This window comes from Engystomops pustulosus, chromosome 4, assembly GCF_040894005.1.
Source record: "Engystomops pustulosus chromosome 4, aEngPut4.maternal, whole genome shotgun sequence".
Taxonomy (NCBI): Eukaryota; Metazoa; Chordata; class Amphibia; order Anura; family Leptodactylidae; genus Engystomops; species Engystomops pustulosus.
Genome location: NC_092414.1, coordinates 88,049,570 through 88,184,060, shown reverse-complemented (window position 1 = coordinate 88,184,060; position 134,491 = coordinate 88,049,570). Strand labels below are relative to the sequence as shown.

The following is a 134,491-nucleotide window of genomic DNA, read 5'->3' as shown; positions in this document are numbered from 1 at the left end:
ACACAACTGGATTTTGTGCTGTGCCTTATGACTTTGAGTTATAAAAAGAAATAAAGGTAAAAAAAAATAAATCAGCAGACTCTGCCTAATTCTAATCAAACCCCTAATAAATTGTCCCACTTCGGTGTTTGAGGTGGATATGCGTGTCACTAAGAGCTAAACACAACGGTTGCAAGTCTCCCAGCAAATTCCTCACAATATGGTACTAGCTGCACTACTAATGCCAGCAAGCCCAGCCACAAGCAAACAAAAAAAAGGAAAATATAACGCTATTGTAGGCCTAAGTAAGCCGTTGGGGTTCTCCTATGGCTATTTTCTAGCCTACACTGAAAGCACACTGCTTTGCAAGATGACTTTGAGCTATAAAAAGAAATAAAGGTAAAAAAAATAAATCAGCAGACTCTGCCTAATTCTAATCAAACCCCTAATAAATTGTCCCACTTCGGTGTTTAAGGTGGATATGTGTGTCACTAAGAGCTAAACACAGCGGTAGCAAGTCTCCCTGCAAATTACTCATAATATGGTACTAGCTGCACTACTAATGGCAGCAAGCCCAGCCACAGGCAAACCAAAAAAAAGTAAAAATGTTATTGTAGCCCTAAGAAGGGCTGTTGGGTTCTTGTAGAATCACTCCTGCCTAACACTATTCTAATAGAACACCCTAACGCTTTTCCCTGACCAGCAGCAGCTCTCTCCCTAGCGGCATCCAGATAGAGAATGATACGAGCAGCGCGGGCAGGGACTAGTCTATTCCAGGGTCACCTGATCAGGCCAGCCAACCACTGCTATCGACGTGTAAGGGTACCACGTCATGCTGGGTGGAGTGAAGAGTCTCCTGGCTTGTGATTGGCTCTGTTTCTGGCCGCCAAAAATCACAACGGCGGGAGATGCCATTTTCTCGAGCGGGCGAAGTATTCGTCCGAGCAACGAGCAGTTTCGAGTACGCTAATGCTCGAACGAGCATCAGGCTCAGACGAGTATGTTCGCTCATCTCTAATCCTACCCCATTACATGTATAAAGAATATCCAGGCACACAAAGTTTAAGTTGAAGTTAATCAGCAAAGCTTTATTGCGGTAATCCAAAGTATAATGTTTCGGCTAAAATCATCCTTTCTCAAATACGTCTACCACTGTAAGAAGTAAGTAAGAATCTTGTAGAATCACTCCTGCCTAACACTATTCTAATAGAACACCCTAACGCTTTTCCCTGACCAGCAGCAGCTCTCTCCCTAGCGGCATCCAGATAGAGAATGATACGAGCAGCGCGGGCAGGGACTAGTCTATTCCAGGGTCACCTGATCAGGCCAGCCAACCACTGCTATCGACGTGTAAGGGTACCACGTCATGCTGGGTGGAGTGAAGAGTCTCCTGGCTTGTGATTGGCTCTGTTTCTGGCCGCCAAAAATCACAACGGCGGGAGATGCCATTTTCTCGAGCGGGCGAAGTATTCGTCCGAGCAACGAGCAGTTTCGAGTACGCTAATGCTCGAACGAGCATCAGGCTCAGACGAGTATGTTCGCTCATCTCTAATCCTACCCCATTACATGTATAAAGAATATCCAGGCACACAAAGTTTAAGTTGAAGTTAATCAGCAAAGCTTTATTGCGGTAATCCAAAGTATAATGTTTCGGCTAAAATCATCCTTTCTCAAATACGTCTACCGCTGTAAGAAGTAAGTAAGAAACAGTTCCAGTATTTTTGTGTCTGTATTGCTGCGCGGTATTGCACGTCTGTGCTTGTGGATGGCGCTCTCGGTATTGCTCACCTTGTCTTCTCTGAACAAGCTGTTTTCCAGATGTTCCAAACAATTGGAAAGGGGATTCATCAGAGAAAATGACTTTACCCCAGTCCTCAGCAGTCCACTCCCTGTACCTTTTGCAGAATATCAGTCTGTCCCTGATGTTTTTTCTGGAGAGAAGTGGCTTCTTGACAAGAGCCTCTGCCTCACCGTTTGTGCAGATGCACTCACACCTGCCTCCTGCCAATCCTGAGCAAGCTCTGCACTGCTGGTAGCCCGATCCCGAAGCTGAAACACTTTTAAGAGACGGTCCTGGCCCTTGCTGGTCCTTCTTGGGTGCCCTGGAGCCTTTTTGGCAACAATGGAACCTCTCTCCTTGAATTCCTTGATGATGCGATAGATTGTTGACTGAGGTACAATCTTTCTAGCTGCGATACTCTTCCCTGTTAGGCCAGTTTTGTGCATAGCAATGATGACTGCACGTGTTTCTTTAGAGATAACCATGGTTAACAGAAGAGAAATGATGCCAAGCACCAGCCTCCTTTTTAAAGTGTCCAGTGGTGTGATTCTTACTTGGTCATGACAGATTGATCTCCAGCCCTGTCCTCATCATCACCCTCACCTGTTTTACTGGAGCAATCACTGAAATTGTTAGCTGCTCCTTTTAAGGCAGGCCCGCAATGAAGTTGAAATGTGTTTTGGGGGAAAAAGTTCATTTTCTAGCAATTAATTGCTGTTGATTACTCTTTATAACATTCTGGAGTATATGCAAATTACCATTGTAAAACCTGATGCAGCAGACTTTGTAAAAATTAGCATTTGTATCATTCTCAAAACTTATGGCAATGACTGTATTCAGTGAGATAATTTCCTTGCAAAAAAACAAATCTATTTTATTGGGTGACAAATAAATAAAAAAAATCCACAGGACATGAAATTGACAAGCAGCAGCAGATTTTTTGCAACACGTTGATAATATTTAGTAAAGTTTAATTTGCTTTGTTGGTATATGAGCCATGAGTGAACATACCTTAAAAGTAATTTTTGAGTCCAAAATATGCATGGATCCAAAGGCCAGGTATGTCTACTGGTTTATAGACATGTAAGCAGAATGGTATGGCCTTTAACTGCAATTGTTGTTCCACTACGGATCAGCTTAAATGCACACTGTATATTTTCACCAGAGTTTACAAAGGATTTGGACAAAAAAGTATGCAAACATATTAACCACTGAACAAAACATTTGCTTGGTTTATGTTACACTAATCATCTTGGACACTAGATCTTTATTCTAACCCCACATCAAAGGAGCATGTTTGCTATGGTTAAGAACTTGATACTAACAAGCAATTCGTACAGTAGGCTTTTGTTTCCAACCTTTTATTTTTTCATGAAGGCAATGAATTCCTGATGTGCTCTATATTTCACTATAATTTGCTGTTTTACAATTAAATATTTGGCAGCTATCTGTCATTCTTAGCCAGAGATGGTTTTTCTTGGAAATTACAGCTGCTTGCTGAGAAGTGATGTGGAGGCTGGATAATGCCTGTAACCAGGTTGTGGTCCATCAGCAATTAGTAATGAAATTAATCACAAATGTTATCCTAGTAATCCCTTTAAGTAAAATCTTTGATCATTTTATTAACAGATTTACTGACACATATTTACAACTTGACCTTTAGTACCATCAATGGTGCTCATAAGACAATTTACAATTTTTAATGACCAATATATTGTGCAACATCTATGATTTGTGGGATGATCTTCAAACAAGAGAAATACAGAGGCTGGCAAACAAAAAAACAAAAAATTTATGTCCAGTTGTTTCCCTATGAGGAAAAAAGAATTCTAAACCTGCTTCTTTTAACTTTTCCCCTTTATGTAAAGTTTGTGCCACTGCTGCATGAGAAAAAGTAAATTTTCCCAATATTGAGTTGATGGAAAACCTAACAATTTTTTTTCCTGCAATATTTAATACCGTCACTAGGAAGGACAATTTGTTGCATAAAAAACAAGCCCACATGACATATATAAGCTATATATGCTCTGCTCCTTCTCGATATCATTTTTTATAAATTTATAGCACACGCCTAAAAAACCTGGGTTAAAGATGCCCCAAATGTTATCACTAAAGTACCCTAAACTTGTTGCATTGTAGTGTATCTTAAATTCGTTTTACTTCTATTTCGGCAACCTCTTGGGTGCTTTCTATCTTTAGGATGTAACTATCTGTTAAATGTGTTTGTTTATACACTGAAATATAGGATGTCTCTTATGTGCGTTAAAAAATAAACTTTGGTTTTATTTTCAGGTTCAGAGGGTAGCTATTTACATTTATAGGAAATAGCACCCATTACTACTGAGGAATCACATCCCCAAGTAAGTGTTGTGTGATATTTTATACACAGTGACTACAATGGTGCTCTTTTGTAAAAGCATCTGGAGGCAGGATGGCATATCATTCTTCGAGGTATACCTGAATGGTTCTGGTTAACCAGCCCAGAATAGTTTTACATTGATGTTTTACTGGAATGTTAACAGTTTAAGACTTCTGGATAGCAATTTTGTACAAGAATGATGAGCATTTAAAACCTCCTGTTTCATATGCCATGCTGCTACCGTATGTCTCCTCTATGCTTTCTTAACCTGTTAAATGCTTCCATGTATTTTAAAATCTTTCAAAAAGTCTGCCAAAAATAAGTGGATTTATGAGCCTTTTATTTAACCCTTCTGCGGTCCCTGGTGTGACCTGATGTTCTTCATTTCCTGCTGTATATAAAAGGACTGAACACATTCATGCAGAGCAGGCATACAAGCTTCAAAAGCCGTGTGAATGAAGTTTAATAACATGTCATGCAGGTGAAGATGATATAGTTGTGTACATCACAAATCTGTTACACAAGATCACACATTCCTTACTGCTTGTGAAAAGAAGACCATTCCAGAAGTGTTAAGAACTCTAAAGTCTCCTTTCATTGGGGTTCATTGAGCTGGGTGTACTGTATTCATTTTTAGTTAGTTCAGATGACATTTCTTTTTGTCCAATTCATGGAACCTAGTCCTTATTAATATTAATTATTTAGATATTTCTGCTGGAAAAAACTGAAGTATTAACATCGAAAACAGGGGCCAGAGGGGTTGAGGGGGTAAAGGTTCACATCACATGTTATGTATAAACAAGGAAAGCTCCAAAAAAGTCTTTCCAGGCAATGGAAGACTGAAGTAGCATCGGCAGTAGACAGGATTGTTCCTCCCGCTTACAGGGGGAATGGAACAGGACGACGTATCCCACTGTATGTGCATATAGTGGGATTCCTCTCTCGTAAGAGTATGCTGGGTATCCTAACAATAGAGAAACATGATTTGTAAAGTTCACATCTCCATCGGACAGGTTTATGCACACACATTGTATTTCTGTCAGGTATCGGGTAGAATTATAAATTCTTCTTAGTTAAAGAAAACCTGTCACCAGGAATGTAATTTTCAGCTAGTGCTATGCTGATTTTAAAAATGCCATTCTGAATTTTTTCAGTATTCTATATAAGTTTAATTCACATTACCCAGTTCAATGCCAGCAGCATGTAGTGAGTCCTTGGGGAGAGGGAAGCTGCAGCTTGCATGTGCCTGTGTCAGTCTCCTTCCCACCACACTCCTGCGGCCCTTTTACCCCACACCACTTCCTGACATGTGCATTGAGCAAGGTATGGAGGGGGTGGTGTGGAGGAAAGGAGGAATACATGAGGAGACACAGGTACACACAGGTACACACAGATACACCAAACAAAATGGGAGATGGCCGTGGGGCAAAGCACACCTCCTCCCTTCCTTAAGATATATACACCTATCAAATGTCAATAAGTAATCAAATACCAATAAATAGTTATCAAAATTCAATAAACTTTATTAGATAGTCAAAAAAGCTTCCCGTAGGGATAAAATATGGGAACACATAGACAACAAACAGACTAATATACAGTACACAAAACCCGGATAACAGTCATGTTAAGAAGTGGTATTATCACTAATGATACATAACTACTGTCAGCAAGGACCGGATACGTCCTAACAAATTGCATACAGTACAAAACCTCCTAATAAAGCATTATTCCTACATGCCTCATTGGTCTGAGGAACCAATAGGGAACAAAAAGATATGGGAATCAATGGAAGGACCACTAATGTAAAATATGTACAGACCGCAGTGATGTGCAGGGACCCCGACACGTGTTTCGCCTCCAAGGCTTCTTCTGGGGGAGACAGGTACACACAGGCTGAAGCTGTCCCTCCCCAGGGACTCGCCACATGTTGCTGGCAGGGAGCCAGATAATTTGATTTAAACATATAAAGTACTGAAATGATTCAAAATGCTGACAAAGGCATTTTTAAAATCAACAAAGCATAGAAATGAAAAGTTGACATTCCTGGTGACAAATTCGCTGTTATGAATAGATTTATGAGGGCTACATACTCTTTATCTGGATGGTGGTTCACATATCGCTGCTATTAGTTATGAATTATTCCCAGAGTTTTCAATGTGTGATTCACCTTGGAGACTCCTTGTAGGTAGCATTTATCATTTGTATTATTACTCATAAGACATAAAACTTCCCTCTTTTTCATATGCACAAAAATGTTACAAACAATAGATCTTCTTGATTTGGAGGATTTGAAATCCTCGCTTCTATTTGCGGCTTGATTTCTCCTGTAGGCTAGCATTAAACTGTCTGGAAAAATAGTTGGAAAATGGAAACACTGATATTATCTGTAAGTAAAACATTTCCAGAAAACATTCTGCTATCAATGTCTCCACCATGGTGACCATAATCAGTGAGTGGGCATCTGTATTTACATGTAACTGCCAAGTAAACAGAACTGAAAGTCTCTGTATAATTCAAATGTTGGCTTCCAGCATTGTCTGGACATTCCATTACAATATGTTTCCCATCAATATGCCTACAACAGTGTGTAAATTGTCACCATTTGAAACTTTCTGTAATTTCCTTTTATTCTTTTTTTGTATATTGGAAGTGGCAGATATTCTAAAAAAATATTTCAACCCCTCATCAGAAAAAATTGTAAAATGAATAAGTTCTAATAGTGTTGCATAAACTCTGTCGCCTAATAAACTATAAAAGTAAAATAAAGTTCACTTTGGTGATCCTAGATACAGATTAAATTAAAAAAAAAAAGTGCATTAAATGTCAACTCTCCACACAGACTGCAAGCGAGGATACGAAGCAGAGCAAGGACTGCAAGAGTTCTGCAAAGTGCAAGAGTGCTGATAAGTGCATGGTTTTGTAATAAAACATAATTTGGTAAAAGGACACAGCTTGCTTGGTCCTTTTAGGGGAAGTACTATTATTGTATTGGTGTTGTACTAATTGGAAATGTATGCATACCTTGAACAACTGTTGTTGTTGAGTGTGAATATGTTTGGACTACATCAAGCAAGTTGAGTATTTGGAAGCCCAGGACCTGGATCTAAATAGACAACTGGCAATTCTGAGTGAATTTTTTTCTCCTGGAGTAAGGCTAAGTTGGCTAGGGTCAGTGAGGATAAGGTGGACAAGCTCACCGGCTGGTAGCTGGATAAAAGCCAGAAAAAGGGGCAGGGAGGAAAATGTGTCAGCTATTCCGGAGCTCACCAATCCTAATAAATTGATAGAAAGTAGACAAACCAATTATTTGCTGGAAGTGGATAACCCCTTTAAAGGACAGTTTCTGTACCACAGAACTGGTGCATAGGCAAATGTGGTGTCCATATTTTTTTAAAAAAGGGTCAAAAAGTGACCCTGGTCAACATTCCCTGGTTGGGAAAATATTTGAGGGGTTCATTGGAGATGATTTCCTGCAGTATCTCACTGTGCATAACCTCAGAACTTTTTCTGTTGAGTTGTCCTTTTCAGTGGTACCATTTGGCGCACATAACTTTTTTTTTTTATCACTTTTTGGAACATTTTTATGAAGGGATTTCATAATAAATTTACATTTTGTCAAGTTTTATGGGTTTTGTTTTTACGGCGTTCACCAAGCGTGTTGAATAATGTTTCTAGCTTTGAAAACCTTTTTAAATGTTTTTGAAGTTATCAGACTACAGGCAGTCCCCGGGTTACATACAAGATAGGGTCTGGAGGTTTGTTCTTAAGTTGAATTTGTATGTAAGTCGAAACTGTATAATGTATAATGGAAGTTCTAGACAATTTTTTTTCTTTTGCCCCAGTGACAATTGGAGTTTCAAAATTTTTGGTGTAATTGGACCAAGGATTATCAATAAAGCTTCATTACAGACATCTTACAGCTGATCATTGCAGTCTGGGACTATAGTAAAGCATCCAGAGAGCTTCACCAGAGGTCACAGTGGGCAGAGGGGTCCGTCTGTAACTATGGGTTGTCTGTAAGTCGGGTGTCCTTAAGTAGGGGACCGCCTGTATTGCAAGAGCTACATACAGTCCAGGACTGATCCACAAGTCCCAAAACAGAATTATCTAAAAGTTAGTAAACCTGATCGGAGCTTTTTGTCATATACAATACAGTTATTCTTTATAGTGTCTCCATTCCAATCCAGCTCTATTCCTAGAGTTCAACATGACTGGGCATTCTTCAGCAAGAAAAAGACACCATTCAGTCCAACGATTGTCACTTAATATCCTCCTTGGAAAAATCTTTTTACCGGTATTTTTCTTTGTAAAACCTTTTCACCGGTATTTGTTTTAAGGAGGAAATTTAAATATACATAACATAGCCTGTCATATCCAATAAAATAACAATGATAATATTTTAAAAACTAAGTGCGCAAAATATTTACAACAAAGTATCCAAGACATTGAAACTAAATATAAATTTCCTAGTTTAAATACACATTTATATCCTTCTTGAATCTCACCATTCAGAAACATCACAGGATTCATTCACCTTACTTCTCACGATCTTCTTCCCTTTAGAAGCTTTAGGATCTAAGTGAGAGCTCAGATTTCATTTTGCCACAGCTGTTAATAAAGTTAAAGCTGAGCTCTGGTTTTCATGGGCAACTAGAATAGTTTTACTTCACTACATACATCTCTACTAATGTGAGATACATTGCCTAACCCCTTCAATAAATTTCAGATTAAACCAGGGTGTAGGTAGCAATGTTCATACAATCATACAAATTGAATGATAGATTTATTTTTTTTTTTTTTACATGTTAGTCTTTTAGTGGGGCTAATGCTTCTACCAATTCCCGGATTATACATTATTGTCTGATAAGATCTAGACTAAGCTCTACCATTCTTCAATTTGTTCCATAGACAATTTGACATATCATTATCTTATTGACACTCATATTTTATTTGTAGAAAATATACTACTTAAAGCCTGGTATTAGGTCAATAAATATGCTTTCTATTATTATTGCATAGATACATTTTTATCATTGTGAAAGGTGATAGTTAATGTGACCCTCAGAGATAATTTCTCTCGTCATATACCCATTTTACTCCTTCTTATCCTCTGTAATGTCACAAGCCCACCTGCCATCCCCTAGCTCCAGAAACATCAGCAGGTGAAATGAAAAGGACAGTTGACTAAGATCAAAAGGAATGTTCAAAAGAATGTGTTAATCCATCTGGAATTCCTCAGAACTGTCAATCACAATTACAAGGCCCACAAGAATTTCAAGTGGAATTTATGTTTTCCCTCTTTTCAAGCTGGAGGAAGTTGAGCTTCAAACGTAATCTGTTGGGATGACAAAACATCAGTTTTAAGTATAAAAATTAATTCTTTCTTACGGGTCCCTTCTTGTCTGTTTGTCTCCTAAGCTTCTTATCACAATTACATTGTAGTAATGAACTAGAACATTCACTTGTGTTTTTCTCTTCCTGTAGGAAGTTCTATTGATCTCTAAAATCTGCAGCGATTTCTCTTGTCATTAGGACAGAATGCAGAGCATTACGGCAATTTGGCTCACCAGTAAGAGTCAGTGTTTTTGAATAGATATACATGGGGATTTCATTTGCTCAATCCAGGATTCTATTTGAAACAGCAATGGACTGAGCATGGCGGCTTCCTGTCTGAACGTTTAATTACAGCTTTGATGTTAATGTGCATGTTTGTTGGACCAATTACGTCATAGAGACGAGATTGCCAGTAGGCTCTATGACATAACCAGGCAGAGTGATTAAGAAATACTGGTTGCAGTCTCCTTACATTTTGGTAGATGAATAACGGGATGTTTGATATTCAAGAACACAACAGCTGCATGCTACAAAAAAACTGAAGTAGTATCATGTATATTTACATCACAGTCCACCTATCTAGTAAGACATCAGTTAAAGGAAATCTACCATTTGATTTTATGCATTATTAACCAAACATGCCTTGAAAATGCTGTAGCTACACTAAAGCAGAAACATATCTTGTTTAATCCCTGATCTGAGTGGTTTTTAAAAAACAATTATGATAATGAGGCCCTGTCGCCCCTGTGGCTGGCTCGTGCTTCTCTGCTTACCCCAATTTTGCACCAGAAAACGCTGAATTCACTGTGTTCCCTGACAGGCAGAAGTAATCCATCGCTGCACCATCCCCAATCTGCTCTGTATGAGTAATCCAGCTCAGGTTAATTAAACCCATGGATAATTGTGATCTTTCTTATTTTTTGCCTAGTATTGTTAGATTTGAAAAGTTGCAAATTTTTGAGCAATGGGAAATTTGCTAATTTTTTTTTTTGCAACTTTTCAATATTTGCACTTCAACTCGTTATGCACCAGTCAAGGCAGAACTCACTGTATTTATATATTATTTTCCGAATGTTTGCAATAAAATGCACAAAAGCTTGCCTAGTCTCACCATTACTCCTAGATTATACCATAGAGATTTCTACTTGTGTGTTTTGGGACAAGCTGATGAAAATTTGTATTCTTTAGAGTTTTGTTTTTTGAAGCCACTCCATTAAAAGTCTTATTAAAGTCTAAATTTATATTTTCTATGTTTTGTGGTCACTAATACAACTAATAATAATACCCATGTGACCACCCAACCTGGTAACAGAGCCACAACGTAATCAATAAGTCCTATCACGTCTATTGGTTAAGATTAGGTCTAAGAGTGTCTCCCCTATTTTTGTATAGGGGACTTTTATAGCAGGTATCTGGGTAGTTGAAATCTCCTATAAAAATTAAGTCTTTGTTTTGAGGCCTCATTTATTTTGTAAAAAAAAAACAATTTACACACACTTGTTTTCCTCATGGAAGTCCTCACACAGTTATTTGTTGGGATTATTTCTACTACATTTATATAGTAAGTTATTTCACCAAATAAAATAATTGCAAAATGTGCAAACAAACTAAAAAAAACTGTGCAAACAATTATCATGAGGGTGTCATATATGAGTAATATGAAAGCAAAGCATTAATGTAAATATTGGCTGGTTTTTAGTGTGAGTTGGCCCTTACAATTACAGAAATCTGCAGCGTAGTAAGTGCTTGTCTCATGGCATCCCTTTAATGTCTAATTTTGCTTCTAGCAGGTTGCTTAATGACACATCCTCTCAGGCTCCCTCCAGTCTGCTGCCAGTGTTGTCTGTTTATTTTAGTACAACCACCAGAAAGAGGGAAGTGTGGATGGGACCGAGCAGACTGACGTCCATAATTATGCTTGACACAGTAAGCGATGTTCTAGTGTTTAACAGTGAAAAAGTGAACATGCTTGTAAACCTGATCACAACCATAGCATTTTAATAATTTAGGAAAATGTTCTATGTTCAATGACGGTTCTGGGTAAGCACTGACTTTAATGCCTTAATTACTCATAAAGATTTATATATCAATAAGTCTGGATTAAAAAATTGCATTCCTCTCTAATGCAGTACTTGCAACACAACCTATAGTTGACAATTCCCAAAGTTGTGAAATATATATAATTTTTATATAAGATATGTACACTTTATTTGTACAAAGATTAACATTACAACACCTGCTTTTAAAGTACAAATGGGGAAACCAAAACGATCCTGGCGGCTCTCAGGTATACCAATATTACCACCTAGGGCCGATTTTCAAATACCACCTCCCACCAATCGTAATTAAGAAATCCTAGCAGCTAGCCTTGACATTGACTATTTAATCTGTATTACATCATAACAAAACATACACCACTTTGGTATCATCTCACTGGCCATCCTGAATAAAGAATAATGGGATGAATCATGTTGATCACGCATGAATGTTTTTCTAACATGAGATCAGAAACTAGATGGGAATGTCCGGCCATCATACTGCTCAGGAAGGAGACGGGTCCTGTGTCCCAGAGATGAACGTGCTTTGGTCAGAAATGTGCATAGCAACCAAAGAACAAAAGCAAAAGACCTTTTGAAGGTACTGGCTGTGAAGGAAATCGTGACTTTTCGGACCCCTAAATGCTATGCAAGGTTACTTATTCTTTTTTAGACACTCTCAGAATGCACATGTTCTGAGAGGCACAGGAAGTGATTTAAAATTGTCCACACAACTTCCGGACATGGCACAGCAAATCACAACCCTGAATAGCTATAAACCCCTTTCACTAGCCTCAGTGAAACAGAATCTTATCAACCCAAGGAGCTGCCAGTTCTCCTTTAATATAAGCTTGGTTCGTAACGGAATTATATAGGGTGAGGAAGTAACCCGGTAGCATGTATATGAGCGCGATTCGGACAAGGGATGTGTGCATCAAAATAAAAGAGCAACTCAGATTAAATTTTATATTTAATTGTCTTAAGGGCACATTAGACAAAACAATATATATAGTAGAGATATATACCTTAAACGGAGTAGAAAATACAAAGGTAGCACTACAAGTATCATCAGTTCAGTAAGTTAATTACCTTTTGTGTGGGCCTAATCGAACCTGATAGTCCACATCTTAAGATCTTCCTCTGCACTTGATGGTATAATGGGTTCCCAGACAAAGACAATTTGGCCTCAAAGGTGTCTGATTATATCAGATGCAGACAATCCCTGGATCACATTGATACCAAACCTAACCCATTTGCTATGGTCCTATCCAGAGATATTTATATCTCTGGGCCCAAGGATGCTAGAGCCCCCGGAGTTTGGGCCACTATGATCCCCTGAAGATAATAAAACCAAAATATAGTTGCCCTTGGCCTGAGATGGACCATAACTCCATATCTGTCCCTAATCAGTGTATTGGTTTAAGCGTTTTTTTGACTCTTTGTCTCCTGTTTGAAAATGGAAGGAGGTTCAGCTCAAACTTTTTGCAGTTAAAATCTAGTTTAAGATCACTGTATAAGACTACCCCTCTTCCAATGCACATATGGTAAAAAAACAAATATGACTTCAATATGGTAATTTTAATTAATTAAAAACTTCTGTGCTAAAAAATACATTAATTTCACCATCTTATCTGGCGCTAATAACTTTTTCATACTTCAGTGTACGGAGCTCTGTGACATGTAAGTTTTTGTGAGATTACATGATGATATATATTATATCTTTTATATGTTGCACAATGGTGGAAAAGTTTTGTTTCAGACATTTGGGTGCTATTTTTAGTTACGGGATTAAACACTGGGAATAACTGTTTTTACTTTTTCACAGATCTGTTATTTTGGGACGTGGTGATACCGAACATGTTTATGTGTGCCTCCCACATCAGCCAGAGTGCCCCCCCACAGTAGCCCAGTGCCCTCCAGGGTAGCCACAATGCCTCCACAGCTGTTAAATTGTACCCCATAGTAGTCACAGTATCCCCCAGTGCAGCCACAGTGTCCCCTCATAGTAGTTACAGTGCTCCAGTGAAAATAAAAACTTTACTCACCCTTCCCCGCTCCTCTGAAGCAGCAGCCGTCATCTCCTTTACTGCTTTGAAAGCCGGCTATATGACCCTATACACACTGGCTCTGAAGATGGCAGACGCGATGATGACATTTACAGCAGTCGTTCACAGCAGTAAAGAAGAAGAAAATACAGTACTCCAAAAGAATCATAAAAATCCATATAAAGTTTGCAAATGCACACAGGAACATACACCTTAATTTTGGGAGACATGACTGTGGTCTCACAAAACTTAAATTGAACTGTTTGGCCATAATGGCCATTGTTACCTAAAGAGGAAAAAGGAAGAAGCTTTCAAGACTGACAAAATCTTAAATGTGAAACAAAACCATTATGTGGTTATACTAAAGCAACATCTCAAGACATCATCCACGGAGATAAAGCTTGAGTGCAAATTGGTCATACAAATGGATGATGACCTGAAACATATTGTACTTCCAAGCTGGTTACAAAGTGGCTTAAGGATAAGAAAATCTATGTTTTGGAGTAGCCATCACAAAGCTCTGATCTCAATCTTCAATTGAAAATGTACAGGCAAAGCTGAAAAGGCAGGAGAAAGCTACGCAACCTACAAACATGGCTCAGTTGCATCTGTTCCATTAGGAGGAATGGGCCCAAATATCTACCAACTGTTGTGAGAAGCTTGTAGAGGGATATGACAAAGGGCAATGCTACCAAATACTAATGAAATGTGTGTTAACTTTTTACTTTGCAGAAAGTAATAAAAATGTCTTTATTCTCTCTTCATACTTATTCTGCTAATTAGCAATTATAAATAATTTGAGCAATCCTAATTGACCTAAAACAGGAAAGTTTTATTCTTATTTTATGTCATATAGTGACAAATGTTTCTTTTTCTATATTGTATGTAAACATCTACATTCAACTGTATCTGATTTAGATTTTGACTGCAAAAGCGTATGGGAGGGGGGGCGCTACAAAATAGGGGGCATAACTTTGGGGGAATATGATGCGGGTTTACAGAAAGGGGCACTAAAAAAAAGTGTCTGCAGCATATTTATAAAGGGGTTTAGACTGTTTTGTCAAGCTTAACATAGGAGAGACAGAAAAGAGGCGTGGCCTAATCAAAGGGGCACACCGAAAAAAAGGTCTGTACGCCAAAAATACTGCTAACCCGACTTTGTGTCCTAAATTGTGTAATAAATTTCTGGCGTAAAGTAAGCCAACTAAGAGTATAGACTAGACAGTCTTCTACTAGGACAGATTTATCATCCAACATTAAAAACTTTTATAAATCTGGTGCAGAATAAGACTGTCTAATCTAACTCTGCACTGTGTAACCTTAGGATACTTTGTATTAATCTGCCCCAATAAGTTGGACGCTTCAGAAAAGGGGAAATCGTAAGTGGGGATTGCTACATAAAAGGGACATTAAGTGTACGTTGCATTATAGGTAGGGGCAAAAAGAGGCTATGTACTATGTGCCATTAAAAGCGGTATTATACATTTTGTAAACACTGGATGGTGGGGTAAGGGCAATCAGGGCTGGGGTTAGGGGGGCAGCAAATTTGGCATATGCCCTTGGTCCCCTGTCCTAAAGTGGACTTTTGTGGCCAGAGGATGGATTGCTCCTTTAATACATGTCCAATAAATGGTAAAGACCACTATAAAAAATAATCTTCATTTCATCTTTATACATTTGTGGCATATACAAAATGGACTACATCACCATAATGTTCCTTAATGGAATAAAGACCATAAATATAAAATCAGTCCACATTAAGTCCTTGTGGCTCCCCGAGACGCCAGATGCCCTGCCTAGTTATGACATTTCAGAGGATGTCCCTTCTCCCTCCAGAAATGCGCAATGGAGTACGTATTTATACAAAGTACAATTAGTAAACAATACTTTCTTTAGAAATACATTACAAAATAGATAAAATGACTCTAATGGCAACAATATATCATACATCAAGACCTTAAACAGTGTTTCATAAAAATACATTATTAGTACATTGTTCACTTAACCCATGAGGGCGCAGTGTATCCAACCAAATTTGGTGGAGGCGGCCATCTTGGCTGTGAGAAGCGGTGTGGGAGTTGAACGTTTTCTAATTCCTCTTCTAGATGAGCCAGGCTTTTTTTGGTGGGTTTTCCCATGCTGTGAGATCGAATGCAAAGAGATTCATGGAGTACTCAGCGTATCTCAGAGCCAGCAGGTCCTCACTCTTTTAGGCATTTTTAAGCAGGTTCCTAGAAACTTGATGAGACAATCATATAAACTTACGTATAAAACATTTCATTATTCATGAAATATTCCTTAAACTATTTCCACATGACAATGGGTAATGGAAATGAGAGACCAATCACTAGAGCCAATGATTTGGCTGTTGTGCAGTCATAAAATATTGTAGTGGCCTGGAATAATTTCTTTAGCCAAATATTTGATCAAGTATAAAAAATACTCTGTAAATGTTTCAACAGCTCAAGTAGCATGAAAAACACCTTTTAAATGACTGTCCATCTGACAGCAAATCTTGCTATTTGCCAGTTGTAGAAAAATTTTACATTTGGGCCATGTGTTTTCAATCGTGTTAACCCATTTTTAATGTGATGATATCAGAATTTCAAACTATCACAAAAAATTGCAAAAAGGTTCCATCTTTGGGATGACTGACGTAACAAAAAACAAGATTTAGATTGAAAACATATAACATGACTAGTTGAAGAGAAGCAACAAAATATGAAGCAAATTTGTTAATGAAAATACAGTAAACCATAACCTTGGTCCGAAAAAACAGTTTGGATTTTCTGAAAAGAACATGGCTGAAGATGAGATGTTGGTGGGAATTTATTATTATAGTTACGCCATGTTTTCTGGCATAAAGATCAAGAGAATGACTGCTGAAGAGAAAAATCCTACGACAATAAACCGCTGCCACACTTCACAATATTATATATCACCATGGAAGAAAGAGAAGAGTGATGTGTATTGTCATTGAAATAAACTCTTATATGAAATAAAAAATACAATAAATCATATAAGTAGGTTGATTAGATTGTGAGCCCTATGGGGGACAAGGATAAAAAAATTATAAAAAAACAGACCATGTTAAAAACACTAAAAAACACATATCAAATGTGAACAAGTGTCCAAGGCAGTATGGCAATATCAGGGTGTGATTAGCCTGTCAGGCAAGATTTATCAATTTATCTCAATCACACCTTAGGAAATGGGCTGTGCAGACAGTGGAATAACACTCCACTGGAAGTCCAGTTTTGGCATTAAAGGGGTATCCCACACAGACAAGCTACACTTATGAAATATTCAGTTCCGACTTACATACAAATTCAAGTTAAGAACAAACTTTAAGAATCTATCTCGTACGTGTCCTGGGGACTGCCCGTATTAGCATTTTTGACACGTTACGGATCTATACGTATAGCAGTCACAGTGAAGCTGCTTTAATCCTTCACCAACATTCTTTACCCAATGCTGATTGATGCTGCGCCAGTAACTTCAAACATATGATGCAGATCAAGCAAATCAAAGTTAGAAAGAGAGCATTGCCGTGACTCCAGATATGACTGTGATACCAGTGTAGTACAATTCCTTGCACTTGTGCAGTTTCTCATGGTTGTAAATCAAGGATAGAAAAAAAAAAAACGGATTCCCATAATAATCATCCATTTACTACTAGGTATATGACTACTGTTTTGGATGATTACATACTACATTCTACATATGCCCTATAGGTTATAAAAAAAAACAAAAAAACATTGGCAACAGAAATTGTGGGCAGATTTATCAAGAGTGTTTTATGTTAAGACTAGACAGTCTTCTGCTGCTTCAGATTTATCAAAGTGTCTGATGCTGGAAGATAAGTCTGGAGTAGTTTAAAGCTTTTTAGTAGTGCTTTCAACCTCCTATTAGTTGTCTTAGTTTATGTAAAAAAAAAAGTGCTCCAATATTTGGGTGCATGAACACAATTTTTGGCGCACAGGCTTTTTTCTTTTTATGAGGCATGATGCCTTTCTAAAGACCATGGCCCCTTTGGCACACTAGGCATACAAGTGTCTAAAATTGTCCTGATATATGTGGTGCGGGGCATTTCAGAGTTTTTTTGGTGTAATTATGACTGTTGTAAACAGATCTGCACCACAGTCTTCTGTTGTGCCAGGTGCTTGATGATGGATAACAATTCTGGCATTGTATAAGACTATCTAGTTTTAATTTACATCTCCTATTAGTTTGTTTCGTTTACACTAGCTTTTCCTCACAAAACAGAATCCTGCAGAAATTTCAGGGTGAAAAGGAAGGATTGAGGACGATGACAGAAAAAGAAGCACTTAGTTTGTAAAGTCAGTTTCTATTTTACAATTATAAAATCTATTATATTATATAACATTATGTCTAAGCTTCTTTTACTCACATGCCAAAAAAATATGTTTGTCAATTTTATAAATTTTTCTTCATTTAAGTGCTGCACAATGTTGGCTTCTAAATGTATATGAGTTAAAGGAAGTCTACCACATGAGTGGTAGTAATTTAAGCTAAAAATACGTACCTGTCGATGTCTTCTCTCCGATCCAAGTACATATCCTCATAAAGCTTAACACGCCACCTATGGTATAACAAAAGGACTTTTTAAAATATGCTAATTAGCCTTGGGCGCACTGTGACTTACAAGGCTAATAAGTATGCACCTTTTCAGCAGTGATACGCACCTCCTCTTCCCTGCTGGAGAGCTTGGTGATGTCATGCAAGAGGCATGTTCAGGACTAGTTATCTGTCATATGAATACTGTGATTTGGCAGTTCATATATGCACTCAGGACTAGTTGCCTGGTATATACTGTATATCCTCGAGCATAAGCTACATTTTTCAGTACAATTGTTGTGCTGAAAATTCCCCACTCGGCGTATACTCGGGTATATAAAAAAAAAATGCCCACTGTGACCTCTGATAAAGCTCTCTGGATGCCCATAGTCCCAGACTGCAATGATCAGCTGTAAGGTGTCTCTAATGAAGCTTTATTGATAATCCTTGGTCTTATTAGAGAAAAAAAATTTGAAACTCCAATTGTCACTGGTGCAAATTATAAAATATACAGTTTCAATTGCATACAAATTCAACTTAAGAACAAACCTTATGGAACCTATCTTTTATATAACCCAAGGACTGCCTGTAGTTATCTGACAGCAAGATGAGGGAAGCAGTCTGCTGGCAGTTTAAGAATTTGCGGGAAAATATAGTATTGAAGAGCACATGTCATTGAAGATAGAGTTCGGGTGAGGGGATATCGACTATTAGGCTTGACAGAGCATGTGGGTTTTACATCAAATAGTGATTGTCAATACACATGACGATACAGACATAGGATCACAAAGAGCTCACAGATGCTTAATGTGCATGACACTGGAGTATTTATTAACATACCTACCAGCACACTTTGGTGTCATAAAACAAAATAGCAGGATAAGACATAATAGTGTCCTGATACATAATTGCTATTAAAACTTTTTGCCCGTATCGGCAGACTTACGGTAGTTTTACCATGTAATAATATACAATGCATTCATTTAAGCAACTACTTCCCATATGCATCTCAGGACTTCTGATTATTTACTTATTTTCCTTATGAAGCTTAAACAATTTGGGCTGAACATATGTTGTAAAGTTTTTAACCTATTCTACGCTGCAAATACAAAAGTTTAACCCATGTTGCACTTTTAACCTAGTGGACATTTAAGCCTGGTGCAAAAATTGCATGCAAATAGTAAAAAATGATGCAGCCATGGCTGTACAAAAGAAACTTGGAAACATCTCATGTCTAAATTTCGAAAAACTTAAATTTCCCAGAATGAAAGCAAGCCTATAGCATCATTATCAAACTCTGTTGTTTTATAGGATTTTTATACATTCCATATGTATTTAGTGTTGCCAATAAAAGACAAGTAGTTAGTCTCACATGTCCAATATTAAAAGTATTTTCTGTAACCAAATTCTACTGTCAGTAGTACTCTGCAGTCATATTTGCCTTTAACTAAAATCATATGTGGAACTGAGAATTGTTCAGGTTCACATAAAGTCAACATCCCAGAAAATATCACAGCATCATTTTATTTCCTATACATAATTGTATTTCCTCCACTATTATCTAATACTATAGGGAATAATAATATCAAGAAGTCTAATCTAGCATCACTACCAATACCCCCCTAATTCTAACTTTTCTGTTACCTGGGGCCTTAGAATGGTTTCTAAAACCCACAAATTACTCAAATCAGCTAAATATGGTGAACACTGTTGTTATGCAGATTGTTTATTAGTCGCTCTTGTTTTTTGTATGCCAATTTTTTATGAGTTTGACATGTGGTCATTTAGTAGACACTGTTCTAGACACACATTTCTAGAGCTTGGTAAACAAAGACTATCAGGGGACCAGTAAGAAACTTCATCTACAATATAAGAAGTTACATTACAGTATGTTTAATCAGATGTTTATGAAAGAAAAACTATAGAAACATACACTCACCGGCCACTTTATTAGGTACACCATGCTAGTAACGGGTTGGACCCCCTTTTGCCTTCAGAACTGCCTCAATTCTTTGTGGCATAGATTCAACAAGGTGCTGGAAGCATTCCTCAGAGATTTTGGTCTATATTGACATGATGGCATCACACAGTTGCCGCAGATTTGTCGGCTGCACATCCATGATGCGAATCTCCCGTTCCACCACATCCCAAAGATGCTCTATTGGATTGAGATCTGGTGACTGTGGAGGCCATTTGAGTACAGTGAACTCATTGTCATGTTCAAGAAACCAGTCTGAGATGATTCCAGCTTTATGACATTGCGCATTATCCTGCTGAAAGTAGCCATCAGATGTTGGGTACATTATGGTCATAAAGGGATGGACATGGTCAGCAACAATGCTCAGGTAGGCAGTGGCGTTGCAACAATGCTCAATTGGTACCAAGGGGCCCAAAGAATGCCAAGAAAATATTCCCCACACCATGACACCACCACCACCAGCCTGAACCGTTGATACAAGGCAGGATGGATCCATGCTTTCATGTTGTTGACGCCAAATTCTGACCCTACCATCCGAAAGTCGCAGCAGAAATCGAGACTCATCAGACCAGGCAACGTTTTTCCAATCTTCTACTGTCCAATTTCGATGAGCTTGTGCAAATTGTAGCCTCAGTTTCCTGTTCTTAGCTGAAAGGAGTGGCACCCAGTGTGGTCTGCTGCTGTAGCCCATCTGCCTCAAAGTTCGACGTACTGTGCGTTCAGAGATGCTCTTCTGCCTACCTTGGTTGTAACGGGTGGCGATTTGAGTCACTGTTGCCTTTCTATCAGCTCAAATGAGTCTGCCCATTCTCCTCTGACCTCTGGCATCAACAAGGCATTTCCGCCCGCAGAACTGCCGCTCACTGAATGTTTTTTCTTTTTCGGACCATTCTCTATAAACCCTAGAGATGGTTGTGGGTGAAAATCCCAGATCAGAAGTTTCTGAAATACTCAGACCAGCCCTTCTGGCACCAACAACCATGCCACGTTCAAAGGCACTCAAATCACCTTTCTTCCCCATACTGATGCTCGGTTTGAACTGCAGGAGATTGTCTTGACCATGTCTACATGCCTAAATGCACTGAGTTGCCGCCATGTGATTGGCTGATTAGAAATTAAGTGTTGACGAGCAGTTGGACAGGTGTACCTAATAAAGTGGCCGGTGCGTGTATGTTATCAACCGATTTAGATGAAATCAGTCACGCAGGACAGGGCAGAGAAGTCTGGTAAACGCAATAATACAAATATGTGGTACAAAGTAGAAAACATATAATATTGTAAGGAAATTAAATTCGGACAGTATATACAGGCGGTCCCCTACTTAAGGACACCCGACTTACAGACAACCCATAGTTACAGATGGACCCCTCTGCCCACTGTGACCTCTGGTGAAGCTCTCTGGATGCTTTACTATAGTCCCAGACTGCAATGATCAGCTGTAAGGTGTCTGTAATGAAGCTTTATTGATAATTCTTGGTCCAATTACAGCAAAAATGTTTAAACTCCAATTGTCACTGGGGCAAAAGAAAAAGATTTCTCTAGAACTTCAATTATAAAATATACAGTTGCGACTTACATACAAATTCAACTTAAGAACAAACCTCCGGACCCTATCTTGTATGTAACCCGGGGACTGCCTGTATAATACAACAATGTTATAGACACCAACATTGGGGGCAAATACCACGTTTCTCCAAGTATAGGATGTCCCCAGCTGAGTTAGCCTTAGACATTATATTATTTATCCTTTAGTTGTTAACGATGGACTGGCAGGTCATGTGCAGATGGACAAGGTCATGGACAGGTGGACTCTGTCCAGCTCCGGGGGGTCTAACAGGTGGAACTTCCAACAGGGAGATGAAAATTTCACGCACATCCCCTATTTTCAGCCGCGTCCATATGATCCTACAGAAACTGAAGTTGAAAGGCATGGGTGGACAGAGCATCCTCATAGCTGTCTAAGCGTTCATGCACAGTGTGCCGGGCAGCTTCCAAAAAATACACTTGAGCATCTAAATGTTGAATATCCTCAAATCAACCTGAAAAAACTGACAATAAGTGCACTGACTTTAAGGTCTAAATTAGGCTGTTGTTAAGGGGTTGAGAAGTAGGTTCCATAAAATGGACAGCTTAGTATATGGCTAAAACAACTGCAATGTTTGCTTTGTAAATTAGTCAGCCTTTTGGCGTAAAAGAGCGACAGACAAGTCAACTTTACTGCTTTTCAAATACCGTAATCATTTTACTGCAATTCTAATATGTCTAATGAACTGCTTGCCGAGAAATACTAGATGTGAAATCTTGCAGCTAACCAGAAACTCAGCTTATTAAAAGTCTAAGTGTTAGAAGAGCATACCAAAAAGAACATAAGAAATTTCTTGAATGCCTCACCAATTCTTTTACAATGGAATACACAAATGGGGCCCTTTAAGCATAATATGTGGCCAAATTGACCATTCATTGACAGCAACACCTTTATGATCTACGTATTAGCGTATGCTATTCACTGACAACAGCACCTTTATGATCTAGCTATTATTGCACGCTATTCACTGACAGGAGCACCTTTACAATCTAGGTATTAGTGCACGCTATTCACTGACAGTAGCACCTTGCAAAATTAAACCCATGGAAGTTGTGGCACTATATAGGATGGGCCATTTATAGTAATACCCCTAAATAAAATGGGAATGGTTTGTGATATCAATTTCCTATTTGTGGCACATTAGGATATGGGAGGGGGCAACTTTTCAAGATGGGTGTTGACCATGGTGGCCATTTTGGATCCAACCTTTTTTTCCCAATTGGGTCATTTAACACAATAATCAAACTTATTGAGAATTTCACAAAAAATGCTTGGTTGTAACGTAACTTTATTCTTTCATGAGTTATTTTTCATACGTTTATGACCATGTATTAAATGTGTTAAAAGTTCCACTTTCCAGGGACCTGTTCATGTAGGAATGCTTGGACTTTTGGGGTCATCTGAAGCTAAGTGTCTATGCTGTAAAGATACGAAATGTGGAGCATCTGAAACAACGGATACTGGAAGCCTGTGCTAGCATTTGCTCTGCGATGTTGCTATCAGTGTGTCAAGAGTGGGAGAAGAGGTTTGCATTGAAAATCTAACACAATGGGCAGCACTTTAAACACATTTTATAAGGGTCATGAACTTTTAAATAATGAATGAATAAAGTTACGTTAGAACCAAGCACACCATTGTTTTTCATATGAAATTCTCAATAAGTTGTTACATAACCCTCTTGAAAAAGAAAACTGTTGAATCCAACTTCAAAATGGCCTCCATGATAAGTACCCATCCTGAAAAGTTTCTCCCCTCTCATTTACTAATGTGCCACAAACTGGAAGTTGATATCACCAACCACTCCCAATTTATTTAGGTTTATCAATATGAAGGGCCCACCCAGTATACATTTATTTATATATGTAACAAAAAGGTCAGGACGGTGGCATATATTGCAAAATACACATCAGATCAAAAAACTAAAAATATATGTGTCAAATGTAGCTCTGACCGAGGAGCTAGGATCCAGCGGGTGACATTAGACTGAGCACCTCCAGCTCATTTACGTATCATCAGCAATTATGCCGATTCTTTATACACTAAAAATTGTTTCAATTACTGTATAAAGACATGGGTATCTAATGCTGGAAATCTACCATCAGTCAAACTGCTGGTAGATGTCCTTAAATTCTTAAATTGGAAGCCCCTTTTTTTATTGCTGATCCCGATTCCCCAGGATTTGACCTAGGTTTTTTGTGTGCAAAAACATGTGATCCAAAATATGAAAATAGATGCATGGGATATTTTTCTAAAATCTATCTAATTTGAGCACTTAATGTAGAGCATTCAATATTTGAAAATTTTGTAGGCAACAAAAAAAAAATCCCAATCACAAGGGAGGAGACTTACCGTATATACTCGTGTATAAGCCGAGATTTTCAGCACAAAAAATGTGCTGAAATACCTCACCTCAGCTTATACACGAGTCAATGATAAAAATAAATACATTAATACTCACCCTCCGGTGTCCCCGATGTTCCTCGCGGCTCCCGGCGGCTCCCGATCCCTGTCGCGGCTCCTGGCGGCTTCTTCACTCTTCACTGGCCGGGAGATCGCGCTGGCCGTCGCACACTGTGATGCGACGCTGTCGCCGCGGATGACGCGATGGGGATCGGAAGCCGCCGGGAGCCGCGACAAACATCGGGACAACGGAGGGTGAGTATTAAGTTTATTTCTTTATCTGTATAGGGGCTGCTGTATACTACTGAGGGCAGACTGTATACTGATGGGGGCAGGCTGTATACTACTGGGGGCAAGCTGTATACTACTGGGGGCAAGCTGTATACTACTGGGGGCTGACTGTATACTACTGGGGGCTGGCTGTATACTACATGGGGGCTGGTTGGCTGTATACTACATGGGGGCTGGCTGTATACTACACCCTCGGCTTATACTCGAGTCAATAGGTTTTCACAGTTTTCGGTGGTAAAATTAGGGGTCTCGGCTTATACTCGGGTCGGCTTATACTCGAGTATATACGGTAAGTTAATCAAGCTCTCCGATGTGTGAGAGGCAAGGGGACTCTTAAACCAGCACCCCAGAGGGAACAGAAAACTAAGTCTCTACATAAAAAAATTAGACTCGCCCCACCTTACCCCAGGGGTTGAAAATACAGGCTCAAGTTTAGTATCATTGGATAGATTTTTAAGAAATATTTGTCACATTTTTTTGTTTTTTCGATCTAAAGTGTCTCTAGATATCCCCATTTTTTAACATGTTTTACCCATTTTGATTTTCTGCAATTATAGTGCCATCATTGAAAATAGCATTGTGGATTGAATCAATGTCATTTTTCCTGAGAAATCCAAATCTGCATTAAATAACCGGGTTCCCATTTAAGAAATTAAGTTACCCTCTGCCCTCCTGGGGAATCCGAAACTGAAATGTAAAAAAAAATTGGCGTTCCCATTCTTCTGGTGGCAGTGGGTCGTGTTTATTATCATTGGATAGATTTTTGAAAAACATATGTGGGTATATATATATGTATATATATATATATATATATATATATATATATATAAAAAACCTGTATATACTCGAGTATAAGCCGAACCGAGTACAAGCCGAGACCCCTAATTTTACCACCAAAACTGGTAAAACCTATTGACTCGAGTATAAGCTGAGGGTGTAGTATACAGCCAGCCCCCATGTAGTATACAGCCAGCCTCCATGTAGTATACAGCCAGCCCTATATAGTATACAGCCAGCCCCCATGTAGTATACAGCCAGCCCCCTGCCAAGTGCATAAAAACAATAAACTTAATACTCACCCCCGATGCTCGGTGCGGCTCGGCGTGGTTCCGGCGGCTCCTCTTTTTTCTTCTCTAGGGCACACTATGATGCGGCGGTGCCGCAGCTGATGACATCATGAGCGGCGACACCGCCGCATCGTAGTGTGCGCCCGCCAGCAGATCGCATGGACGAGACTCTGCTGGCTAGAGAAGAAAGAGAGAGAAGAGGAGCTGCTGCGACCTGCGCCAAGGATCCGGGCACCGGATTCCACCGTCCAGATGTTTTTGATATATATGGTAATCCCACAACATTTTAAGCTTTTCCATAGAATAATAATGCGATCATTTATACTGTACTTTATTTTGAAATTTTCAAAATAAAGATTTTGTTTATATAGTTCTTAGTCCATATAAATCCAGTCTCCATAGAAACTTTGATAAAAACTAACATACACAATATCCTTCATCAAGTGGTTGAATCATAAGAAATTCCAAAAACTATTAATTTTGTTCTCATACAAGCTGCACGATGATAATAGCAGATGTACAAAAGGTCTCTAGGATTTTCAGCTGTCAACTCAAAATATTACTTATGACAGAAATATTATGGGAGGATACTAGATAAAGAAGCTTTACGTTTCAGGAAATCATGTCATTGCTGGGCTTCATTTAAAAGGGTTGGTGTCTCTCCTGGATGCAAGTTAGTTGAATAATCAGACTGGAACCCTATCTTCTGCAGGACATGTAAAAAAATAACCTTTTCTAATTGGAGATCCTTCACTTGTTCTTGAGGTCTTATTGCCAGAGACATGGAGTACTTGTTAGATAAATTTGTTATTTTGATGTAAAGCCAAACTAAACTAAACTAAAATATTTCTGTCAGGATTACTTGCTTAAGATGGTAGGCAACTGCAATTTGCAGAATCGAAGGGCTTATTTTATAACAGGGTGCCTTTAACTGGACTTCAGGAGAATCCCCAGGTTACAGGCCATAAGGGAACCTATCGCCACATATGACACCACCTAACCGCTAGCACACTCAGGTAGGGAATAAAAATTCTTTCTAGAATGTTCTCTATTATGTTACATCTCAACCGATTACCTATAAAAAATCACATGCTTATGAGCAGAGAAGAGTCCCCTTTTGCCTAAGATCAGTCATTTTATTTGTAGTATGTAGAATCTCCGGAGAAAAGACTTTCAACTTTCAAATTGTATAAGGATTGTGTTTATGTGAGCTTCAAAGAAACAGACAGTTAAAGACAGTGGCCCACATTTAACAAAAACAGAGCAACCTGCACTACTGTATGTGCAGTTTGCCTGTGTAGTGTACAGTGTGCGCCAGATCCAGGAATTGGATCTTCATGAATATGGCGCTCCCTACACTGCTAAGCGCAGACCATCCAGCCGGAAGTGGGTCTAAGCGCAGCTTCCATGCACCTGTAAACAAACAGTGGCACGGTCCAGGGAGACAGCAGCGCGGGAAATTGGGAGGAACCATTAATATCTTTAATATGATGCCTAAAGGTACTTTATAAGTACTTTTTTCCTATTGGTAAACAGGAGAGATGCTGGTAGCTTATTGGTGTAGAAGATGGTGGTAGTATACGTTTAAAACAGTGAGCAACTGGTGGTGGTAAAACAGATGGCCCAATCACTAAGAATAGCCAACTATAACTTTTTATACTACTAAACTACGAGGACTTTCAAGTAGGGTAAAAATCCTTCCTAGCTTTCTCTCTTTTATTTTAAAAGTCGTCCGTTTACCCATGTAAAAATCAGGTTGTTGTTTTTTGAGCTACAGGTTTTGTGGTTTTGTGAGCTATGAGAAGTTAAAAACAAAGGCGAAAATTGGATCTTTAACTGCTGATGGCATTTCATTTTTTTTGGTATCTCTGGTTCAGAACCACAAAGCTGATGATATCCTTATCTTTAATATGATTACAAAAGCATGATTTTATGTACTTCAGAGCCCAATATGGGGGAATCTAGAGTGTCTCTCCCCTTCCAGACTGTAAAAGTGACTTCTCTAATACAGCGCTATACATCAGTATGGCAGTGTATTAGTTTGAACAAGTGATCAAATGATCAATTGTTCAAGTCCCATGATGGGACAAAAAAGTAATGTAAAAAACTATTTAATGTTCATCAATGAGTTATTACCACTCCAAATGGTAGCACTCTAAATTTCAGCCCGCAAAAATAAGCCCTCATATGATAATATTCACCAAAAATTTAAATGTTCTAGCTTGTGTGGTGTACCTAGGAAAACCCCCAAAAATTGTAACATCCTTTAGGGCAAAACTGAAGCAGGAAGAGTAATGTATAAACAATGTCAGATTACATCAGGGTACACCTCAGATATAGTATTTATGGGGAAATAAGACACAAGATTTGACTTTACCAGAATGCATACCCACCCCTTGCCAACCTAGAGGTTAGTATAGAGAAATTCAGGATTTGGTGTGCCCAATTTACTTTGTACAGCTTATAGATTCTCTTTTGACCATCTTCAATGCTGGAAAATAAATGAATGCAACATTTGCATACTAAAGTGCTTACTATGCCCCTTGATAAAATCTTTTAGGGGTAAAGTTTCCAAAATTGGGGTCACTCATTGAGTGTTTCTTCTGTTCTGGTATCTGAAGGGCTCCACAAATTTGACAAAACAACTGAAATTTGTTTCAGGAAACTCCAACTAGCATAATGAATTACAACATGTAAAGGCGGTCCCCTACTTAAGAACACTCGACTTACATACGACCCCTAGTTACAAACGGACCACTGGATATTAGTAATTTATTGTACTTTAGTCCTAGGCTACAATAAACAGCTGTAACAGTTATCAAATGTGTCTGTAATGAAGCTTTAGTGTTAATATTGATTCTTATGACAACCCAACATTTTTAAAATCCAATTGTCACAGAGACCAAAAAAGTTCTGGCTGGGATTACAATGATAAAATATACAGTTTCGACTTACATACAAATTCAACTTAAGAACAAACCTACAGACCCTATCTTGTATGTAACCCGGGGACCGCCTGTATTTCCTTATTTAACCTTTAATTATAATTCTTACTATCATGAGTCAAAGTTAATTAAGTTCCATGAAACACCACTGGTGTTAACATACTCTCTAAACCCCTTGATAAAATCCTTGTGGGGTTCAAAATGGGATCACTCATTGGCAGCTACAATTATTTTAGGGGCTCCCCTACTGTGGCATACCTGAAATCAGTTCCAGAAGCCAATTCCAGAACCCTTACTTCTGAGCCCCTCTGTGCATGGTCGGACTGGCCCACCAGAGTACCAGTGAAAACACATTTGGGCATCGACACATTTTGGCCCTGCCCCTGACAATGACTCCACCCCCCTGTATGGAGCTCCAGCATGTTGAATTTGCGCCCCACACACTGAGCACAACATTCCTTTCCAAAACTGACATCATCAAAGGTCCTAGCACACACTAGGAAATATCAACTCCTGAGGTAGGACATGTGAATTGGAATATAGTTGCAGTGATACAGGGTTGACAGGTGGCATGGAGCGTAGGAATTACAGAGACATTCACAGAGCAGGTTATATCATCTATATAGAGAAACTTTTCGTTGTGCACTGTATGCCTTCTGTGTATAAAAGAACTACAAGTCCCAGGATACCATGCAACAGTGGAAGTGCAAATTATAAATACCAGTGTATTCTCTCTATAACGTCTTGTACCATGTATGAAGTGTGAATGTGAATACTAGAGTGACCAAAGTCAGGGGCCACAATTTGAGGTGGAGATTAGAAGTTCCACAATATGAGCAGGTGATGAGGGGCACAATATGAGGGGGAGATAATGGGGGTCACAATATGAGGGGGTTGAGGGGGGCCACAATATGAGAGGGAAATGTGGGGTCACAATAAGAGAGTCTCAACTGTAGTTATTAGATTTATTCTAATGCAATTTAATGTTGGAGCCATAGTTCTAAGCTTTATACATTATATAGCTTTATATAGCTTTAAACCATGCATGTCTGTTCCCTTGTTGTTGGCAGCTGTCACTGAAATGATTTGAACTTTTTTTTGTAAGACAGTCACTTAATTAACATATCTTTACTTGTGCAATGAACTGTTATTCTTGAGTTCCTAACTTTACAGCATAAAACTCGACCAAGACAAACTTACGGTAATCATAAAATAAATCTGAAGCCAACATAAACCAGTGCCTATATGCAAAAACTGACATGACTAATGATGGTAAATTCTGACTTTTAAAGTAGACAATTTAAAGACTATTTACCCAATGTCTTCATCTTTATAGCCCACATTTGATTCACAGTCTTTTGGAGTATAAGTCATTTTATTGCCTACACTGAGGCTTGAGAAACAAATGAGAACATTTATTCCATACACGCTGGCAGTGAATTTTCTTATTTTTCCATGTGCCAGCGTATGTTAACATTATTAATGTCTCTGTTGAGTTGATAGCTTCCTTTGATGAATTTTATTGTTCATTTTTATTAGGTTATATATAAAAGTGGTTTTAATAACTATTCCAACTAAAAAGTAAATTAATATTTAATCAACACCATCCAATAATATGTAAAGGTAGGGGGGAGTATCCAGTTTATTGCTTTTCTTAAATGTAAACTTTACTGGGTGTTATTAGATCTGCTGCAAAACTAATGATGTGGCATAAATAATCTCTGTTATCTTTCATGTTGTCAGTGCTTAGAAATTAAACCCAGTGTTGGATTAGTGCAAAGTCATAAGAAACCAAAATATTACAATACAGAGAAGAAATGCAACATTCTCAAGTAGTGGACTACAATATAGGCGGTTTGGGCAGTAGCTCGGGGCCCATGGCCACCCAAACTACTCACTAAGTGTTATACTTAGAAGGGCCTTCACCGTGTTCTCAATACAAATATACAGAAGAGCCATTTCAGGACCTTCATCCTGAAACTGCAAATTGAAAGCAGGCAGAAAGGACGCATCCTCCATTCCCTAAGAAGCTTGACTCTAGTACCATATGTATTGATTCCAGACTTGTAGGGGCTATAATATTCATACAGCCCAGGGCCCATGGCAGTATTTAACCACCTCTGACATTTTCCACAATAGTTTTTACATAATGCTTGACGAAAATTCTGTATATAATGTATAATGAAAACTAAACTCCAGAGAAAAGGCAAGCATGGTTTAATAGTAATTTAGAATTTTTTTTTACCATATTTAAAAGGAAAGTGCCATGACTTTCATAGCAGTAAAGTTGAAATATATTTTTTCTTTTACATTCATTAAAGTGAGTATTATGAGAAATAGAAATGACATTGTATTATCTTTGCATTCTAGTTTTCTTAGTTACACTTTTACACTTAGTTACATTTTTGTAAATAATATCAAAACAGTTTATGATACAACTTTTGAGCTATGCGAAGCAGTGGATCCACTAAGAAAGCACTTAGGAAGCATAAGGATGCACTGATCAATTTTATATTAAGGACCCATGACAGATCTATATGTCACAGTGTTATTTGTGGTCTGAGCCCTCTTATATAAAAGGGGTGTTTGCTGCACTTACTGCTAACACCCGAGATCGGTGCTGGCACTAATTGCTAGTTTCATCCAATAAAATCCTGTGGACAAACCTGTCTGTGACATTTAAATGGTGTTGACACATGCATGCCACCATCCTTATTCAGATCGTCACCTCAAGTAATTGGGGATCAATAATCCTTTCCCGACAACTGGGAGTCTCTCTGAAAACAGATAAAGGACCTAGCTCAGCTGGCCGGGACACCCAAGAAGCTCTGATACAAGATGGAAGTTCCTCCCACTCCCTAATTTACCGGTAACTTTTTTGCAGTATTTTTTTAGTTCCCCTAAGAGACTTTTATATGTCATTATTTGATCCTATGTATAGTACACTGAACAGTGAAGTGTCCTATTAGACAATCAATCCGGAGCATTACCGACTTCCACAGCACACACACCGGCTTCATCAGGCAAGACAATATTCGTAATTAATTAGAAAAGTTATTTTTATTCATTACACAATGATCTGTTAAAGGACATTTTATCACCAGATTAAGGATTGTAAACCAAGTACACTGACATACTGGTATGTGCCCTCTCTGGCGGGATCTGCTGTTCTTTTAGCTTCTTATGCCCTTGTTTTCAAGTAAAAAGGGCTTTAAAAATTATTCAAATGAGCCTGAAGCCCCTCAGAGTCATTTGCATATTTTTAAAAGCCTTTTAAAAAAAAAAAAAACAGGGCATAAGTAGCCAAAAGAAGAGTAGATTCTGCCAGAGGGGCCGCACACCAGTATGTCAGCGTACTTGGTTTACAATCCTTAATCTGCTAAAAGAAATGCCTTAATTATAAAATCTATTTGGTATAAACACATCTGAAAGCAAAAAATAAAAATTTACATGCCACCTACCTAGATGAAATGTGTTCTACGAGAGATTGCGCTTTTTGGAAAAATTACAACTGGAATACACATTGATACATTATGAACAAAATGTGCTGTATTCCATGAAGCCAGCCTAAACACAGAGCAAGCTGAAGAGATCCTATATAGTCAGGCAGCTGGACACCTGTTGTAGATTGAGGTGAACTATTACAATTTACAATGCTGGAAAGCTTAGCAAAGCAATTTGGCAGAAATATATAAAAAGTATTTGGTCTTTGTAGTAATGATTCAGTTACTAATAAGAAAAATGGGACCAGAGATTTTCTTAAATTTGAAACACATTTGAAAAGGTAGAAATATTTGAAGTTGTGAACATTCCTTGGCTGTCCATGTACACATGTTCAATGCTTAGAATTCCGTGCAGGTTATTGAAGTAGAACTTCTGGCATTATGTAAAATTTTAGGATGGAGCAAAGGTTTGTAAATAAATAGTACTTTGTATATTTTTGGAGACCACTCTAAGATTTCCTTAATAAATATTGATTCTTCATACCGCAGAGACTTTCTTTGAAGAGAAGAAATAAGCAAATAGAAGGAAACATTTCATGCTTAAAATCTTTCAAACATCTTTGAACGTAAAGGCAAACATCTAAGCAAATGTGAGTTAGAGTTATAGTCTTTAGCTACTTTTGTATCTACAGTTTATGGATGGAAAAACGTGTGCAGTTTTAGACATAGTTTAAGTTGAAAAAAGAAGAGGATTAGTAGAATGCTTCCAATATACTTCTCCATCACTTTTTGATCCATTCCTGACAATGGGAGTGATCTATTACAAGGTTGTATGGTTTCATTAACTACTTTTTGAGACTTTATTTATCTCAGTTGAAGCTGGGACAAATACGTCTCAACGGGGACAAACGCGCCTCATAAAGCAGTACAAAAAACCAGACACATGTATCATTGTGTTTCTGTTGCCTCTTTTCAAAATTGTTTGCTGGAAACTATATACAGGCAGTCCCCTGGTTACGTACAAGGTAGGTTCTGTAGGTTTGTTCTTAAGTTGAGTTTGTTTGTAAGTCGAAACTGTATATTTTATAATTGTAACTCCAGACAATATTTTTTGGGCCTTGTGACAATTGGATTTTAAAAATGTTGGGTAGTCATAAGAACCAGGATTAACAATAAATCTTAATTGTAGACGCCTTTGATAACTGTCATAGCTTTATTTTATCCTGTGACCAAAGAAAAGTAAATAAAAAAAATCCTGAGGTCTGTTTGTAACTAGGGGTCGTCTGTAAGTCAGGTGTTCTTAAGTAGGGGACCGCCTGTATTAGGGGTTGTTCCTCACAACATATGAGACACTTCTATGCTTTGACTTGTTATTTCAAATTTTAGTAATAAGAATAAAAGTTAATTATTAAGATTAATAATGCACTTACATCCTGTTGTTTCCAATCTATTATTCCCGTTATTCTGTGATATGTGTATGTCAGTACACTTGTGTGCAGTGGCGTAACTAGAAGAGACTGGGCCCCATGACAAACTTCTGCATGGGGCCTCCCTTCCCCCGAAAAAAATATATACATATTTTTACAAACATATTTATACAATTACACACATTGATATACTTATATCTCAGAGCTTATATCGTACAGAGCTAAGAAGGGTTATGAAGAGGGCGCCGCCATCTATGTTGAGATCACTGCTTCCCGTGATCATTGGGGAGCTGCGATTGGTTGCCATGACAGCCTCGGGTCTGCTATATGGCTTCTGGAGATTCATTACAATGTTCTAATGGCTCACTGTAATGAATCCTTTGTAAAAATGCCACATACTGCAAAAACCTAAAAATTTTAATCCCCCCTCCCCCCCTTTCCTTAGAACTGATATAAAACTAAATAAATCACAAACACTTTAGGTATCACTGTGTCCCAAAATGCCCGATCAATATATAAAAATGGTTAATACCAGCCGTGAACTCCTTAACTGGAAAATAGCCAAATGTCTGAAATGTCACTTTTACACCATTTTACATCACATTAAAATGTAATAAAAAAAATTATCAAAAGGTTGCACTGTCCTTAAAATGGTAGCAATGAAAACGTCAGCTGATTTAACAAAAATACACCACACACAGCTCCGTGCAACAAAGTATGAAAAAGTTATTAGCGTCAGAACATAGCAAAACAATTTTCTTTGTTCATACATGCTGTTTTAATTATTGAAGAATACCGTATTTAAACACAATAAAACCTATAAATTTGGTATCACTGTGATCATATGGAACCAAAGAGAAAAATCATCAAATCAAAAATCTGCAAATACTACTAAAAAGGTGCAAAAAAAAATGCATAAAAGAAACGGGGGAACTACCCTAAACCTTGTCGGTGACATGGGAAAAGCAAAAAAGAAAGCGGGACCAGCGAAACTTACAGAATTTTTTCCTTTCCTCTGCAGTATCTCAGCGCTCTTCAGCAGCGTCATCTCCCGCACAGCTTCTGATATCGCCAGCTCTTTCCCGGGAGCCTGCTACTCTAAATGGGGATCAAGAAACCTTCTCCTCAGCACTTGCTCCGATAAACCAGGTGAGCCGCACACAGCATTCACCATCACTAACAATTCTCATGCACTCTCCGTCTTACAAACCGGTCTCAGAGGACTTGCTAAAATCCCTATTGAGGGATCTACCCACCTCTTTGCACCACGATTTTCAATCTGCTTTGCAGACTTTCCAATTTGAATGCACAGCATTAGGTGAACGCACAGACCATGTGGAGACTAAGATGGCCGAATTAACCACAGCGCATAATGAGCTGGTTGATCCTAGCAATAACTTAGAAGAGGAGGTGCGGGAACTGCGGTTAAAACTGGGAGATGTGGAGGACAGATCCCGTAGGAACAGTGTAAGATTTCGTGGGATACTTGAAACTATCAAACAAGAAGACCTAGCAGAATTCCTGACCGATCTGTTTGTGGCTCCTCTTCTTAATACCCCCCAGGCAGACCTGCTTATAGATCGGGTCCACAGGCTACCCAAGGCCAAAAAAAAGTTTTTGTCTCATTCTCCCCTGGATTGCGATCAATCCCATGATGCCTCAACAAAACATCATATGAACAGAGATCAAAGCGTAACTGTAAAGTTATAATGATTTTACCAAATTATTATATGTGATTCCCCCTTTTTTTTCCAAAATGATGGCATTTTCTGTTCTGAAATCTTTCTGAAATCTTTTGCCAGAGGTGAAGTGGGCAGAGACTAATGTCTGTCTGTCTATGACCTCAAGCTGAGGCCAGTTAGCCCACAGAGCCTCTCTCTTAAAGGCATCTACCACCGAGATGAAAGACTTTATGCAAATGAGCCTGAGGGGCTCCAGGCTCCATTAACACCTATGGAGTCTGGATCTCCTCAGGTTCATTTGCATACAGTCCTTTATCCTGGTGGTAGATACCCTTTAAATCCATTTAGTTTCCCACAAGTAAATCCACTGAATACTACACTGTGCACATACAGGTATATGTATATCTATATGGTGACTAGCCTGGTAGATTCCATCACATGGAGGAGCAGGGAACATGTAATAAGACATCAGAAGCAAACCAGTTACATGAAGTCTATTGCATGTGCTGTGTGAGCACGAAGGATTAATAGCTTATCTGCACAGTGCAGAAAGTGCCAGTGACAAGGTGGGGGAAAGGCTGCAGCATGAGGTGCAGAGAGAGACAGAAAGCTCTATAAAATCACAAGCTCGGATAGGGGAACAGGGGATATCTTGTACCTCACTATTCTGTGCAGGAGACATCTGTATCCACTATCTGGAACACATCCAGGGATGCTACATACACAGAGAGAGCTCTGTCACATGACCTCCTCCTCTGTGAGCAGGGAGCAGCAGCCCCCCTCTTCCCATGAAACCTTCCAGTTTGTAGAGGTTTTTTATACTACAGACTCCAGGACTTATTAGTACAGGGGGAGGAAGCAGCCACTGCAGCACTGATGATATGAGGGGTATATTAGAGATAATCTGAGGAGTTTATTTAGTACAGTCCATGCAGTATTCAGAATCTTTGGATGTTTTCTTTAGATGTTAACCTCAAGTGTATAAAGCATGCCACTGGAAGTACTGCAGATGCACACTACTGCAGAGGTACCATACTAAAATGATATAAAGAGAAAGAAATAGCGAAGAAACACTTGGAATATCATAATGGAGTTAATGGAAAATTTTGGTTTTGGCTGGTTTGTCCCTTTAACTGTTCAACTGATGTATATTAGTGATTTAAAATACATAATATAGATGGGCAATGACCAAAACAGATTTTTTATTGCTTAATGGTCTTACCATTCAATGGATTACAGATGTCTTTTTTTCCACCTTGGCATAATGTCTTTCCTGAACACTTAGTAATTTTGATAGGCTGACAGATATCCATCTCTTGCCATATTTTTGCCAACGACAATGAAAAATTATGTATTTGGAATATTTCATTTTCCTATTCCATTCCTTTAGTTATTTAGTTAAGTCTGGAAAGCATACACTTGATGGGTTCTCTTTTACTTGCAAATTATTTCCATGATCCCTTAATTTTTTTTATGCCAACTTATATATTGAAGCGGCCGATGAATAGCTGAGAAAATACAGATCTTGTTTCAATCTTCTTTCAGATACTGTCACATGATGATACTAAATGGGAGACATTCAAATCTATACTGGGTCATTATACTTCTTAATTTAGATTACACACCACGTGGCTACAGCTACAGTTAGAAGGGCAATTAATGATAAAAAGAGGCCATTCAAAAAATATAAATCTGATGGATCACCTGAAGTATATAATAACACTGACCAAAATCTGTAAGAAGGAAATAAAATCAGCCAAAATACAAAATGAAAGACAGGTGGCCAAAGATAGCGAAACAAATCCTAAGAAATATATTAATGCAAAAACAAAAATGGATCAGAACAGGTAGGATCCCTTTATACTGAAAATGGGGCTTTGGTGACTGGAGATACTAAATAGGATTTTTTGCTTCATTTATACAATAGATGAAATAACTTCTGGTGTAGGTGATGCATCCTGTAATATACTAGACTGGCTGAATGTAGTCATGATCCAATCCAAGCTCAATAAAATAAATGTGTACAAGGCTCCTGGACCAGATGGGTTACGCCCCTGATACGCCATTATTCACTGTTACACAGGAGAAGAATGTTTTCATGAAATGCTAAATATCCCCTGCTTAAAGTGCAATTAAGCTTATGGGAGCTGTTACTTTTCCAGCTCATGACATAATCAATGTAAACTTGGTATGAAAGACAAAACCCACACATTTTTGAAAAGTGAAAACCCTATATACAATACTTAAAGTATCCAGGAATTTTACATATTACACCAAGAAGAGCTTTGATGACATCAAATTCTAACCTCCTTTGTATCTAAATGTGCTCTTTCCCTTCTCTTAAAGGGTTCTCTTTAGAGATGAGCGAACATGCTCGTCCGAGCTTGATGCTCGGTCGAGCATTAGCGTACTCGAAACTGCTCGTTGCTTGGACGAATACTTCGCCCGCTCGAGAAAATGGCAGCTCCCGCCGTTTTGCTTTTTGGCGGCCAGAAACAGAGCCAATCACAAGCCAGGAGACTCTGCACTCCACCCAGCATGACGTGGTACCCTTACACGTCGATAGCAGTGGTTGGCTGGCCAGATCAGGTGACCCTGGGATAGACTAGCCGCTGCCCGCGCTGCTCGGATCATTCTGTGTCTGGATGCCGCTAGGGAGAGAGCTGCTGCTGGTCAGGGAAAGCGTTAGGGTGTTCTATTAGCTTACTGTTAGGCAGGAGTGATTCTCCAAGAACCCAACAGCCCTTCTTAGGGCTACAATAACGTTCTACTTTTTTTTTTTTATTTGCAGCTAGTACCATATTGTGAGGAATTTGCAGGGGGACTTGCTACCGTTGTGTTTAGCTCTTAGTGACACACATATCCACCTCAAACACCAAAGTGGGAAAATTTATTAGGGGTTTGATTTCAATTAGGCACAGTCTGCCATTTACTTTTTATTTTACGTTTATTTTTTTAATAACTCAGTGTCATCTCATCTGGCATAGTAGTGTGCTTTCATACTTGGCTAGAAAATAGCCATAGGAGAATCTAAACGGCTTACTTACGCCTACAGTAGCGTTATATATATTTGATTTCTGGTTGATCTGCTGGTGGCTGTACTTGCTGCAGTGCATCTACTAGCCAATTGTGAGCAATTTGTAGTGAGACTTGCGACCGGTGTGTTTTGCGCTTAGTGACGCACATATCCATTGCAAAGACCGAAGTGGGAAAATTTAGTAGGGGTTGGATTTCAATTAGGCACAGTCTGCCATTTTTCCTTTTTTATTTTACGTTTATTTTGTTTCGTAACTCTGCGTCATCTCATCTGGCATAGTAGTGTGCTTTCATACTTGGCTAGAAAATAGCCATAGGAGAATCTAAACGGCTTACTTACGCCTACAGTAGCGTTATATATATTTGATTTCTGGTTGATCTGCTGGTGGCTGTACTTGCTGCAGTGCATCTACTAGCCAATTGTGAGCAATTTGTAGTGAGACTTGCGACCGGTGTGTTTTGCGCTTAGTGACGCACATATCCATTGCAAAGACCGAAGTGGGAAAATTTAGTAGGGGTTGGATTTCAATTAGGCACAGTCTGCCATTTTTCCTTTTTTATTTTACGTTTATTTTGTTTCATAACTCTGCGTCATCTCATCTGGCATAGTAGTGTGCTTTCATACTTGGCTAGAAAATAGCCATAGGAGAATCTAAACGGCTTATTTACGCCTACAGTAGCGTTATATATATTTGATTTCTGGTTGATCTGCTGGTGGCTGTACTTGCTGCAGTGCATCTACTAGCCAATTGTGAGCAATTTGTAGTGAGACTTGCGACCGGTGTGTTTTGCGCTTAGTGACGCACATATCCATTGCAAAGACCGAAGTGGGAAAATTTAGTAGGGGTTGGATTTCAATTAGGCACAATCTGCCATTTTTCCTTTTTTATTTTACGTTTATTTTGTTTCATAACTCTGCGTCATCTCATCTGGCATAGTAGTGTGCTTTCATACTTGGCTAGAAAATAGCCATAGCAATAGGATAGCATCGTTTGGTTTTAAAAACTCAAAAACACAAAAAAAAACAAAAAACACAAAAAAAAGTTAAAAAAAAATTAAAGTTATAACTCTCATTTTAAAAATGTTTAACCCGAGGGCTAGGGGTAGAGGACGAGGGCGGGGACGTGGGCGTCCAACTACTGCAGGGGTCAGAGGCCGTGGTCCTGGCCGGGGTGAGACACTACCTGCTTATGAGGGAGCAGGGGAACGCCGCAGAGCTACACTCCCTAGGTTCATGTCTGAAGTTACTGGGACTCGTGGTAGAGCACTGTTGAGGCCAGAACAGTGCGAACAGGTGATGTCGTGGATTGCCGACAATGCTTCGAGCAATTTGTCCACCAGTCAGTCTTCCACGCAGTCCACCCATGTCACCGAAATCGCCACTCCTCCAGCTCCTGCACCTCAGCCTCCTCCCCCCCAGTCTGCCCCCTCCCAGGAAAATTTGGCATTTGAACCGGCATACTCTGAGGAACTGTTTTCTGGACCCTTCCCACAGTCACAAACCACTTGTCCGGTTGCTGCTGAGCAATTTTCCGATGCCCAGGTTTTCCACCAGTCACAGTCTGTGGGTGATGATGACCTTCTTGACGTAGTGGAAGTGTGTAAAGAGGTGTCCGACGATGAGGAGACACGGTTGTCAGACAGTGGGGAAGTTGTTGTCAGGGCAGGAAGTCCGAGGGGGGAGCAGACTGAGGGATCGGAGGATGATGAGGTGACAGACCCAAGCTGGGTTGATAGGCCGGGTGAACACAGTGCTTCTGAGACGGAGGAGAGTCCTCGACCAGAACAGGTTGGAAGGGGCAGTGGTGGGGCCAGACGGAGAGGCAGGGCCAGAGCTGGTGCATCAGCGCCAAATGTGTCAACTAGTGAAGCTCCCGTGGCGAGGGCTCTTGCGGCGAGGGCTAGATTTTCAGAAGTCTGGAAGTTCTTTAAGGAAACACCGGATGACCGACGGACTGTGGTGTGCAACATTTGCCAAACCAGGATCAGCAGGGGTTCCACCACTACTAGCTTAACTACCACCAGTATGCGCAGGCATATGAATGCTAAACACCCCACTCAGTGGCAACAAGCCCGTTCACCTCCGGCCGTGCACACCACTGCTCCTTCCCCTGTGTCAGCTGATAGTCAGCCCCCTGCCCAGGACCCTGCCACAAAAACCCCATCGTCGCCTCCACGATCCTCCACAGCATCCACCAGCGTTCAGCTCTCCATACCCCAGACGCTGGAGCGGAAACGCAAATATAGTGCAACCCACCCGCACTCCCAAGCCCTTAATGTCCACATCTCCAGATTGCTTAGCCTGGAGATGCTGCCCTATAGGCTGGTAGAGACCGAGGCCTTTCGCAACCTCATGGCGGCGGCCGCCCCTCGGTATTCGGTCCCCAGCCGCCACTACTTTTCCCGGTGTGCCGTCCCAGCCCTGCACCAGCACGTGTCAGACAACATCACCCGTGCCCTGACCAACGCCGTTTCTGACAAGGTCCACCTGACCACGGACACGTGGACGAGTGCTGCCGGGCAGGGCCACTATATATCGCTGACGGCACATTGGGTTAACTTGGTGGAGGCTGGGACCGAGTCTGACCCTGGGGCTGGTCATATACTGCCGACGCCGAGGATTGCGGGGCCTACCTCGGTCCAGGTGTTTCAGGCCTACTATGCCTCCTCCTCCTCCCACCCCTCCTCCACCTCCTCCTCCGAACTACCATCCGTGGGCACGGCGCCATCAGTCGGTAGCTCTAGGCACAGCAGCAGTGCAGCAGGCGATAAAAGGCACACCGCCCAAGAGCTATTACAGGGCATCACGGCGCAGACTGATCTGTGGCTGGCACCGCTGAACCTGAAGCCAGGCATGGTTGTGTGTGACAACGGCCGTAACCTTGTGGCGGCTCTGCAACTCGGCAGACTGACACATGTGCCATGCCTGGCCCATGTGTTAAATCTGATAGTTCAGCGTTTCCTCAAGACATACCCCAATCTGTCAGATTTGCTCACGAAGGTGCGCCGCATCTGTGCGCATTTCAGGAAGTCCAGCACAGATGCTGCCACTCTCAGGGCAGCGCAGCGCCGCCTCCAACTGCCCGCTCACTGACTGTTGTGCGACGTGCCCACGAGGTGGAATTCAACACTGACCATGTTATCCAGAGTTTACCAGCAGCGCCGAGCCATTGTAGACTGCCAGATGTCAACTTCCACCAGAACTGGTAGTCAGGTCAGTCAGCTTCCTCAAGTCTACAATGAGGAGTGGACGTGGATGTCTGATATCTGTCAGGTGCTGAGTAACTTTGAGGAGTCAACACAGATGGTCAGTGGCGATGCCGCCATCATCAGCCTCACCATCCCGCTGCTTGGCCTGTTGAAAAACTCTCTGATCAGCATGAAGTCGGAAGCTTTGCGCTCGTCACAAGAGACGGGGGAAGAAGATTCCCTTGTTGATAGCCAAAGCACCCTTAGGTCTGTTTCTCAGCGCATATCGGAGGAGGTGGAGGTGGAGGAGGATGAGGAGGAAGAGGAGGAGAATGTTGGCGAGACACAAGAGGGGACCATTGTTGAGTCCTTTACTGTTCAGCGTGTATGGGCAGAAGAAGAGGAGTTGGAGGAGTTGGAGGAGGAGGAAATGGACAGTCAGGCCAGTGAGGGGAGTGAATTCTTACGCGTTGGTACTCTGGCGCATATGGCAGATTTCATGCTAGGCTGCCTATCCCGTGACCCTCGCGTTCAAAGAATTTATTCCAGCACCGATTACTGGGTGTTCACTCTCCTGGACCCACGGTACAAGCAAAATCTTTCCACTCTCATCCCTGCAGAGGAAAGGAGTGTGAGAATGCATGAATACCAGCAGGCCCTGGTGCACAAGCTGAAACAGTATTTCCCTTCTGACAGCGCTAGCGGCAGAGTGCGTAGTTCTGCGGGACAAGTAGCGAGGGAGAGTAGGCGAGCAGGCAGCTTGTCCAGCACTGGCAAGGGTACGCTTTACAAGGCTTTTGCCAGCTTTATGTCACCCCAGCAAGACACTGTCACCTGTCCCCAGTCTCGGCAGAGTAGGGCTGATCTTTACAGAAAGATGGTGAGGGAGTACGTAGCTGACCATACCATCGTCCTAAATGATCACACAGCTCCCTACAACTACTGGGTTTCAAAGCTGGACATGTGGCACGAACTGGCGCTGTACGCCTTGGAGGTTCTTGCCTGCCCTGCCGCTAGCGTCTTGTCCGAGCGGGTTTTCAGTGCAGCTGGTGGCATCATCACCGATAAGCGTACACGCCTGTCGACTGACAGCGCTGACAGGCTGACGCTTATTAAGATGAATAAAGCCTGGATTTCTCATAATTTCCAATCTCCACCAGGTGAAGGAAGCTCAACCTGAATAATTGATCCACTCCTCCTCCTCCTCATTTTCCTCCTTCTCCTCCTCTTTGTACAGTAAAGCAGAGGAAACTGGCTATTTTTTGACAGGGCCCACTGGCTCTTGCTATAGAACTTTATGCATTTAATTTTTCTGGAGGGCCACCGACCCGGTCCTCTGTTTTAAACAATTTTTGGGAGTGCCACATACAGGCACTCAATCTATTCAATTTTTCTGGAGGGCCACCGACCCGTTCCTCTGTTTTAAACAATTTTTGGGAGTGCCACATACAGGCACTCAATCTATTCTATTTTTCTGGAGGGCCACCTACCTGCTCCTCTCGTTTGAAAACTTTTTGGGACTGCCACATACAGGCACTCAATCGATTCCATTTTTCTGGAGGGCCACCTACCTGCTCCTCTGGTTTGAAAACTTTTTGGGACTGCCACATACAGGCACTCAATCTATTCTATTTTTCTGGAGGGCCACCTACCTGCTCCTCTGGTTTGAAAACTTTTTGGGACTGCCACATACAGGCACTCAATCTATTCAATTTTTCTGGAGGGCCACCTACCTGCTCCTCTGGTTTGAAAACTTTTTGGGACTGCCACATACAGGCACTCAATCTATTCAATTTTTCTGGAGGGCCACCTACCTGCTCCTCTGGTTTGAAAACTTTTTGGGACTGCCACATACAGGCACTCAATCTATTCTATTTTTCTGTAGGGCCACCTACCTGCTCCTCTGGTTTGAAAACTTTTTGGGACTGCCACATACAGGCACTCAATCTATTCAATTTTTCTGGAGGGCCACCTACCTGCTCCTCTGGTTTGAAAAATTTTTGGGACTGCCACATACAGGCACTATCCAAATTAAATTGTCTCCATAGCAGCCTCCACACGTTGTCTCCATTGCTACCTCCAAAAGTCGTCCATATAGCTGCCTCCATACATCGTCCCTTTATCAAACGAGGTGTGTCAGGCAGAAATTTGGGTTGTTTTCATGGATTCCACATCAAAGTTGTTAACTTTGTCGCCACCCAGCTGTGTTATCCACAAAATATACTAATAAACTTTTATCATTTACCAATATTATTTCAGCGCTTCTTGCGCATCTGTTTACATTCCCCTCACCCGCCATATCCCAAACTTATAAGAACGCTACTACACTTGATCTTATACAAAAGGTTCTTAGAAGTGCTGTTTGGGGAGTAGCCTAGAGACAGGGGCTTGGATTGGCGAAAGCTCGCCTGGCTGCGGAGCGCCAGCTCCATCCCAAGATCCAACTAACATAGTTTTAACTGCAGCACCTTTAATCTACTACTAGTTCACTGCCTCCATAATAATAATAATAATCTTTATTTATATAGCGCCATCATATTCCGTAGCGCTTTACAAATCATAGGAAACAAATACAAATGTAATGTAACAGAGCACAACATTTGTATGGAACAACAGGAGTGAGGTCCCTGCTCGCCAGAGCTTACGGTTTATGATGATGATGGGGTAACACGAGGTAAAAGAATATTTAATGGTCAAGCCATTCTTCTTAGGGAATAGAACAAAATATAATAAATGGAATTGCTGTCGCTTGAACCACTCAGCCGTCATCTTATATACCAGGTCCAGGGTGAATGGGACTGTAGAGAAGTCTGGTGCCTGTTGGTTGCTGGATAACAGATGGGAGGACGACACAGGACGGGTTAGTAGAAGAGTTAAAACTTCATGCAGTTAATGAGTGTTATAGGCTTGCCTAAAGAAATGGGTTTTAAGAGCACGTTTGAAACTTTGGAGGTTAGGTATTAGTCTGATAGTCCAGGGCAGAGCATTCCATAGAATTGGTGCAGCTCTAGAGAAGTCTTGGAGACGCGAGTGGGAGGTCCGCACTAGGGTAGAGGTTAATCTAAGATCACTGGCGGATCTAAGAGCACGGGTTGGGCGATAGACTGAGATAAGAGAGGAGAGGTAGGGGGGTGCAGCATTATACAGAGCTTTATGGATGAGGGTTATTATTTTAAACTATTCGAATGGAGACTGGCAGCCAGTGCAGCGACTGGCATGAACTGTAAGCATACATGGTCCCCTTATCAAACGAGCTGTGTCAGGCAGAATTTTGGGTTGTTTTCATGGCTTCCACAACAAACTTGTTAACTTTGTCGCCACCCTGCTATGTAATCCACAAAAAATACTGGCAAACTTTTATCATTTACCGATATTATTTCAGCGCTTCTTGCGCATCTGTTTACATTCCCCTCACCCGCCATATCCTAAACTTATAAGAACGCTACTACACTTGATCTTATACAAAAGGTTCTTAGAAGTGCTGTTTGGGGAGTAGCCTAGAGACAGGAGCTTGGATTGGCGAAAGCTCGCCTGGCAGCGGAGCGCCAGCTCCATGCCAAGATCCAACTAACATAATTTTAACTGCAGCACCTTTAATCTACTACTAGTTCACTGCCTCCATACATGGTCCCCTTATCAAACGAGCTGTGTCAGGCAGAATTTTGGGTTGTTTTCATGGCTTCCATGTTAACTTTGTCGCCACCCTGCTGTGTAATCCACAAAATATACTGGCAAACTTTTATCATGTACCGATATTATTTGAGCGCTTCTTGCTCACCTCCTTTGGTTCCTCTCTGCCACCCATTGGTTTGAAGCCTGAGTCCATTTAGGGTATGTCGCCATGACACTCTCTAGCCTGCTGCCGCTGCCTCTGCATGCCGTCCCCTATAGTGTCAGGGTCAATTATTGGATGTTTTAGATGCTATCTAGCTTCATTCTGTCACTCTGTCATGGCCATGCTGTTGCCCATAATTTTGGCATAATGGTGCGATTAAGCAGCCTCAGAGGCATCCATGCATGCTGCCCCTGCTGTTTCCTGTCCATTTCCGTGGTGTTTCCATCCTTTTCTGAGGTTCCCAGGTGTTTGGCCAAGCTTCCCTGTGCAGAGCCTTGGTCCCCTTGAAAAATGCTCGAGTCTCCCATTGACTTCAATGGGGCTCGTTATTCGAGACGAGCGCTCGAGCATCGGGAAAAGTTCGTCTCGAATAACGAGTACCCGAGCATTTTAGTGCTCGCTCATCTCTAGTTCTCTTAGAGTCAAATCCAGAGGCACCAGGTGTGTCAATTCAGAGACCTCTATGTTTTGTTCTTTAGTACCTAGAAACATGATAAGTAACATGACACATGATAAGATGATGAAACATGATAAGTAACATGACACATGATAAGATGATGAAACATTATAAGTAACCAGGACTTTTAGCTTCTTGTCCTGTCTTTTTAACACAAAAAAAGGCTTTTAAAATTTTCCAAATGAGTCCGAGGGGCTCTGGGCTCCATAGGTGTTAATGGAGCCTGGAGCCCCTCAGGCTCATTTGGATGATTTTTATAGCCCCTTTCTATTAAAAACAAGGGCATAAGAAGCTAAAAGAATAGCAGATCCTGCCAGAGGGGGCACACACCAGTATGTCCTTGTGCTTGGTTTACAATGGTTCATCCTGGTGGTAGACGTCCTTTAAGGACCTAGATCATTTTCACCCAGCTCAGATGTTCAAATCTGCTTCGTGCCATTATAAGCAATTATAACTTTAGAAAGCTTTAACTTACCAAGGTTATTTTCATATGTGTTTTCAGAGGTGTTTTATTTTCGTGATGAGATATTTTTCGTTTTTTCGGACTGATGTGACTACCTCTGTGGGGAAAACAAACAAAAGACATAGACAATTCCAAACCCAATCGCTATAATAGGTACGAGGAAGATTAGACAGGTATAGAGCTCGGGTTTTCATCGTTGACCAGTCAGGCAAGTCTACATGAGGTAGACCTAAAGTCCCCAGAAAGTGAGGTAGGTATCCTGCCTACTTGAAGGTAACTTGGCAGCCATCTTTTCCAGCCATAAGCTGAAACGGATAGCCCCACCAACACATGATGCCTCTATCCGTCAACATTTGGGTCAAGGGCTTCAGCGTTTTACAAAGGAGAAGTGTGCAACAGGCCAAGTCTGGGAGGATAGAATTTCAGAATTGTGAAAGTTTTTTTTTTTAAACCAGAAAATGTTTATTTGCACACAGAATCATAAAACAATTACAATGACACAAGCATCAAATATACCAGTGGTGGCGAACCTATGGCACGGGTGCCAGAGGTGGCACTCAGAGCCCCCTATATGGGCACTCCGGACATCACCTCAGAGCAGGGTTCGCCAGACAGGACTCAAGGCCTCTTGAAGTCCCAGGTAGCCGAGGACCCTAGAAGGAAGCTTCAATGATAATCCAAACTTATCCTCCTTTCTACTGTATTGGTGTCCTCAGGTGCCTATACAATTTAAACATGTGATAGAGCAGGGAGTAATAAGTTACTGATTCAATTGTCACATTGGCACTTAGCGAAAAATATGTGGGTTTTGGTTGTAGTTTGGGCACTCGGTGTCTTAAAGGTTTGCCATCACTGATATATACAATATAAATGTACAAGCTGACATTTTCCCCAACATGAAAACCCCCCTCCCTTCCCTTCCAACCCTCCCCTAGGTCTGAACTTCTCTCCTGATTGAGAAAGGTTAATGGATGTTTAGCTCTCACTGCCTGGAAGATGACCTCTTTTTCTTTGTAGAAATGCACTTTGCAAATTACAGTGGAGAAAAGGGTATTTAGTCAGCCACCAATTGTGCAAGTTCTCCCACTTAAAAGATGATAGAGGCCTGTAATTGACACCACAGGTAGACCTCAACTATCAGAGATAACATGAGAAAACAAATCCAGAAAAAAATCACATTGTCTGATTTTTAAAGAATTTATTTGCAAATTATGGTGGAAAATAAGTATTTGGTCAATAACAAAAGTTTCCTGTAAGTCTTCATAAGGTTGGCACACACTGTAGCTAGTATGTTGGCTGATTTCTCCATGCAGATCTCCTCTAGAGCAGTGATGTTTTTGGGCTGCTGCTGGGCAACATGGACTTTAAACTACCTCCAAAGATTTTCTATGGGTTTAATATCTGGAGACTGGCTAGACCTCGAAATGCTTGTAGAATAAAATTGCATTTGGAGAGAAAAATCACCTGATTTTGCATCGCCATCTTCTATGAGGTGTAACATTTGGATTTTTTTTGTTGATTGAGCTGAATTATGCTGTATCTTTTGCGGAATGAGTTCTACCTTTTATTGGAATCATTGTGGGTTAAATTTGACATTTTGTTCACTTTTTATTGAGTTTTTATTTGGTTGCATGCATAAAAATCCTAATTTTTGGCATTTTTAAAATTATTTTTTAGTGATTATTTAGTTTTATTTATAAACAATTTTTATTAAGTAGAAACACAATACAAGACATTAACAACAAAGGACACAAAACATTTGAATCGATATTGCAACTTATCAACCAGGCGTAGTACATTACAACATACAAAAAAATGAAGAATAGCCACGTGCAGAGTGTCATGAAGTGAAAGGACAGTGAGGTGCGTTGGCCAGGTGGATCCTATCGTACAGGTTTGGAGTTGTGGCCAGAAAGAGTGGCAGTCTTGAGCTTATGAGTGCTGGTAGTTATGTGTCGACTCTTTCACTATATTAGAATGGGTAATTGAAGCTCGCAGTAGTCTCAGATGGTAACTGAAATCTGACCATTCCAATTTTAATGAGAGCACATAAAGAGAACCTGTCACCCCCAAAAAGACCCCCACCAAAATGCCCCCCATAATCCTCTCCCCAGCCCCTTTCTATGTATGTTAAATTTATTTTAATTTATGTTGGGAAAGTTTTTCCTAAAAGATCTGACCTCTTACCAAATAAGAGGTTGAATCCACATATCTACTGCGCTGTGAGTGGGGTTTATTCATGAGGGGGCTGGCACTCCTCTGTAGGGTCTGTCTGACACTCCACTGACACTCCTCCACCACGCCCCTCTGTTTCACGCCGCTGTCAGCGGGGACCTGTAACAGAAGCCGGCAGCATTGAATATTTAATACGCAATCGCTGCCGCCTCTCCGCAGTGTATACGTATAGCATTCGGCCGTCGCTGTGGCCGGTGACAGGTCCACAGACATGCGCTACATCAGGAATTCATTGTACGAAGATCTGGCCGTGCCAAACTAGCCGGCCATACAGAGGAGTGCCAGCCCCCTCATGTGTCAGTCACAATAAGTCTCAGTCTCGATATGAGTCTTCTCCTTATACTTACCTACCGAGAAGGTCAAGAGCGTCATATGTTGTTTTTTAGATAGTGGATACGTATGGTCAGTTATCGAGATATGGTGCATGCGGTTGTATTTAGCTATTTTTATACTTGGATTATGTGCATGCCTATATATTAGGTTGTCTTCTTTCTGACCATATGATCGTATTTTATGCATGAATAGTATACTGTGAGAAGTTTACTTATTGCGTGTATATACCACTATTCGGCATATACCACTATATAATCTTCCATATGGCTTTCCATGTAGAGTAAGGGCCTTTTTTTTCTATTCGTGTGGGTATTATTTAAATGTTTAAAAGTTCAAATCTTCATGTTTTTTCGTCTCCATGGATCTTTGAACAGTATACTGTTTTCTCCAGGTTTTTGTGCAGTATTTATAGTATAGTATAAATGTTGTGTGTTGACCCACCTTAAGTATGCATACCCCTTCCACAGCATTCCGGGTTGCTATGGGAAGTTTGGGGGGAGTCACCAAAGGTTTATCATGTGATGTGTCACATGTTGAGACATGTGACTCCTGATCCCGCTTCCTACGGAGCATTTTGCCGGTGTCTAATGGAGTTCCTGTATACAAGATAATAGAGGTTAAAGTTTTTCTTTACTTATCGTTTCCCGGTCCCGGATGTGGTTTGCGTGTTTGGGGGAGTGTCTACACACTATGTGTATATATGTTTACAATAAGTTATGTTAGTTTAGTATCATGACTAAGCCACAATTGCGTCGAAACGCATCAATCAGTGTTTGTTGTTGCCCGTGTGATGTACCCCACCTAACCTAAAATAAAGACAAGCCTTTTATTGCACAGTACCGGGGTGGTTAACTGGAGTGCTGCTTACTCTTCATTTTTTACCATATTTGGTTGTGGAGTTGAGGACCTGAAGGCGTGCACCACCGCATGGACTTACTGCGTAGGGGCCATCAAAGGTGATTGGGTGAGTGAACCAGAAATACTTTTTTTGTTTGTGTTTGAATTAAAGGGATCTTGTGGCACTACATTCAGCTTTCCCATACTCATGGAAGAGCTCCTCCCTAAAATACTTGGGCATTAACTTAACTCCTACCTATGGTGGGCTCTTTGGAATCAATTTTACGCCCTTTCTTCAGGAGATTCAACGTCTTTTAAGCAAATGGAAACCAATGCATATATCACTTATGGGACCTATCGCGGCGGTAAAATGTCGGTGCTGCCTAAAATATTGTATTTGTTTGAAACAATGCCGGTTAGGGAACCAATGTCCTGGATGACTAGACTGCAGTCTAAATGTTTAGACTATGCCTGGAATGGGCGCAGACATAGTCAAAATCAGTTATGATGGTGAGTACCCCCAATGGAGGCCTCGGTTTCGCTGATTTGAAATTATATTATTTTGCGACCCATCTCAATCATCTAGCCTCCTGGACCTTGCTTCCGGCGTACAACAGATGGACAGAGATAGAGAAACTATGGCTAGCTCCTTTTCACCCAGCTAATATGGGGTCCTGTATCGGAGGTGACTCCTTCTTCCCTTTTAGGACCTACACAATTTACAAGGGAAATTTGGCTTAATTGCAGGACCCGCTTTCAATTAGCCACCATGCGTTCACCATTGACATTGGTCCTTTTTACCCCGCACCTCCCCAATAGTGTGTCCTCTGCAGGGTTTAAACCTTGGTTTCAGGTCTGGAAATTTCAGATAAAAGACTTTATACTGTAGATAACTATGCAAGACAAATCCTCCCATACTCCACGTTGGTAGATAGGCATCCCGAACTGGCAAGAGGGCTTTTCTGCAATCAGTAAATCAGATTGACCACTATAGGTCCAGAGACAGTTCCGAGGCCCACCCCTTTTGAATTACTATGCGCGAGTGGTCCATCCACCAAGGGCCTGATCTCTAGTATCTATGGCATTCTTAATTCCCCCATGACCCCTGAACTTCTAACACATAAATATATGGATAGGTGGGAATCTTGGATAGGAGGCAGCCTTTCAAGGGAGCAATGGCAGCTTATTTGGGCTACAGAAAAAAAATCCTCTATTAATACCCTGTATAAGGAAAATCAAATTAAAATCCTTATGAACTGGTACCACACTCCAGAATTGCTCCACAAATTTAGCCTTGACATTCCTGATACATGCTGGCTTTGCAATGCAGCGGGGGGGGGGGGGGGAGTGCCGAAGACCATACAGGGTCCAAGTGCCAAGCGGCTCCTTCATGTCCTCACAGCTGCCAAATGCTAAGTCTACTTTTTCTGGAAGAAACCCACCCCGCCCTCCACTTTGGAGCTATACACCCGAATTAAAGATATGAGGTTAATGGAACACCTGACTGCCCGAGTGAATAATCAAATGGATAAGTTCGAAGTGGTGTGGTCCACCTGGGACAAATTCTGTGAAACGCATATTCCCTGATAGTAGTGTCAACTGCTCAGTTTATTCTTCCCATTAAGTGCCATGAGTGAGACTGGAATGCCAGTTTTATGTTCAAGTTTTTGTTTATTGATGTTACATACTTTATATTCTGATATCTGGATACACGCAGCCACATATTCTGTCTTTGTAAAGTGGTCCTCCTGCTGCGACAGGAGTGAAGGCCCTAACTTGCACTTCCTTTCTGCCCTTGTAAAGGGCTGATGCATATGTGAAAATTTATTCTGAAAATCAAAATAAAGAGTTGATCAAAAAAATAAAAAAAGTGGTGTGAGTGGACTATGTGTACGAGAGAGAATGGTTTGCTTTTAAGAGTCCACCAGAGGGGGTTAGATGTAGGGAGAGTGTGACGAGAGCCCCACGGAGGAGGCGCAAGGTGGTTGAAGAACAGCTTTGCTCCAAGGAAACCCACTGTTTCAAGGAGCAATTATGTTGCCAATCCAATAGGAGTAGCAGGATCGAGGCTTGATAGTAACGTTTCAAGTGTGCCATTCCCATGCCTACATCTAGCTTAGCTCGAGTTAAGTAACGCCAACCAATCCTTGGCTTGGAAGTAGTGATTATTTAATTTTATTGTACGGGTTGTTATAAATGTGATGTATGGCGGTGTATTAGAGTAAATTTCAATAGGTATTGATGCACATCAGATAGATAGGGTGCTTGTGGATTAGGGATTCAACTCCAATGTATATACACACAATGTAATTCGAGCACTCCAATATGCAGAGAAGGATTTTATTGGCGCATATGGCTAAAGCGCAAACGTTTTCGGCTGATACAACAGCCTTTATCAAACACTGAAAATATGAACATAAGAATACCTAATCAGTGATAGAGATGACAAAATACATAAATGGATTTAATATATGTGCACAGCATACGTTCTGTGTAGGACACGAACACATGGATAGATATGATATATAGTATATGTAGTCTATACAAGACTACAAATGGAAATGGAAAGGACTTAGACAATTAACAGATAACAATTAGAACACATGGTAGCCGGATATCCGGTGTGGCTAGGTGGTCTTCAGGTATGGGAGTGGGGGGGAGCCTGTGACAGTCCTGGTTATAGGAGGTAAATAATACAAGTATGAGTTATCTTACCATTAGGCCAGTGGGGAGAGATGCAGAATGGTGGCGCCTGGGAATAGTACTTCCGTACTCCGGGGAATGTGGTGATTACTAGATAGTGGTGCTGCTTGCTATTTAAAGGGAGACGTGGCTGGGAGCGTGCACTGTGCAGGGCCGGAAGTTGCATAATACTGGGACTTCCGGTTTTCGGGTGTAGAGGTGATTGGCATCGCTCTGGGTGTACGTCGTCGCCGGTCGGAAGTTGCACAATGGGCTGCTTCCGGTATCGGCAAGAAGAGGTAACTAAGAATGCTGGCTGAAAGCTGAGCTTGCACAACAAAACTGTTGCTATGGGGAGGCGGGGCTGCGGCAGAGAAATGCATAGAGAATGAAAGTACAAGGGTAATAGCGACATACTGAATGGAATGTATAGAAATGTATGAATAAAGTATGGAGGAGTATACAATTCTCCCGGGTTAAACGACTCATCAGTAATTCCACTACGCAAACTACCAGAATTAATGAAATGACAGATCGCTTTCTTGCACGGGGTTACCCTAAGCAGGTTATGTACATTTTGTGTGTCGATTTTCACTTTGACTAGAACAAGCAGTCATCTGATCACTTGTTCAAATGAATACACTGCCTTCATGATGTATGGCAGTGTATTGGAGTAGCTACATTGCATCAGCAGAGGCACACCATCTATGAGGCGATAGTCGCCTGCTGGTTGACAGAGGGGGCAGCTTCAGGATGGTGGGAAGTGGGAAGATCCCCAGATCAACATTTAGATTCTCGGGCACAATTTGAAAGGCTGTCACCGTCTAGTGGTCAAGTGGGCACTACCCTGGGCAGACATGTTGGCCAAAGCTTGCTGACCGCACACTCCCACACATATGCACAGAGCAGGTAGTCCTACACATATTTATTATAAGCTATACCTCCCTCCTATTTCATAGAAGAGAAAGAGAGACAAAATATGTGGCGTGCTATGTGCAACATGGAGTAGTTTTTTGCCCTAAGCAATGTCTTTTTCTCTGCCCCTTACATCACCCACACACAGTATAATTTGCCTCTTAGCACCATTCACGCCCCCCTCACATTTTTGACCCTCTGATATGGTACTCCCAGCTCGCCCCCATATTAAAGACCTCTCTTATTGTGCCCCTGAGCAGCTCCCCCTCATATTGTTGCCTTCATAGCCACTTCCCCCTAATATTGTGCCGCCCAAGAAGTGCCCCTTCTTACTTTGTCCCTAGCAGCTCTGCTCTTATTTTGCTTCCAAGCAGCTCCACCTCTTATTTTATTCCAAGAATAAAATAATAAAGATATATACACACCTTTCCCCATTCACCTGCTGTCCTATGCTCTCCTATGTTCCTGTTGTCTGTAGCTCTGTATACAGCAGCAGATGACATCATCACATGGGGCTTGCTGACTCTGCTACACAAAGCAGAAGCAAAGGGATAATGCAGGGATCTCTCTATTATGACTGCAATCACTGTACAGCAAGACACAGTCTGAAAACTGGGATGTCCCACTGGATCCGGGACGGTTGGGAGGTATGCATACGCTCATACGCCCTCAAGATACATTGATATGAAATATATAGATATTTCAGTGTATCTTCATATCTAGGTTTATATTACAACCATCTTCTGAGCATTCTCTTTTTATGGGTTGTAATTGCAAATTTAAATGCTAGTCTATTTAGAGCATAAAACATTATACCTTATAAAAAATGTAATATGCTGGCCCATTAGGAACACAAAATCACATACAAGAAGTAACTTCATAAATATAGCCCCATACAGAGTCCCATAAGTAACTGTATTGCATACAATTCATGTGACACATTTATTTTACAAATAATATTAAAAAGTTTATTTGTTGAAATGAATAATGTCTTTATACAATCTGCATTTCATATATTTGTTCTTTACATGCCGCATACCAGAAGAAAGTGTTAAAGAACCAAAAGATTCTGTCTAGCCTTCACAATGAATTATAAATATTTTAATTTAATATTATATAGTTTTTCATGTCTTATGTTCCAAATAATATTTAGAATATAGAAACATGTATGAGGAAGTAAATACCATTAAAGTTCATTGGTAAAACAAGATACTACAGCTTTTTATTCCTTAAATTTAGGTTTTATTATTTGAATACTGAACAGTGGACATATATTACATAGGGTGTAAAAACTACTAGGACAACAGAAAAATCAGAAACCTACTGGTTAACACTAAACTTATACAACAATTACATGTAAGTCAATGTTATGTCAGTGGTTCATAATGATGAAGATTTAGTGAAATTTAGACCAGAAAATTGTGATGAAGGAATTGCATGAAAACATATGGGAATTTAATGGAAGCTGAGAATTTTGTGTACTGTAAATGTTTTCAAATGGTCTTGTGTTCACCAGATATAATTAGACTCAGGGGGGGCATTTCTGTCTTCAGTTCTTTTTGGTGAAGGTGTATGGTGCCTGTTTTTGGTGCCGGTTGGCTTCATGCCATTCATAAGGTTGGCTCCATATCCTAAAGAAAAACCAAAAACCTTTAAGAGAACACAAACCTGATAAAAAACAAACATTTGCCTATATTTATAATTAACATTTTTTCTCATGCATTTGTAAGGCAATATTGATATAAAAGCAAATTTAACTGTTCCCTGGCCACCCTTTGACTTTTGACGTTAGGTGTGGCAGGCCTTGAATCTTCACCAATGTCTTTTGCCAATGCTTCAGTTTTCTACTCCTCGTGTACAGATCACAGGAGCTGGACGGTTTCACTTGTCATTGCTGGGTCTGACAGAGTTATCTCATAAAAGTCATTTATAAAGCCATCTGGTTTACCTAGTTATGTCCTTTCTGAAGAATACTGTTTTTTGTAATACTTTGTGACCAGTCTTCTAATAATTTTTTGTTCTTTGACTGTTATTATTATTTGTCTTTTAGGCTGATAATCTCACATTTAGTTTGACATTTTTTTCAATTGTACAAATTGCTTGACCTGCTTGTTGCAGTATCTATGCTATTTTTGTATTGCCATCCATTTTTCCTACTTTTATAACTTACTATAATATTTCTAATTTACTTTTTTTGCTTTCTCATTTTTTCCCTATTTTCAGGTGACATTTTTTTTCAAATTATAGCTATCTCTGTACTCTTTGTTTTAAATTAATTCTACTAGATTTTTTTATTGTTTTCTTATTTTTACTGGGAAATGCCTTAACTCTTCTAATTATAAAAAAACTAACTGGAGTTACATTATCTAGTAGCTGTGCCAATCTGTGGAGAGCAGATGGATATCTAATTGAAACAATAAATCATGGGATCCAAAGTATAATCATATTCTATCCACAAACTCTTTAGCCTCTAAAATATTTCTTAACATTCTTGTCTCCCTGTCTTTAGAGGGATTTGCTGATGTGGATCTGTCCGGGAATCTTCATTATCTGTCACCAATAAAAATCAAACTATACATTTCTTTTTTTTAATACAAAAAAGGATCAGCTTAAAAATACACTTTGTCCCTTGTTTGGGGCATATATACAAAGTATTGTTATTTCCATTTTGTTTTTATATACTACACCCTCTCCCTTCTTTATCATGAAACGTTTCATATTCAACAGAATTGCAAAACTTCATAGAAAAATCTGATATTGTTGAAGGGTTTCCATAAGGGTAGCCTAGAGAAGCTAGAGATTCTCTATGAGCCACGTGAAGGACCACGGAAGAAGGAATACAAAACTCATCATTTGTTGATTTGAGGGAGCCCTGGTCTAACAAGTCTGATATTAGGGACATTCTTTTGGTGTACCACAGACTAGGTGGGGTATACTGAGTGGCAGCACTTGAAGCTTTTATCACTAGTGGGCAATTTATCTAAAAAGCTTGAGAAACACTACATTGAATGTCTTATTTATTAATAATTAGTGCATGTAGACATAGGTAAAGAAAACATAGGGTGCAAATGTTCAAGCATAAGCTATAAACCGGGACGCAGTACTACATTTGAAGATTTTCAGTTTTCCTAGAGCAGATGACTGAGCAGATGACTTTTCTAGCAGTGGAACTCAAACTTTTCCCCAGCAAAGTTCCCTTTCTGGCTGTTTTAAAGTAGAGACCTTGTTATACTTTTCCTGTGTGTATATTATGACTCCAGTGCCATCTCACTATTTGTTCAGCATACTTACGGATTTGGTAAATAGTTCTGCACAAGACATGAATACATAGGCACCAACTTGTTTTAGGTTCAGTCACACTTCATAATACTACCTATCATTATCCGCCAGCATCATCAGTTTAAAAGCTTGCATTGGAAAGAAGCCAAAACTTCTCTGCCAGTTTAAACTTCTGTGGTGGTCTGGTCCCTTCTTACGCTAAACTCATGGAGGTAAAAAGGAGATAACTCTTGGTTATTTTGAATGACACTGGGAAATGGCAATTCAGTCATTGAGGGCTTTGAATGACGCTGGAAAACTCAGTGAAATATGTAAATACATTTTCCAGGATAGTATAAGGAATAGGCTGCTTATTTTAGCTAGTGGAAAATTCAGTCAGTGAGAGTTTATGATGCAAGGTCTCCGTGTAAGGAGACGGTCGCCCTTGCAGTGTTTTTTTATTGTTTACAAAATGCAATAAATCATATAAACTACGGGGACCTGTCCTGACTTGATGACTTTGTTTTTCTAAAAAGAAAATCAAAACATGACATGAAAACATGAATACAGTCTACAAAGACTATATTAACATATACTTACTTGTGGTCTATGTGTGAGGTCTGTATATTTTGTGCCAAAAAGTGGTATTGGATCCCATTAGAGGAAAGAAGGGAAACTTTTTATTTAAAGAGCTTTTCTTCCCTCCTTCTCAAAGATTTGATCCCTTGGTTTGCACAAGACACATTGGGCAAATTTAATAATAGTGTTTTCACTGGCTAAGATTAGGAGACACTGGGGCACATGTATCATAAGTCTAGCTTTGTCTGTCTGTTTTTAGGGACTTTTCTTGGTTTTTCTGCTTGTCAGATGTATCATAGCGGTTTTTCCTAATTGATACACATGGAATTTAGTCTTTAATGAATGTGCGACTTTTTAAAGGAAAGCTACCATCATGGATATACCTATTAAGGTAGATCCGATGGCAGGTTAATCTAATGTAGAGTAGGATAGCCCTTTTTATGGCTAATACTTTAGACCCCATAACTTTTCTAATCTTTTATTACCCAAATATGCACATTTCTGAAAGCGTCTACTGGAGCATGGAGTAGCTGGAGCTGAATCTATAAGGTGCCCCAGTAGCCTCTTTTGATCCTCTTACCATCTTCAGTGCACAGATCCTCGTAGCTGAGAGCACTCGTTTGCGATGCTGGAGTTCCGTGTGTGCGCAGTAGCTCCTGCCTCAAAGCCAAGACCGCACAGCCACTAGCTCTGCATAGATAGTCTATACAGAGCGTGGACAAGTTTGCACAGCTCCTCGTAGTTGCGCGCTGAAGATATCTTGGTAGGAGGATCAAAAGAGGCTACTGGGGCCTCTTTCAGAAATTTGCATACTAGGGTAATAGAAGATTATAAAAGTTACAGGGCTCTAAAGAATTAGCCATAAAAAGGGCTATTCTACTTTACATTAGATGAACCTGCCACCTGATCTACCTTAATAGGTAGATCCGTGATGTTAGGTTTGCTTTAAAACAAAAGTTGCAAAAAGTCTCCAAAAGTCGCAATGAGTTCTAAGCTAATTTCTACGCCTGATAAGGGGCATCTTTATATTTGCGCACTTTCACATCTTGATACAGGTAATAACTCAGGAAACAATGCAGGAAACTAGACAATGGCAAACTTTGTAGAGAGACCAATGTGCAAAAGCACCATGCTAAGCCTCAAAAATTAAAGAAAAGGCAAGAAAAAATATTGTACATGTACCCCACTGTCTTAGGCTACATTCACACTACCGTATGGGGGATGTATATACGGCCGACGTATATACGGCCGATATACATCCCCCATAGACGGCAATGGGCGCACGGCGCCCTACGGGAGAGGTTCGGTGCAGCACACGTGCGGCACCGTACCGCTCCGTACCCTGGACAAACATAGGACATGTCCTATCTTTCTCCGTTGTATGGCGCCGTGCGCCATAACTTCCTATGGAGAGGGGCGGTGGCGAGCTGCGCTTACCTCCTCCTCCTCTCCCCATGCACTGCCGTTGCCCGCTACGGTACGGTACGGGCGGGCAACGGTAGTGTGAATATAGCCTTACACTGAAATCTACGAAATTAGCACACTAGACAAGGTTTACTACATCATACTACTGCTTTAGATTTACCAAAAAGTGTCTTAGTTTAAGAACAGGTGGTCAGTGGCCAGATGATGCGGACAGGTTTAAGAGACTAATGATGCAAGCCATGTGTTGACTCTGTAAAGAGCTGTTTAACACTGTTAGGGCAAAGGCTACAGTCACAACCCATTCTTATGAATACATTCAGTGTATACATATGTGCTGAATATACCCATGGATACATAATGTCAGACTTAGGCAAAAAGTATACGTAGAAAACAGAAAACATGCTTCTTCCTGCGGAGAGTTGTATTTGCACAACAGAGGCCATAATAGCCTATGGGATGGGTGCAACAATACTGCATCCACCCCAGGTCTACAAAATGCTCTGAGAGGTTTCTAGTTGGGTAACTGTCCATATAAGGAGCCATTACATCACTGGGGAAACACCCCGAAACACCACAATATTTGTTCCTCCTGAGAGGGGTTGGAAACAGACAACATTTACAACTGTTTGAGCAGTCCTAGCCCTCCATGGAAGGGACATGTATCAGGAGTTTCAGCACTAACAGTGAGATCTGGTAATGGGGTCCTTGACTGATTCTATCTTCTCTTCCTGATCAGTTTTCTCGCCGACTTGTGTCAATTGATTTTGCAAATGTAATAATTATATCGACAAAAGGAATTTTACATAAAAATATATAATATTTAATTGTTTTATACAGTATGGTGATAAACTTATAAAAATATAAAAATTATGAGCAGAAGGAGGCGCCCCTCCCATATCCCTGTCTCTAAGCCCAGTTATGAGGCTAGGGTCATAAACAAGCACCTCACAGAAACCAGACCCCTATCATAAAACCCAATGACAATGCATGTTGGCAGGGGTTGTTGTGGGGTTGCTAAACATATCCATTACAGAGGTCATAAAAAGGTCAAGGTCAACCTACTTTCAATACATGTCAAAGAAAAATCCACAAGAAAATATATCTTCATAAAAAGATTTTGATGCAAAAAAGTCTTACAACACTTGGTCATAAAAGAACATTTGCATACACCAAGCCTTCCTCATGTCATCATAGGGAGGGGGGGTGAGGGGGAACCCTTTTATGATACCGTAGCAGTGTTACTGTATGAAATTGTAATTCTGTGAGAATCCCTAGGTCAGTGGTGCCAGAGGCGGCACTCTGAGCCCTTTCTGTGGGCACCCAGGCCATCACCCCAGAATGAAGTTCACCAGAAAGAACTCAAAGAATCTGCCTGCAGAACCTTCCTACATTGATCGTCCTTTCAACTGTGTTGGTGTCCTTGGGAGGCTGAAGGCTTGAAAGTTGTAAATGAACAAGGAGAAATACTAGAAATTATTGCTGCTTAAAGTGCTGCGCTGGCACTTTGCAATAAATAAGTGGATTTTGGTTGAAGTTTGGGCACTCAGGCTCTAAAAGGTTCGCCATCACTGCCCTAGGTGATGGATTTATTGTTTATTTCTGCTTCCCCCAGGCACCAAACTTATATTGTCACATTATGTACTTAGTTCTGTCTTTATCCGTTTTGTTTTACAAAATTGTTAATTTTTGTATTGTATGTACATGTCTGTGTATTTTATTTTACATTTTTATGATAAACCCTTTCTTTGTATGCACTGTCCTTTTATTTAATTAAAATATCATTTAATAAGAGATTTCTTTTGTTCTGATGATACCATAACCTCTAAAGAACTGTGACATCTGTGTAGGCATTATCCTTGGTCCGTGATATACAACTGAGAAAACTATGATTTTTATGTTGTTATTGTTTTTGTTTGTGTGAACATGGTCCTAGGTTGCTAGTTATTTAGGAGTTTATAGCACCACACCCTTATCTCCTACTTCAGTCTTCTCTGGTCCAGCAATGGTTAACTGTGGTAACTGACAAAGCTCTGCTCTAGTCAGCTTGGTTCAGGGAGTCCTGGTATTTCATAAGTTATCTTATCTTATCAGTTTACCGGCCTGCTCCTTACTTGTGAGGAATACTCTGCTTTTGTATTTCTAGCATTTCAAACTTGGCTATTGTTCAGACCACTCTTCTATGGTGATTTCTGTACTGCTTAGATATCTCTGTTGTGACCTGGACAGTTGAAAGCTGTTTGTTTGTTCTTGTTTTGTTTTCTGTCGTAGGGAGGGAACGACGCCCAGTTACTGACCACTGTTAAGGCTGAACCCAGTGAGTAGGCAGTTTGGGGGGCTCAGTTTTAGGGCTCACTGCCCTTGTCCAGTAATTACAATTTAATATATTGATTACTAAACCTAGTAGATTCTATAGTGTATTCTGGCATTGTGTATATGTATATATATATATATACACTCACCGGCCACTTTATTAGGTACACCATGCTAGTAACGGGTTGGACCCCCTTTTGCCTTCAGAACTGCCTCAATTCTTCGTGGCATAGATTCAACAAGGTGCTCAGAGATTTTGGTCCATATTGACATGATGGCATCACACAGTTGCCTCAGATTTGTCGGCTGCACATCCATGATGCGAATCTCCCGTTCCACCACATCCCAAAGATGCTCTATTGGATTGAGATCTGGTGACTGTGGAGGCCATTTGAGTACAGTGAACTCATTGTCATGTTCAAAAAACCAGTCTGAGATGATTCCAGCTTTATGACATGGCGCATTATCCTGCTGAAAGTAGCCATCAGATGTTGGGTACATTGCGGTCATAAAGGGATGGACATGGTCTGCAACAATACTCAGGTAGGCTGTTGCGTTGCAACGATGCTCAATTGGTACCAAGGGGCCCAAAGAGTGCCAAGAAAATATTCCCCACACCATGACACCACCACCACCAGCCTGAACCGTTGATACAAGGCAGGATGGATCCATGCTTTCATGTTGTTGACGCCAAATTCTGACCCTACCATCCGAATGTCGCAGCAGAAATCGAGACTCATCAGACCAGGCAACGTTTTTCTAATCTTCTACTGTCCAATTTCGATGAGCTTGTGCAAATTGTAGCCTCAGTTTCCTGTTCTTAGCTGAAAGGAATGGCACCCGGTGTGGTCTTCTGCTGCTGAAGCCCATCTGCCTCAAAGTTCGACGTACTGTGCGTTCAGAGATGCTCTTCTGCCTACCTTGGTTGTAACCGGTGGCGATTTGAGTCACTGTTGCCTTTCTATCAGCTCGAACCAGTCTGCCCATTCTCCTCTGACCTCTGGCATCAAGAAGGCATTTCCGCCCACAGAACTGCCGCTCACTGGATGTTTTTTCTTTTTCGGACCATTCTCTGTAAACCCTAGAGATGGTTGTGCGTGAAAATCCCAGCAGATCAGCAGTTTCTGAAATACTCAGACCAGCCCTTCTGGCACCAACAACCATGCCACGTTAAAAGGCACTCAAATCACCTTTCTTCCCCATACTGATGCTCGGCTTGAACTGCAGGAGATTGTCTTGACCATGTCTACATGCCTAAATGCACTGAGTTGCCGCCATGTGATTGGCTGATTAGAAATTAAGTGTTAACGAGCAGTTGGACAGGTGTAGCTAATAAAGTGGCCGGTGAGTGTATATATATATATATATATATATATATATATATATATATATATATATAGCCCTGGGCAAAACTAAAAGAGTGGGGCCCCAAAATAAAACTATTTCATGAACAGTCACATTTAGTCCTGCACAATAATAACACTTTGTAGTTTACAAATAGTAGTATGGTAAGGCAATGTGCAATATGGGACTGTAGGAGGATTTTATAGGCGATAGACAGATGATAGGTAGATTGATGATAGAAGATAAATATGAAAGATTACATAGATTTATAGATAGGTAAAGCTCCAGTTTTGCTTAAAGGGGTTGTTTGCTTAAAAAATGTTAATGCTTCTAAAGGAAGGATTACGGCAACATAACTATTATAAGTTTTGTACGCAAAATTTTCACAGGTGCATTTGAGGGTCATGTATCATGCCTTGTGCAAAAGTTTTTATGCAGGAGGTTGTGGACTCCCTTTAAATCCTATAGAAATATAACAACTGTGGATTGTTACAGATAGCATACATACATAACTTACAAAATATTTCTCAGTTTTTATAGACCATGATAGTTGAGTCACTGTGTTACACTAAAAGTCACAAACAGGCATCATCTATCAGGGATGATTATACTTACTTTTGTTACAGTATCTACCATTCCAGCCTTCCTTGCACTGGCATTTGTTGGGTTCAATGCAGGTTCCATGTGAACCACATGAAGGTTCACAAACAGCTGCTCACAAATGAAACAAGATTAAAACTACAGGTATGAACATTTATTAACAATAAAGCTAAATACAAATACAGTTGGTACAGTTGCGGTATCAAAATATGGGTCTTATCCATTAATGGGGACAGGTAGTATGTAAAGTTCATCCAACCAACAAAAAAAAAAGACAACCGGCACCACTAAATTCAAATGTCACACAGCAGTGAACATACGGTCCAAGAGAGGGGGTTGTGGGCAGGCGTATATACAGTCCCAACCCCGGTGCTCACGGAATGCAGCATACACCAGAGATCCAGCGTAGAGAAGAAGCTGAGCCGTGAATTATTCCCTGCAATAAAGTGAATCTTGTCCCTGTCACCGGTGAGTGTCGCTTACTTCTTCTCTCCACTGGATCTCGTATGTAAAGTTCAAGCTTCTATTCTGATATTATGAAAGTGATACATACAATGAATATCACTCATTAATCTGGAGCACATAAGGAGATGTTTAGATTTTAGAATTAAATTGCTGACAAATGTACCACCAATAGAACACAACTTATGTTGATAACAAGAGTGCCCATTTTATTTTGTCTTTCCATTTTCCGCTCTGAACTCAAAAATTCATAACTTTTTTATTCTTCTGTGTACAGAGCTTTACGTGGAATTGTTTTCTGCGTAACAAGTAAATCTACCATCAAAAAATCAAGCATGCTAAACCAGGGACAATTACTCATACATCCAGGCATTGTAACAAGGAGTGAAAAGACATCACTGAGGTGCTCTGGAAACACCCCACAGAAGCCTTTGGCTCATTAGCATAATTTAAAAAGTTGGTTATAGAAGGAAAGAGGCCATGGATAAAAGAAGAAGATTACCACAGTTACATTGCCAGGATTTATGAGTAAATGCCACTGGTTTATAGTAGATTAGTGATAGTAGACTTTCTTTATAAAGTGTCAATCCAGGCAATGTATAAAATGGTACATCATATAAACAATTCTAGCATTCTATGTTATTCAGGTTTGTAAATAAGTATTATAAGAAAGCTTACGTTTTGAGCATAAATCTCCTTGGTAGCCTTTGGAACATTTGCACTTGTTCTTTCCACTGCATTTTCCTCCGTTTCGGCAAGGCTGCTGACATTTACCTTTGGAAACCCACAAAGACACATACCCCTGTTACATTGTGATACACAACTAGCATAATATTACAATTTAGCATTTTCAACTCAATTTAAAATAGTATTATACAATAGCATGTAAATAATAAAGAAAAGCATTGAAATATAGGAAATACTAGGCTTAACACTTATAAATATGTGCCTGGCAGACGTTGAATATCTTGTATACCGTATACAGTTGTGTTTTTCAACATCTGAATTAGCCAAATAGTTGAGCCCACTATCTTAGAAGTGCACCCAAGTTGAAACCACAAGTTTACATACACATACATAGAAAGATAAATATGAATGTTTTTTTTTCACTCTGGAATAAAATCTGAAAAAAACCTTACCCGTTTTAGGTCAGTGAGGATTACCAAAATTATTTGTATATGCCAAATACCAGAATAGCGATAATGGCATTTTTATGACTTTCTGCTAAGTTAAATGTTTACATACATTTTAGTAGTAACTGTTACCATTGCCCGTAAACTGTGTAACTTTGGTCAAACATTTTGGATATCCTTCTACAAGCTTCACACAATAGTTGGCTGTGCTGGTGTACTGGGCAAGTCCACAATTCTCTCCCTGATATATTGGCTGATTTCTTTAAACTTCCCCATGATATTACACAAAGAAGCAGTGTGTTGCAGGGGTGCCTTCAAATACATCCACAGGTTTGTCCCTAATTAAAGGGGTTTAATCCCCTAGTTATGTTTACACAATAAAGATAATTTTTAACCTCCTTATTTTACAATTTTACTCAGTTTTATTGATGTTTTAGCACCTATAACTCAATGATTGTCATTGTAAAAGAGTGTGGGCAGGGACTCTTTAAGAAGACGCTTCATGATTCCTCTATTGCTATGAGATGTTGTGTTTATCTACACTTTTATTTAGCATCTGAATATTCTACTAGTATCTGACACATAAAAAAGAGAGAAGAAACAGAACAGAGATAAGAGATGATGAGATCCATGAGATGGATATAAAACACAATGGGGCACATTTACTTACCCGGTCCTGTTGCGATCCCCGCTGTATGTTGTCCAACAATCATGGACTCTGGCACGATTCACTAAGATCATGCGCCTGGTTTCCTGCATGTGTTGCTTCCCCGCTCAGTTCCACCAGAGTTCACCTTCTTCTTCCTGGTGCATGTAAGTGAATTGTCGTGCGACACAATTTAAATGTTAAATCCCGCGCTCAGTCCGAATCCGTCAGATCGTCCGGCGGCCCGCCCTTTCGATATCTGTCACATGAAAGCTGGTGCCAGTGCGCCTAAATCTGATCGTGTGCAACACAATTCCCTTCTAAATGCCGGTCCCGGCAGGGCGATCCCCGAAAAGTCAGAAAACCCGACGGAAATGCGGCCGCGAGACTCACCCAAAACGTACTTTCAACTCTGCTATAAAGAATTGTCTTGGTGGGAATACGCAGAAATGTCTTAAAAATAACCTCTCATTATTCTGATTTCATGTCAGACATCGAGAAATATGCATATGTGATGTTTTATATAGTATTAGTGTATGTAAACTTTTGGTTTCCGCTTTACTGAAACACTAGAATACTGTGTTTATAAGTGTTTATAAGTAGATAACATGCCTCCATTACCATCACACCTACAAGTTACTAATAAATGCAATATCTATTCAAAAGAGCATTGGCTGGGAACTCGGATCAACCACATGGCCCAAAAAAAGTGGCATACACAATTTCAATTTATCTATCTATGTATCTATTCCTATCTCTTATTGTAGATCTATATTCAAGTTACGGTAACTAAAAAAGTGTTCTATACAAAAAATTTATTATCACAGCTGAGGTTTACTTTCAGCTTATTGGTGCAGGCTGATTGGACTATATTTGTGCATCAAACGTCAACCTGTTACAGTGGCATGTGTAAAAAGCTTTGATGCCAAACCTCTGAAAATTCTTTGATCCTTACATAAATAAAAGCAGCTTGACAGTCGCAGTGGGGGTTTCAATTTATTACATTTTAACTTAACACAGACAAAGGACACATGAATCGCAGAATTATATGTATGGGTTTTGGTCACTTACTTGTTTCACACTGATCTCCCTCATAACCTGATTGGCAGATACACTTCCCTGGATAGAAGCATGTCCCTCCGTTCCGACAAGTTGTGGTACAGTTTGCTGTATAAAGAAATGAAGTACTATTTGCTTATGGTAGATGACAAAGTGCAATCTTAATGGGGTTGAATTATAAGTACCAGTACCAATGTTACTGGTGTGGTTAAAAAAAAAAATTATGCTGTACTGTGTGTATTGTACCTTTATCACAGTTGGTTCCAAAGTACCCTGGGGGACAGATGCACAATCCTGGAGTTACACAGAGACCACCATTTAAGCAACGTGGCATGCAGAGTGCTGTGATGAAACAATGACATAAAAGACTTTAATGCATTTTAACAATGAGTATATTTCCTCCTGTGTACACAGTTATGTATTCTTCTAATAGATCACTCAGAGCCTTTCATTTAAGAAAATGGATGTGAAAACAAGGTACACATGAGAGCAAGATCAGACTACCTATAAAGTGTTTTTGTAGTCTGTAGCCATGGAAACACATAGGTTTGCAATATAATTGTATACTCAAAACTGTAAAATATTTTATTAAATGTATTTTCAATGTTTTTTCTTTTTTGTGGATTAAAAAGTAAAGATAAAATTTTAATTTCCAGACTTCTTTGCTCCCGCACTTCTTCTCCAGGATGTTGGAAGCGTGATGACATTAATGCCGGCATTCTATATATCATTAAGAAAACAGCAAAGAAATGCACGATAGCGGCTCACCAATGTGTTTTGTAAACCAAATTCATAGGTTTTATATGTGAGATCGATTTGTATCTATTCGCCACGGATGACATCAGCCCGTTGCTCACTTACATCCAAACCTAGGGCCCCGGCCGGGGTGCGCAAGCGCAGTAACAAGCAGTTATACATCATGGATAGACGGATAGACTTTCCTGTCCTGCGCTGTCGTTCGAACGCTACACCGTCTGTGTGTGGCATTCTTTTGGGGGATGTATATAAGGTGAATCTGATATGTTTGGGGCTACTTACCCCTGAGGAAGTCCTCTTGGACGACGATACGCATGGGGAGCCTCCCACCACTTCTGCTATCCTTCCCTGTATGCCAGCTCTATAGGGGTCCTGCACTACGTGCATATATAATTAGAGATGGGGTTTGCTTTGATTATTGATATGTAATATCTTTGCACCTTGTTGCATTTGGCACTCTTTCCGTACCCCTTTCTATATCACAAGACAACTTGTTGCGTATTTTGCTACATTCTACCTATGAACTATACATTTGGTGTTTACAATGGGCTCAGTGCAATAGGAGGTGTTTATAGGTTAGTGCCCCTACATAATGACTTGATTTTTACCTTCATCTTATTGCCTTTGACGTACACTGAGGGACGATTGGAGTCATTATTAGGTGACTGGCAAGTGGTGGTGTGCAGTTGACCCACACCTGGGTCACCGTCCTTGTATTTGTTGTACATTATTTATTTTAAGTGTTTTTGGATGTATGTCATTGTTTTTTGTTTGTCTTTGCATTCTAATAAAAATTTGATGAATTTGGTTTACAAAACACATTGGTGAGCCGCTATCCTGCATTTCTTTGCTGTTTTCTTAATGAATTGTGTTTATATGCACGGGCTCTTTTGGACTAATACGGCTGTGCTAACCAGTTTTACCTACCTTATATACTCGAGTATAAGCCTAGTTTTTCAGCACAAAATTGGTGCTCAAAAACCCTAACTCGGCTTATACTCGAGTCAACTAAAAACAAAGACAAAACTCACCTTTCTGACGTCACCCATAGGTCCTCTTCTGTCTGAGACAGTCTGAGACAGAAGAGGACCTATGGGGGACGTCGGAAAGATGAGTACAGTGTTATTTTTTTTCCTACTACAGGGGCTGGGCAGGCTGCATGCTACAGGGGTTGGGCAGGCTGTATGCTACAGGGGCTGGCAAACTATATACTGGGAGGCTGTAACCAATGCATTTCCCACCCTCGGCTTATACTCGAGTCAATAGGTTTTCCCAGTTTTTTGTGTTGAAATTAGGGGTCTCGGCTTATACTCGGGTCGGCTTATACTCGAGTATATACGGTATTTATATTGGCATCCTATATATGGCACAGATGGCCACAACAACATCACTGCATTGTTCACGGCGGCGCCTGGGTCACAGAAAGGGCGCAAACAGCGGTAATATTGCACTGCCTGCATTAACTGATCAGCTGTGTGGGTGTCTCAGACACACACATACCATTGATTACTATGGAGGGCCGGGATGGTAGCCCCCAGCGTGGGAGGCGATGGTGGTGGCTTAGGTCATTATCTACCACCGAGTACCAATCGTACCACCCCCGGTGTACTGTGTATACTGCAGGGGGAAGGTGCACTTTGTGTGGAAAGATGAGGGCAGACTGTAGATAGGAGAGAGCAGACATGCATCTCCGCTCCTTGATTCCTGTTACTACAGGGCAAAAGCATAAGAATGAGCATATTACATAGCCCCGCCCCTTCACCTTCTGTTTACCCTTCAGATCTTCCTGTTGACTTCTGTAGCACACTCTGGATTCATTATGGCAGAGTGCCAAAGGGATGAAGGGATAGGGGCTTAGGCAGGCAGAATGGAAAGCAACAGCAGGTAACGGCTACAATAAGGTAACAAATGTATATTACAAAAATGTAATGGCCGCATGTGACATGAGGATTGGTAAGCCCTGTGGGGGGGGCGGCAGTTCGCCAGCAGTACAGACTTGCCAACATCTGTACTACTGGCAATCAATTACAGAAAAATCTATGACATTGCCGTCTTTAAGACATTGATGTAATTGACAGATGTATTAGTTTTGTTATTTTTTTAATAAGTGGGGGCCTACCTGTATATACAAAGCTTCCAATCGTCCCGGATTCGGTGGGACAGTCCCATTTATTTTACCGCTGTCATGCCGCCCCACGCCGTCTGGTATTATCCCAGAGCAAGAGACAGAGTCCCGTCTCCTAGTCCCGGAACACCCTAGCAGTTGCAGAAACACAAGATCAAGAGCAATATGGCTGTGGCTGCAGGTCAGTGAGGTCACAGCACTTCTCCACCCCCGGGCTGGCCCCTCCCCCTTGTCTGAGCTGTGCCTCTTGTCTCCCAGTCAGAGCAGGAATCATCCCAGGGCACAGCACCAGGAGAGCAGCTGCAATGTGACCCGACCATCAACTGCAGAAACTCCTCTGCTCCTTCTGATAGTTGTGGAGGTGCAGAGAGGAGGGTGGCATCACGGCAGCACAGACAGAGGCTAGATCGCTGCCTTGTGTGATGTGCCTCCTCCCCCTTCCAGCCTGCCACTCACATCATATAGTAAGTCCAGTGTATGATAGAAGACATATATCAGGGCTTGTGTGTCAGTTTTGTGGCAAACAAGCCCTGAAATAATCACAATGTCTTGCGGTTCACCAGACATTGCAATTATTTTGCCCTTCATGCCTTCTTCACGCCAAGAGAGGATGAAGGAGATGCAGACAGCCGTGTCTGTGCCCTCTTTATATTCCACACCTATTTGATTTTAGCACATTGTAATAGATGATATGTAAAATCCCCATATACTGCCATACTGTAGTATGGCAGTATATGGCAGGATAAATCAGACAACCTAGGGTTAAAGTACCCTAGGAAGGCTGAAAAACAGTATTAAAAAAAAGTAAAAAAATAAATGAATAAAAAAACCCATAAAAATTCAGAAAACCCCCTTTCCCTAGAACCGAAAAATAAACAGTAAAAATCATAAGCATAGTAGGCATTGCCGGGTCCCAAAATGTCCGATCTATGAAAATATAATAATGCTTATTCCTGGAGTACAACTTCATAACGGAAAAAAGCATCCAAAGTCAAAAATGAAATTTTTTCGACATTTTACAAAATATAAAAGATGTAATAAAAAGTGATCAAAAGGTCATACAGTCCTATAAATGGTAGCAAAATGTCATCTCATCTCGAAAAAAATTACACGAAGGTTCCATACACTGAAGTATGAAAAAGTTATTAGCGCCAGGAGATGGCAAAATGAGGAGGTTTTAATTTTTGTAAATGTAGGAAAACATTATAAAACCTAAATAAATTTAGTATCTCACAAGAAAACGGTGCAAATGCATTTTTTTCACCAATTTCACTGAATTTGGAATTTTTCTCCCACTTCCCAGTACAGGACATGGAATATTAAATACCGTCACTATGACCGTCACTATGAGCCCTCACAAAGCTCTGTACACATAAAATATAAAAAGCTCGGAATTGAAAAATGCAAAAATTAAAAAGGGCATTAGCGACACAGGATTAAACAAATTATCTAACTCCATACCATACTAATCACATCATTCAAATGGTGCCCAGAATCAGAGTGGGCAAGTGTAGGCATTCTTGAGGGCAGTATTGCTTATGTGCATATTGCATGTAAACACATCAGGGTGCGGTCACATGTAGCGCTAGCGCAGTGATTAGAAATGCAACTCTAGCGCATGGGCGCAGGCCTTGACCCTATCTCATTTGCATTTCCAGTGAAACGCACGTGATTGCTTACCGATTGCATGTGTTTGATTGGAAACGCAAATGCAAACTGGCGAGGCAAGCCCAGGCAAGCGTTGCATTTACAAGTGGTACGTGTGACTGCACTCTGAGTCTTTCAAAGATGATGTGATTACCTTTGTAAAATCATTGTGAATAGCGGGAAGGGGGAGTGGCTATGGGTGTGGCCAATAGCATGCTCCCTCTTTTTACTTTTGAAAAGTTAGAAGGTATGGTATATATTATATCTGTCTACTGGGGGGAGTCTTCCTTCCATTACATACTATATCTACCTAACGCGGTGAGTCTGTCTGTATATACTGTATTTATCCAATAGGGCGAGTCTGTCTGTATACACTAGATGTATCTACTGGAGGAATCTGCCTGCATGTATATACTATATCTACATACTGGGGGGAGTCTGCCTGCTTGTATATACTTTATCTACCTACTGAGGGGAGTCTACTTGTATATACTATATCTAATGGAGGATTCTGCCTGCCTGTAATATGGGGCACAGTGTAGCGATGTGTAGAGTTGAGCATCTCGCCTCAGGTGGCGCACCTCCTGCTCAACGGGGGGGGGGGGGGGGGGGCAGGCAACACCGTGCTCCAACTTCCCACAGGCCGGCACTGAGCTCCCACACGCCAGACGGGACTATGTTGCAGCCCTCCATCCGGCACCTTGCTCCCCGATGCTGCTGGCACCTTATGCGCACCCCCCGCTGCCGGGCATACCGAGCTTCCGCCCCCCTGCCGGTCTGCATGGAGCTCTTCCAGTGCTTTGTCTGACACCGTGCTGCCGGCCGACACTGTGCTCCCGCCCCCCACTCCCCGCATACCTCCACTCCTGGGTGTATATGTCTATATATGTATATGTGTGTGTGTGTATATATGTATGTGTGTGTGTATATGTGTACATATGTATATGTTTGTGTATACGTGTATATATGTATGGTGTATATGCTGTATCTACTGTTTGTATATGTGTATATATGCTGTATGTATATGCAGTATTTGGGATATTTATCAGGGCTTCTATTTTGTACATGTATGCATGTTATACTACATGGCGGTACACTGTATGCATTTTATACTACATGGCGGCATGCTGTATGCATTTTATACTACATGGCGGTACACTGTATGCATTTTATACTACCTGGTGTTATACTGTATACATGTTATACTACATGGCGGTACTCTGTATGCATGTTATACTACATGGCGGTACACTGTATGCATCTTATACTACATGGCGGCACGCTGCATGCATTTTATACTACATGGCAGCACGCTGTATCTATTTTATACTACTTGGTGGTACGCTGTATCTATTTTATACTACTTGGTGGTATGCTGTATCTATTTTAAACTACTTGGTGGCATGCTGTATGCATTTTATACTACATGGCGGCACGCTGGATGCATTTTATACTACATGGCGGTATGCTGTATGCTTTTTATACTACATGGTGATAACCTGTATGCGTTTTATACTACATGACGGCACGCTGTATGCATTTTATACTATATGGCGGCACGCTGTATGCATTTTGCATTGCTTTATTTTTAAACCAAACCAATATGATGGATCTGGTCCTGACACTCCCTGATATATTACATATATGGGGGAAGCGTCTCTCTATGGCTTGCCTCAGGCAGCAGACAGGCTTAGTTCACCCCTGGTTGCCAGGAGCTTAAGTCATCTGCAGGCGAATTAAACAGTGATAAACCATGGTGGCCATAAGAAGTCTGCCTGATGGAGCAAACTGTTACCTGTAAGGTACCTCTGCTGGCGTCACTGACTGTCCTACTAGTGTGCAAGACAAGCAGTGACGCTGTGTGTGGATTTTTTCCATTGCTAGTAATATTGTCAGCATCTTCTGATCAGGTTGTAAATCCTTTTTTTTACAGATTTTTCTGCAATTTCAGTGGGCTGCATATAGCAAATTGATAAACTTAACAGTTATACTTTAAGAAAATTCTGATACATTTCCCCCATTATATTTAAAAGGGTATTCTAGGATTACGTATAATTCATACGTAATTAGTTGTTATTTAAAATTTTGCTCCCCTTGCTGCAGACATACACTGTAATAAAAAAATTAAGATGCTACTGCCCCTTTAATCAGTCCGTTGATTTTCTCTGGACACAGGACAGAAGATGGTTGCTGGTCACATGTCCACATCACATGTCCTGCACCAGCCTAGACAGGTCATGTGATGTGGCCATGGCTGTAGTCGGTTGGTTGCAGTGCATCTATTATGCCCACTGTGGTGAGACCCATCTCAGTGAGGTGATGGCAGTTACACACATCATTACTATGCTAACAGAGCAAGAACAAGTTAGGTCATCACTAGAAGCAGAGCATAAGAGAGAGGTTACTGAGAAATAAAGATCATGGGACTTGTAGTTTCCAGTGTTGGCCATCTTGGTGATAACTCTGCTTACTTTAAAAAGCCCATAACATTTTGTGAATCATAAAATCAAACTATTTAAGTTTTTTTATATTCATTTATTTATCGCATTATGAGTTTTTGTATCAGACTTTCATATTCCCAGAATACCCTTTAAATAATAGGTGTGTTTTGTGACAAGAAAATAGCACAAAACATAATATACTTTATGTGCTGTTGCCCTGTGCTGGTGTATATTTGCAGTAGGGTTGTATGAGGTGCTTCACTTCAATTGTTCTGACTTATTCAAGCTTGTGCCAATCTTTAAAGAGTTAAGTGGTGCCATCTGGGGATAACTGCAGAGCCATCTTTTAATCTGATCCAGTTTGTCTGCTCATGAGGAATTTGAAACAATCAGTAATGAATGCTGGAATTACATTTTTTCTGTAATCTTTACAGTAAACTACTCTATAAAATTGTGAAAGGGATAAGGGATAATAAGTAAGGAATCAAAGTAATCAGGTGTCTGCAAACCTTACAAAGTCTAATGTTGCCCCATAAACGTGGGCACAGAGCTTTAAGGTTATTTTTTAAATATTGGCAGCATTATAAAAGACTTCTTCAGGCCTGAGGCACTCAGTGTTCAAATTTGTTTGCAAACATAAAATAAAAAACATAAGTGAGCACTTTAAAGTGAACCTTAAACCAGACAGATATTAAAGGCAGGAATGCTGATTTAACGTAAACAAGGTACAGAAAAATGATAATAAACTGTAATATTTAACAACAATATCCAAGATTCTTAAGGTTAAAAACCCTATAATACATCATTTTCTCCTAAAGGGTAATATAAAAATATTTGATTGTAAAAGTAGTAAAGCACTCTAAAGTTTACAGAGATTTTCTGTGGAAATTGACTTAAAGTGGGGATTTTTTAGAGTTGCAGCATGTAAATTTTTCTGGTGATCGGACTTTGATCTGTTGTTGGCTTTTCCATTCCTGTATAAGGAAGGGAAATTACAAATCCACAACAAATACCAGGGGTTCCAAGTTTGCTGCAAATTACCCACAGATTTGCAGAAAAAAGTTGAAGTTTACTGAAAACACTACTATTTTTATATTTTTGATTCATACCCAATAGCCCACATTTATTAAAGCGTTTTTCACCAGTTTTCTGTCTGACTTTGCACTGAAAGTAATGTGTAAACTGCTCGCACATGTATTTAGAAAGTGTTTGTGCCAGTATTGTGTCATGCCCTAAGGGGGCGTTCCTATTCTGTTTCGGACTGTGCGCTTCTGGCGTCTCAACAGATTTGTGTTGCACACTCTATGTTAAAAGTGCACCAAAAAAAAGTTGGTGCACACTTCACAAGCAGTGCAGGGTGCACCAGTATTCAATAATCTGGCGCATTCTGCACATTAGTGAGGCAAACTGTACATTGTGAAGTTTGCACTACTTTTGATAAATGTGGGCCAATGTGTCACATCACTGATGACTATTGCAGCCATATACGGTTTGATCAAACATGTGATGATACATTACTGATGAGGTCAGATATAGTGAGACTGGCCTTTCGTATAGGAGAAGCAAATCTTTGTCTCACTTCATACATAACTATATTTCTCCACATGTTCTCAATGGACATGCATCCAATAACTTTTATGAGTTAAAAGTTTCAGGCTTCACTGTCTGCTGCAGCTTTTGCAGAATTAGAAGCATTTGGAGTTGTGTTTTTGTTATATTTGTAGCATTTAGGTTAGGGCAGGGTTGAGTGAAGACAAGAAAGAGTACTTATTATTCTGCTCCAGCTCCTTGTTCCAGCTTTGCAGCACTACACTAGTCTTTGGCACTTGGCCCGAAGTGCACCTTCTTTTTTTGTCACCCCTGCCCAACCCCCATGATTCCTAGAAAACTCTGTTATTATCAGTAGGATAATGTTCAGTTTGTAGAGTACAAGGGCAGCACACTACTATGATATGCTCTGACACGTGACTTCAATGACTGATCATGTACTGACTGTGTTCTTCATAGACAGCACACGTCTGTTAAAGAAAATGTGAATAAGGCCTCTATCGTTGTGCAGGTCTGATTTTGTTGCTCATTTGCTGCAGATTTTCTTGCAATTCAATAAAAACATATTGGGGCACATTTACTCAAAACAGTGCAAACTGCACTATGTGAAGTTTGCCTGTATACAGTGCACAGTGCGCCACTTGCTTTTGGTTCGCCTCTAACATACGGCAGGCAACACATTTCTGTCGGAATTTGCATGGTAAATCTGGTTCGACTAAGCACTGGAATACTCGCTTCATATCAGAAATTTGTGTCGCATGAAGCATAGTGCAGTTGCACCACAAAACGGTTGCGTGCGACACAAATGTTGAGCAGGCACTTCTTAATTACCTGTGTCATCCTTTATGCAGTATCTGGTTTAGATTATAAATGTTTTATAGCATGACCAGAAAACGTTTTACCTTTTTCACAGTGTGGCCCGTAGAACCCATCTGGACACTCACAAACATGTCTCTCATTACAATAGCCTCCATTCCTGCATCCACCGGGACACTTTGCTTGAAAAACAAAAGATATATAATATATTTATTAGAAATGATACAGGTATAGCAGAGGATTAAACCGACAGCTAGTATGATTCCGGCATCAGTTTAAATGTAATCAGTTCTCTTAAGTCTCTGTTTTGCAAACACATTTTTTGCTAGTTTTCTGGACAGATTTGTGCATGAAAAATCATGTCCAGTTTTATGATGTTTTATTACTTTTTGATTTTATTTTGTGCTATTTGTGCAATTTCTAGAGCATGCTATATTTCTAAAGAAATGCTGACTTTAATGACCTCACTATCCCTAAGATTTATAAAGCAACAAAATTGGGGAGCTAAAAAAAATACATCTTATCTCTTAAAACTATAAAGAAAAACATCAGAACATTCTCAATGTGATATGAAGAACAGGAAATGTTTGGTTTTAGTCATTTGCCAAAAGTTCCTAGAACTACAGTCCCACATATTTTTTCTATCAAAGAAGATGAACATTGTGGCCATTAAACACACCGCAAACTGCATATCTGAGTGTTATTTGGCTCATCAAAGAAAAACATGTATCATAAAAATAGAATGTCAAATTCAAGTACAGAAATGGGGCCTGAACATCAATCTAAGTTCTACGTTAGGTACCTCAAAGGACATCTACGACCAGGATCAAGGATTGTAAACCACGAACAATGACATACTGGTGTGTTCCCCCTCTTGCAGGGTCTACTCTTAGTTTGTGCCAGAGGGGGCACACACCAGCATGTCAGTGTGCTTGGTTTATAATCCTTGATCCTGGTTGTAGATGTCCTTTAAATTATTTTGAATGAAAACCAGACATAAAATAATATTTTAGTTTTGTGTAAATTAATATACCTTATTAATATATTTTATAACCTACATTGCCCTCTATTGTGGTTGTTTAAAGTGTATCTTCCACTGTTGTCCTGGCACAAGCAACTTCTTTCTCTCCTTGGTGTTGGTGACACGATAAGGATAGTTGGTGATCTGTCTTAGTTCATTAATTAATCCAGTCCCTGCTGACTGAGGTGTTGACTGACTGCTAGATAACTGAGCCAGGCAACTATACCCGTCCTCCTTCAATTGCCATCAATGATGAAGTGGTAGGGAGTTGGGAATAAACTTCTGGGGATTTTGGTCACAGGTATTTGTGAATCACTGTCATGGCAGCTTTGTACTTAGAACAGTTGGGATACCACAGAATAAGAATATAACTTGCCTACTTGAAGAGTGTATGTTGTATATTGCTGTCTCCCGGACCTATTCTTTTTAATGGGTATCAAATAAAGGAATATATTTATTTACTGAGCCCAAATGGACGCTATATTTTTCAACTCAGTTTTCCCTTTTATTTAGCTTCCCGCCTGGTTTTGTTCCTTTCATCTCTCATTCTCCTAAAAGAAAATCTATTCATAGTATTAATCATAGAAGCATTTCTAGTATTTTGGATACAATCTTTACACTAGATGTGTGCAAGCTGTTTACCCATATTTTTGGGCAGCAAATGTCTCATCTGTTTCTGCTGTGCTTCTCTCTTCTACAATTCAGACTTTCGGTTACTAGAAATTAATATACAAATAAACTGAATCCTTTGAGGTTTCTCAACTGTATACTCCTGGGATATGAAAGATAAAAATATGTCTTTTTGGCATGTCTTGGTTTTATTTAACCTTGTATTTGTTTCACTTACCTTGTTGACATGTTTTGAAGAAGATGGCATTTTGCGGTGTCTGGAGAATCACATTGCCTTCTGAATTCATCACAATTATATTCACCTCAAATGCTGCCACACCATCTTGATTTCCGAGACAAGGGAATCCAACCTGGACAACTGAAAAACATTTACATGAACACCCACAGCCACTATGTACCAAATGAACAAGCAGAAATAATTTACAAATAAACTCTGAAAATCAAGGGACAGTGAAGGATTGATGAGAAATTACTTCTTTTCTATTTTTATGCCTTTTCAAAAACATTTTATGGCTTGCGCCACCTATTTAAAGGGAGCATAATCAGTATTTCCAGCAAAGAGTCCAATCATATTTAGGACATGCATGATTCTTCTATATTCACAACCCCCAGATTTGGAAGGAAAAGATGTAGCATGCTGAAATCTGTGTGTCAGAAATCAGTGTAGGGGGCTTGGTACTTGGTCCCTAGAGGTCAGACCTCCACCAGCTTAGAAAGATAGGCTATCAGACCTCCACCAGAATAAAAGGATAGGCTGTTACTATTCAAGCCCCTAAAGTTAACTCATTAGATTTTTCATAGGGGTTAAAAATAGGAACACCCTACATTTGACTCTAATCTTATGTCTAGAAATAAGACAGGGCTTATGAGTGAAAGACTGCCATGAACACTTAAGCCATAGCTTTGTCCTTTAGACTGCATTATTTTTATTGTTCTGTTAATGTGGATATATTTCAGTGTGTCTATAGATTATTGATGCAATTTTATGAACTCTTTTTGAATGTATAAAAAATAAAATACAGTTCTTGTGTTTGATGTTGTGTTTGCAATGATTCAATTATATAGTTTTTCATATTTGCGAATATTTACTGAACAAAAACAAAATTGAAGAAAATGTAATTTTTTTAGTATCATTAGAAGTTTTTGTTTGTCCGAGCATTTGAAAGCTTATTTTTCGCGTATTGAGCTTTTTATTGGTATCATTTTAGTTCATGTACTTTTCTTGATCACTTTTTAGAACATTTTTTGTGAAGCGATATGATGAAAAATCTCATTTTTGGCAAGTTTTCTTTTTACAACATTCACAATATGGGTCCAATAATACTTCAGTCTTTATTAAAACTTTATTAAAATTTAAAATAAGTAAAAGTGTTGTTTTTGGGGACTTTTCTTTATTTATTCTCATTAAATACATGTTTTGCACTTTATGATGTGTATTCATATTTAGACTTAAAGAGTAACTGTAAAGGTTTTTAATTTTCACAAATCAATAGCTCTTGGGATGTAAAACAACTTTGCCTATTATCTTTATTACCATTATGCAGTAGTTTCCTTGCTATCTTCCTCAGATTACCTCATTGCTGTAATGGCTGCCTCCCCTCCCTAAGCTGATTAGCCTCCGTATGTTGTTTACACTAAGTTTCTGGTCGGTTTCTGGGTAGGAGAGGGTAAGCTGATGCTCCCTGCTCACAGGGGAAGAGGTCATGTTTCAGTGAATGCAGCAGAGCTGGATGTGTGTGCAGATTGGCCCTGCAAAGGATAATGAGGTGTGCAAGATCCTCCCTGTTGACTATCAGTCCCTGTATCCCAGTCTGTGATTCTACAGAACTTTCTCTGTCTGTCTCTGCTGTTCTCCCTGCTCCCTTCCCCCACCTTGTCATTGGCAGTATTAGCTCTGTCCAGATAAGCTATTAACCCTTACTTCTGACACAGCACAGGCTATAGACTGTATGTAACTGGTGTACTCATCATTTCTTTCACTTATTACATGTTCCCTGGTCCTTCATGAGATGGAAGCTGCCAGGCTGTCACCATATACATCCTGTATGTGCACTGTGCAGTGTTTATTGGATTTACTTGTGGGAAACTAAATGTATTTAATGCTAAATTTCTTTGAGAGAGAACAGAAGGCATCATGGGATCTGTGGGCAAGCTAGCTGGCCATAGCCTGAGGCATAGACTGACAGATATTAGTCTCCGCCCACTTCACCTCTAGTGAGAATGATTTTTTAAAATACTTTCAGAACAGAAAATTCTATAACTTTGGAAAGAAAAGGACGAGCAGCATCAAGTAGGCATCGTACCAATCACATTGGTAAAATCACTATAGCTTTTCAGTTACGCTTTAAAAAGTAATTGTCTGCAATACTTATGTAATCCAGCTAGTCCTCCTGCCGGAAACAGGATCACACTGTAACCCAGGGCTTCCAGGAGAAGGATTGGACCCCCAGTAAGCTCACAGGTACAGTGGAGAAGACGGCAGAATCCCCTTATGGGGTCAACAAAGTCCAGCTAGGGTCAATGTATATATACCAATGGCTGTCCTGAAGCTGTTAAACAATTGGGACAGCCAATATGATGATCTCTTTGAAAGCTACTCATAGTTTATTGACATGTGAGTTAATTAGAGACACACCTGTGGATGCATTTAATGACAAACTTAAAACACCCTGCTTCTTTGTTTAACATTGCGGGAAAGTCTAAAGAAATTAGCCAATATATCAGGAAGAGAATTGGGGACTTGCACAAGTCTGGTTCGTCCTTGGGTTAAAATTCAAGAAAACTGAAGATGCCTTGTTCATCTGTACAAACAATTAGCCAAACAATTTTACAAACAAGATGGAACTGTCCAGCCATCATACCGCGTTTAGAAAGGAGAAGATTCTGTGTCCCAGAGATTAGTACATATTATCCCAAGAACAAAATCAAAAGACTTTGTGAAGATGCTGGCTGAAGCTGGTAAGAGTGTTTCATAATCCAATGTATTGACATGGGCTGAAAGGCCAGTCTACCAGTAGAACTTCATGCTCACTGGACAAGTGTTGAGGGAGCAGGGGGAAGGTGAGACAGAGTAACAGTCTGTGTGCCTGGCTCTATGATTAAGTGACCCTGTTTTATCATGCTTGAATTTGATGGTAGATTTAATTATTTTGAAGTGGCCCTCACAAAATCCTCATCTCAATCCTTTTGAAAATTTATGGGCAAAGCTAAAAAGGGAGGTGTGAGCCAGGCGGCCTACACCGAAGCAGCTTCGGTTATAAAGATTAAAAAGTGTTTTAAACCACGATGCAGCGGTTTAGGACACTAACAAAAATAAGCTCGGTATTTCCATCTTACACCTACTATTTCATGTGGTAGGTTTCCTTTAAGGGCAAGGGTACAAAATCAAAGGAAATGTATGTACATTTTTGACTGTGCACAAAGTAATAAAAGTGCCTTTTATTATTATGGCATTTGGCAAATGTTAAAGGGGTATTCCAAGAATCAGCATAATTCATATAAAAATGGGTCCTTAAATATAAGCTAATATGTAATTAGTTGTTATTTAAAATTTTGCTCCCCTTAGCAGGAAAAATGCTGGTGACATACACTGTAATGGAGAATTAAAATGTTACTGGCCCTTTAATCAGTCCGTTAATTTCCTCTGCGCGGAGAAGACACAGGACAGATGATGGCCGCTGGTCAAATGTCCACATCACATTTCCTGCACCTGCCTGGGCAAGTCATGTGATCACCATTATGTTTGGCTGTAGTCGGTTGGTTTCAGTGCAACCAGTATGGCCAGTGTTGTGGTGATGTGCAGTGATGGCAGTTAAACACATCATTACTATGGTAATAGTACTGGGAGCAGAGCAAAAGAGTGAAGAGGAGTTACTGAGAACTAAAGGATCATGGGACTCGTAGTTTCTAGTAGCGGCCATCTTGGTGAGAACTCTGCATACTTTAGAGAGGCCATAAAATTTTGTGGATCATAAAATCAAACTATTTAAAGGGAACCGGTCGCCACATTTTTCACAAATACAGGCAGTGACAGGTTCCCATAGACACCTTTCTTTTAGCTAAAAATTATTCCCCTGAGATTCCCATATATTCAACTTTATAGTTTAAACTGGTATCTAAGCATGGCTACAGTGAGTCGAGGTAGGCGTGGCCTCCTTGGGCTGAGTCCAGCAGCTTCTCTCCATCCTATCTCTGTATGTTGCTACAATGTCATGTGACCAGGGTGACATCATCACAGGTCCTATAGCTTTTGTAGCATTAGAAACTGTACACAAAGCATATATTTCATGAAATCACAGCATAATTTATCATGTGAAATCACAGCAGCCTGCACTGAGAGGAGTAGAAGTCCATGGAAGCTGCACTGATGGTGATTGTTTTATGTGGTCATATACACTCACCGGCCACTTTATTAGGTACACCATGCTAGTAACGGGTTGGACCCCCTTTTGCCTTCAGAACTGCCTCAATTCTTCGTGGCATAGATTCAACAAGGTGCTGGAAGCATTCCTCAGAGATTTTGGTCCATATTGACATGATGGCATCACACAGTTGCCGCAGATTTGTCGGCTTCACATCCATGATGCGAATCTTCCGTTCCACCACATCCCAAAGATGCTCTATTGAATTGAGATCTGGTGACTGTGGAGGCCATTTGAGTACAGTGAACTCATTGTCATGTTCAAGAAACCAGTCTGAGATGATTCCAGCTTTATGACATGGCGCATTATCCTGCTGAAAGTAGCCATCAGATGTTGGGTACATTGTGGTCATAAAGGGATGGACATGGTCAGCAACAATACTCAGGTAGGCTGTGGCGTTGCAACGATGCTCAATTGGTACCAAGGGGCCCAAAGAGTGCCAAGAAAATATTCCCCATACCATGACACCACCATCACCAGCCTGAACCGTTGATACAAGGCAGGATGGATCCATGCTTTCATGTTGTTGACGCCAAATTCTGACCCTACCATCCGAATGTCGCAGCAGAAATCGAGACTCATCAGACCAGGCAACGTTTTTCCAATCTTCTACTGTCCAATTTCGATGAGCTTGTGCAAATTGTAGCCTCAGTTTCCTGTTCTTAGCTAAAAGGAGTGGCACCCGGTGTGGTCTTCTGCTGCTGTAGCCCATCTGCCTCAAAGTTCGACATACTGTGCGTTCAGAGATGTTCTTCTGCCTACCTTGGTTGTAACGGGTGGCGATTTGAGTCACTGTTGCCTTTCTATCAGCTCGAACCAGTCTGCCCATTCTCCTCTGACCTCTGGCATCAACAAGGCATGTCCGCCCACAGAACTGCCGTTCACTAGATGTTTTTTCTTTTTCGGACCATTCTCTGTAAACCCTAGAGATGGTTGTGCGTGAAAATCCCACTAGATCAGCAGTTTCTGAAATACTCAGACCAGCCCTTCTGGCACCAACAACCATGCCACGTTAAAAGGCACCCAAATCACCTTTCTTCCCCATACTGATGCTGAGTTTGAACTGCAGGAGATTGTCTTGACCATGTCTACATGCCTAAATGCACTGAGTTGCCGCCATGTGATTGGCTGATTAGAAATTAAGTGTTAACGAGCAGTTGGACAGGTGTACCTAATAAAGTGGCCGGTGAGTGTATGTATGTATATGTATAGTTTGCTAATATTAAGAAGCTTAAGGCCCTTTGATGATGTCACCCTGGTCCCATGACATTAGGCCACGCCCCCTCGACTCGCTCCAAAGATGCATCGATACAAGGAATGATTATAACTCTGATTTTACGAGTATCTGAGGGAAACTACTTTTAGCTAAAAGCAGGATGTCAGATAGTTACTAGAGCTCTATAGGAACCTGCCACTACCTGCATTTGTGAAATATGTGGCGACGGGTTCCCTTTAAGCTCCATTTTGTGACTAATGACATTGAGTTTTGTTATACTCATTTATTTATAGCATTGTGGGTTTTTGTATCAGACGTTCATATTCCTGGAATACTTTTAGTAATCCTAATTGACCTAAAACAGGAAAGGTTTATTCTGATTTTATGTCAGATAGTGAGAACAAAATCCATACGTGTCTTTATATAGTATTTGTAGACTTCTACATTTAGGCAGCATATCTATATGTCATATACTCACATGTTGTGTAAATGAATTACAAAAATATATATGTAAAAGAAAATCCTTATGATAGTTACTTCCGGAAACCCCATACCTGTGCTGAGTTTACCATAGGTCCCTTACACTCATTCATGTCCTATTTAAATACACAATAGTTAAACCTAATCCTGTTTGTTGAGATATAAATAGCAAATCTTATAGACTGTATTGGGCCCACACATAAGCTTAAAGACATGGCACAATATACTGTAAAGTGATGGTAAGCACACAGCATACACTTACATGCTGCCATCTTGAGACTCAAATGCTAATTGCATGTTATGTTTATGGATAAAAATACAAGTACACAAGCAAATAATATATGAAAATATTACACCAAGGAATTTAGACTGGAAACTGGAAATCCTAAAATATGCAAAGTGTTATTTGATTAAACATATTATAAAAATAGAATGATAATCAAACTTTGGAAACAGACAAATTCCACAGGCTGTACAGAGTGCAGGGTGTGGCTGTGCCTCCCACTCATGAATAAGCTGGACAGCTTGAATATGATAATGACTCAATGGACTTTTCACAAGTCATTTGCATACAGCTTTAGGACCCCTTTGCTTAGGTTTACAGGCATGTAGAGGGACAATGAAGGGGTAGGAGCAATGCTTTCTATCCTTCTATCCACAGGGTTTTAGTCACAGTACACAATGCGGCCACTCATGCACTATAACTGAAAACAAAGTTAGCAATGCCATCTGCATTTTACTGATGCTAATGCTATGGAAAATTACAGTGCAATGCGGCCAGGAGACATTCATGCTGCACTTTGACCCAGGATGTGTGCATCCTGTCCCAGTCCCAGCTTGGTCTCAGACTGAAGACCAGAAGTGGTGCACTGGTAGGAGGTAAGTACAGGAGGAGGGGGACAGAGGGACCATGAGGAGTATAGAAAGGAATGCCAGCTCACCTCCACCTTCAGTGTTGAGTACGGCACGGACCTCCCCTTCTGCCCGGGGGACATAAATAGCGCAGGAGAAAAAAAAATTTCACGGTCCAGCCAGGCTCCAAACACCAAATTTTCTTTATTTCATGGCAAATACAAAAAGTTTTTTAAAATCCACTCGGACAGACATCAGTGCCTACGCGTTTCGGACATTAGCTATGTCCTTAGTCATGGCTACATAACACTAGTAAGTTTGAGCATTTAAAACCCAGTACAATTGTGAATGCCTCCCCTTACTTCCGGGAGGCCCCACCCGCTTCCGTTAACATCCACTAATAATAGCATAAAATTTTAGCAAATTCAGCAATTATAGATATAAACTAGTGCCATATTTAAACAATTGCATGTCAATTAGTTATAGAGACATAAAAACCTGTTCAAACATTACTGCTGATCCCTCCGAATCTAGCATTGTGGACCGATCGTGCCACACCACATGATATAAATCACGTGATAGGTCCCGTTCATGTGATGCGGAGCATATGTTATCCAGGATCGCTAGGCAACCATGGCCAGCACTGTACTGTACTGCTATATAACAATGAAGTTATGCTGGCCATGGTTGCCTAGCGATCCTGGATAACATATGCTCCGCATCACATGAACGGGACCTATCACGTGATTTATATCATGTGGTGTGGCACGATCGGTCCACAATGCTAGATTCGGAGGGATCAGCAGTAATGTTTGAACAGGTTTTTATGTCTCTATAACTAATTGACATGCAATTGTTTAAATATGGCACTAGTTTATATCTATAATTGCTGAATTTGCTAAAATTTTATGCTATTATTAGTGGATGTTAACGGAAGCGGGTGGGGCCTCCCGGAAGTAAGGGGAGGCATTCACAATTGTACTGGGCTTTAAATGCTCAAACTTACTAGTGTTATGTAGCCATGACTAAGGACATAGCTAATGTCCGAAACGCGTAGGCACTGATGTCTGTCCGAGTGGATTTTAAAAAACTTTTTGTATTTGCCATGAAATAAAGAAAATTTGGTGTTTGGAGCCTGGCTGGACCGTGAAATTTTTTTTTTTTCTCCTGCGCTAACCATGAGGAGTATGACTGAGTTCCCTGGAGAAGGAGGACAGAGCGCTGGAAAGAGGAGGACAAATTGGCCTGAAGGAGGACAAAGGAGTATGGGGGGGGGGGGCTGGGACAGGGAGCCTGAAGGAGTACAAAAGAGGAGTTTGGTGGAGGACAAGGGGTCTGGAGAAGGAGGACAGAGAGACCTGAAGGAAGACAGAGTAGTCTAGAGGAGGACAGGGGGAGTTCTGGAAGAGGAGGACAGAAGGGTCTAAAGGAAGAGGATGACAACAGGGTTCTTGGAGGAGGAGGACAAGTGCACTTGTGCACTTTGTTCATGCTGCAGAATTGTGGTGCACTTCGAACAGAATTGTGGCGCAAATTCCGACTAAGCACTAACATGCCCCTTTTGGTGCACATTTTTTTCTATTTTGTCGGAAACAGTGCAGCCACGACAGAAAACTGGCCCGGACTCTTTGTAAATACATGTGCAAGCAGTTTGCACCTTCTTTCTAGTGCAACGTCAGACAGAAAACTGGTGCAAGCACTTAAATAAATGTGGGCCATTGTTTATCACTAATTTGCTATTTACTAACAACAAAATAATTACCAATAATTTTTAAACACTTTAAGTAAAGTACAGGAATTGTTCTGTGAAAAAGTAATACACAAGACAAAATATACTTACCTGAAGCCTTATGTGGAATAGTGCCCAGTAGTGGAATATTTACAGTGGGGTCTGTCATAATTGCTTTATCCAAAGAACGAAGTGACAGGAACTCATAAAAATATTCTGCCTGTAACACATAAGGAGTATAAGATAAGATAATGTTTTAAGTATATAAATACCTTGGCATAATGTACTGGAGATGTATAGTGCTGGCAGTATGTATTGAAAAGTGCCATATAAGTACAGAGTGGCCCTCCATATGTTGCATCTGACACACCAATGCAATGACTCTGGTCAAGGAAAGGAAAACTTGTGTCTGGACCTTTCTTTAGAAACATTTTAAGCACAAAAGGAACATGCCAACCCCAATTCACCCACCACCCCCAACCAAACCCACAAAGCATGGATAATACAATGAGTAATAGATGTTCACTAAGGGTAGTACTGAGGGCTCTGGAGAACCTGCAAAAGTAAATGTTAAAAAATGGATACTCATCACCCACATTAGAGTAACAAATGACTCAGCACTGTATGTATCACACATTCCAAATTCAGCAATTATAGCTCCAAACCACTGATGCCAATATCCACGATTTCAGTATATGTTAATAAAAATATTACAATTTTTTACTCTGGCAATATAAATCAAAACACCTGCTGTGACTTATAATTGACAACATTACATGATCTCAATCCATATGCAAAAACAACATACATAATAATCTTTTTTATGGGTTCAAAAGTAAAATGCTAAAATGTATTACAATGCAAAATGTTAACCCCAAAACAACACATTAAAGTATTTCTGTTTTTGAGAAGCTATATTTTCTAATATGCTATGACCAGGAGAGCACATGTTTCCCACAGGTAACAAGAATCCAAAATGAAGAATTAGTATACATTATAAGTGATATACTCAGCTACAGTGTTATTCCTGTTACTTGTATTACTCTGTCACACATCTTCCTGTCACAGCATGAGCAAAGCTTTGGTTAAAGGAAACCTACCGTGAGGAATCTACCATAAGAAATAGGTCTGATTGTGGATTCTTCCTGCCTCTGCTCTGCCCTAATCTGTAATTTAATAATCCTGTATTCTAATTTAACCTTGTTAAACACGTTAAGTAATATGTAAATTAGCTGTAGCTCCCACTGCCCAGCCAGGCTAGTACATGGCCCAATAGCCTCTTCAGTTAATTTACATATTATTCAAATAAAGTTTTTAGTTAGGTTAGGTTCCAGGATTATTTAACTACAGATTAGGGCAGAGGTAGGCAGAAGGAATTCACCATCACATCTAGTTCTGTAATTATCGCATGTGTTAATCCTGTCTCTTCCCTTAAGGCCCTAAAAAACTATCAATAATTACACTACAGTCTCTTACTATAAAATTAATGAAAGTAAAATATTTTGAATTAATGAGAGTATACATATAAAAGAAGCTTTAAGAAAAGAATTCTCCTTCACCTAGGCTCAAAAGGGCTTTGTGTATCTTGGAATAATTATCGCTTCTGCAATCGAGCAAATAGTAAAGAAGAATTTTATGAAAATTTAGTCCAAGATCAAGGGCTCTATTCAAAACTTACTGAAAATACCCCTTACATGGTTAGAGCAAATAATGGCCGTTAAAAGAAATATGTCACCCATTATAGTATATGTTTTTAATTGCATTCCCTACAGTCCCATTAAAGACTACTTACAGAAATTACAAAAATCCATCTTTAATTATCTATGGTTAAACAAACCTCCATAAGTTGCTCGTAACACGCTTAACCTACCCAGGGAGAAAGAAGTTGCAGGGTTCCCAAAATTGTGTCTATATTATAAAGCTATTTTATTAGAGCCCATTAAATGTTGTTGGTCGAACACAGTTTTTGATAATTGGATTTTTATTGAGTCGACATATACCAAAATGTTTGGAATAAAAGACTTACTCATATACGCCATAATTGGCAATAGGAAAGATATATCACTTCTTGACTCAACACAAGATATGCTAGATGGGTGGACAGAATATAATAGAAAGATCAAATATCTGTGCGTAAAGTTTTCTGATTTGACATTTCTGACTCTACAATGTTATCTCCCGGACTTGAATGCTAGTTTATAGGTAAGGGCCGGAATCTCCTTGTCAGACATCCTACTTGATAATGGGAGATGTTGCTTTGAGGATGTTTCCTTATGGTTTAACCTGCCTATTTCAGAAAGTTCTTCCTATAATATAATTAAATCTTTCCAGTCAAAGGTCAGATTGAGAGATAAAATGTATCACACCGACCGGCCTTTGTAAAATTCCTTAAACCCTTAGTGACGCAGCCTGAAAAGGCTCTAGTGACTGGGCATTTTTAGCAAATTTTCGTAAGTAAGGGCCATAATTTTTATTTTTGCATGCTACCTTAAAATGTATTGCAGTGTTTTTTTTCAGGACACATAGGGGCAGATTTATCAAGGTGTCTGAAAGTCAGAATATTTCTAGTTGCCCATAGCAACCAATCACAGCTTCCCTTTAAAATATTAATGAGCACTGGTAAAAAAAAGCTGAGCTGTGATTGGTTGCCATGGGCAACTAGAAATATTCTGACTTTCAGACAGATTGATAAATCTGCCCCATAGAGCTAGTTAAAGAGGTAATAAATGTTTCTATATTTGTAATTTATAGTACTTTTTTTTCATTTTCAAATTAGCTCACAATAAACATTATTAATGAATTCCCTATTTTGTTTTGCTTGTTTTGGTATATAATGGGGCTTATTTACTAAGGGTCGCGGATCGCACTTTCGTCAGACTGTCATTTGCGCCGCTGGGACAGGTATTTAGCAGGGGATTGTGTTGCAGGCGATTGAATTTTGGTGCAGCTGAGCTGGCTTTCATGCAACAGAAATCAGGGGGCGGGTCGTCGGACATTCCAACGGATTGGGACTGAGCGCGGATTTAACTCTTAATTTGTGTCGCAAGACAATGCGCTTACATGCACCAGGAAGAAGAAGGTGAACTCCAGCAGACCTGAGCGGGGAAGCGTCACATTCAGGATATCGGGTGCACAATCTTAGTGAATCGCGGCAGAGTGCATGATTCTCAAAACAATGCACTTTGGATGAACTCCTTGGACGGGTAAGTAAATATGTAAAGTCTCGGGCAAACGGGGCGACTATGGCGATGCTTTTTGTAGTATTTTTTTTCATAATATGGGGAAATGTCATTGTATTTTTATGAATATTTACCATATTAACATTTATTTGTGTGTGTGTTTTTTACTTTATATGTCCCCTTAGAGGTCATAAAAGACCCCTGGGGGACATTTTCACTTTTTTTAAACTTTACTTTTTTTTTTTTTTTTACAAGTTTTCCCCTGTAACTGAAGCATGTATAAGAACCTCAGTTACAGGAGAAATGACCAACTGTGACTGGGGATTCTGATCAGAGTTGGAGCTAATTAGACCCAGCAGCTCTGTTTAACCCCTTTAGACCTGGCAGTCACGCACTCACCAAGAAGGGTGCTAATCCACGTGCCTGGCCTCCTGCAGATGAAGCGGTCTTCCTTAGGTTGAAGTGCGCTTTTGCCTCGACTCTCGTGCTCACGAGGCCTGACACGGACAAACCCTTTCATCTTGAGGTGGATGAGCGGTGCTCACCCAGAAAGGGCCTAAGGGCCGAACTCTCACATGCGGCTTCTTTTCAGACTTTTTCTCCCACAGAGAGAAATTATTCGATTGGTGACAGTGAACTATTAGCCATCAAACTTGCTCTGGAAGAATGGCGGTATCTACTGCAGAGAGCTCTCCATCCTGTTAGTGTGTACACAGACCACAAGAACTTACTGTACCTCCAGACAGTCCAGCGCCTGAATCCCATGCAAGCTCGTTGGTGATTGTTTTTCTCTCGCTTCAACCTGTTGATTAATTTCCGTCCTGCAGACAAGAATGTCAAGACTGATGCACTGTCCCGTGCTTCGGATGTTGTTGGAGAAGCACCAGCTCCTCGGCACATCATTTCTTATGACCAGCTTGTTGTTGCAGCTCTGGTGGATCTTCAGCAGCTACCTCCCAGTAAGACGTATGTTAGACCAGCTCTTCGGAAGAGGATTCTGTCTTGTTGACATTCTTCACGTATAACTGGGCACCCAGGGGTGCAACGTTCTGTGGCCCTCATCTCCCGCTACTACTGGTGGCCAGACTTGGTCAAAGATGTTCGGGAGTTTGTGGGATCCTGCTCCTCCCGTGCCCGGCAACAAAGCCTCTCGTCTCAAACTGGCTGGACTGGTTTGATGGACCGGTTTTCCAAGATGTCCCATTTTCTTCCATCTTCTCCACAGCTTGCCAGTTTGTTCTTCAAACATATCTTCCGGCTGCATGGTCTTACGCTACACATCATGTCCGACCTAAGAGTCCAGTTTGTGTTTTGGCGTTCCTTGTGTAACCAGCTGGAAGTCAACCTTGACTTTTCTTCTGCCTACCACCCTCAGTCGAATGGCCAAGTGGAAAGGGTGAACCAGACTTTGGGCTGTTACCTCTGCCACTTTGTCTCGTCAAGATAACTTGGCTGATCTGCTACCATGGGCTAAGTTCTCCTCCAATTCCCTGGACTCTGGGTCTACTGGCTTGGCTCCATTCTTTGTGGTCTATGGATGAATCCTTCGTCGTCCTCTTCCGCTGTCTACTCCCTCTGATGTCCCTGCAGCAGAGGATCTGGTGCAGGACCTCAAATCTGTTGGGACCAGACCCACCAGTCCCTTCTCCGAGCCACAGACCGCACCAAAACCCAGGCTGATAAGAAACATCGCGCTCCTCCTGTCTCCTCTCCGGTTGACAAGGTGTGGTTATCCTCCAGATACGTCCGGCTGAAGATATCCAGCTACAAACTTGGTCCCCGGTTCCTTAGTCCCTTTGAGGTAATCAAGCGCATCAATCAAGTGGCCTACAAGCTCCGCCTTCTTCCATGAATGCGCACCCTGAACTCCTTCCATGTCTCCCTCCTGAAGCCAGTCGTCTTGAACCACTTCTCTCAGCAATCTCTTCCTCCTGCTCTTGAGGCTGATTCTGGAAGGGGTTCGGGCTTGAGAAGAGGTCCCGAGAGCCTGATGAGAACATTTTGGATCGGACTCTCCACCAGAGGTTTCTTGGGACCAAAAGGAAGAGGTGGAGGCCTCAGGTTCTCTAATTGTTAATGAAATCCACAAAGTGAGCTCAAAGAAATCACACCAGGACAAAGTATGGTATAATATCTCAATCTCTGCGTCACAAAGGATTATACATAAACTTTCAGTGGTGCAAGACCTGGGCTTGGCTAGTTAAAGATAAAGAAATAATGTCCATAGTTCATTGGTTGGTAAATTATCACATGGGCATCGCAGAAACAAAAGATGTCTCTTTCCCTGGAATAGGTAGTATCGTAAATCAGCCACAGTTGAGGTCCTCCTAGTTTCAGCATTTAGCAAGCATATAAAATAATAAATAATAAAATAATAAAAATTAAAGCATTTTCATAAATTATACAGTAATACTTCACACTGCGATCCATATGCACACCCATGCCCCTCTCTGTGGCGCTGCCCCAGGCCCCTCTCCGAACTTACCTCTCCACACTCCCGTCCAGCCTAGATTCCGCACGCATCCCTGCTCCCTACGGCAGTCAGAGATTTAAAGGGCCAGTGCACAGGAGATTGGTGCTGGCCACTTCCGGGTCTGCTATATAATCCGGCGGCTCCCATCATTTCCCACCAGATCTGTTCCTGCGCTCCTGCTCTTGTGTTCCTGCTGTGAGTTCCAGTGTTCCTTCCTGCGCTGTTCTCTCGCTGTCAACCCGGGCTCGGACTGTGTCCTGCATATCTACCTTGGCTAGTTGCACCTGTGGAACGACCTGGTGGCACCCTGCCACAGCAAGTCCATCCCGCTTTGCTGTTGGCTCTGATGAAGACCAGGTGCCACTTAGACTCCCGTCCCAGGTGCCGGCTAGTACCATCTCCCACGGTGGTCTAGAGGGTCCACAGACCCAGAATCCTGACAGACAGGTGCCCTTTAACCCTTTAACAACCAGGTCCTTTTTAATTTTTTAGTTTTCATTTTTAACTCCCCACCTTTAAAAATCTATACCTTTTTTATTTTTCCATGTCTTTAGCTGTGTGACGGCTTGTTTTCTGCATCACAAATTGTACTTCATAGAGATGGTATTTAATATTCCATGCCGTGTACTGGGAAGCAGTGAAATTGGTGGAAAAATGCATTTGTGCCATTTCCTTTTGGGCTTGGATTTTATGGCTTTCATTGTGCACCCCAAATGACACGTCTACTTTATTCTTTGGGTCGTTACAATCATGGGGATACCAAATTTTTATAGGCTTATAATGTTTTCATACATTTAGAAAAATGTAAACCTCCTGTACAAAAAAAAAAAATCTTCATTTTGCCATCTTCTGGCGATCATAACTTTTTCATACTTCCGGAGTGTACAGAACCGTGGGTCGTGTTATGTTTTGCAACATTTAAATTATACCATTTTGTGGACTCTACGGCCTTTTAATCACTCTTTGTAAAATTTTTATATGTTGCAAAATGGTAAAAAAAATTTCAACTTTGGATGCTATTTTCCGTTACAGGGTTAAATGCCGATAATAATCGTTATTATATTTTGATAGATAGGACATTTTGGGACACGGTGATGCCGAACATGTTTATGAATTTTGTTTTTTATTTATATTTATATCAGTTCTAGGGAAAGGGAAGTGATTAGAATTTTAGGTTTTTCAAATTAATTAATACTTTTGTTCCACAATTTTTCAGACCTTTAGGGTATCCAAGGTTGTCTGATTGATCCTACCATATACTGCCATACTACAGTATGGCATTATATGGGGATTTTACTACACATTTATTACAATCTGCCAATGGCACATTGTAACAAATGCCCAGAAATCATATAGCCTCAGGTCTTGGGGTTGTCATGGAGACAGAAGTTTGTTATCCTTTTATTTGTTTCACAGAGGTGGAATTTACAATTTGTAATTTTTTGGATAATACATTAATTTTGGCCCAAAAATGAAACATTCACAATGGATGAAATTATGAAAAGCACCACAAAGTTTGATACCCAATTTCTCCTGCCAATACCCCATATGTGGTGGTAAACTGCTGTATAGGTCACAAGCAACTCTTTAGAGAAAATTTTTACTTTGAGTCCTAAAGGCTTAAATGAAGATTGTATGTTCAATGTATTTTTATGATAAGTGATTACAGGGGAAATATGTGCAATAAGATATGTTAGAATATAGTAGAAAAGATGATATAATGTATAATAATTAAGCTATTTTATCTTCTTTAACCAATTGTATTCCCACAGCATAGGAATTTGTGTATTTATGTATTGTTATATTTGTATATCCTTGTATTTATTCATATTGTATTTGTAGTTAATACGATAAGCTTCCGGTGGCGAGGGATATAATTAGCTTGTGTAGGTGTGTGCCATGCATGTGTGAGGAAGGGGGCGTGTCCCCCCGAAATGTCACTTCATGTGGCTCACACTTTTTGGTCTAGCGGTCTGAGGAGTGCCCGAGGTGTAAAAACATGTGAGTGTTCATACCACGGAACTTTGGACTATGCGAGATATGTATCTATTATGGTTGCACTCACTACGAAATAACATTTTGCAAGCTATATTACTTAAATATGATAATGAAACTACTGAGAAGACTAATGTATACCTATGAATATTGAAGTAAAGTGAAAATTTTCTCTAAAGAGTTGCTTGTGGTCTATGTTATTGGACAATGTTCATTGATGCATTTTTGTAAAGAAGTGGAGATCCTCTAGTCCTGAATCAACTTCTATTAAATACCTCTACGTACCTTTATCTTTCTTTGTGCTAAACTGATGTATAGGCACACAACATAGAATGGAATTGAGCGCCATTCGGAGCAGATTTGCACTGTCACATATTACAGGCTATATTTTTTTGTAATGTGGAAATATGGGGGTTTATTTTTTCTGAGATGCACTTTTCAGGTACATAAGGGAGGTTGAATAGCGAATTGATGAAATTTTATTAACTCTTAATTGGTAGGGATAAGAAAATCATTAATTCTGGTTTAAGAATTTTAGGTTTTTATGTTGGCCGTTCACTGTACTATGAAAATATTTTGTTATCTTTTTTTCTTTTGGTCACCACAATTACAGAAATACCCCATTTATATAGCCTTTTTTATGGTTGACTTGTTTTGCTTAATATAGAACTGGTTGGATGTGAAAATATCATAATTTGTGCATCTTCTAAAGGCAGCCCTAGAGTCCTTCATAGGATCCCACGGCTGCCATGGAAGCTGGCTGGGTAAGTACCCAGTACAGTGCCTATAGGGTTAAACAGTTGAATTATGAGTATCCTAATCCCAGCTGCTAATGCGGGAGACCGGCCGTCTTGCAGCAAATGCATGGGCTCTGCTTTTGAACATGTGAAACCGCTAAGACGTACATGCACATTGGGATGCGTCAATAGAATACATTTCCCAATGTATATGTATGTCTTCATGCGCTAAGGGGTTAAACTTTGATTATGAGCATAACCACTACTATGACCAGGCATTTTTTATTATTTTTTTCCTTGTTGTCCTCTTAAACCTGATGATGCAATGGATATGACCAGTTATCTATGGAGGTGAGAATTAGTTCAATTAATTTGCATTCACAAACCCATCTCTTTTTCATTATTTATTTTTTACCAATTAATGGGTTGTTCTTTTGCATGAGATGTTGTGTTTTTGAATGTAGATACCAAGTTTGTAGTGTTTTAATAACTTTTGGGAATTTTATTTGCCATATAATCACTTTCTATTACATTGTTCACCGTTTGGTAAACTCATTTTTATATTTGATGGATGGAGATGCAGTAAAGCCTAAAGAGGTGAAACCTGAGGTCGGCGAGGCATTTGGTGTTTTTAAGTTTTATATATGCACAATTTTAAACCTGTTTGTGTGGGTACAAGAATAAACATTTTTATTTTGATACTGAACATACTGGAGTGGTGAGATTAGCCAGATGGAACTGTTTGTTTGAAAAAGGAGTTGAGCACTGACTTATTATTGTGTTTTATTGCGTTTTGTTTGCACAGGTGAGAGCGTGCTCCGTCAAATCGCTCTTCCGATAAGCTCATCCTCTTTGGGGTTAACATTTTATAGTTTTTAAGATGCCGTGATACCTAATAACAGAAGACCAGTCGTTATACACAACATGTTAACCAAAAACCATCAAGACACGAAGCAATGACCCATATATAATAAAAAAAAGGTCAAATTTTATTATAGAATATAAACAGCATGTAATAGAAAATACTACTTTTAGAATTAAATCTAAAACGATAGACAGATGGAACTCATAGAGGTGATAATGATACAATGACAAGAACACCATATTCATCATATATACAATAGTCATGTACTATATACTATGTACACTACTCCTTAAGTGCTCCTAGATAATACCAGTTGTAACATATCTAGGGAACAAAAGTATAGAATAAAGAGGGCAAATACATTTTTGTTATTGAGGATAGTTTTTTGACGCTGACCCCCCTTATCTCACCATGTAACAAGGTATTTAGTATGTAGGACTTGTGTAAATATACATTCTCCTGAAATGTCAGCCATATAGTTGTGTGCCCTGTACTTACATACTTCTGGCCTTGTATTGGTCATCGCTTATATATTCCTATCTGTATAGTGCAATCACATATATTGGGGCACATTAACTTACCCGGTCCAGCGCGTTCCCCAATCCGGAGTGTCCGACAAGAATGAACTCTGCTGCAATACACGAAGTTCGTGCGCTCGATTTCCTGTATGTGTCGCTTCCCCGATCAGGTCCGCCTGAGTTCACCTTCTTCCTCCCGGTGTATGTAAGTGCTTGATCTTGCGACACAAATTTAAAGTTAAATCCAGGGGTTTGTCCGAATCAGTCTGATCATCTGAGGGCCCACCCACCGATTTGTGTCGCATGAAAGCCCTTGCGTTTGCGGCGAAATCCAATCGCGTGTTACACAATGCCCTTTTAAATCAATGTCCCGGCTGGAAAAGTCGGAAACCCTGACGGAAATGCGGCCATGGGACCCTTAGTAAATAAGCCCCATTGTGTATATTTAGCAGCTGATAGTTGTACTATACTTTATACATTGTACGGCACAATATTGGCTATTTGTTATTATAACAACCATATATATGGCCACTTTTTTCTACACTTTTTTTCCCTAGATATGTTAGAACTGGTATTATCTAGGACAGTGATGGGCAACCTTTTGAGCTTGGTGTGTCAAAATTCGCCAAAAAACCGAGCATAACTTGGGTGGTGTGTCACCTTGAGAAAAAAAACCTAATTTTGTGATATTTAGAGTTTAAATAACAAATACGTATAGTTATTTAACTTACCTGCTTAGTGACTTCTTTGTTAATCTGTCAGTTGGTTTCTTTTGTTGGTCTTGCTGTTATTTAACTTGTGTGGGGTGCCATGATAAGTGTGGGGGAATTCTTCCAGTGATGGCGAACCTGTGGCAGTCCAGCAACAGCTAGTTTTAAGGAAATTTGTGTCCAGAGAAGTGCCCCGAAAGAGTACATCACAGCCCAGCCCGGCAGAGCTCAACTCAATAAATTAACTTACTTAACTGGCACAGGCTCCAACGACACCACGAACCTCCGTTACTCCTCTTCAGGCCGCTTCAGCTCCTGTGTAGATGTTCCCGCGCAGGCACAGCATAGGTTGCGTCTTTGCGAGCTGGGGCTGCTCTGTCTCCACGCTCCACTCTGGCGTCATTGGGCGGCCTCCGCAGAGCAGGATAGGAGGACAGGAGCAGCAGCTGCGATCTCTCTGACTGAGATGCAGCCGCTCGCTGCAGACCACATCGCCAACCGACCACCCGACCAGCCCCAGACAACAGACAACTGCACTACAGCAATTTTTCTCCAGCAGCCGTGTGTCACTGAAAATGGCTACGTGTGTCAGTGCTGCGTGTCATAGGTTGGCCATCCCTGATCTAGGAGAACTGAAAGGGGTATTCCCATTTCAGAATATTAATGTTATTGTTTGGATTATAAAAAGTTAAACAATTTTCCAATAAACTTTCCGTATCAATTCTTAACGGTTTCTTATATCTCTGCTTACTTTCCTCCTATAAAAAGCTCTATGTTTACTTCCAGTGGATAGAAATCTGACTATGGTCACACAGGTGTGCAGCTCGTTATATCACACAGCTCTGCTTACTCTCTGTGATATAATGGGGGTCATTTACTAAGGGCCCGATTCGAGGTTTCTCGACGTGTTACCTGAATGTTTCCGATTTGCGCCGATTTTTTTTGCCAGTGAATTTCAGGGCATTCCAGCGGGCCTCGGGGAAATTCAGCGCAGCAGCGACATCTGGTGGACGGCGGAGGAACTACCTTAGTGAATTCCGTCCGGACCCGAATCCACCGCAGAGAATGCGCCGCTGGATCGCGAATGGGCCGGGTAAGTAAATCTGCCCCATTGAGTGTTTGAGGTATGTTTCTAGGTGGTTTCATATACAGCATGTTCCCTGCTGCATCTGCCCTGAATGTAGACAGCTTCGTTCAGGGCAGTTTAACCCCTTAACTACCCCAATCAAGGTTGATTAAGGAAGTTAATGCACAGCTCAGCCCCCGGAAACAGAAAAGCTCAGATTCCGGGTGTTTAAATCGGGAACATGAACTGCGGCATCTAAGTGGATGCAGATGGAGTGAGCTCCATCTATCACCCATCGGCAACCAGAAGCAATGATTGCGGGTGCCAATGGTGTTGCTAAAAGTACTAATCATCAAATCTTATGCTTTCATCATGTCAGGCCGTCAGACGATCTCACAGATTCGGACTAAGCACGGGATTTCACTTTCAAATTGTGTCGCAAGACCAAGGACTTACATGCACCAGCAAGAAGAAGGTGAACTCTGGTGGACCAGAGCGAGGAAGCGACACATGCAGAATATCGAGGGCACGATCTTAGTGAATCGCGGCACAGTGCAAAATTTTTGCTGACATTTTATTTTGTACTTGAAAGAAAAGTCTGGGTCTAGCATGCTCTGTTTTGCAATTTTTTAGGCGCACTAATTCTGTCATGTTATATGTTTTTGCTTTTGTCTTTGTAACCTACCTATAGAGTTTTTAGACCTGATGAATACACTGTTACAGTGTTGAAATGCGTTGTCATAATACTAATAAAAGAAACCTTATTACCCTCTTTTGGATGTAGCCCGTCTATCCATTGACCCCTTTTTTCTCTTCCTGATTTCCATATCTCATCTGGACCACGGTCCAGCCCTGGGGCCTGACGCTGCAACTCCACCCCACTTCCAAAACCTTTCCCTACCTATGCTCACATTTTTTGGTGCCTGGCTCAAAAAATCCCCTAACTTTTACCCTAAATTCAGATCAGTAAGAAACACTGTAGTATTGCAGTATATGTTAGGGTCCATCGGACCAACTAAAATTTTAATAAAAACCTACAAGTTTAACTCACCCCCTTTCCATAGAACTGATATAAAAACGATCAAATAGAATCATAAACCTATTTTGGATTGTCAAATCCCAAAATGCATGATCTATCAAAAATATAAAAACGGTTATTCCCGTCTGTGACACACCAAAACCAACTTTGCCCCAATATTAGATATCCTATCAACTCTCAAATTGTGGAAACCAACAACACCGAAACAAAGAGCTGAAAAAATGTTTAGAAAAAATATACATCATTTGTTGACATTCCATACAAATAATGCACATATATAACTCCCCAAAAGATTGGGGAAATTCAGTATATGGGGAACATGAACAGAACGTCCCAGATGGAACATGGGACCACCACAGAGTACCTGCAACCAGAGTCCATATGCCCCAGAGTCAAAGTATCAAAAAGTAATACGTCCAACAATAGGACAAGAAATGGGGGTAAAGTGACAATAGTGCAGTAAACACCGATAATTCAATAGACCGGAGGTACATTCTGGTATTAAAGGTTTCAGGAATCTGTGCCACACTTACCCACAGGCATGATGAAAGGCAGACAATCAGAGGTGAGGCCTCTCTGGTGGTCCCATGTTCCATCTGGGGCATCCGGTTTCCCTCATATATTGAATTTCCTCAATCTTTTTGGGAGTTATATATGTGCATTATTTGTATGGAATGTCAATAAAGGATATATATTTTTTCTAAACATTTTTTCAGCTCTTTGTTTCGGTGTTCCCGTCTGTGACCCCAGTAACGCAAAATAGAGTGCAAATTTCCATTTTTTTACAATTTCAACACATACACATTTGAATAAAAAACAATCAAAGGGTTGTACAGTCCTCAAAACTATAACATTGAAAACGTCATCTCATCCAGATTAATATACTGAAGCATGAAAAAGCTATTGGCCCCAGAATAGTGCAAAATAAAGACATTTCCATTTTTTAAAATCTACTTATAACTAAAACATAATAAAACCTTTAAACATTTCGTATCTTCATGATTGTCTGAATCTAAAAATAAAGGGGAGCAGTCATTTGGACCACACAATGAAAGATGTTTTTTTTTTTGGGGGGGGGGGGGGCAATTTTACCGCATCTGGAATGTTTTAACAGTACACGGCATGGAATATAAAATACATTCACTAGGAAGTACAATTTGTTATGCAGAGAACAAGCCCTTATACAGCTCTGTACATGGATGTTATGCGTGTTTGAAAGTGAGGAGTGAAAATGGAACCATAAAAACAAAAAGTGCTGTGTCCTGAAGGTGTAAAACATGTAGGTACAAATTATACTGATAGGATGCTAAATATAACATTGTTGGTTTGTGTGGTTGGTAAGGAGCAATATTTAATGAAAAGCTAAATTTTAATTAATAAAGTACACATAGTAGCGACTTGTAAAGTCTTGTCATTGTCTTCATCATATCTTTTTTTTAGTAATTGTAGCTGTAGATTTAAACCCTAATAAGCTAGCTGCCCCTCCACAAGAGAATGCTGTGACAGTTGTGGCAATCCAGCAAAGTTTCAACTCAATTGAAAATTATTACTGCTATAAAAATGTATTAGTCAGCAGAGACCTAAAAATAACATCATGATAAAAGGTATACCTTCATACTTTTGTAATACTATTTTCGCTCTCAGAAATACCAACACCAATAGGATTCAGTAGGATCCAGATAAAAACGCATCTAACATAACTTCTAACCCCTTATCATCGACACTAGTTTTCAGCTCAATGACCAGACTCGATTTTTCAAATCTGACATGTCTTACGATAATTGGTTATAACTTCAGAATGCTTTAACATATCCCGGTGATTTTGAGAATGTTTTCTCGTGACACAATGTACTTCATGTTAGTTATAAAATTTAAGTGATACTTTTTGCCATTCGTTCTGAAAAAAAGTGAAAATTTGGCAAAAGTTTGTAAAAATTCTTCATTTTCCAAGTTTGAAATGTTCTGCTTTCCATACAGGAAGTAAAACTACCCAAAAAGCTTGATAATTAACATTTACGGAATGTCTACTTTATGTTGGGATGATATTTTATGCATCCTCTCACTTTCTAGTGTGTTATGAGGTGCAGAACTTTAGGTGCGATTTTTCTCATTTTCATGAAAATTGCCAAAACTCACATTTTGAGGGACAACTCAGCTTCCAAGTGACTTTGAAAGGCCTAAATAATAGTAACACCCCATAAATTACCCCACTATAGAAACTGCACCCCTCAACGTATGTAAAACAACTTCTATTAGGTCCATTAACCCTTTAAGAGTTTCACATGGGTTAAAACAATATGGACCTGCGATTTAGAAACTATGGAATTTTTTTGGAAAATACATTCATTTAGGCCAAACTGACAGTTTCAGAATAAATTAAATGATGAAACGCACTGCAACGTTTGATGCCCAATTCCTCCCGAGTGTACTGGTATGTGGTGGTAAACTTCTGTACGGGCGCACGGCCGAGTATAGAATGAATGGAGGCACCATTCACAGCAGATTTGTATTGTCACATTGTACGACCTATACATTTTTATTTTTTTTGGTAATGCAAACATATGAGGGCTTATTTTTTACGGGATGAGATACAATGTATAAATAATTCATTTTGGGCGTCTATAGCTTTTTCATCAGATTTTATTAACTATTTCAAGGGGGACACAAACAAAATCATCAATTTTTATTTTGGATTTTTAGCACTTTTTCCCCCCGCTCACCGTAACGTAAAAATAATATTTTATCTTTATTCTCTGGTTCATTACAATTGCGGCGATACCTCATTTATATAGTTTTTCTTATCTTTGCTCAATTTTCCTGAGCAAAATCAATATTGGAGAATATCACATTGTTTTTACTATTGACAACTTTTTAGGGCCATAACTTCTGTATTTTTTTGTTGTCAGACCTGGTTGAGGGCTTATTTTTTGCGAAAAGAGTTGTTCTTTTCAGTCGTATCATATTAGGGAACTTAGCTTTTTTTGATCACTTTTTAGAACATTTTTTGTGATGGTGTTTGATGAAAAATTGTATATTACGGGTTTTTCGTAGTTTTTTTTTTCATCGTTCACCGAGCGGGTTCAATATTGATTTAGATTTATTGTACAGATTAATACGGACGCAGTGATACCAAATATGTACATTTTTCGTGTGTTTTTGTGTTTTATATACTGTATTTGCATTATATGTGTAACTGGGGAGATTATGGGACTTTATTTTATTTATTTATTTATGTAATTATTATTATAATATGATTTAATCTTTTTTTTTTTTTTTACTTTCGCATATTTTCCACCTTTTGGCTTGAACAAGCGATCATCCGATCACTTATTCAAGCCTCTACACTGCAATACACTTGTATTACAGTGTATAGTGTAAGTAACTGAGCATGCTGCGCATGCTCAGTTACTTACAGCCGGGTCCTGCCAGGAAGGCAGAACCCTGCGAGAAGAGGAGCCGGAAGCCTCGGGTCACTCGCCGGACCCGGGGGCAGCAGCAGGAGGGATCGGATCCCCCGGTAAGCTCACCGGGGGGGTCCGATCCACGTGGGACACACTTGCACGCCGCGGTCATACTTGACCGCGGCCTGTAAGGGGTTAAACACCTGGGATCTGAGTTTTTCCAATCCCGGGTGTTAGTGCCGGGTCTGGGCTATGACATCACAGCCCGACACCGGCACAATACTGACCCGATGTCCCGAAATCTTCTTCTGACGCGGCGCCGTAGAAAGGCATCTCGTCAGAAGAAGTACCCTTAATGACCGACGTAGATTCCCGATAGGGCGATCATTAAGGGGTTAATGACTCATGTGACTGCAACCTCTACAAGAGTCCGGCATATACCGTATATAATCGAATATAAGCTGACCCAAGTATAAGCCGAGGCCCCTAATTTTACCTCAAAACCCGGTAAAACTTATATTTTTTTACTCGAGTATAAGCCGAGTTTGGGTTTTCAGCACATTTTTGATTTACACAAAAGAAAATTTTAAAGTGAACCTGTCACCAGGAATGTCATGTCTAGCTGGTGACAGATTCCAATTGCCTAGGCAATACGGATTTTAAAAATACCTTTATCAGCATTCTGTAGTTTATAAAAATTTATTTCACATTACTTGGCTCCCTCTTGGAGACATCGGGGAGGGGCAGCTACAGCTTGGGTGCTTGTGTCTCAGTCTCCTCATGCGTTCTTCTTATTCCACACGACCCCCTCTCCCTCCTCTGTCTGCTCAATGCACATTATAGGAAGTGGGGATGAAGTTGAATTATTGTGGAGGAGAGGAGACTGAGTCACAGGCACACAGGCTGCTGCAAGTAATGTTAAATAAAGTTTTATAAAGTTCAGGAATGATCCAGAATTCTAACAAAGGCTTTTTTAAAATCAGCATAGCATAGACTATTGGAACCTGTCATCAGATAAAAATGACATTCCTGGTCACAGGTGCGCTCTCTAAAGAGTAAAAATAGCAGTACAATAGATAGAGTTACGGAGGCTGAACAGATCTTTTGAATGAATAGCTGAATGAATTGTACTATTTTGTTTTTGCTATGGTTATTTATTCAAGGGACGCTGTCCTGGGAAAGAAATCCCACCATACCACATGGCAATACATCAAAAATGATGGTGTCAACACATCTTAAAATGTTTGCAGAAAAATGGAAACATTTAACCACTATATACCACCACTAATTCCCTGAAAAATTTGGGAAAATGTATTTAGCACCTTCACGTATAGATGAAAGACTTTTTAAGAATATTTCAAACTTTTCTCTTGTGTCATCTTGTAGTGATAACTACTGAGCTTATTTGACCATAAAGAGTTCTCAGCTTTTAAGAATATTAATCCATGCCTTGAAAGGTAAGACACATGGCTAACTGGTACAGACTGATGTTGGACAGGCTTCAAACTATTAAGCCTTTGTTCTTAGGACTTACAGAGTGGCTTTGATGTCTTGGATAAAACACCCCGGGCACACTAAAGACCAAATGCCTGATTATGTTCTAACGAAAGTATAATCAATAGCGCACATGAGTTAAAAGGGAACAGAATTAAAATGCCTTTGTAATTAAAACTTTATTGTCTGTATATGCCTCATTTAACCCACTCTGCAAAATAGTTTTGTAAATGGCATAACTCTGTGATTGTAATTACCTATGTTACAGTTATTTAACGAACCATGGACCAACCATTGACAACTATTCAAAGGCATGGAGTGGTTTTAAGATAAGGTAGTTTGAGCGTATTACTAGTATTGAAAATGTATGGTATACTTACTATAAAGCTTAAAGCATAACTGTAAAGTTACTGACAAAATATAGTGTTAGCACAGCTGGAGAGAGCCTCTGATAACAATTCCAATGATACCTGTATCATGCTGCTGGCTTCTTCCTATCCTGAGATATATCTGGTATATTCAGATTCAGCTAATTCTGATGTGGGTGGGCACCTCCTGGTTGTGACATCATCTCATCCCACTGAAGCCAGAAGAGGAGAGCATGTTTGTAAATGGCCGATCTGAAGCAAGCTTGTGACGTCACTGAAGGTCCTTTGGATCACACTAAGTACTTTAAAATGATGCAGGTCATTTTGATTTTGTTTGTAATTGGCCTGCCTGAAGCATGTGATGAGTCACTACAGGTCCTACAGACCATTTCAATAAGCCTTCTGTCATCTCTATCTGTACTATACGGTTTCCTATGGCAACCAGAAAGCATGGCAAATGGAGATTAGCCTGGGGTGCAAGGTAAAACCTCTGCTAGCTGCTAAACAGCTGCAGATAGCTTATTATAGTGAATTAGAGAATTGCTTATTTTTTAGTGCAAAGTTAGGTAAAAGTTTTTATAATTTAGAGTTGTACTTTATGTTAATATTTGTTCCTTAAAGCAGTGCAAATTTCCCATAGAGGTCAAGGTAAGAATAAGATGTCATTTTGAAGTTTCCATGATGCTTGTTTTTTTCTTTGATTATATAATATAAACGTACAAAATTTGTGTTGGAATCATAATGTTTCAGTAGTTGAGACCGGATTCCTGGGTGTAAATCCATCGCTGAGAACATCTGCATTAACTTTGTATGGCTTTCCTACCAAACTATAGAAACAAACAGGTCAATTGGTTTGTTATAAAATAGGCCTGTATGTGTGTTTGATATGTGGAATTCCGATTGTAAGCCTCAATGGGAACAATTAATAAGGTAAAACACTAAGATATATCTGACCAGCAGAAAAGATTTTTAAAAAAGTAGGCGCACAAAGCCACACTTAAGACATGTGCATCTTAAGCGTGGCTTTGTACGGCTACTTTTTCTTTTTGGATTTTTTGCTGGCCAGATGTATCTTATTTTTTTCCTTATTAATACATATACCACATGCCACATGCCTCGCCACGTCTGGAAGAGTGCAGTGGTGGTTCGTATCCAAGGACAACTTGTTTCTAAGAGCAAACATGGCTACATTTATGGCCACTGATTTCACATAAGTACATTATTTTAAAATACATGGAATATGTAAAAAAATTTTGATATCACAATTTACCACATTTTCTGAGCTCTGATAACAACAACAAGTCATATGCTTTATATCAGTCACATGGCCAAAGCTAGTAATGGTCTTAGGCCAACTTATTTAGGTATGTGGATGCTCAATCTTCCCTTGTCAACCCCTCTGTCTTTTTATAAGTCAATGAGATAATTGCTGCATAGAAAACAGCTACAGAATTAGCGGCAGTCTATTATTGAGCCTAGTGGCCATAGCGTAATTTGCAAGATATCATACATTTTCATAAATATAGACATGTTTGTTGAAAATTGCTCTTGTAAAGGTTCATCAAATGCAAATTTTCTTTCTCCACATGAAATTACAAAACTAAAAAAAACATGGATGCAATTACTAAGCTAAACAGGAGAGGATGTTTAGAAGTAAGCCTTCTTCTCTGGCTTCACTCAGTACTCTGGCTATTAAACAACCTCACTGACACATGCTCTGACCACCAACATAATACTGGTAATATTGATAGAGTTTAGATGCTTCCCCCTCTATTAGGGCAGAAGAATTATTATGTCAGTCTCCTTTACAACCCGGAGGTGTCAAGGACCTTTCAGTTGGCCAAACTAGGTCATTGTCAGGAAATCCTGAAGATTTAGATGATACTGGTTGACCATTTAATCCTCCCTTACAGAACAGTAATTAAATGACTTCAGCCACCAAACCAAATTATGACCTATCCACAGTCCATAAATTACTTATTGGGAGGGACTGACTGCTGTGAACCCCCTGAGAACAGTGTCTCGCCTGCCTCCCTTGAACATTTGGTTATCTTAGATCGCGATAAAGAATGGATCACTTCTAAAGTACTCTGTGTAATTCCCATTACAGTAATAACAACATTAAAGGTGTTTGCCCATGAAAGAAAATTCTCAAATTTCAACTAACAAGTGATGTTTACACAATAAAGATCATTTTAACCCCCTACTATCACTCAGTGATGGCCAGTGTATAAATCAAAAGTGTGGATGGGGACTCTCTAAGCAGACATTTAATGATTCCTTTAGTTCTGTGTGGGGATAATGTGAATAAATTATCAGGTTAAAAGCTTTATAAACACTTTCATTTAGCTTCTGATCATTCACTAGTATCTGACACATAGAAAGTGGGATGAAACAGATCAGAGATGAAAGATAATGAGATCCATGAGAAGCATATTGCATATGATATTCTCATCTCTATTATTATAGGCATAACATTCACAGCTCTACTATAGCTCACCTATAACTCATACTGAAAGATCTGCTCTGCCTCTCCTGGATAAAGATCTTATCTGTATGTAGCTTTACTCTCCTCACGAGCCGGCCGGCAGGAAGTGTGTGTGTCTGCGTGAGCTCCTGCTGGAATTCAAGGGTGGGGGCTAGAGGCAGAGAAGAGCTCAGTGCAGTATCAGACAGAAGAGCAAGATGTCTTCTGACCCTAAACTCAGAAGATACAAGGTCGGGTCCAGGGGCAACCAAAATTGTGTACACCAGGACTGATAGAGACAGGTTGGAATTATATCTGTGAAATGTTGAATTTTTGTTGAGAATAAGAGAATGTTTCTTTTGTTATCCTGAGTACATTTAAGAAGCTTGTCTTCATGGGAATACCACTTTAATACTTATCTCAACAATAGTTGCAGTCAGAAAAGGTTCCAAAAATAGTTTGCATACATTAACCCCTTCATACATTAACCATCAAAACCCCTTAAAAAAAAAAGTTGGTGCACACTACCCGAGCAGTGCATATTATTGAGGACCGTGCGGCACTTTTGATAAATCTGGGACACTGTACACTTCACAGGCAAACTGCACCTAGTGCAGTTTGCAGTACTTTTGATAAAACTTTTGTATATTGTTTGTGCCTGTCAGTACGGGCGGAATCAAGCAACTATGGGCCCTGGGCTGTATGAGGACTGTGCCCACCCCGCAAAAAAAGTTTAAATCTTAAGGTATTGTGGCAATGACAGAATTACTGTTATACAGAATCAGTATCAAAATCATGTTTACTACATATATATAATTCCAGAACCAAATTTACTACATAGATATGGAACTAGATCCAAGCATTCTTCATATATATATATTACAGAAGCAAGATTACTATATAAATATGTTCATAGAACCAAGATCTTATATAGATAAAAGACCAGAACTAAGCTTCCTACTTAGAGTCAACAACGGAACCAAGATCACTACATACAAAGCTTTCTCCATACATATATTACCAAAACATAGCTGCATACATAGCTACAGCACAAGAATGAAGTGTCTTACATGGATACAGTTACAGAGCCCATCTTTGACAATACTTGCAGTGAATGTAGTCTAATACCAATTTCTGATTCATCGGATGTTCTCCCGATTATGATCCGCACCTGCTTTTGGCTTTAAAAACTGCATCTAAAAAACTGAAGGTGTTGATGCACTCTGAGTCTCTGAGCATGTGATTGGTAACCAGCACCTAGTTTCTTGCACTAACACAACCAGGGTCGGACTGGCCCACCGGAGGGTCGGTGGATCCTCCGGTAGGCCCCCGTTACCTCCACTACAGCAGGGCCCCCTGTGGATTGGCCTACAGTGGGCCCCCGGTATGCCCGCTACGGCAGGGGCCTTATCCCCACCTGAGGCCCCTGCCAGTGCGTGAGAGCACCGGTACTCGATGCGGCCGTAAGCGGCCACTCGAGTACCGTCTTTAATGTAATGTGCGCGTCGCAGCCGGTCTTTTTTTGCCGGCACGCGTCGCACTGTGACCCCAGATGCGCGGCAGGCGTGATGATGCACTCACGCTGCCGCACGTCTTGTTGTTCCTGTCCGTCATGCTACAGGGGGAAGAAGAGAAGAAGAGGACGCGGGAGCGCTGCTAAAGGTGAGTGAATTTTATTATTTTCAACTATTGCAGAAATATATACATATATTAAAGGGGCCCCTAGAAGAAAATATATTAAAATGGGCACTAGAGGACTACACTCACCGGCCACTTTATTAGGTACACCTGTCCAACTGCTCGTTAACACTTAATTTCTAATCAGCCAATCACATGGCGGCAACTCAGTGCATTTAGGCATGTAGACATGGTCAAGACAATCTCCTGCAGTTCAAACTGAGCATCAGTATGGGGAAGAAAGGTGATTTGAGTGCCTTTGAACTTGGCATGGTTGTTGGTGCCAGAAGGGCTGGTCTGAGTATTTCAGAAACTGCTGATCTACTGGGATTTTCACGCACAACCATCTCTAGGGTTTACAGAGAATGGTCCGAAAAAGAAAAAACATCCAGTGACGGGCAATTCTGTTGGCGGAAATGCCTTGTTGATGCCAGAGGTCAGAGGAGAATGGGCAGACTGGTTCGAGCTGATAGAAAGGCAACAGTGACTCAAATCACCACCCATTACAACCAAGGTAGGCAGAAGAGCATCTCTGAACGCACAGTACGTCGAACTTTGAGGCAGATGGGCTACAGCAGCAGAAGACCACACCGGGTGCCACTCCTTTCAGCTAAGAACAGGAAACTGAGGCTACAATTTGCACAAGCTCATCGAAATTGGACAGTAGAAGATTGGTAAAACGTTGCCTGGTCTGATGAGTCTCGATTTCTGCTGCGACATTCGGATGGTAGGGTCAGAATGTGGCGTCAACAACATGAAAGCATGGATCCATCCTGCCTTGTATCAACGGTTCAGGCTGGTGGTGGTGGTGTCATGGTGTGGGGAATATTTTCTTGGTACTCTTTGGGCCCCTTGGTACCAATTGAGCATCGTTGCAACGCCACAGTCTACCTGAGTATTGTTGCTGACCATGTCCATCCCTTTATGGCCACAATGTACCCAACATCTGATGGCTACTTTCAGCAGGATAATGCGCCATGTCATAAAGCTGGAATCATCTCAGACTGGTTTCTTGAACATGACAATGAGTTCACTGTACTCAAATGGCCTCCACAGTCACCAGATCTCAATCCAATAGAGCATCTTTGGGATGTGGTGGAACGGGAAATTCGCATCATGGATGTGCAGCCGACAAATCTGCGGCAACTGTGTGATGCCATGTCAATATGGACCAAAATCTCTGAGGAATGCTTCCAGCACCTTGTTGAATCTATGCCACGAAGAATTGAGGCAGTTCTGAAGGCAACCCGTTGCTAGCATGGTGTACCTAATAAAGTGGCCGGTGAGTGTATATGTAATAAGGGTGGGGGGTATACAGGATAAGAGTAGTAGTAGTGTGCCCATATATACAGGAAAGGAGTAGTAGTACTGAGCTGTACCCATATATACAGGATAGGAGTAGTAGTAGTAGTGTGCTATACCCATATATACAGAATAGGAGTAGTAGTAGTGTGATATACCCATATACACAGGATAGGAGTAGCAGTACTGTGCTGTGTCCATATATACAGGATAGGAGTAGTAGTACTGTGCTGTGCCCATACATACAGGATAGGAGTAGTAGTAGTAGTGTGCTGTGCCCATATATACAGGATAGGAGTAGTAGTAGTGTGCCCATATACAGGATAGGAGTAGTATTACTGAGCTGTGCCAATATATACAGGATAGGAGTAGTAGTAGTGTGCCCATATATACAGGATAGGAGTAGTATTACTGAGCTGTACCCATATATACAGGATAGGAGTAGTAGTAGTGTGCCCATATATGCAGGATAGGAGTAGTAGTAGTGTGCTGTGCCCATATATACAGGATAGGAGTAGTAGTATTGCACTGTGTCCATATATACAGGATAGGAGTAGCAGTACTGTGCTGTGCCCATATATACAGGATAGGAGTAGTAGTATTGCACTGTGTCCATATATACAGGATAGGAGTAGTAGTACTGTGCTGTGCCTATATATACAGGAAAGGAGTAGTAGTATTGTACTGTGTCCATATATACAGGATAGGAGTAGTAGTAGTGTGCTGTGTCTGTATATACAGGATAGGAGTAGTAGTAGTGTGCTGTGTCCATATATACAGGATAGGAGTAGTAGTACTGTGCTGTGCCCATATATACCGGATAGGAGTAGTAGTAGTGTACTGTGTCCATATATACAGGATAGGAGTAGTAGTACTGTGCTGTGCCCATATATACAGGATAGGAGTAGTAGTACTGTGCTGTGCCATATATACAGGATAGGAGTAGTAGTACTGTGCTGTGCCGATATATACAGGATAGGAGTAGTAGTACTGTGCTGTCCCAATTTATACTGAATATAAGTATTTATTAGGACTTTTACATAAAATATTTGATAAGAGGAGCAGTAAATATTAGAAGAATAAGTAGAGCATTATATAAAACATAATAAATACGTAGGAGCACTATAAGACTATAGATGAAATGATTAATTGGAAATTATATATTATGTAATTAATTAAAGGGAATGATGTCCAATTTAATTCATTAGGTGTATCATATGATTTACTCAGGGGTGTGCATGTAATATACTGAGTAGTCGCAATGTACTATTTGATTTATGGAGAGCACAGTATGGTTTTTGTTATGGGGGTATGTTTTGTATGTATGTATATATTTGTGGGGGGCACAGCATGGTCAGTTGTGTTGTGAGTGGTAAATATTATTTAGGAGCACAGAGTAGGACATTGTTATCCAGGTGACATTATACTGTAGTGACAGTGATATTTTTAGTTGCACAGTGTGGAGATGTGCCTCACAGAGATGAAGATATCTGGTGGAACATTCTCCAGTGATAAGAAAAAAAAGGGAGAAGTTGTCCTGCAGTTCAGTACCCAAAGGAGAAGACGTGCGACGTGTGAGGTACTGAATCCCACTTCTAATCTGGTAACTGTAGTTATTGACTATCTAGACCAGTGATGGTGAACCTATGGCACTGGTGCCAGAGGTGGCACTCAGAGCCCTTTCTGTGGGCACTCAGGCCATCACCAGAGATGACTCCAGGTATCTTCTTGCAGTCCCAGACAGCCCAGGACTTGCTGTGCACAGAGGTATTTTAAAGTGACAGCTCTACCTGGGACTATTTTCTGCTTTATTGGTGTCCTCAGGGTGCTGGTATCAATGAAAACTGTGACAGAGAAGGGAGTATAAATCACAAATAGAATTTCTGTGTTGGCACTTTGCGATAAATAAGCGGGTCTTTGTTGTAGTTTGGGCACTCAGTCTCTAAAAGGTTCGCCATCACTGATCTAGACTATTTCTATAATGTCAGTGCCCTGTCTTCTTATGGGCTGCAGAGAACATACGGAGAAGGTGAAGTGTTATAGTTAGTTATTCTTATTGATAAGTTAGTGCTAAACACAATGCAGCGGCTGTGAACTCCTGGGAAATAACAAATATTTCTAGGCAGCGGTACGGTGGGCCCCCAAAATCAATTTCTCTAGTGGGCCCCAGGCACCCCAGTCCGACCCTGTGTACAAGGATAGAGCAGTTATACATCCCCACACATGCAGTGTAAAGGGGCATTACTTCTTCAGACATTGTGCCCACATGAAAAAATGAAGCTTAGTACAGAGCTCCCCACCTTAACTTCTGTATTATACTTTCCTCCTCCTTGACTTTATACAGCCAATTTACATCTCACTTGAAAGTTGATTTTCTGGATGATGCCACCACACCGGACCATGAAAGAAACAAAAACAATAAAGTGTACCGCTGCCTGACAATATACTAACAGTGGTTTATTAGATTACTGATGACAGGTTCCCTTTAAGAGCAGCACAGACTGCAGACTGCTGCTAGCTACTGAACGGTGTAATTATATCTTCTCTGATGGAGAGTAGATATAATTACAGAAACTTTCAGACAATCCAACACAGTAGCAGTCGGTAAGTTTGATGGGATGCGGTTGAGGCTGTCATTCAGTATGAGCAGCCTTGGGCCCCTGGTATTCTTGGGCCTTGGGCGGTCACCCATAAAGCCCTCATGAGGATCTGCTACTCCCTTACAGCCATATCCTACTTCTTTTCTTCCTGTTTTCAAAAACTAAACATGGACAAAACAGAACATATAATTAGAGATGAGCAGACCCAAACTTTGAGTTTGGGTCCAGGGTTCAGGTGTGGTTGGCCATGGCTGGTCACCTGACCAATCACAGCTATGGCTAGTAGCTAGGGTCGTATTATGTATTATTATGATTATATTTCAATGTATTCATATTTTCCCTGCTTAATTATTACAGCAAAATCCTTAAGAGTTTGGAGCGAAGCTGAATATCCTACTAGTAAGGCCCTCCATCATTAGCTGGTATTAACAGAGGAAATGGTTTAATGGTTTTAGCAGCATAAGTAACAATAAAGTAGACACTAGTTTCTATGGATGTAGCTGCTATAGAGTCTACATTTAGGCTTTTAGTGAGGAGGTGGATCAAAACTAGACAGATAATCCTTAAAACATATGTTTAAAAGTGAAATACATAGGTAACATTATCTGTGCCTGTTGTGTGCTTTATATAATTTTTTTCATATATTGGGATTATAATATATATATTAAACTTAGCTTTACTACCATTCTACAATAATTGTGTTTTAGATATTGAGATGAGAGAGTTTTTTGCTACAAACTGAATGTCTACTACAAATACAACTTAAAACATATAAGAATGTTGTAGATGACAGACAATTTTTAACTACATATAGGTGACAATAAATGGTGAGTCAAGTATCAGAAAATATTAACAAAGACATTCTAAAATTATAACTATGCCATCAGAGCATATCAAATGATTTGTTATTTAAGAACCTAGAACAGGATTAAGCATGTTAGAGCAGAAGTAAATGATTGTAGTAGTTACAGTCTCCTTAATAAATGTTTAATTCCTCTAATAAATCAATGATTTTCTCTCATTCTACATGTCCTGGGTAGGTAACAGAGTTATCTGTATGACATTAATGATATCTAGTGCACTTCTGTGAAGAAGTGAGGTTGTGTACGGAATAGTTATCCTATGTAAACTACTATGGAAACCAGATGCAGCTTACAAGGTGCCTTGCATCTCAACTCTAAGCACTAAAGCCTTTTTTGGCCAACGTATGAGTGGTTTACTGCTGTTTTCTATCAGATAGAACAGATGGCATGCACATGCTTGCTGGACTAAATGAAGTGGGATTTCAGCAGCATTGTGCTTTGATCCCTGGTGGCATGTCTACAACACCGAGATGCAAAATACCACAGAAGAACAGGATCTCAATATTAAAGGCTGGGAGCCACGCTCTTGATATGTGAACCCCTTTAAGTCCAAAAAAAAAAACGCTATGCCCACAGAATGTAAATATATTGACATTCCATTTTGGAAGTTCTGCTCTAGAGGTCAGGAAACAACGTATTTCTTCTGTTTGGTGACATGCAGCACTGTAAAGGTATATGTCCCTTGAGTATAGTATACTGCTTCTGGTTGGAGACACTCGTAATTCTTACTAGGAAAGAATCTGAACTACTGATATTAGGCAGTAATGTAAATATTATAGAAAAAATTGTATTTTGCTTAGTGAATGATCCATTGATCCATATTCACAGAACTGGTAGGATTCCACAAATATTTATGCAGGCACGAAGCATCTTTTCATTTACGGAATGACAAGGGGGCTTATTCCTGGGGCAAATTTATAGAAGCACTACTGAACTTCTGCATTTCTTCACATATTACATTACATTGCCGATCTTGCTACAATATCAGGGATAGTTTACCAACTAGGTCACCCCTGCCGCTTTGATGGAGGCCTTGTTTTGGATGAACTTGAAAGAAAGGTTAAACACACATTTTTGTTTCTCTTTCAAGTTACTATGTGTGACATATTTACAGTCAGTTTTGTGTTTGAGCAGCTGGGAGTCTGGGGCAGCTGCATGGGGACTCAAATTGCCTTCTGAAATATTAAATGGCACAACAAGATCAGAACATTGCCAAAACTCTGCCAGCCACATGACCTTTCTGAACACATGAGTGATGCTGCAAATCTTTGTTCACTGGCACAGAAATGTAGTCATATAAACTTTTCAGTTGTAACGGTTACCACATAATAACAGTGGAAATAATAAATAATAAAATATTCTAATAGAGTCTGAAGGTTATGCATGCAACTATATTAAAATATATCCATATGCCTCTTTCATGCAGAAGAAAAATTTTTAAAAAATTTAATCCGAGATGGCCACACAATTTAGAGATAAACTACTATTTTCAAGCTCAAATACAGGTAAATCTAGAAACAGGTCACATTCAATCCCTTGTCTATTCTAGTTTTCAGCCAGTTTAATATCATCATTCCAGACATACCTGTCCAGTAGCTTTCCATGTAAAGTTCATTGCCTGAATATTGACAGGAATAGCTGGCATCCTCTGCTGGGCTTTTCTAAAATCATGAGTGAATGGTGCCATTTTCCCCTCTGACACAATCAAAATATCTTCTTCAAAGCCTGAGAATAAATGTTACGATGATGAGAAGACAGGTACATACAGGTTGCGTTCTTTCTCACCATGCATTCTGTAGGGCATAGTGCACTACAATACCAGTGACTTGGAAATAGCCTGAAATGTAAATTCTTGAGAATTCCTAGCTAAAGGTGGCTACCTATTAACACTCTTGCTTGGTGAGCATCAATCCACATGTACAAGCTGTCTTCTTGCTGCTGGGTAGCCCCTGCTTGTGCACACACACAGAAGAGAATGCTCCATAGCTGGAGTGTGAAGCAGCAGAGTGCTGTTAGGGCCATGCTGCTTTGAGAGATGCTAGTGTTTGGCTGTCCACTTCTCACCTCCCTCTGTCCTGGGCTCTTATACTGATTCTATTTACTTTGCCCCTGTGCTGCTGGCTGCTCTGATCTCACACAGGGGGCTGGCTTCTGGCAGCTTGGAGTCAATGAAGTAGTAAAGGAGGGAGAATTGAGTGTGACATGGGGGAGGTGCCCGGTTGCAAGCTGCCAGATCACCACAAGGGAGCGCCACACAACTGTGTAGAAGTTTATGAAAGAAATCAAATTACACAAATCAGAACAACGGAAATGTGGAATAAACTTAGCAGGGAGCTGTTTTTTATTTACATAAAACAAAATACCTCCCTTTTTAGATCAAATACTGCCCTTTAATCTATGCAGAATCTGTACAGCAGTTTTATACAGTATGCCCAAAAAGTATTGTGTTAACTGTGTTAATGGCAGAATACTGGTTGTAATAAACAGATGCTTGTTTTTTGAGGACAGACACTTAAAAGGTTTTTGGTATATATGGATCATATATAAACAAGACGGGCTACCAAACTTTATAATAATTAATAATTATTTAACCTATATTAATTAAAAGAGAGGCCACTGAGATAGTGTCCTGCTGTACTCTGTATAGATAAGGAGGGCTATTGAACTTTATTTAGTCTATTTAGTTTATTCTAAAGTATAATGCATGCGGTGAGGTCAGAAGTGACGGTTTAGATATAGATATTTGCTTCGGGAACCACTAGTGTCTTGTTAAGCTAATGTTCCTCAGTGCTACCTTTAAAAAGGCAGCTCCCTCTAAATCCTTGTCTGACTTTCAAGAAGCCTACAGAAAATTCACTGTTCTTAGTGAAATGGAATATTTATTGGAAAATTCACTGCAAACATCCAGAACAGTGATGTTTTGGTCATATAGATGACTTTCATCAGACTCAGTTTGCAATAGTGTAACAGGGAATGATCGCAAATAGCAGTGGATGGCTCTGTATCAGGAATGGGGGAGGATTCCTCATGAGAGAGAATAACTTCTGTAAGTTTTTTGTGAGTTACAATTTTCTGCAATTTAAAGGAAACCTACCATCCTGTTTTAACCGGTTAAGGACTGGGCCCTTTCCTGTTTTTTCATGTCCATTTTTCACTCCCCACCTTCAAAAATCTATAACTTTTTTATTTTTACACGTAAAGAGCTGTGTGATGGCTTGTTTTCTGCGTAACAAATTGCACTTCATAATGATGGTATTAAATATTCCATGCCATGTACTCGGAAGCGGGAAAAAAATTCCAAATGCAATGAAAATGGTGAAAAAACGCATTTGCGCCATTTTCTTGTGGACTTGGATATTACGTCTTTCACTGAGCGCCCCAAATGACATGTCTACTTTATTCTTTGGGTCGGTACGATTAAGGGGATTCCAAATTTGTATAGGTTTTATAATGTTTTCATACATTTACAAAAATTAAAACCTCCTGTACAAAAATAATTTTTTTGATTTTGCCAACTTCTGGCGCTAATAACTTTTTTATACTTTGTTGTACGGAGCTGTGGGTGGTGTCATTTTTTGCGAAATTTGATAATATTTTCAATGATATCATTTTTAGGACTGTACGACCTTTTGATTTTTCAAAATGGCAAAAAAGTGCCATTTTCGACTTTGGGCGCTATTTTCCGTTACGGGGTTAAACGCATTGAAAAACCGTTATCATATTTTGATAGATCGGGCATTTTCGGACGCGTCGATACCTGATGTGTTTATGATTTTTACTGTTTATTTATATTTATGTCAGTTCTAGGGAAAGGGGGGTGATTTGAAATTTTAGGTTTTTTTATTATAATTTTTTTTTTTTAACTTTTTTTTATTTTTATTTATACTATTTTTCAGACTCTCTAGGGTACTTTAACCCTAGGTTGTCTGATCGATCCTATCATATACTGCCATACTACAGTATGGCAGTATATGGGGATTTTCTAACTCATTCATTACAATGTGCTATCAGCACATTGTAATGAAGGGGTTAAAACGAAATAGCCTCGGGTCTTCGGAAGACCCGAGGCTACCATGGAGACGGATCGCCGCCCCCCGATGACGTCACGGGGAGCGGCGATCCCAGGTAAGATGGCGGCGCCCATGCGCCGCTATCTGTTTGAGGCTGCCGGCAGCTTTGCCGGCAGCCCACGATGTAAAAACACCCGCGATCGGTGCTAGCAATATGCAACAAAGACTTACCGGCTATGGAGAGGGCTCAGCCCGTGAGCCCTCTCCATGCAGCGCGACGCGACCGCCGCCGTGAATACACGGCGGGCGGTCGCTCACCGGTTAAGAGCGCAGCATGGTTTAGCAGCGCACCCTAGTCTGCGTAGCTGTAGCTACTGCAAGGGCACGCAGCTACACCAAGCTGTGCTCTAAATAAAAAATGGTAGGAGCGATAAAGAGAGGCTACGTGTGCATGAAGTAGCCCTGGCTCCTGCTCCAAGATGGCTGACATCTCCCATGATACTACAGTTCTCTGTAACTCCCTCTTATGCTCTGCTCACAGTGATGAAGTAACAGACTGTCCTCCTCTGTAATAGTAATTATTTGTGTATCTGCCACCACTGCCCATTGTCCCACTGAGATGGGTCTCACAACTACACTAGCCATACAGGATGCACTGCAATCAACCGACTGCAAATAAACATAGTGATAAAAACATGATCTGCCCAGACAGGTGCAGGACATGTGATGTGGACATGTGACCAGTGTCCATCTTCTGTCCTGTGTGTTCTCCACAGGGACAAAGTCACAGGATGACAGGCGACTGAAGGGCCAGTAGCATTTTAATTCTTCATTATAGTGTATGTCTTATCACCCTGGCCAGGCCGCTCCAGCCTCCAACCACACTGCCTGCACTCTCCATCCAGGAATGTGCCAGATCCTTAGTGATGTAATTTGGACTCTGTAATGCTCCAGCTGTCTTCTTGACATCTTGGTGTATTCTCCAGACCTCAGTCACATGTACGTCAAGTTCTTGGCCAGCTACGGGCTAACCATCTCTATGCCAAGCTTGGAAAATGTTAGTTTTACCAACAGAGCCTTCCTTTCCTCGGCTACATTATCTCCGACAAAGGTCTCCAGATGGATCCAGCCAAACTGTGTGCGGTTCTTCAGTGGCCACGCACAGAAGGTCTACGAGCCCTACAAAGGTTCCTGGGTTATGCAAACTATTACCAGCAGTTTATTCCGCATTGTTCCACTCTGGTGTTTCCCATCGTGGCGCCCACCAAGAAGGACACCAATCCCTGCCTCTGGCCCTCGGCAGCTGAAGAGGCCTTCTCAAGGTTGAAGTCTGCTTTTGCCTCGGCTCCTGTTTTCACTAGGCCTGACACTGAGAAACCCTTTCATCTTGAGGTGGATGCCTCACCCAGAAAGGTCCTAAGGGCCGAATTCTCACATGCGGTTTCTTTTCCAGGACGTTTTCTCCCGCAGAGAGAAATAACTCTATTGGTATCAGAGAACTATTAGCCATCAAACTTTCCCTAGGGGAGTGGCAGTATCTACGAGAGGTAGCTCTCCATCCCATTTGTGTGTACACAAACCCCAAGAACCTTCTGTACTTCCAGAGAGCCCAGCATCTGAATCCCAGGCAAGCACGTTGGTCGTTGTTCTCCTCACACTTCAACCTGTTGATCCATTACCGTTCTGTGGCCGATGCCCTTTCCCGTGCTTCGGATGTTGTTGGAGATGAGCCGGTCCCTCGGCATTTCATCTCTCCTAAACAAATTGTGGTTGCAGCTCCAGTGGATCTCCGGCAGCGACCTCCCGGTAAGACATATGGCAGGCCTGCACTCCAGAAGATGATTCTGTCTTGGGGACATTCTTCACGATTGGCTGGGCACCCAGGGATGTAACATTCCGTGGCCCTCATATCCCACTACTACTGGTGGCCTTACCTGGGCAAGACGTTTGGGATTTCGTAGGATCCTGCTCCTATTGTGCCCATAACAAAGCCTCTCGCCTCAGACCGGCTGGACTGTTACTTCCGTTGACGATACCCAGTCGCCCGTGGTCTTACGTGGCCAAGGACTTTGTCACTGATCTGCTGGGGAAGCTCCTTTCTTTGTTGTCTACGGACGAATCTCTTGTCCTCCTCTTCCGCTGCCCACTCCCTCCGATGTCCCTGTGGTAGAGGACCTAGTGCAGGATCTCAAATCCATTTGGGAACAAACCCACCAGTCTCTCCTCCGAGCCACTGATCACACTAAGACCTAGGCTGATAAGAAGCATAGGACTCCTCCTGTTTTCTCTCCAGGTGACATGGTATGGTGATCCTCCAGATAGGTCCAGCTAAAGATACCTAGCTACGAGCTTGAATACAAATACACATAGTTACCATTGGCCCATCTAAGGAAATAGTAAATGAACAAAATGCATTGTTACCAAGTAGTTAAGATTCCACCATGATCATAGCGTGAAGGTAGGAATATCCCACGTGTTCCGTCACTTTGTGCGACTTCCTCAGGGGTCAGTTTCCTAATGGTCATAAACCCCTTTTTGATATCACCACACGGTGGTCACTTACCAATAGAGAAATACCGTGCCACAAACTATCTCACATGCCATATTTGGTATCCATATCGCGAGAAGTAAGGAGCTTTACGGGTGTATTGTTCAGTCGCCATATTGGATTTCGATCTCACGATACTATTAGGGGCATGCATAAATGTCTTTTGCAAAAGCATTATTGAGCATGCGTCCCCGAATACCCACATAAGCACAGTCACACATTATCAAAGGCTAGCGCATTACATTTTGTGTATATAAGGAGCGAGGCGCCATATCGATTGAATAATACTCATCATTTCAGGTGATCTACTATATCATTCCCTATATTTGTGATATTAAATTTACATACAAAAAGAAAAAGCAAATATAATGAATATTTATCATGTGTTTCCGCATAATATAATAAGGTATATAAATAATTATACTAGTGCATTCAAAAATAAATCTGTTTATACGACTATTCAATACATAATAAATCATTTCACTATAATTATTAAATCCTATGTGAATAATATAAAATATCCCAAGTTAAGCTCATTCCCCCTATGACAAGTGACCACCGTGTGGTTAAAGTACAGCGCGTAAATCTTATATATATATATATATATAATCTTTTCAAAACAGTAATAAACCATCATGTAGTATCTCTATAGCATCAGGTAATTTTCTTCTATAGCTCATTATCACAAAAATGAAGTCCTCCTCAATTCAAATATGTTATATTGGTGGAGTAAAGACTCGTTGTCAATTATCAGGACCACTGGTAACCTCTAAGAAGGTCATTGGGTGGTGGATCCAAGAAAATTTTCGATAAAGCGTAGAGCAAAATATCAATTCAGAGAGAATAGTCCATTTGGGTTCATCTTCATTCCTATTTTGGGTACCACATTCTCACTCCTTTCTCACTGTCCTGCTTTTCCACCTCAATTCTGAGGACACCCGCAAATAACCGGAGTTGCCAAATAATTTCCAGATGATTAGGCACATGAATTTCCAAAGCAACTTCTGAAAGGGTAAGCATATATAAGTTGTGTTTCCGGGCACAACTATGTCCGTCCACATCACAAGTTTGTGTCTCATATACAAAAGATAAGAACCCTTCCACAGACAAAGTATATATAAAAGTGCATAGAAAAAAACAGGGAGAAATAAAGAGGAGGATTAAGAAAAAAGACCAAAAATATGTAAATAACTTAATGGGAAAGGGACTGTAAGGGTCCAAAGACTACAAGAGGCATTTGTCAAGCCAAAAGTGAAGTGAAAAAGAAAAACTGCAACACAAAAATTATGTGCATAATTTTTTTTTCCTTTTCATAATATTTACCCAATTTAAGTTGATCAGGTTTTCAGCCCTTGCAGGAAATCAACGCTGCTTGTAAAACCCTGAAAATAATAAATCCTCATTAATACCTGTGGGAGCAATAGAATTCAACCGAGGTTTCTTGGTTATTTAGTTGTGCAAACGAGAGTCAGCATTTAAAATGTTCCAGTTTTTATCCAAAAAGTGTCCGACTTCACCTCACTGGTTGTTATAAGTAGTATTCACTCCAATTTTAATTTCAGATTTGTTTCCCCTGTGATTCCAAAAGGGTGTCTTTGATGCTTTGGGCTGCTCTCCAATACGTTCTAGAGATTACTTTTTTGGAATAGCCACTAGACCGGAAGTGTCAGGTCAAATCCTTAGCATTCCTGCGGAAGTCATCATCCGTTGTACAGTTCTTTTTAATTTGAAGAAATTGACCCACAGGATTGTTGCGGGTGGACGCTGTTGTAATGCAACAAATTGTTGGTTGCAGTACTCCTTCTGTACAGATCAGTATGCATTGTATTGTTTCATCCAATGAGTTTCATGTCCAAAAAATCTGCAAGAAATGAGAGGTGAGGACAATATTTAGTGTGTTCGCATTTAATTAATCAATAAATTGTTGACATAACTTCAAAGGTCCACTCCACAGTAACACGTGTGCGTCCTCAGACCACACCAAAAAAGGTTGGCATAGGACGGCTCACAACGCGCACCCATCGCTGTCCTCAAGGTTTGCCTGTAAAATTTCAGATCAAATACAAAGTAGCTCTGTCTGAGCACAAACTCCAATAATTCCAACAGGAAGGAGTCATGTCTCTGATCACCCGTGGAGAACTGATCCAAGTAGGCCGTGACTGCTCTGATGCCATCACAGTGTGCGATATTAACCTCTTAACGCTCAGCGTCCGATATATCGGACGCTGAGCGCAGTGACTTAGCGCTCAGCGTCCGATATATCGGACGCTGAGCTGATGCCGGTTCAGCTCAAGATCTGAGCCGAACCGGCATCGGGAAAGACGGGGTGCCGGCTGTGACTGATAGCCGGCACCCCAGTGTAACACCCGCGATCGGAGTTGTCTCCGATCGCGGGTGCTTAACCCGTTAAATGCCGCGGTCAGCGCGACCGCGGCATCAAACATGTATCTGGGGGATCTTTCCCCCACGATCGGCCCCCCCGAACCGTTTTCGGGGTGCGCCGATCGTTGCTATAGTAACTCTGGGGTCCGATCTGGACCCCAGAGTTACCTGCAAGAATTGCCAGTAAGATGGCGTCTGTGACGTCATCTTACTGGCACAGTGCCAGCCTATGCAAGTGTATAGGCTGACACTGATAATACTCTGCAATACATGAGTATTGCAGAATATTGTCATGAAGAAGCAATCAGATGATTGCTTCTTCATGTCCCATGGTATAAAAGTGAAAAAGTAAAAAAAAAAAGTTATTCAATAAAAAAATAAAGTCATAAATCACTAAAAATGCCCCAAACCCCCAAAACATATAAAGAGACATATAACTCAAAAAAAAGTCTAAATCATAACACAAACCCCACATATATAGTATCACCGCGTCCGTAACAACCCGTAGAATAAAAGTAAATCATTATTGAACCCGCACGATAAACGCCGTAAAAAAAAACTGTTATAAACCCTCCAAAAATTATGATTTTTACCTTTTCAATCCCACAAAAAATGCTATAAAATGTGATCAAAAAACCATATGTACTGCGACATGATACTGGTGCAAAGTACAACATGTCCCGCAAAAAACAAGCCATCAACCAGCTCCGTAGCCAAAAAAGTAACAAAGTTATGCCACTTGGAAGACGGCAATACATAAATGATAGATTTTTCCCCACATTAGGGTTTTATTTGACAAATTTAGTAAAACGTAAGAAAATATATTCATGTCTGGTATCCCCGTAATCGTATCGACCCATAGAATAAAGATAACATGATTATTAGTCTATACGGTGAACACCAAAAAAAAAAGAAGTAAAAAATCCAGTACAGAATTGATGCTTTTCTACTCCTGTCCTCAAAAAACGTTCCTAAATTTTCAACAATAGGTGATACAAACCCCAAAATGGTAACATTGGAAAAAGCATCTCATCCCGCAAAAAAAATGGCATCACATGGCCCCAATAACGAAAAAGCGAAAATTTTATAGCCTTCAAAAGGGGCCAATGAGGAAACTAAAATCCTGGCAGCTGCAGGGTGCTCCTTCCCTCCTGCGCCTCGCTGTGCCCCCATAACACAAGTCACAGCCACATGTGGGGGGTCTTTGTACTCAGGAGAAATTGCAGAACAAATTGTATGGTGGGTTTTCTCTTTTTATCTTTTGGAAATGTGTAAATTTTAGGGCTAAATGAACGTATAAGGGAACAATATGACCATTCATTCATTTCACCTCCATTTTGATTCAATTACTATGAAGATCTCAAGGGGTTAACAACCTTCGTAAAAGCTGTTTCTGATAGCTTGAGGGGTGCAGATTTGAAAATGGGTTGGTTATATAGGGGGTTTTGATGCTAAATATGTAAAATTTCATTCCAAACTGTATTTATCCCCAAAATAGTCAATTCTGAAAATCCGGAAAAGCGATATTCTATTTGCAAGCCGCGTGACATCAAAATAAATTATCCAGACATTTCAGAAATTATGAAAATGTAAAGTAGACAAATGGGAAATGTTATTCAGCAACTTATTTAGGTGGTAAATCGATCTGCCTGAAAACGCAATGATTTTGAATTTCGAAAATGGCAAATTTTTCCAAAAATTTATCATATTTTCTTTTTTTTTGTAAATAAATGCAAAACTTATCTGCCAAAATTTACCACTAAAATGAAGTACAACATGTGGGGAAAAAACAATCTCAGAATCGCTTTGATAAGTAACAGTGTTCAAAAGTTATAACCATATAAAGAGACGCAAGTCAGAATCCAAAAAATCGGGCTGAGCCTTAACCTACAAAATGGCTGCGTCCTTAAGGGGTTAATATACAATGACCCAACGTCAAGGGTCACAATCCAAGTGTTCTCCGGTAGGACAATGGTTTGTATTTTACATACAAGGTCAGTAAAATCCCTTACATGAGATCACAAACGTGAGACCAAGGGCTGTAAGAAATAATACACATACCTTCACCAAGGCCAAGACGGATATCCAATATGGAGACCGGGTTTTCTTACACACACATGTGATATAGTCTTTCTCTATTGGGAAGTGGCCACCGAGTGGTGATATAAATAAGGGGTTATTGACCATTAGGAAACTGACCTCTGAGGAAGTAGCACAAAGCGACAGGACGCATGGGGTATTCCTACCCTCACACTATGATTTGGCGGACTCTTAACTACTTTGTAACTATGAATTTTGTTTTTCAGAACATTAGAGCACACAGGGCTAGGAGGTTACCAATGCCTATACACACTTGAATGGCTTTTTCTTTGAAAAGTTTTGATGAATCTGGCGCACTGTGCACACTCCACGGGTAAACTGGACATAGTACAATTAAAAACACAAAATAATTTCCTATGTCCCCACTCCGCAAGAGGACATAATGGTATTTTAAATACTGGAGGTATAGGACGTTACATTGAATATAAGGACTATCTTTCCATTTGTGAGTACCTTTATTGTACATTGAAGAAGCGCTGTATGTCTTTTTTATATTAGGAGAACATAGAGGCAGAGGAATAACTGTATTTGTGTTGTTTTGGACATAGTACAGACTGCACTAGTTCTGATAAATGTGGGCCAAAATGTATATGCTGAATGAATGCAGAAGTTACAACCAGTTGAATTCTGTAAACTTATTTATTATAGGGCATGGCACATGGCATAATATAAAAAAATAAATGTTAGATTTGCAATTCTATTCCCATTTCCCTTTCCTCTAAAATAGTAAAAATTAGGCAATTAATAATGTTTTACGTTAGCATTGGTGCTCAGCTTCATTTATGCATGTGTTCCGTTTTGTATCGGTTTTTGTTGCGTTTTGTCTCCGTGATGTATCCATTTTGCCCACGTGTCTGTAAAAAAAAATTAATGTTTAACATTGCTTTGAAAACATCAAACCTGGTTTTCAGCCGCATCACCCAAAGACTTCTATTGCGTTCAGTTATCCCCATCAGTGAAAAAACAATGGGACATGTTTCATAATTTTTTGCGCGGATAACGGACCAGTAAAAATAAATCCCAAGTTGTTTAAGTTGTTAATCTAAGTTGTTTAAGTTGACACAGGTTTAATAGACAACCACATTCTTCTTTAATATATGAATAATTATATGAGACCTGACGGGTCTTAGTAGAGCTGGCTCGCAAGGGTGAGTGGGGGGAGTTGGGAAGGGAAGGAGGGAGTATGCTACCAATAATAAGCGTATATGATAAAACGTAAATCCTGCAATTCTCTTGTAATGCTTTTATGAGTATGATTTGAGTTTGTATTATTGTATAAAACCAGAGCTTATTGTAATGATATGTACATACTCCCCTCCAGGTTGTACTTGTTGGTTGTGTTGTTATATAAACAATGTTCAATAAAAATATCTGATTAAAAAAAAAATAGACAACCACATTAACATTCTCTAATGTTTACATAATATTTACCGTATATTCCGGTGTATAAGACGACCTGGTGTATAAGACGACCCCCCTACTTTCCTGTTTAAAATATAGAGTTTAAGATATATTCGCCGTATAAGACTACCCCTTTTCCAACGCATACAAAACACAGGTAAAAATTTAAAAAAAAACTGATTTGAATTTAACATGGTCCTTTTTTTAATTTAAATTCTTATGACATGCAGGTATATAGCAGGAAAACTGTCGCTCATAAACATAAGGCATACAACAACAACATTACCATTACAGCACAGCCCCCAGTAGTATACAGCACAGCCCCCCGTAGTATACAGCACAGCCCTCAGTAGTATACAGCACTGCCCCCAGTAGTATACAGCACTGCCCCCAGTAGTATACAGCACAGCCCCCAGTATTATACAGCACAGTCCCCAGTAGTATACAGCACAGCCCCCAGTAGTATACAGCACTGCCCCCAGTAGTATACAGCACAGCCCCCAGTAGTATACAGCACAGCCCCCAGTAGTATACAGCACAGCCCAGCCCAGCATTAAAAAAAAAATAAACTTATATACTCACCCTCTGATGTGCTGCGCTGCTCCTCCGATGTCCGCGCGGCTCGTCTTCTTTCTTCTGCTGGGCGCCGCCATTGATCTTCCCCGGCAGGCGCCTAGTATGACGCGCCGCTGCTGACGTCATACTAGGCGCCGCCCCGGGGAAAAACATGGCGGCGCCCGGCAGAAGAAAGAAGACGGCGCGGAAGACTGAAGACGAGCCGCGCAGACATCGGGGCCACCGGAGGGTGAGCATGCGCCCATGCGCCGCTATCTTTTTGAGGCTGCCGGCAGCTTTGTCGGCAGCCATCGCTGTGAAAACACCCGCGATCGGTCCTAGCACCGATCGCGGGTGTTACCGGTAAGTCTTTGCTGCAACATGCAGCAAAGACTTACCGGCTATGGAGAGGGCTCAGCCCGTGAGCCCTCTCCATGCAGCGCGATCTGTCCGCCACCGTGAATACACGGCGGGCGGTCGGGATTACCGGCGTATAAGACGACCCCAGACAAGACAGAAGATTTTTCTGTCTTCAAAAGTCGTCTTATACGCCGGAATATACGGTAATTTTTTTCATACACATTATAATAGAGCCATACCTAGTAAAGATTCCCCCATACATTGAGGGGGTTATCTAGAGAGCTACACAGTCAGGTAACAGTAACAGAAGAAAAAAGGTAAAATCAGCTCACCACTCCCGGCTTGTCCTCCACCTGCCATGCATGGACGATCCCGAGACTCCAGACTTCATACGAAAGAGGAAAAAAACTGTACTCCAGCACAGATTCCAGTGGGTTAAAATATATGTTTTCCTTCATTTAAATAGAAACGCGTAGATCATATGCTTGTAACTGTTAGAGATTTTTTTATCTAGGACTCAAAACAGTCCTTACTTCATGTTGTACAGGTGACTTTCAAATTAAATATTTCATGGCTCCCGGTACCAGGAGGAGAGAACAAACCCAAGACACGTCAGTCTCTTAGTGTATGTAAAAATCTTCTCTCTCGTATTAATGCATAATATCACAGACAGAAAAAATAGCATTGGGGGGCCTGAAGAAGGAGATAAGAGTACTGTAATGCTATTGGCCATAATGAATTCACCAGCACATTCTGTGAAAAAAAATTAACAGGCCTTGTTCTCAAACATGTTTATACTACAGAATATACAGAGAATGTCTCCAGTAGCTTCTTGATAACCAAAGTAATAAGAAAACAGAGGCCGAAGGATAGTAAAAATGGCAAGGATAAAGTGAAAGGCAAACAACAGTTTAAATAAGTAAAATAGCTGAATCAAAACATTTAACTCTATAGCTTCTGAGTGGGCAACATACCCCCCCAGGCCAGACCTGTAATGTTACTGTTTAGTCCTCCTGCTCAAGATGGCCGCCGTAGAGGAACATATCACCAACATAACCTAAGGATAGATGTTTGTATGCCCTATACAATTTCTTTAAATAAAGGAAAACATATATTTTAACCCATCGAAATCTGTGCTGGAGTAGTTATTTCCTCTTTTGTACACAGTCAGGTACACTTCAAAATTTTAATTCAGGATTTGACTAAGACCTTATTAGCCAGCTTTTATCACACAACACACCGATGTGTGCCTTCAATTGTATAATGCTTAGATGCCCTTAACCCCATAGCGCTCCGTGGCAAATATATCCGCCACGAAACACAGTGACTTAGCGCTCAGTGGCGGATATATCCACCACTGAGCTAATGCCGGCTCGGCTCTGGAACGGAGCCGAACCGACATCGGGAAACACAGGGTGCCAGCTGTAACTAATAGCTGGCACCCCAGTGTAACACCCGCGATCGGAGTGGGCTCCGATCGCAGGTGTGTAACCTGTTAAATGCTTCTGGGGGGTTTTACCCACACGATCGTCCCCCCCCCCGCCCCCCCGAGCCGATCAGTGCTATGGAAGTGCTGGGGTCTGATCTAGTCCCCAGCACTGCCTGCAGGCACTGCCAGTAAGATGGCGTCTGTGACGTTATCTTACGGGCACAGTGTCAGTCTATGCAAATGCATAGGCTGACACTGCTAATACTCTGCAATACATGAGTATTGCAGAGTATTATCATGAACAAGCAATCAGATGATTGCTTGTTCATGTCCCATGGTGGAAAAAAGTGAAAAAGTAAAAAAAAATGTTATTCAATAAAAAATAAAGTAATAAAATCAATAAAAATGCCTATAAGCCCCATAACATATAAAGAGACATATAACCCCAAAAAAGTCCCAACATATATATTATCACCCCGTCCGTAACAACCCGTAGAATAAAAGTAAATCATTATTGAACCCGTATGCTGAACGCCGTTAAAAAAAACTGTTGAAAACCCACCAAAAATTATCATTTTTACCTATTCAATCTTACAAAAAATGCAATAAAAAGTGATAAAAAAAACATATGTACTCCAGAATGATACTAGTGCAAAGTACAATATGTCTGTAAGAAAATGTATTCAAGTCTGGTATCCCTGTAATCGTATCGACCCATAGAATATAGATAACATGATTATTAAGCTAAACGGTGAACACGAAAAAAAAAAGTCTAAAATCCAGTACAGAATTGATGCTTTTCTACTCCTGCCCTCAAAAATGAGTTCCTAAATTTTCAACAATAGGTGATACCAACCCCAAAATGGCAACACTGGAAAAAGCATCTCATCCCGCAAAAAAAATGGTGTCACATGGCCCCAATAACGAAAAATTTTATAGCCTACAAAAGGAAGCAACAAGAAAACTAAAATCCTGGCAGCTGCAGGTCCTTCCTTCCCTTCTGCGCCCCGCTGTGTCCCCATAAAACAAGTAACGTCCACATGTGGGGGGTCTCTGTACTTGGGAGAAAGCCGTGCGACATCAAAATAAATTATCCAGACATTTCAAAAATGTAGAGTAGACATATGGGAAATGTTATTCAGAAACTTATTTAGGTGGTAAATCTATTTACCTGAAAATGTAATGATTTTGAATTTCAAAAAAGTGAAATTTTTAAAAAAATTCATCATTTTTTCTTTTTTTGGAAAATAAACGCAAAACTTATCAGCCAACATTTACCACTAAAATGAAGTACAACATGTGGGGAAAAAACTATCTCAGAATCGCTTTGATAAGTAACAGTGTTCAAAAGTTATAACCATATAAAGCGACGCATGTCAGAATCCAAAAAACGGGGCTGACCCTCAAACTGTAAAATGGCTGTGTCCTTTAGGGGTTAATGATGTACAATACATATGTATCATCTCTGCTTTTATGTTTTGATTTTATTGTAACTTGTAACTTTTTTCAATAAAAAATTTAAAAAAGAAACAAAAACAAAGCCAATGTGAGACCTAAGAGTCTTTAGGTTCTAACAATTAGAATTTTAACAAAAAGAAAAATAGTCTGCAAAATTGCTATTTACCAAAATTATGCCATATAAAACACAATTCATGCCACACTAAAACCAAGCCATATCATACAGGTGCATCGAAAGAAGGTAAACAAATGTTATGAAAAAAGGCCCCACATAGTACTGAAAACTTTGGCCCACATTTATTAAGACGTTTGCGCCAGTTTCCTATATGACTTTGCACTGAAAAGAACATGCACATACATTTTTGAAGTCTTTGCACCAGTTTTGTGTCACGTCTGCCCTGTGTCTGCCACGTCACAAAATTCTGCACCTCGCCACATCCAGTGGCGATTCGAACACATTTATTATAGCAACTCAACAGAATTGCTTTGCATGCTGTATGTAAAAGGTGCACCAAAAAAAAAGTTGGTGCACACTCCCTGAGAAGTGCAGGGTGCATCAGTATTCAATAATCTGGTGCACTCTACACATTAGTGGGACAAACGGCACCTAGTGCAGTGTGCACTACTTTTGATAATTCTTGGTCATTGTGTGCAACAAAAGATGTTTCTTTTATTCACAGGCGTGATTTGAAGCGTCTGGGTGCATTCTATAAAGTATAATTTCTTGTATCGGTTTATTCAATTCAGTCTGTCTGGAAAGCTTTATGGACCTTTCTGCATCTACATTTTCTTTTATTTAGGACTATAAGTATTATGGGTTAAAGGAACGTTATGATAAGTTTATTATAATTTATTCATCTGATATTGTTAACTTACAAAGTCAAGTCTTAATTTTTACATTTTAGGTCTTTAGTCCAGTAAGACACAACACTGAAGAACAGTTTATACCCTTCATCCACTTAACGTCATATTACTGTAAACCAATACCTAACCTTGAGCTTTAAAAGCTTCATTAAGCTTCTGTGACAGAATCCAATGCAAGGGGGCCCTCTGCAGGATAAACCTCGGAATAATTTACAAAGCAGTAAAAGTGGCCTTCTACTTGCAGCACAATATATTTCCCAATTGTCCGATTTTGACACATTTGCATGAAAACATTTTTGTCCTTCCTATAATTAGGATATGTAAATTTATAAAGTAAAGTAAAGTAAACAAAAATTCTTATAAGTAAATAGTAATAGAGTAAGAGAAATAATTAAAATATGACCAGGCTGTAACAGAAAATTACATCTAAAGGATAAAATTAAAAACTTTAGACCCACGTTCAATCAGTCAGAACAAGTATAAAATTAGCTTAGACTATTGTCACTTAAAGGAAACCTACCACTACTGCAAGCACGGAATGAGTGAAGCACACCACCCTGGAGGCTATTTTATGCTGATCACGACACATACTTTGGTTAGTGAAATAAACCCATGGTTTATGTGAAAAAAGCGTTTTACTTACATATGGAGAAATACAAAAACCGCCCTAGGACGGCACAAAGGAGCCCATATCCTGACAATAAGGAGTGGCAGTTAAAATTTAACTTTTATTTATGAACTAAAGTATATAATGTAGAGTACGGATGGACACTTGGTGCTCAAAACAAGAATAGTGACTTAAAAGCACAAGTGTCCTAGATGAGGTGGCCTTAGGGTATAAGATCGTATATATAACTATGTAGTTACATCGGAGCACTGTACAAGGCTCATACCCCTGCGGGACCTGCTCGTTTTGCCCGTTGATGCTAAAAACTAAAACATACACTAATCCAGTAGATGGTTCCACCTACACAATTAAACACCATCTAAACTGTAAAAGCACAGCTGTGATATACGTGGCACAATGTACCTGCCCACGCTGGTATGTGGGCAAGACGATCCAACAGCTCCGCAGGAGAATGTCTAGTCACATCAGCTCCATCACGACAGGGAAGGACACTCCGATCTCTAGACATGTGAGACTGCATCATGAAGGAGATGCCAATGTCCTGCGTTTCTGGGCCATAGACCAGGTCCGATCGGGACCCCGACAGGGAAACATCGACCATAAGCTTCTACAGTTGGAAGCCAGATGGATTCATCGACTTAAATCCCTGAGCCCATCGGGCCTAAATGAAGGCTTCACCTTTGCAGCATTTCTCTAAGGGGCCATTTACGTGCATTTTCAATCTTTTCATCCTTTTGTCTTTATCAGAAGTAGTATTGTATGTCTCATCACTTCTTAAATGATGGACATTCATCACTTGGTATGCCGATCAAGAATTCTATACCCCTCCCCTCTATGCACTTTTCTACTGACCTAGGACTAACCTCACCAATATCCTTATTTGATTTAATATAGTAAGAACAATTTATTTGTAGCAAATACTCCCAATTTTATATCAATAGAAGGGCACAGCGCATCTACTGAGCCCCAAAGTATTGGCTCTACTGCCTTTAGGTACTCTATTACCCTGATAATCTACCGAGCCTTTAGGTACCCGACTACCCTTATAATTTATCGAGCCTTAAAAAAGCATTGGCTCGATTACGGCTAGGTATTTGGTTACCCGTTTAATTCTTTTACTAACATCTGGGTGCATATTGAATTCGGGATATTATTAACAACAAATAACCCTAACACCTATTGCTAACATATGGGAAATGCTCAGAAGTATACTTACCTAACATAATGGATGGGTGCATTTTGCCTGGCTTCTACCGTGGTGTTTGTGGACAGAGTGCCTGAGTGTGCGCAGTCTGCCCTATCGCTGACAGCATTTCTCCGCCTGCCGTGCGTACTCCGGAGGCAGAGTACCTGGGCATGCGCAGTCGTCTCCACCGCCGAATCAACACTGCCGAACCTGTCATGCGCACGCCAACCCAGGGGAGAATGCGACGCTCGCTGGGATTGGTGAGTGTCACCGCCAGCTGTTTAAGGTAGCACCACCCCTTGCCGCGCACCATTGGCACGGATCTCGGTTCCACCCACCTAGGAAAGTAGGTGGCGGCGATCAGCCGCTTCACCCATAGGTCAAATACCCTCAGAGGGGAGGGGCTAAGATCTTTATATACCTGGCGAGACAGCGCCGCCGATTAGTATTAGCCCGACCCCTGATGAAGCCAGGTGACTGGCGAAACATGTCGGGGGGCTAATTTCTCTTCTTATTTTAAATTGCAGTGGTCCTATTTAGAGGTGGTACCCTTGTATTGTAGGCTGGATAGACTTAGGGTCTCGTGGGCTGTGAACACCATAATAGATTCCTGTATAAGTCTGGGATCTCATTGATCCCATACCACAGGAATCAACGCTTGGGTTTAAATGATAATAACCCATAGCGTTCAGGTTTGTATATCTGCCATACTAGCTACTACTACCCAAATCCTACCTACTATCTATTACTTCAGTGGTTAGGTTGTTCACCCATGCCCCCGTCTCCCCCTCCCACCACCCATTAGGGGACTTACTCTCCAGCCTACTCCGATGTAACTACATAGTTATATATACGATCTTATACCCTAAGGCCACCTCATCTAGGACACTTGTGCTTTTAAGTCACTATTCTTGTTTTGAGCACCAAGTGTCCATCCGTACTCTACATTATATACTTTAGTTCATAAATAAAAGTTAAGTTTTAACTGACACTCCTTATTGTCAGGATATGGGCTCCTTTGTGCCGTCCTAGGGCGGTTTTTGTATTTCTCTTTAAAAACAAACCCTGCCTGACAATTGGTCCATTGCTTTTTTGTAAAATTTACTTACATATGCAAATGAGTCTCCGATGCTACCCCTACGTCACTATCGCTATTTCGGTCCCTGCCGAACATAAATTATGCACGCCTCCCTCTTTCTAAGCTCCCTCCTTCATTTCCTGAGAGCGGTGACGTCACCCCGCTCTCGGCTGTTATCGCGCATGCGCGAACAGCAAATCTCGCGGTGCCGCTTCTCTGCTCACTGCGGCTGCGCAAAGACCGGTCTGCGTGGGTTTTCAGCGCGACGGTATATGTCGCTATACTCCCACTTACACCAACGATTCTGCTATGCTCCCACTTACACCAACGAGAGTCTATGCTCCCACTTACACCACCGAGAGTCTATGCTCCCACTTACACCAACGATAGTCTATGCTCCCACTACCACCAATATATACACAGATATACCCACTGACACCAATGAGTGTATATATACATATATATATATATATATTACCCACTGACACCAATGACATTATATATAAATATATAAATATTAAAATATTTATTTATATATAATAGCCACTGACACCAATGTCAGTATACATATATATTAGATATATATAGATATATGTATATATATTTATTATTTTCCACTGTCACCAATGACATTATATATAAATATTAAAATATTTATTTATATATAATAGCCACTGCCACCAATGTGAGTATATATATGTATATATATTATTACCCACTGACACCAATGTGATTATAGAGATATATATTTATTATTAACCATTGTCACCAATGACATTAGATATAAATATATACAAATATATAATTATATTATCCACAAAGACAACATTGTGAAAGTATAAAAATATACATATATTTCAGTTATAAAAATATAGTCCATATTTATTATATGAAGTCTGAAAAAAATGTGTGTATAGATACATAATTCTTATATATTTATATACGGTCATTAATTTATCGTAATATATTTCTTTTATATTTTAAAAAATAAAAACAATACATACATACATACATGCAATGATTATTTCAAAATAAATAATGTAATCTTGATAGAATAAATGTTTTTAATTTTTCAGATTACTGTTAGTAGTATTCTGGTACTGGATATTCTAGAATTAAATTTAAAAAAATGGTAAGTTATTTAATAAACCATCAAAGTTTTTTTTTTTAACCTTTATTATAATATAATGTATTGTGTTTATTAGGATTACAACAATTCGTCCAGGTCAGCGGAAGAACATAATGAGGTTGCGAGTGAAAATCTTGCTTCAATACTCATCACTAGCCAGGTAAGATGCTTTGTCCTTTTGTTTCCTAACATAATCACACTCGTCTTTTAGACAACATATACCTTCAACCGTAGCTTGTTGACACCACCTTGGAAGGACATTTGCTGTTGGTGTTGCACCGTGGCCAGCGGTCAATAACATGTGCAGCAGCAGTAAAATAACATTATTCCATCATATAAATGTCATGCGCTAGTTTGTATTATACTACGGCACGTGTCAATAACCGCCCACACTAAGTAGTTTCTTTCAATACATACATTTATTTTTTGTCGTTATGTAGGACTCGATCCCGTCCGATTTTGAGTTTGCTGCAACTATTGGTGAAAATCAAGAGATTATGGTTGAAACAAATTATGACATCATTGCCTGTTACGTTGAAGACGATTTTGGCCTACAAGTTAGTATAATCACTACAATCAGTCCCAGGGTTACATGCAAGAAGGGTTCCATAATTTTTTATTTGAATAGATTTGAATTAGTATGTATGTTAGGTCGAAACACTATATTTTATCGTAGATCGACACCTTACTCATTTTTACACCTGTGCCAATTGTAGATTCCCAAATTTTTGCTGTAATTGGAACAAGGATTAGTAACAGCTTCATTAAATAAAAAGTCAAAGAAAAGTTTCAAAGGAGCGCCAATGGGGGCACGGTTTTCACCCTCATTGGCAAACCTTTTCATGTCATGGTGGGAGGAGGAATTTATTTATTCAGAATTGAATCCATTTTTGGGGAGCATTGCCTGGTACGGGCGATACATCGACGACATACTTATTGTGTGGTCGGGGGATGTGTCGTCCGTGCCAGGCTTTGTCACCCATTTAAATACCAATAATGCCAACCTCAGTTTCACGTTTGACTTCAATAAGAAAGAGGTAGCCTTTTTGGACCTCATGCTGAAGGGTTGCATATCTGAACACAGAGTCATAACGACTTTATTCAGAAAAAAAACAGCGGGTAATACAGTTTTAAGTGCGAACAGTAGTCATCCAACCCATACGATCAAGGCTATACCAGTGGGGGATTTTATTAGACTTA

At 40.3% G+C, this 134,491-nt stretch overlaps 1 protein-coding gene and 1 long non-coding RNA gene across 4 annotated transcripts; both read right to left on the bottom strand.

Annotated features, from left to right (window-relative positions):
• Positions 1-15,185: 15,185 nt before the first annotated feature.
• On the bottom strand, positions 15,186-52,166 carry LOC140129028 (uncharacterized). Of its 3 annotated transcripts, XR_011855259.1 has the most exons (5): positions 52,030-52,166; positions 45,922-46,006; positions 34,245-34,345; positions 18,080-18,136; positions 15,186-15,771 (listed from the first exon to the last, which is right to left on the bottom strand). It is a non-coding gene; the product is annotated as an uncharacterized lncRNA (long non-coding RNA). The 3 variants fall into 3 exon arrangements; XR_011855258.1 differs by lacking the exon at positions 34,245-34,345; XR_011855257.1 differs by lacking the exons at positions 15,186-15,771; positions 18,080-18,136; positions 34,245-34,345 and adding an exon at positions 45,405-45,471.
• A 1,641-nt stretch (positions 52,167-53,807) lies between these two features.
• Positions 53,808-114,304, bottom strand: WIF1 (WNT inhibitory factor 1). The gene is made up of 10 exons (XM_072146631.1): positions 114,044-114,304; positions 113,749-113,888; positions 85,521-85,629; positions 76,929-77,069; positions 75,147-75,242; positions 65,974-66,069; positions 65,740-65,835; positions 63,568-63,663; positions 62,443-62,538; positions 53,808-54,542 (listed from the first exon to the last, which is right to left on the bottom strand). The coding sequence occupies exons 1-10, from the start codon at positions 114,183-114,185 to the stop codon at positions 54,421-54,423; spliced, it is 1,134 nt and encodes a 377-aa protein (XP_072002732.1). The 5' UTR covers positions 114,186-114,304; the 3' UTR covers positions 53,808-54,420.
• Positions 114,305-134,491: the final 20,187 nt, after the last annotated feature.

Excerpts from the sequence above, each read along its gene's own strand:
- WIF1 (XM_072146631.1), bottom strand. The coding sequence starts at position 114,185 with ATGGCCCTAACAGCACTCTGCTGCTTCACACTCCAGCTATGGAGCATT. Across the intron at positions 77,070-85,520 it reads TATTCCACATAAGGCTTCAG|TTGTCCAGGTTGGATTCCCT; the intron begins GTAAGTATATTT and ends AATGTTTTTCAG. Across the intron at positions 75,243-76,928 it reads CTTCAAAACATGTCAACAAG|CAAAGTGTCCCGGTGGATGC; the intron begins GTAAGTGAAACA and ends TTGTTTTTCAAG.